Source organism: Mesoplodon bidens, assembly GCF_964165515.1.
Source record: "Mesoplodon bidens genome assembly, chromosome: 11".
In the NCBI taxonomy this organism is placed as follows: Eukaryota; Metazoa; Chordata; class Mammalia; order Artiodactyla; family Ziphiidae; genus Mesoplodon; species Mesoplodon bidens.
In genome coordinates, this window is record NC_138167.1 from 49,739,101 (window position 1) to 49,883,279 (window position 144,179).

The 144,179-nt window shown below is 40.5% G+C and overlaps 1 protein-coding gene across 3 annotated transcripts; it reads left to right on the forward strand.

Moving 5' to 3' along the window:
• The first annotated feature begins 25,256 nt into the window (after window positions 1-25,256).
• Window positions 25,257-96,206, forward strand: SLC38A1 (solute carrier family 38 member 1). 3 transcript variants are annotated; one of them, XM_081249259.1, is made up of 18 exons: window positions 25,257-25,521; window positions 27,926-28,059; window positions 37,659-37,773; window positions 42,112-42,317; window positions 53,119-53,194; window positions 53,485-53,600; window positions 75,504-75,577; window positions 77,017-77,109; window positions 77,638-77,719; window positions 78,702-78,784; window positions 80,357-80,415; window positions 80,537-80,653; window positions 81,904-81,983; window positions 85,090-85,190; window positions 87,810-87,928; window positions 88,450-88,591; window positions 88,694-88,791; window positions 90,579-96,206. In XM_081249259.1, exons 4-18 carry the CDS (start codon window positions 42,196-42,198, stop codon window positions 90,678-90,680), a joined length of 1,464 nt encoding a protein of 487 aa, XP_081105385.1. In that variant the 5' UTR covers window positions 25,257-25,521; window positions 27,926-28,059; window positions 37,659-37,773; window positions 42,112-42,195; the 3' UTR covers window positions 90,681-96,206. The 3 variants fall into 3 exon arrangements, with proteins under 3 accessions (XP_081105385.1, XP_081105384.1, XP_081105386.1); XM_081249258.1 differs by lacking the exon at window positions 27,926-28,059; XM_081249260.1 differs by lacking the exons at window positions 27,926-28,059; window positions 37,659-37,773.
• Window positions 96,207-144,179: the final 47,973 nt, after the last annotated feature.

The following is a 144,179-nucleotide window of genomic DNA, read 5'->3' on the forward strand; positions in this document are numbered from 1 at the left end:
GTGCTCCGCAACGGGAGAGGCCACAACAGTGAGAGCCCCGCATACCGCAAAAACAAACAAACAAAAACATTGCATAACTTAAAGCCTGTAATATTATTTCAATCTAACTTCTTCCTGTAGCATATTGATGGCACTGTTCATTTTAATCCTTAGAGAGGATCAAAGGGAAATAGAATCAAAAATTCAAACTTGTTTTTAGAGTGGACTTTGTCATTGCTTGCTAGTTTCTCAATTTCTGGAAGAATTCATTGTTTAAATGAATTGGGCATGGAAAATGACTCATATACACTGGTGGAGAACAGAGGTAGAATTTGGAAGGAGCTTTGCTAGAACTTCATTAGTCATTCTCTTTAATTCTTCATGTCAAATGCATAATGCTGTTTTGGCATTACTCTTAAGAATTATTCAATCTCTCCAGGAAGCTTTAAATGTTCTGAAAACAAACATTGCCTCAGAATTTTCAACTAGTGAGTGTGAATAGAGAATGCAAACATTTCCATAATCCTCCAACAGGGTTTGAGCCAATTTGCTGTTAATATTCCCTGCTTCTCCCAGGGAAACTCCTATTTCTAAGGTGAAGATGTTTTCAGAAAAAGTTGGCTTTATGTAAATAACCTTCAGGTTCTTTATGAAAATGCTATAACACTTCTATGGTGAAATTATTTACAAATGTGATAACAAAGAACATTACAACAGTTCCGTTAGAACCTAGTCGGCTCTTCTTTTCCTTTTTTAAAAACAGCTTTATTGAAATATAATTCACGAACTATTAATCTCACACAATAAAATTTACCTTCTTAAAGGGTACAACTCAGTGGGTTTTAAGTATATTCACAGAGTTAAATATACTAACTACAAATTTGCATATTTTTATATATAAATATAAATATATAAATATATTCTATTGTATGGATATAACACATTTTGTTTATCTTTTCATCAGGGGATGGACATTTAGGCTGGGGTCAATACGGGGCTGTTATGAATAATGCTGCTGTCAATGTTCAAGTACAAGTCTTTGGACGTATGTTTTCAATCCCAATCATGTTTTAAATATGCATTTGTATCGGTTATTGACGTGCTTTTTTTCTACTGTGTGCTTTCTTCTGAGACAAAGATACTATATACTCATTTACACCGACTCTTTCTTTAAGCCTAAGTGAGGAAGAGAGAAGCTGAGGGAGGTAAAAGGGAGGGTCACCCAGGGCCCCAAAATACTCTTTTCGTGATACAAAATGAAGGGGTAAATTCACCACGGCTATCTTCCAATTGCATGTTTCCTTTTTTTTATGTGAAAAAAATGTAAGTAGGCAAACTAAGAATACACACACACACACATATGCATAAACCTATGAATGTGTGTTTGTGTGTGTGTGTGTGTGTGTAAAGGCTTCATCCAAAATATAAATAAAAAGTGATTAAGAAAAATTAGTTTCGGGCTTCCCTGGTGACGCAGTGGTTGAGAGTCCGCCTGCCAATGCAGGGGACACGGGTTCGTGCCCCGGTCCGGGGTGGTGGTGGTGGTGGTACTGTTCTCCATAGATTAATCCTTTGTCCGTTGCTTCATTTGCAACTTTGAGAAAATTGTTTTTGTTTTTCTTTATTGGTTGCTTGTTGTGGGATGTCTCTTGTGCCAATGATTGGCCTGAGCAGTAAACTTTGATCTTCTCAGGTCTCTTCTGAGTGTATGCCTTTCTCTGGGCATGTGCAATAACTTTCCAATGTCCCCCATTTTTGCAGTTACCTTTGAGTATCTTAGTCTTTAATATCTGGCTACCAGAACGGAAGAAAAAAGAAAAAATGATTGGATAAAAAGACATTGGCACTTAAATCCCCTTAAGCAATAGGGGGAGGAACTTACAACCATGGGGAGAGATGCAACAACAGTGGCCACCCACCTCTGTGCTCAGAAGCAGTAATCAGTAATCATAGTACAGATTTCCAGTATTTGTAAGACAGGACCTGTACTGCCCATTCTGGCTCCTACAAGCTACATACAACCTTCTCCTGGAATGTGTGCATGGCTGCCTGCCAAGGGTCTGGGGGGTGGGTACTGGGTAGCTGCTACTGTGCTGTGAGGTAAATTAACCAAAATTAACTGCAATTTAACATCCATGCCTTCCTCTGGAAGTTTCAAGCCTTCAACAAATTCCAAAGTTCCAAAATGGTTACATCAGACAGATTCTGCCAGTCCAATTTTTTCTAGGTGGGAAGACATTTCTGGTGCTTCCTACTCCACTACCTTCCCAGGATCCTCCTTCTAGAGACTTTTTATTTTTCTTTTACTAATAAGTCCGACAAGATTTGGTATCAAGTTTCCAAGACCATAGTAGATCAGAAGCAGAAATTCAGAAAGAGGACAGCAAGCAGCTACAGGCAGGCCCACTGCCTCACATGTCATCAAAGTGGTGCCCAGAGCATTGTTGTCCCTGTCTCAGCCATCCCTGTCCCCCCAGTGGCTAATGCTCTGCTCCCCACAGACTACTGCCTGGCTCACCCACTCTAGGGCTTTTTTCACTCTCTAGCTGGTTGGAAATACCCACTTTTCCTGACCAGTTGTTTCAGAGAAAGATTGCTACAGCAGACGTGTGATATGTGTTTCCTTTTTTTTTTTTTTATCATCTTCTCTTTCTAAGTGCTCAGAAAGCACCAACTTTTTTCAGCAGTGAGACCTTGCTGTTGAGCGACTCTGTCAGAATATACCTTTATTCAAAGAGAATTTTTTTCCTCAAAGGCTCAATTGCCTCTTCCTGAAGTTTAGTTTTTCTTCCTTCTTTTCTTCCTCCCTCCCTCCCTCCCTTCCTTCCTTCCTTCCTTCTTTTCTCTTTTGGAGGTTCTCTCTTTTACATTAAAACTTTTTACACCTGCTGACCCCCATTCATGAGCTGAACACTATTTCATTCCCACTGAGTTCTTGGACCAATGCAAGTCAGGAGATACCGTTGGGCATCTGTTCTGCATATACCATGGGAGTTAAATTTCTGGAACTTTCTACCATAGTTAGAAACTTAGTCTGCCCAGATCATGAAGAGTACCTCTAGGGAGCATTGCTTCCTAATTCCACATGCCAGCTTATCAGAGGTTTTGCCCTGGGTTACCAAAAATCTTCATACATCATCATTAGCTTCTTACCAAATTAGTGAGCATACACAAACACATGTATGTGTGCACATGCACACACACACACAAATTAACTTTAATATTTAATCCTGGCAATGGTGCAGTAAAACTATTGCTTTTAAATATTGATCATGACATTATAAGTTGGAACATGTTTGGAAATCAATATAGCAAAATGTATCAAGAACCAAGAAAATGTTCATTGACATAGTATTTCCATTAAATTGTGTATGGTGTCAAGAGATAATCTAAAATGTAAGAAAAGCCATGTCCTGCATTATTTATAATACTGAAAAATTATAAGAAAATTAATGGTCAACAATAGAAATATTATAGTACATTTATCTATGGAATCTTATATTGGTATTAAAATAATTAGCATAAAGTCTATGTAACAACATATGTATGATACAATAACTACCATATACTGAATGCTTTCTATGTCCCAGGCCATAAATTAGCAATGTTGAGGATATTACTTCATATCTGTCTCACAATAATTCTGTGAAGTGGATATTACCCCCCTTTGAAGTCTCTTTTGAAGATCCTCCTTTCATTTCCCCTGCCCTCTTCCAGTGATCTCTCTGAGTGACTTCCCCTTTCCCGTTAATAGGAGAACTCCTTAAAGAAGCTCCTACCTGACTCCAGAGCATGAGATTTTTTAACCATTACCCTAAACTAACTCCTACCTAATATGGTGTCAAAGAGAAAAGCAAATGAAAATCAGATTACAAATTTATTATATCCACTACAATTTAAATTTTAAAGATGTTGCCTCTAGGAAAAAACTTGGAAGAGAATACATATAATTGACAACAGTTGCCTTAGGGTCATGGAATTTTAGAGGGATGATATTTTTTCTTCAGAATTTCTGTAATGTAATGTAACTTTCTTATACTATAAGCATAAACACTTTAAAGCCCCCCAAATGGAAATAATTTGGTTCTTGCGAGTGATGGATCATAATTTTCTGGCTATAAAGCATTCTTTATGGTCACTGTAATGTTGTTTTCAGAACTTTAAAATATGCTAAGCAATAAAAAGATTTTGTCTGCTGCATTTATGAAAGTCACCGTGATTAAGCTTTAAAATTTTAGAGCTTAAGGGCAGAAATCATCTCAACAAGTGAATCAATATAGTGCTTTGTAAGTTTCAGTTTTTTTATGTACATGGACTCACTCGATCTTTCTGACATCTGAAAGGTAGAACTTCAACCTTCTGAAAGTTGTCCAGAAAGCCCCTTCCTAGAGTTTCAGTGCAGTCACAGCTCCACTGGATGTACTGACTGGTCTGCAGGCTCCCGAAAAAGGCCGCTAGGGCACTTGACATACACATCCTCCAGTCCTATCCAGGCACAGCTGGAAACACAGCTGCAGGCTGCAGCTGGCGGAGTCCCTGGCGTAATCATCACTGAAAAATGCTGAAGAGGAAGGCTCTTCTGAAGGTTCTTCCTTCCCACCACCCTCTCTTCCTGTCCCTCTGGGCTGACTTTTCCACTTAATAGGAAGAGCAATTCTACTTAGTGTCGCTAAACAATTGACAGCTGGTGATGATGATGAGCTCTTCTCTTCTTTCCCGAACTTAAGGCTCTCCCAAACAGACCAAAAACAGGGCAACTGCACAAATCTTGGGGACTAATACCCCCCCACTAGGCAAAAAATTCAGCAGAAACTGCAGCTTTCATTTAGATTTAAACACCTAACAGGAAAAACAGAGACTCTAAATGTTGCTTTTCTTTTTTAAAAGCATGGGATTTTTCTGATTATAAAATGACTACTCAGCCTTTTAAAAATATGTGATAAATATAAACACATTTATATTCATTTTACTTTCACCATTTGAGAATTATACTGCATAAACTATTTAGTTTCCTTCTTTATTAACAACGCTGCAAAATATATTTTTAATGCTTTGTGCATAATATCATAACTTTAGGAACAATTCCTTGCAGGTTTATTGTAATACTGGCACCATCTGACTCCTCTTCCTGTATTCTTTAACGCCCCTGAATCCTCATGGGCATTTAACACTCTTTGGCTTCAGTGAGAATTAAGCACAGGAAGAGGAAAAGCAGGCCATCTGTGCAGGAAGGTAAAACCAGTGTAAATTAAATGGGGTGTGAAAAAAAGCCACTTATGCTCTTTAAATATGTGCTACTTGAGAGAAATGCTCACCTATGTACAGAACTAATCACTGAACACACAGGCTTCAGGTGAATGGCTGGTTCTGAGTATTCTTTGTTCAAAAAAGCAAAAGCAACCTTAGTTTTCAAAAATAATTATTTATAGCTTCAAAATGATCCCAGAGATTTTGATCAAACCTTAAACATTTCAAGTATGGTACACCAAAACCAAAACAAACCTCCATCTCTGGCATGGGTGCCATTTTTCTCCCAGCTCTGCTCAGCAGCTCAGAGTTATTTTGGACTCTTGTCTATTCATCCAGGGCTGTTTGCTCACTCACTGCCACTCTTCCTCCCTGGTGGGTTTTTGCTCATCCCTTTCTTTTCTATTTCTCCCTCCCTAGCTCTCTTCCTTGTCTTCACTGGGACACATGTAGTGTAATAGCGTGGTGGTGGAGAATGCCAGATTTGAAGTCACACTGCACATTTGAATTCTGTCTGTGGCAATTTATGCAAATCACTGATCCCCTCTGTCCTTCAGTTTTCAATGTGACAAATGGGGATAACAGTACCTGTCTCAGAGGACTGTGGTGAGGCATATATGTGCTACTTTCTGTAAAACACTTTTAGAAAAGTGCCCAGCTCACACTGAGCACTTAATCACTGTTGCTATTATTATTACTACTAGAAGAGCTTCCTAGATATGTTCTCTGCTTTCAGTCTCTCAAGAGTAGTGATAGAATAACTCTAGCTACCTCTGTGCCAGTTCACTGCTTCTTATGTGCCAACCCTGGTCTAAGCTCTTTACGTGGTTTGTTTTTATTCCTTACAACAATCTGCACACTAGAAATTACCCTCCATTTGACAGATGGAAAAACTGAGGCTTGGAAAAGTACCAGTCCACCTTTTATAACTTCTTTAAGAAATTGCAGCCTCCTTTTGAGACATGTTATTTCTTTGCTAAATGTCCACAAATAGTCTCTTAGCTGCCCCTACATTGCTTCTGCTTTCCAGCCATGGGTATTAGGTTAGTGCCTGGTAACTCATTCTCACTGCTACCCAATATGGCCATTCCAAGTCCACCCTTTCAGCTCCAGTCCTGAGGTTACTTTAGATTCTGCTCATGCCCCTTCCTTTCCTCATCACCATTTTTATCCTAAGACAAAGATTTAAATCTCCATCTTCTCCTAGAAGTACAGTAAGGTACTGTACCCCTCTACTTCTTGGGGGGGTAGAGTACTTACATCACCCCCGTCTTGAGTGTCCCTGACTATATGCAACTTTAAGAGAAAAATCAATGCACGAAGTCAAGGATAAACGATCGGTATATGTTGGTGCAATTTTGGAACACAATTTTAAGATTTTTTTCAGCCACTGACAAGGAAGCATAGAGTTTTGCAGGCAGCTGTGATGGGTTAATACAGTGCTTCTCAGACTTCAGTGGGCATAAGGATCACTTGAGGATCTGGTTGAAATGCAGGTTCTGATCCCATAGGTCTGAGATCCTGCATTTCTAACAAGCTCCCAGGTGATGCCTGTGGTATTGGTTCTTGAGTAGCAAGGGTTCAGTAGATATTTTTAAGGAAGAAGTTGAACAATTAATTGAGGACCACAGAAAAATATTAACTTATAAAGAGAGAGGGAATCAAATATAATCTACAAAAGACAAACATTTATCTAGGAAAATAAAGATCCAAAGTTTTAAGGGATTTCAGGTATAAATTGGACTGGATGCACTTTTGCTCTCTTACATTAACTTTACACCCTCACTCTGCACTCCCCCTGTACTTCCCTGCCATGTAGGATTTATTATTTGTACCCTCTCTTAACACATTCTGGCCACCCCTGTATTCCATGTCCATTGGCAGTTTAGAATAATGTTTAGAGTTCTTTGGAGGTCAGCAAACTTTACAGGTACCCGTGCCAAGTGAATATTTAGGAAGTTGTAATGGGTTGAAGGGAGAGGAAGAGGGCAAGATCCGGGGTCAGAATTAGAGAATTTGCAGGAGTAGCCCAGCACTCCAGAGCAACATCTTCTACAAACAAAATCCGGGACAGGAGCCTTGACATCAGATAGCCAAAGTGAGCACAGACCACATACTTGAAATTTTAAAGTGCAGATCATATGGTCAACACACATATAAGGAATGATTGAGTACTTATTCTGAGGAAGAGAAAACAAGGCAGAATTGGCGTGACACCGGCCCCAGGGGATGTTGGTGGCTACCTAAAGAATACACAAGAAGCTGCTCTCGAATACCTGGAGTGCTTATCATGTGACAGAGGAGAGGAGAAGAAGGGGTAGTGAAGGACAGAGAAAGGATAACCTGAAAACAAAATAAATAGCCCCAAGAGCCTAAAAGCCCCCTTATTAGGGATGTTATGGAGGAAATTCCAGCGTCCCAGCTTGAAATGCCATGTGCTACCTGGGCACTCATTTAGCTGACACCTGCATGGCCACTGGCACATCCAAGGCACGTCTAGTCTGTTCAGAGACATTGTCAAGACCCTCACCTAAACCTATGTCTCCTTCCTCTTTTTAACGTGTCCTCTGGCTCATTTCTTTTCCCCCGCTAAAGATGTGAAAATGTCTTATAAGAGAAAAGCCAAAGAGATGGACTAGATTCCTGGTGATAACTTTTTTCTAAACGAAAATAGAAGCCCTGCTTTGCCCCATCACCTGGGAAGGGAGCAGTACAGCTGATGTGGGTTGTGTCCTGGCAAACCTTGCACGTGTAACCTGGCACCTCCAGAGGAGCAGCACCGAGAACAAAACCACACGTCCCACTGCTCCACTTGCTGCGGGCTCGTCCCACCACAGGACAGAAATTAAGGAGAAAGGGGGAGGGCTGGAGAGGCAGAAACAACGAAGCAGGCATTGACCTTTCCTCCTGTAAAAAATAAGAAGGCCCACTGGGAGGTTTCCTACCTGAAGTTATCAGCAAATACTTTAGAGTTCATACTTAAGCGAAGGCTCATTGCTGAAATTCACTGAAACCAGAGACTGGGCACAGGGGAGGCCCCGGGGGAACAATGGCGGGTGGGAGTGATGGAAGGAAGGCAAGCAGGCTGATAAGGAAGGTGAAGAGGGCACTAGGGTTACCCTCCGGCCTGTGCTGGCTGTACCACGAGCTGCGCATTCCTCCCGTCTTATCTTGACCTTAGATTCTGTTACAGAAGTCAGGTCCCTTTCCCAGGGAAATTCAGCACAGGAGTAAGTGTGTTGCTCGTTTCCCCAGAGAAGGGACTGTAGCGCTTGGACCATCTGTAGCTGGTGTGTGTGTGTGTGTGTACTTTCCAGTGTGTTCATGTATGTCTGAAGACGTGTATCCGCAACCTCTCACCTGAGCAGTTGTGCCCGCAGTGGTGCAGTTTCCCAAGATGGGGTCTATGGGAGGAGAGGAAGGGTTTGGGTTGGGGGAAAAAATGGGTGAGTTCAATTTTGGACGTGTTACATCTGAATCAAAAACTTTGAGTATTCTATAAGTACACATATCTGTCTGTGTATGTAGATAACTGTGAACACACAGCTCTTCTATATGGCATTGTCCTAGGGGCTTTACATACATGAGGTCACAATCTACATGACAATGTTGGAGTAGGATCTGTCATAATCTCCGCTTTGCAGACAAGAGCATTGAGGCACAGTACGGTTAAGTAACTCCCCCAAGGTCACTCACATAGCCAGCACAAGGCAGAGGCTGGGTTTGAACTCCGGCTGTCCAGTTCCAGACCCCATTTTTTAAACCACCAGGCTCTACTGTCTCCCATATTGAATATAAACTAGAGTTAAATAAGTGTTCAAGTAAAGCATGCTAATTCTTAGCAAGAGCTAATCAGCAGAAAGCAATAAGTGTCAGGCCCTATTTAAGCCTGTATCTCATGTAGTCCACACGGCAAGCCTATGAGATGGGTACTCTAAATATCCCTGTTTTATAAGTAAAGATACTCAAGATAACGGAAGATAAGTCACTTGCCCACACATGCATCTCACATGTGGACAAGATGGGAACTTGCGTATATTTCACAGCAAAGCCCATGCTTGTAACCAGGACGCTACACCAAGAGAAAGAATGTACAGCCTCTAACTTACTCTCTTAGGTCCTTCACTGAAGTCAACAAACAACTCAGGAATGTCCCCCTCACCTCACATTTTTACTCCCCTTACGTCACATTCTTTTACTTTGCCTCCATTAGAAAAAGGAGTCCCCCATCCATGCCAGCAGCTTCTCCTTTCATCTCCAAAGATCCACCTCCAGGCATACCTTATGTTTTTAATGTCTTTCAAATGTCAGCTTGTCATGCATTTAGGTAACTCGGGCAACCTATCCAAGAAATTAATTGGATGACCATTTCCATTACTTTGTCACAGGCATAGGAACAAAATGGCAAAATCAATAGGCTAGTAATTAACAGGGCTGATAAGCACAGTAGATCTTCATGACTAATACTGTATGTTACTCATCTCTCTTTTTTTTTTTTTGCCGTACGCGGGCCTCTCACTGTTGTGGCCTCTCCCGTTGTGGAGCACAGGTTCCGGACGTGCAGGCTCAGCGGCCATGGCTCACGGGCCCAGCCGCTCCGTGACATGTGGGATCTTCCCGGACTGGGGCTCTAACCCGTGTCCCCTGCATGGGCAGGCGGACTCTCAACCACTGCGCCACCAGGGAAGCCCACTCATCTCTTTTTAATCCCAATAAATAGTAAAGTGCCTGGTAATCACTCAATAAATGCTCATTAAACCACATGGATGATAAAGCTGAGTGATGCTAGAGTGGCAGGATGATTTCTAATTGTTTGGTCCTGTTCTATCCCTCATATTTACAGCATATAACAGAAAGAAACACAGACACTGAGAGCAGACAGATGGGAGTTTGAATTCTAGCTCAGCTACTGTCCATAAAATCTTGACTAAGTTATACCCCCTCTCTGCCCTTCACATCCTCCCTCTGAAAACTGGGGCTAATAGTGTTACCTCAAAGGTTGTTGTGAAGGCAAAACAGACAACACGCAAGCATGTGACTTAGAGGTGGGCACAAGTAGGGGTTTGGTCATTTTTCCTTCTGTTCCTTCCCCTGCAATCGTCCTCTGTCGGCACCTCTGCAACCCTCCTATTCTCCCCTCCATCTCTACCTGTCCCCTCATCCCCCAGCCCTTACTTCGTAAAGGTCAGAAGAATGAGCTATCTTTCTTAATATGGATAGATCACTATCAACATTCCCTGTTCAAGAATATATGTGAACCTTGATCCCTTACTATTTCTCCCTGGCTTCTTTTTACTTTGCTGCTTCACTAAAGAAGACAATGAAAAGCAAAGGGAATGGAAAGCAAAATCCAAATGCTTCCATTATAGTTTTTCATGCCCAAGAGTCAGACAAGAGGACCTTAGAACCCTTTCTTTTTTTTCATTTTAAGATTTTTTTTTCTTTTTTGATGTGGACCATTTTTAAGTCTTTATTGAATTTGTTACAATATTGCTTCTGTTTTATGTTTTGCTTTTTTGGCCACGAGGCATGTGGGATCTTAGCTCCCTGACCAGGGATTGAACCCTCACCCCCTGCATTGGAAGGTGAAGTCTTAACCACTGGACCGCCAGAGAAGTCCCTCTTTTCTATTTCTTATCTGTTTATGACATGGAGTACACTAGACTGTGTGTTTTAAAAAATAATTCTCTCAGGAATTGTTTTCGGGCTTCCCTGGTGGTGCAGTGGTTGAGAATCTGCCAGCTAATGCAGGGGACACGGGTTCGAGCCCTGGTCTGGGAAGATCCCACATGCCACGGAGCAACTAGGCCCGTGAACCACAACTGCTGAGCCTGCATGTCTGGAGCCTGTGCTCTGCAATGAGAGGCCACGACAGTGAGAGGCCCACACACCGCGATGAAGAGTGGCCCCCGCTTGCCACAACTAGAGAAAGCCCTCGCACAGAAACGAAGACCCAACACAGCCAAAAATAAAAATAAATAAATTAAAAGAAGGCTCAACGTTAAAAAAAAAAAAAAAAAGAACTGTTTTCTACTGTTACAAATCTTATTGAATAGACATTGATAATTGGTACACGATGTGGAAATTATGAGGGCTACTTTAAGTTTATGCTACAGAGGACACCATAGGACACTGTCCCTGTCCCCCTTTAGGACTGCTGCTGTCAGAAGCCCTCGCTTATCTGCCCTCTTGCGGAAGTATCTCCGTGAAAGAAAGTTGATTCTTCCGAGGTCACACTCCTTTCCCAAGGCAGCCTGCATCCCATGACTGGTCAATATGGAGGTGAAAATATCCGGGCCCTCACCCTAACTCAAGACAACTCTGAAGGGCCACCACAGCCTTGAGCTCCTTGTGGGGCTGGCTGAGGCTTTTGCTGAGACTGTGTCATAGCCCAACTCCTCTCTCTTCCCTAATCTTGCTTCCTTTCCTTTCCTTCCTCAAATGTGGATCCCAAGAGCATCTCTAATAAACCTTATGCTCATTAACGTCAGTCTCACACTGTTTCCCAGGGAACCCAACCTATGACAGATGTCTAATTGGTTGATTTTCAAACATTCTTGGTGACTTAGACCAAGATGCTATTTTACTCCATGTAACAAACACGAGTTGTGTCTACCATGTTTACCTATAGAATAAGAATGTCAACCAATATATTGTGGATGGCTAGAAACGGAATACATGAAAAGTTCCTATTTATGCTTACCTGACAAAGAAATGTAATTTACCTAAAAATGGTGTCTTAGGGCTTCCCTGGTGGCGCAGTGGTTGAGAGTCCGCCTGCCGATGCAGGGGACATGGGTTCGTGCCCCGGTCTGGGAAGATCCCACATGACGCGGAGCGGCTAGGCCCATGAGCCATGGCTGCTGAGCCTGTGCGTCGGAGCCTGTGCTCCGCAGTGGGAGAGGCTACAAGAGTGAGAGGCCTGCGAACCAAAAAAAAAGGTGTCTTAGCTGTGCATGGTTAGGACAATTCATATTTTTAAAATAAATTTATTTATTTATTTACATATTTATTTTATTTATTTGGCTGCGTTGGGTCTTCGTTGGTGCACGTGGGCTTCCTCTAGTTGTGGGGAGTGGGGGCTACTCCTCATTGCAGTGCATGGGCTTCTCATTGCAGCGGCTTCTCTTGTTGCGGAGCACAGTCTCTAGATGCACGGGCTTCAGTAGTTGTGGCTCGCTAGCTTAGTTGCTCCGTGGTATGTGGGATCATTGCAGACCAGGGCTCGAACCCATGTCCCCAGTATTGGCAGGCGGATTCTTTTTTTTTTTGAAGGCTGCTGAGTGTTCCACTGTGCAGACATAATTGCCTTCACTAGCCCCCTCTGAATGAACATTTGGGATGTTTATCTTTCTGTAACCAGCAAGCCTTTTTTTTGTTTTTTGGGTTTTTTTTTTTTTTTTTTTGCTCATTGCATTGTGGTCAGAAAAGATGCTTGATATGATTTCAATTTTCTTAAATTTACTGAGGCTTGGATTGTGACCCAAGATGTGATCTATCCTGGAGAATGTTCCATGTGCACTTGAGAAGAAAGAGTAACCTGCTGTTCTTGGATGGAATGTCCTATAAATATCCACTAAATCTATCTGGTCTATTGTGCCATTGAAAGCTTGTGTTTCATTATTAATTTTCTGTTTGGATGATCTGTCCATTGGTGTAAGTGAGGTGTTAAAGTCCCCCACTATTATTGCATTACTGTCGATTTCCTCTTTTATAGCTGTTAGCAGTTGCCTTATGTATTGAGGTGCTATTATGTTGGGTGCATATATATTTATAATTGTTATATCTTCTCCTTGGATTGATCCCTTGATCATTATGTAGTGTCCTTCCTTGTCTCTTTTAACATTCTTTATTTTAAAGTCTATTTTATCTGATATGAGTATTGCTACTCCAGCTTTCTTTTGATTTCCATTTGCATGGATTACCTTTTTCCATCCCCTCACTTTCAGTCTGTATGTGTCCCTAGGTCTGAAGTGGGTCTCTTGTAGACAGCATATAGATGGGTCTTGTTTTTGTATCCATTCAATGAGCCTGTGTCTTTTGGTTGGAGCACTTAATCCATTCATGTTTAAGGTAATTATCAATATGTATGTTCCTATGACCATTTTCTTAATTGTTATGGGTTTGTTTTTGTAGGTCCTTTTCTTCTCTTGTGTTTCCCACTTAGAGAAGTTCCTTTAGCATTTGTTGTAGAGCTGGTTTGGTGATGCTGAATTCTCTTAGCTTTTGCTTGTCTGTAAAGCTTTTGATTTCTCTATCGAATCTGAATGAGATCCTTGCCGGGTAGAGTATTCTTGGTTGTAGGTTATTCCCTTTCATCACTTTAAATATGTCATGCCACTCCCTTCTGGCTTGTAGAGTTTCTGCTGAGAAATCAGCTGTTAATCTTATGGGAGTTCCCTTGTATGTTATTTGTCATTTTTCCCTTGTTGCTTTCAATAATTTTTCTTTGTCATTAATTTTTCCCAATTTGATTACTATGTGTCTCGTCATGTTTCTCCTTGGGTTTATCCTGCCTGAGACTCTCTGCACTTCCTGGACTTGAGTCACTACTTCCTTTCCCATGTTAGGGAATTTTTCAACTATAATCTCTTCAAATTTTGGGGGGGGGTCCTTTCTCTCTCTCTTCTCCTTCTGGGACCCCTATAATGCGAATGTTGTTGCATTTAATGTTGTCCCAGTGGTCTCTTAGGCTGTCTTCATTTCTTTTCATTCTTTTTTCTTTATTCTGTTCCATGGCAGTGAATTCCACCATTCTGTCTTCCAGGTCACTTATCCGTTCTTCTGCCTCAGTCATTCTGCTATTGATTCCTTCTAGTGTATTTTTCATTTCAGTTATTGTATCATTCATCTCTGTTTCTTTGTTCTTTAATTCTTCTAGGTGTTTGTTCTTTAATTTTTCTAGGTCTTTGTTAAACATTTCTTGCATCTTCTTGATGTTTGCCTCCATTCTTTTTCCAAGGTCCTGGATCATCTTCACTCTCATTATTCTGAATTCTTTTTCTGGAAGGTTGCCTATCTCCACTTCATTTAGTTGTTTTTCTGGGGTTTTATCTTGTTCCTTCATCTGGTACATAGCCCTCTCCCTTTTCATCTTGTCTATCTTTCTGTGAATGTGGTTTTTGTTCCACAGGTTGCAAGATTGTACTGCTTCTGCTGTCTGCCCTCTGGTGGACAATTCATATTTTTATTTTAAACAATAAGATTTGATTGGCAAATTTCCTTTTCTATAAATTAATTTAGGAAAAATTGCTATCTTCAGGCTGTTCAGGAGTATGGTGTATTTCTCATTGTATTCAGATCTTTATTTATATATTAGCAAAATTTTATACTTTGAAAAATATAGAAAGATAGCCTATACATTTTGTGTTAAGAGAATCCTTGAGTATTTTAGGTTTTCATTGTAAATATTTTATGTGTGTGTTTAAATTGAATTATAGGTGTGACAAGAGTCTAATTATTTTCTTTTATTGACTTATTAATAATCCTAAGTTCATCTGGAATAATAAAGAGTAATAAATAATAACATCTGATAAAAGAGGCACCACAGCTGAGGAGGGAAGAGAAGGCATTTTCACAACGGGTAGTGGAATAATTGGTTAGTGATTTGGAACAAATCAGTTTAGATTCTTAACTCTCCCTAGATGGATTAAAGAATTAAATGGGTGGAAAAATATCTAAGTCATAAGAACTAAAGCCAAGTTCTGGTGTATATTATCTTTTCTCTGTATAAGAAATGAATTTGTACGTCTAAGAAAAAAAATCTCAACAGTTCATTGACATAAAAATTTTGACGTCTGAACATAAAAAAAAATAAAAGGCAGACAAAGGAAAAACTGTAGCTACAAGTATGACTTTTAAGATATAAAGAGCTTACACAAATGGATTTAAAAACACTAAAATATTAGGAAAAAATGAGTAAAGCACATGATACACAATTCAGAGAAGAAATAAAAGGTCTAATAAGCACATTAAAAAAGTTCAATAAAACTGGTAACAAAAGAAGTGCAAATTAAACTCAGAAACTCTTGTTCACTTACTAAATTAATAAAAGTGAGTAAAATTATAATACCCAAGAATGCTGAAGATTCAATGCCATGAGCAGTTTCACATACTATTAATGTTTTAATGCATACTTTCTTTCTAGAAAGTGATTTTAAATTTGTAGCAAGTATTTTAAAACATAGATACATTTTAACCCTGGAATTCCACCTCTAGAAATTTATCTATGGAAATAATCAGAGATGAGGGGAAAGTTTTATACACTTATATAAAAAAGTAAAGATCTGAAATCAATGATCATGATTGCAAAATCGTATGATGGAATACTTTGTAGTCTTAAAATTTTATGTTTTTGAAGAATTTTTAATGACATAGTAAAATGATCAAAATTTAATGTCACCAAAATACAAAACTGGACATGATTCTGATTGTAATAATGGTATGCACGTATACAAAATGAAGTAAATGTCAATAGTGGTTATATAGAGTCTGTAAGCTTATAAATGATTTGGGTTTTCTTCTTTACATTTGACTGCATTTTTCAACTTTTCCACAGTGAGAATAAATTTTACAATTGTGTGTGTATATGTGTGTGTGTGTGTATTTAAAAAGTGAATGGGAGGTAAAGAATTGGAAACATATTGTTAACTGTTCGAATCTTGGCCCTTAAATAGAAGAAAGATGAGAGCTACAGCCGGAGAGAAATGTAAAATCAAAGGAAATTTCTTCCCTCCCTCCCACCGCCACCCCACTTCGCCTCCATCCTCTCTTTCTTTATTTTTAATGATGGGAGATGTTTGAATACTTTACAGTCAGTAGAGCAGAGGATGAAAATACCCTAGTAGAAAAATAAATGCAGGGGTAAGTTTCCAAAGGAGAACAGAAAATCAGATAAAGAACACTGCCAAACGAATTAACTTTGAACACATTTGTTGTACAAACGAATGAATGAACGAATGAACAAATGCCAAGCAATAAGACAATTTTCTTTCATTCTGTTCCTTTTCAAAATTGAAAAGGAAAGATCAGTGCATTTCTTTTTTGATCAAAGTTACAATATTGAATATAGAGAAAGAACTATTGAATTCATTACTAAATTGATATTGCTAAGTGCTTTGTATCTTAACTATAGGATGATGTCTAAATACTGTTATAAGAAGAACAAGGAGGAACAACAGGACAATTAACTTATAACTGTTTTTTTTAAATCATAAAATTGAATTAGACTCCATTTACAAATGTTAATTTCATACAGCAAATGTGACTTAGAGAATGCTGGCACTTATCCAGGTAAGTCTGGAAGTAAAAACCACACTTGCTGTTAAGGGATGATAATTTTTAGGTGGTTGGGGCTCTGAATTTTCCAGATCATTCCCATAAACTAGAACCCTGTTAAACTAAATACATTACTCAAAAGTTTTTTGTAATTTTTAAAATTTGTATTTCTTCTTGAAGTATAGTTGATTTACAGTGTATCAGGTGTACACCAAAGTGATTCAGGGATATATATATACACAAATATATATATTCCTTTGCAGATTCTTTTCCATTATAGGTTAATACATTACTTTTTAAACACAGTTTGACGTTCCTTTTTTCCTTTTAAAAGTGTCATTCAATAGACACTTACCCTTGATGTTTTAAAATGGTAATTTATTCATCACAAGATTCCAAAAATGGCTATTCATTTGATTTGTATATATAGGCTCTCAGACTTTAAAAACTTAGCTAAATGTACATTTGATAAATATTTTATATATATTTTTTAATATTCCTTGTCATTTTAAGGACCTGAAATTTAAATTCAATAGAAAAGAATTAGAGCTACTTAACTGTAAAGATATTCTATTTATTCATTCATACATTCATTAATTGGACAAATATTTATTGAGCTTCTATTATGTCTGAGGTGCTCGGAAACAGTTAAAAACATGCCATCTTCCTTTATGAAGTTTGCAGACCTGTGGGGAAGATAGTCTCTGAATAAATCATTTCAATGGGTTTCAGAAACTGCCAACTCAGGCAAGTGACTTCTAAATTGTTGTGGAGAGATTATGTGGCCAAGAGTGGCTGGAGGGAGACCAGCTAGGAGGCTCTTGTGGAAGGCTAAGGCAGGGTAAAAAAGTGGGCTGCAGGGAGAAAATATTGTACCTCCTGTGTAGATGAATAGACCAATAATGATGGCTCTCCCTCAGCCCACACATTAGATGGCCCCTGTCAATTGCAGCATCCCAGTTATCTTAAGGAAGGAGCACAGAAGGTAACAGTGGTGCCTTAGTTAATTCATCCCCTTTCAGTATATTGCAATGTATTGCATTTCTGTATGCTTGGTTGAGTGAATTTACAAATTATATTTTCTGTTTTATCTACTTTAACGTGTCCTCCAAAAATGGCACAAAGTAGGTTTAAAAGATTCCTCTAAAGAAATTTCAGATGAAAAATAATAATAATTCAAGCATAAGGAAATAAGAAAAAGTAGAGCTGACACTTTCACTCCTAGAGAGAGCTCTTTGGTCAGCCACATTGCAAGGTAAAGCAATGACCATCTAATCAAATGTGATAAGAAGACCATCTAATCAAATGTGATAAGAAGTCCATCAAAACAAATTCAGAATTATCAAGTAGGGCCCATGGCTCACTTCCATAACCATGAATGATGACCTCCATCTAAGTGTACCTTTGTAGAGTAACAGTGAAAAAATAAATCTTTGTCAATTAGTGAATAGGATTAAGAACTGAACAGCTTGATTTGATAAGTATAGCCAACAGTACACTGCCTCCACTGGGTCCCTGTGTCTCTGTGAGGTCCCTTTTCCAGTTATGACAGCCATTAAATTCAAGAGTCAAAATTAACCAAATTTGGAACCAGACTTGTGAATTGCTGTATGACAGAGTATTAGACTAAGATTTTAAAAATAAAGTATATTGAATTAAACTTATTTCACTAAAATGTTAATATTTTAATAATAATTAGAACAATATTTTAGTAATAAAAAATATTAACAAATAAGTGCAAAATCCTGCTATTTAATTTTAAGTTTTGTGAATGTTTTTAATGTATATAATAAACAGGACAGTAATACAGGTGTATTACTGACAAGTATATACAAGTACATATTATGTTGCAGAAGTAAAATCAAGATGTTTTTAAGGATGAGGTACGTTATCAATGCCTTTTGAAGAGAAGTTTTCCCAGAAGTGTGTTACTAGAGGCTCATACTAGTTATGGCTGTAAGGAGTTAGGAAAAGGAACAAATGCTACGAGTATTTAGAAGGTGGAGTGATAGGACTGGTGATTATTCCTCTGAAAATGCTCACTGGATCATGTCCATCACCCCCTCCCTATTAAAACCCTCAGCATAAATAGGATAGAATCCAAGCAAGGCTCATGTCTTCTGGGAAGCCTCCTCTGATTCCCAGCCCAGTGCACGTGCTTCTGTTACCCTAGAGAGTCATACTGAGTCCTTTTCCTCACAGCACTTCTCTCCATCTATAAATCGTACCTTCACTGGCAAGATCATTGTGGAATGTTGGTCTTTCCAAGCTCCATGAAAAACTAGCAGAATGCCTGGCACTTAGTAAATGTTTGTTCAAAGAATGCATCAATTGGATGTGAAGGGTGAAGGAGACACTAAGCTACTCCCCTACCTCTCGCCTGAGCAGTTGTGACCACGATGGTACAGTTTCCCAAGATGGGTTCTATGGGGCAGAGGAGAGTTTGGGTTGGGGGAAGAAAGGATGAGTTCAGTTTTGGACATGTTACATCTGAATCAAAAACTTTGAGTATTTTATCTTAGAAGTACATATGTGTGTGTGTGTGTGTATAGTTAACTATAAACATATCAATAAATCTCATTAAAATTACCCCATTTGTGATTATGAAATAGCAATGGATGTCTAAAATACAACTGAATAAATAGTCCTTCAAAATCAAGCACACTGGAAATTACTGGGTTTTTCCTATTTTAAGAACAATTACTTCGAAAAGAAACATTTTAGTAAAGCGTGTGACTCTACTCAAGTAATGAATAGAGTTCTTCCTCTTTTATTGCTTCCCAGACGGAATAGAAAAAACGAAGACAAAAACCAACCCTTCCTCCCCAAAGCTACCTTTTCAGCAGAGAAGACAAAAATTATATTTCTGCCCAGCAAGATTTTAGCATCAAATAGCCCCCCTCCAACTTCCTGAGATGACCCTGCCCTCGTCCTGGCCTGAACTAGCTCACGCTATGCATCTGTGGCTTCAGATTTTCCTGCCTTCTGATCTTGTCATTCACTTTCTCATCTATATCCCCACTTCCCTTGATGCCTTTCATCACTTCCCTGCTATCACTTTGATTTCTCTCATTCTTGGATGAAGATCCTTTCTCCAGCTATATTGCCTTTCGGACATCCAAACTAATAAGAAACCAAAAATAACCACATCGGATCAGGACTAAGGAACAGTCAGTCCTGTATTCTGTTTCCCAAAGTATCTCTAAGGGTTTACAGAGGGTTTATAGGTCTCCCCTAGCCTAGACACCTGAGTATTTAATTTTGATCTGTCATTTATGAATTTATGTTATCCTTGTTTTGAATGAATACTTTCAAACATGCTTTTTACCTTTACTTGCCTGATTCCAAAGCCTGTGCCCTTACCTTCTGTGCTATTTGTGAACATCTCTGTGAATTATTATTATTATTATTATTATTATTATTTTGTGGAACGCGGGCCTCTCACTGTTGTGGCCTCTCCCGTTGTGGAGCACAGGCTCTGGACGCGCAGGCCCAGCAGCCATGGCTCACGGGCCCAGCCACTCCGCGGCACGTGGGATCCTCCTGGACCGGGGCACAAACCCATGTCCCCTGCATCGGCAGGCAGACTCTCAACCACTGCGCCACCAGGGAAGCCCTCTGTGCATTATTTTTAGGATGCAGACACCCAGAAGTGACACCAATGGGATCTAAGTTCTTCCTATTTATTGTCAAATTATTTTCCGGTAATTAGTATTATTATTTATTAAATACCTGAGATAAGTTGTGACTTATTTTAAGTGTTTACACATATTAACAAACATATTTCATATAACTGTATAAGGTAGGTATTATTGTTTATTTCCATTTTAAAGATGAGGAAACTGAGGCACAGAGAAGTTAAGCAACTCATCAAAGGCCACAGACCTAGTAGGCTGTGGAGCCAGAATTAGAACTCAGAAAATTTGGCTTCAGAGCCCACATTCTTAATCACTAAATTGCTACCTCACATAAAGTTGTGCTAACTTACACTGGCACCATTAAAAAGTATAGATGTGATACTCGATTTGGGAACACTTCTACTTTTTAATTAATACATTCTTATGTAGAGCCTAAACTGCGCTTTCTCACTTTAACAGTAAGGTTTGGAGTTAACCTGAAGGACTAACTATTCTCTAATAAATACCTTGTCTCCTTAGTCCCGTAGTGGGAAGAATGGGAGTAGAGGTGTGGGCTTGACAGCTGTTTCAGTATGGAGTGAGCATTAGAGAATACTTTGTGTCTATAAACGTGGGCTTTGAATATTCATTGTCTTGTGCTTATTTCTGCAAAGTGTGCGGAATAGTAACAGATACCATTTATTGTGCACTTATTATGTGCCAAGCATTGTGGTAAATACTCTGGAGACAGAGTCATTCAATCATCAGATGGGTCTCATTACCTCATTTGGTAACATGCTAGGGAGATCCACTCAAGTTGACCTGCATAACAATGCATACATGCTGGGGAAATTAGACATTAAGCTTCTGGGACTGATCACTGGCCCTGGTTCTTTAGTTGAGCTTAAATGAATAAACTGTATTGCCATATAGTCACAATACCTAACAAACCCTAGTCCCTGCTTCCCTAACTGTGACCCTACAAAGCTGAACTGGGCTGAAATAAGAAACAATAGACATTTTTTAAGAAGCCTGCTCTGGGATTTTAATTTAAATTCAGTTTGGAATCAGTGGGAGTTGTTGACCTCCTGCCAAAGCCAGTTACAAATCTGATGAGGTAGAATGTCCTTCGCAATGCTGGAAGAGGTGGCAGCGGGCCCTGTCACAGTGCTACCAAGGGGGTAGGAAACATGGCACCACGTATCTGCAGAAGTATAGGCCAGACAACTGGGGACTCTTTTAGTTGCAAATTTACTTTTTGCTGTGGCTGCTTTAACTAACTCTTATTGTCAAAATATTGTCATCTATGGATGAGATCCAAGGAACATCAAAGTTGGTAAAAAAGGGTTAATCAGGCAAAGAAATGTGATTGCATCAGTCAAAAGAAGCACTAATAATTTTAAAGACCATCTGTTGTTTTAGGGCAGACCCTATAAATAGGAATAAAAGACTGAGTTCAAAATAAATACCTTAGTTTCTAATGAGGCAAGATTTTTTTCAGATGGCTGTACTACTTCTGTTACAAATAGGAAATGCTCAGGACACTTATTCTGCAATAACCGCACGAATTGACATTTCTATTTTTCATCATTGTCAAAATTCAGACTGTCCTATAACCAAGGAAAAAAGCTATACATATTCAGAAGGTAGTTTTGATCCTATTTCAAAATTCATGCACAAGAAGTCTACTGGTATCAGACCAGATATATTTGGACAGCTTTGAAAACCCATGGAGGAAAGCACCTTTTCTCTGTAAGCACACAGCTGTCCTACTGGGCAACCTAAATGGAGAAGTGGTACAACCGGGTGAGTACAGGGTGAAGCTGGGATGAGAGCTCAAGTTCAGGCTGAATCTGCTTTGGGAAGTGATTGATCTTTCTTCACAAAGCTGCCCCTCCTTCCTGGAACCATCCAGAAAGGGCCTATGGAGCTACTAGAAAACTCCCAGGTGACCTGAGGTGATTCAGTTCTCCTTTCACACTAGAGCTTCCTGCTCCCACCTCACTTTCAGATACAGAATTTTTCTTTTCTCAGTTCCATAGGGCAGTCCACAGTATAACCCATTAATGTGTCCTGACTACCTGAATATCTCTTGGGGCAATCTACTCAATTGCAAAGGCCCACAGTAACATTAGATATGAATGACAATGCTCTTGGGGCTCAGAAAGATATTACAGAGCAAACTGACTCCTGAGCTCTCTGGCAATAGGGAAGTGGTCCCCATGTAAAGGCAGAGGGGCCTGGGACTTGTCCTACCTCTTGGTCCTCCAAAGGCGGCTGTTCCAGCATCGGGGAACATTTTAGAGCCAGGCACAGAAAACTGGCTTTGGCGTCAGCTCTGGATGTAAGACTAGATAATGACAGTTAGAGCTGGGTGGACTTGGAATAAATTTCTTAACCTCTGAATCAGGGGTTAGGATGGTCTGCAACCTCTTAGGAATGATGTGAGGATTAAACGAGAGACCATCTGTAAGGTGCTTATCCTGTTGCTTGTCTCTTTCCCCCATTTGAGACCACAGCAATTGGGTTTAAGTGCTGGGCTACTGAAAGGACCGCTGAAAGGATGTTTCACCTACCAGCAGTTTTGGAGGAAAAGCCACACTGCAGTGACCCGGCACTCGTCCTGAACACCACCCACACTCTCCTTCCCCCCAGTCCTCCCCACGGCAGCTTCTTCACTTCAGCCTCCATGTTGATGTCTACACTTCAGTTCCAGGTTGTCAACTAAAATCCAGATGAGGGGTGAAGATCTTTGCACACTCAAGGCCCAAGAGTGTCTACTTGCAAATGGTCGTAGCATCACGGTTAAGCCTGAGCGTGGACTTTGAATTCAGGCCTGAATGGGAACCACTTCCCTCACGTCCCCTTTCACCATTTACTGTCTTAAGTGAACGTGGCCAACTTAGCCTCTTCAAACCTGCTTTCTTGTTTATACAAACAGGATAATACCGAATTCAGTAGTTGAAAGGATTACATGTAATCATATTTATATGTAAAGTGCTTAGCACAGTAGTTGGCAAGGAGTGAAGCCCAACTCATCACTATTGAATCCAATTTTAAAAATGCTACTTCACTGCAGTCTTTGGTGCACAGAAACTAGCAAATAAGTTAAAGCTGTAATCAAAAGATAAGCTTGCGATCAGATGCTCTCCAAACACTGGTGAATACACATGATGATAAAAAAGGTAAACATTTCAACTGGCTTATGGAGCTATGCTCACAATCTACCTGCTTTTGCCTGTTCAGATTTCCTACCTTATTCATAAGAATTATCTCTGCCAGGCAAGGTGCACACTACTTATAATTAATTTCATTAATTAAAAGTAATTTCATCCTAAATTAGCTTCCTCTAGGAAGGAAGTGGGAGAAGAACCAACTTTCTGGTGACCTGTAGACTATTACTATGACATGGGTCCTACTAACACTCTTTTTTACAAATCGGGAAACATGACTAAGGACAAAAGTTAAGCACGCGAGGGACGCAGTGTTTGAGGCAGACTTTGATGGCAGGTCTGTCTGAAGGAGTCTGCCCATGATCTTCCCTTCTGTTTGCTCTGCCTTTCAGCTTCTCAGGTTTACTCAAGAGCTGGCCTTCGGAGTAGAGTTCTCAGATAGCCACTGTTGAACTAACGAAGACCGTTTTCTGCCACTGGACGGAACGAGGATTTTAGTCAGTTACGAGGAGTTTGGTTGTATTCTCGCGTTTTCAGCGGTGACTAAGTTAAGAAGCCATAGCCACTCGGTGACAGAGGCTACTCGGTCTGCCCGCTTGAAATGCTCCAGGTAGATTAATTTTTGAAAGATGATTCACCTTCCCTTTCCTGTTTTGATAGAACACGGAGACGGAACCGTTCCTGTCAATAAAAGGCTCGAGTTTCCACCTCGCAAATTCGCGCTGTGCTGACAGTCTAATTGGCTGACGCGCAGGTGGGATTTCCTGTCGCCATTTTAAGGAAACACACTCCCCGCAAGGAAGTGCCCAGTCAGTTCAAAGGGGGCTGTGCCTGGAACAAAGAGTGAGGAAGAGAAAGGGAAACGGGCCCAGCTGTTCCAGGTCCCTCCACCTGCGCCCTCGCTCCCCGCTGGCCCCCGACTTGGAGCGCCGGGCTCCCTGAACCCCGACGCTCCGAGCCCGGAGCGGAATCACGCGGGGTCTCCCCGCCGGGCCAGAGTGCGCCCGCAGTTCAGCAAAACCACCCAATCCCCCAAACAGAGCCCCCCAGAACAGATCTCGGGGAGGGCTGGCGAGGTCTGCGGGTGCTGGATCCGGAAGAGAGGAGGTGCCTCCCACTGCGGGTTGCGGACAAAGGGTTTCCAGAGGTGCCGCGTTCCCCGCCGACCCCGGCCATTTCGGCGCCTTCCCGGGGGAGCCGACACGCTGCTCCCTCTATACCCGCGGCTCCTGCGCCGCTAGCGGCTCGCGGGGCTGCGCGCCGACCAGCCACTCCCACGGCCATCTTCACGCGGCGCCCTTCCCACAATGCAGCTCCCCTCGCTCCCGCGCCGCGGCCCGGCCCTGGCGCTGACCCCAAAAGCGCCCCCCAGTCCCGCAGGGCGCAGCCCGCCTATCCTCCTTCCGCGCCCTCCAAGCCGCCCCCACCTCCTCCATCCCCGAGGGCTCTCCAGCCGCCGCCGCAGCTGGGCTCTGGGCTCGCTGCCAGGCCCCAGCGGGGCGTGGGGCAGGTGTCCAGGCTGCGCGCAGCCTCTGCTCCCGGTGCCACTGCCGGTGCGCCCCGCACACGCACTCCCCGCAACCCCTCCCTCACTCCTCCCTTCCTCCCGGGTGCTCAGCCTCCGCCGGCCGCGGTCGCTGCATCCTCGGCGGGCGGCGACAAGGAGGCAGCAAGGGGCGGCCGCCGGCAGAGGCACCATGTGACGGGCACCGCTGAGTGACACGCAGCTTCGGTTAAAGAGCGGGCGTGCAGGAGGGGAGGCGACGGCACGCTGGACGCGGAGGAATAGCCTGACTTTCCCAGCTAAACCGTCACGAGCCATGGATGCACAGGGGCGACGCGCCCCCCAATAGGAGAATGACTGCGATTCGAGACCCTCGGCGGCCGAGCATGTGGATGTAAGTGCGAGGCTGGCAAGCACCGTGTGGGTGGGGGTTGGTGGTGGGGGGAGATTCTGATGCAATCGGCCCCGAAAGGAGGAGGAGAGACAGGAGAGCGCGGGCTGGGGCAGCCACGCCGCTCCGCCTGAAGGTCGCCGCCCTTCACCTTCCTCGGAAATCCGCCACGCCACGCTGAGCCTCCCCGCCCAGACCTCACTGACGGAGGCCACCTTTCCTCCGCTGAGGCAGCCAGACCTTGACACAAAGGACATCGCACGGCCGGGGGAAAATCCCGGAAGGGCGGATACCTTGACGTCTCCTTTTGCCACTTTTCCTTTATTGCCCGAGGTAAGGCGATTTCGCGTTCCTGGGGAGAGCTGAGGGAGCGGCGGCGGGGAGGAAAGGGATGTTTTAGATGTGAGAGGAGGCGGTAACGCAGAAGTCATCCATGCGGCGAGAAAGGAAGGAGTGCGCGGCTGTGCCGGATGCGTTCGGATTTTGCTTTTAGGAAAAGTCCAGATCCCCGGTTCTCCTGACCGCCCACGACAGTGTAAGGAGGTGCCGGAGCCCCTTATTTCACCTTTGCATGGGCTCTGGCTTACTTTTGGAGTCTGTTTTCTTAGGGGCAGATTGTGGCACCAGATCTGGTTCAATCATACGGGGGTTAGGGACCACGAGGGTCTGGAGAGCCCGGCCGAGGTGAGGGCGCGACCGCATACCCGAGGAGTGTTTGAATGCCGGGCAGTTGCGGGGAATTTCCTGTGTCCGCAGGGCCCCGAGGAGGGCATGTGATGTTCTCGGAACTGTGTGTGCGGCCGTCTGGGTCTCGGGGACTGGCCGCGGGTCGGGGAGCGGAGGCGCGGAGCCCGAGTAAACGGGAGCACGCTTTCTGGCCCTTCTCGAGCTCTGCCCCGCTCTCAGTATGAATAGGAGTGGGAGGATGCGGGCCGTGGGGTGGAGGTGGGGGGGGTGATTGCTAAAGGATGCTGGCAGTGACTCACTGCCCTTTCCCGCCCCAAAGAAGTTCTTTTCCAAATGAAGAAGGAGAGAAAGAGAAAAGTGCCGCTCTGAGAGCTGGGATCCGCTGGAGCTGGCGAACAAAAGGCCACCGCTTGCGCGGGGCGCGGGCGCGGACGGTCCTCGCCTGCACTCCCACCTCCTCCCTCCACCCCCGCATCTCGCTCGCTTCCCTAAACGTTGCCACAAAAGGCCTTTAACCTCGCCGCGGCCGTGCCCGGAGGAAAGTGCTCCTTCGCCCTGGTGCGCGTCCCCGCCCCCCACCCTAATCCGCCTCCCGGAGCATCGGGCTCCTCAGCACCCACTGGGACCTCCAGGTTATAGGGCTGCCTGGGCGCCGCTTCCCTGCTCAATCGCCCGGCCCTGGGTTTGGGCTGAACTGTAGTCAGAGAAGGTACAAGTGCATATGGCGGCAAAAGGAATTTCGCGGTAAGCGCGTCACGGAGTTTCGGGTGCCTTTCACAGGCTGTCTTCGGCTTAGGAAGGTGGTGCTACAATTTTGAGAGTCCTTTGTGTCTCACTCTGCGGCGCGGACCCGGCCGGTGTTCATTGCACTGGTTCTACGGTGAAAACCTAACTGCCACCAGGATCACATACTTTCGCATACGAATCCCTGGTGATGTATTTCATGAGTGAAAAAAACCCCGAGAGCTAGGAAACAGGATTTATTTGCATTTGGAAAGGAATCCGACATCTCTGCCGTGGGTTTAAAATTTTTTAATATAAGGGGGAGGGGTTTGCAGACTGCTGGGCCCAACAAGGCTGTAATTTGTCACCTTGACAGAAGAAACTGTGCAGCAACTCGTGCTTCTTCTGACGTCAGAAGGACAACTGAAATAAAACCTGAGCCAGGCGGCTGGCTGGCCTCATTGTTAAATATCTCTCGCTGGGTGGGTATTCCTGAAATCTATGCAAAACAGCCAAGTCAGGGCTCTGATCCATGGTGGGCCCCCTGGATTTGCGTTTGGACCCCAATCTCAAAATGGCTTTACCTTTCAGAGTTAATTCAGTTCTCAGTATGTCGCCTTAGGCATCGAGAAACTCACCTAGTTTGCCTCGAGGTCTTAACCTTGATGACGTTTATTAACTTTTTTTTCTCCTCCAACATATTCAATGAGTTTTTCCTACTGAGGGTTTATGTGGCAGTTAGCAACTAGCAAGATAAAGTTCCTGCTTCTGTGAGACTTCCATTTTCCTGGAGGAAACAGACAATAAATGTACCTATAAATGAATTTTGGAGATTTGTTCCAGCAATGAAGAAATAAAACAGGATCATGTGATGGGGGAGGGTGCTTGAGACAGATGACTCTCTAGGAGGGCCTGTGTGAGAGGGGACATTTGTCCTGAGACTAAGAGGCCAGGAACCTGGTTATTGCTAGGCTGTCTTTTCCTCCCTCTGGGTGATACTTGAGGGCAAAGACCAGGCTAATTCATTATTGTTCCCCTAATGCCCAGCACAAAGTAGCTGCTTAATAAATGCCTGTTGCATTGAGACCTTGGCCAAAACATCTTGTTCAGCACTTTGTGCCACTGTTGACCCTCCCTTTCTTTCTGTATCTCATTATTTGTTCCCCTGTTAAGTTGAAACGTCAGAGTCTTTTTCTACTCTGCTTCTCCTTCTCTTCTACCTTCTCTCCGCTTCTAAGCAGTTACCAGGTGCTACACATGCTCCACAAATCTGTTTTTTCATCTCCATTCCCACTGCCCATGTTCAGGTCTCTGTTATCTGCCCTAGACAGGGCAATTGCAGCGGTTGGTTGGGATACAAGAACGATGAAATGGACATGGAGGTGCGCCGAAGAAACCAGCACTCAGGGGAGCAGATGCAAGCACAGTGCGTGGTGAAGAGTGAAGTAGCCGGCAAAGGAGGTGTGACGGGCTTCTAGCTGATCTCCGTACCAAGCTGTGCTCCCCTAATTCAATCTCGACACTTCCATGGGATCTATATGTTTAAAACTCATTTTTAAAACTCATCTTGCTTCTGAAAACCTTCAGTGGGTTCCAGTTGCCTACAATTAAAGTCTAAATTCCTTAGCGGGGCACTGGGGACCCTCCACAATCCTCACCTCTTTCTCCCAGTTCACCCTATACCCTTCCTTTCACTTTTCTGCCTCAATATGGATGTTGTTTCCAAACTGGAATGCCTACTGAAATGCTATGTATTTGTGAAGGCTTAGCCCAAATGCCACTTTTCTACCTCATCGAATGTGTCCACTGATCACCTCACCTTTTCATAAAGATTTATCTTTCACTTTTTGCACCATCAGCAGTCGAGGCGATGGAAGGTGGAGGATAAGGACATACACTTTGAATCAGTGCCAGGTCTCAACTTATCAGTCTGGGGACCTTGAGCAAGTTTGGGTTTTTTTTTAGCATTTCTGAGCCTCATTTATTTCCCCCCCATTTGTTAAACGTGGTGGTAGTGGTATGATGAGTTATTCAGAAGGTTTAATGAGGATAATGGATGTGCAGTGCTTGGCACAGTGTTATTGGTCCATATATATTGAATTAAAAGGGACTTCAGATTTCTCATCTATCAGAGGAGATGGGGGAAGCTGATCAGGAAAGTTCCCCTTACCTCTAATATTCAATGAATATTTAATCATTTGAAAATACTCTGAAAATAATACCTTAATGGAAACTACCTGAATGTTCTCAGTCCCTGGGAGAATGTGCACCTATGAAAGGTGGTGTGCAGGTTCGTGGAAGGAAGCACATTCCAAATAGCGTCATAGGTTTCACAGAAGGACACCTTAGAAACACCCTAACTCGAGTCTTTTAAAAACAGTGAGGCGGATGGACCTAGAGTCTGTCATACAGAGTGAAGTAAGTCAGAAAGAGAAAAACAAATACCGTGTGCTAACACATATATATGGAATCTAAAAAAAAAAAAAAAAAAGGTTCTGATGAACCTAGGGGCAGGACAGGAATAAAGACACAGACATAGAGAGTGGACTTCAGGACACGGGGAGGGGGAAGGGTAAGCTGGGACGCAGTGAGAGAGTGGCATGGACATATATACACTACCAAATGTGAAATAGATAGCTAGTGGGAAGCAGCCGCATAGCACAGGGAGATCAGCTCGGTGCTTTGTGACCACCTAGAGGGGTGGGATAGGGAGGGTGGGAGGGAGACGCAAGAGGGAGGGGATTTGGGGATATATGTTTATGTATAGCTGATTCAATTTGTTATACAGCAAAAACTAACAACACTGTAAAGCAATTGTACTCCAATAAAGATGTTAAAAATAAATAAATAATAAAAAATAAATAAAATAAGGGAAGGGTTAAGTATGATAAGGAAAAAAAAACATTGTTACACTTATTTCTGGAAGTTGATCGCATTTTATTCATTGGTTTTTCTACTCACCTCCTGTGTGTTAGGGTTACTACTAAGCATAAAGGAATTCAGTGATAGGGAAACACCATGGTTTGGAGAAACTGCAAGCAGCCATGTTGCAGTCAAGGAACTCCGCCTCAGGTGAAGCTACAGTGTGTCTTTGCCAACAACTAGCTGGGTCCACTGGGGCAACTCAGTTAACATTTTTTTTTTCTTGCTGTACGCGGGCCTCTCACTGTTGTGGCCTCTCCTGTTGCGGAGCACAGGCTCCGGATGCACAGGCTCAGCAGCCATGGCTCACGGGCCCAGCCGCTCCGCGGCATGTGGGATCTTCCCGGACCGGGGCACGAAGCCATGTCCCCTGCATCGGCAGGCGGACTCTCAACCACTGCGCCACCAGGGGAGCCCCAGTTAACATTTTTAATGCCTCGTTTTCTCATCTGTCCAATGCTGATAATAGTGTCCAGGCTGCCAAACTCACAGAGTTGTGAAGGTACAATGAGAAAAGAGGTGAGGACATCCTTGAACAAGTTAAAAGAACTCAAGATGATAGTCGTCTGGAGTTAAACACACTGCTAATCTGCAGTTTTAGGAGATGGGTAGAGATGAACGATTCTCAACGTGAGCTTCACATCAGACTCACCTAGAGTCTTTTAAAAGCTACCAATGCCCAGACTCCATTTCCAGAGATTCAGATTTAGTCATCCTGCGGCAGAGCCCAGACATAGGAATTTTTAAAACAAACAAAAAAACAACACCAGGGATAATTCTCATACACAGTGGTTTAGATTTAAAAGCAAGCAAAACAAAAGCAGAAATTAAATGAAGACATCCATATATTGTTTGATAAAGTCTTGGTAATGTGAAATTACGAGCTTGACTGGCTTTCCCCCTGACTTGGCAAAGCTCACCAGTTGTTGACATCTTGGAGTCACAGCCTCAGGTTACAGTCTATAACCTGAATTTTCCCAGGCGTAGAAGCCCATCCAGTGATACAGCCAGGGCCAAATAAAGATTTAATGTGTGGGTCTCAGTTTCCATCTCTTAGGAATGACGAAGATGATTGGAAAAGAAAGAGACAATGGAAAGGAAAAGGAAAGGGAGAGGTTATGGCCCAAGGTCTGGGAGGGGGAGGCTCTGAGTGGGAGAGCAGCAGGACAGAGTACAGGGGAAAAGCTGGGCTTGGTTTATTGAACTGGTTTTGTATATGTTGCAAACTGGTGGCTATAGAACCAAATGAAACCTGTGGGTAGATTTTGTGGGACCTCCATGTTCTCTTAAAATTGTTTGGAATTAGTTGTCAGCATTTAAGTACAGTATCAGAATTTCACTTAAAACCTGGATTTCTGGCATTTCTTGAAAAGAAACCAAAAGATCTGTCTTACTTTTACTGAAATAGATGAGACACATGTTCTCCAGTTTCTTGTGCCCAGTCTGCTTTGCTCATTCAGCTTACCAACTTGGGCTCCTGCTGCATTTCTTTTTAAACCCTTAGTATTGGGTTAGCCAAAAAGTTCGTTCGGGTTTTTCCATACTCATCTTTCGGAAAAACCTGAATGAACTTTTTGGCCAATCCAGTGTAATCTGTAGATCTTAATGTTGGCAGCACATTAGAATCCCCTACAGAGCATTTAAAATATCCATGCTTAGATTCCATCCTAGACCAATTGAATCAGAAACTGGTGTGCGTTAGGGGGGCAGATTATCACTGTTATTTTTCTAAAGCTCCCAAGTTGATTCCTGTGTGTAGTCAGAACTGAATACTCCTAGTCTAAGTCACCTATTCAAAAGACTTGTCCACAAGCCCATCTTCTTATCTCTGAAATGAAAGTGATTCATTAAGAAACAGTCTACAGAATCATAAATTCAGAGGATTTTAGAACTGGGAGAGATCTTTGAGAGTGCATCAGTTAATCTGAACTTCAGATTCCATCTAAGACAAAGGTCCAAAGAGAAGAAAAAACTTGTTCAAGGACCATAACATCATTTGGTATTTAGTTATAGTGTGTTTTATTATATTTTCTCTTTTCAAATAAAGGCATATTTTTTCATGTTTATATTTATAAATGAACCTCCTTACATGCAGTTTGAAAGCACTTTGTGGTGCTTTCACATTGTCATTATTTCTGTTTTTCCTAGAGTATTTTGTTGGAAGTTAGCTGTCATAATAGCTAGGACTTAAAAAAAATAAACTCCTGTTCATTGTTTTCAGTTCAATAGTAATCCTTGATCACAGATATGACTATAGCAAAAACATACATGTGCAAAGAAAAAGAATTTCTCAAAGGCTATAATATGCCAAGCTGTTTTTAAACTCTGTATGTAATTATTTAAATCCATGAATTTTCAGTTGATGAGAAAGATTTTTACTTTTGTGGTATTCATACTGCTCAAAGACACTCACTGTTTTAATTAAATTAAACTTTAGTTTTTGTAATGTAATATACAGTCTGTCCTCCTATATCCAGAGTCACAGATTAACTTCATTAACTTCTAGAGTTTATTAATATTTTCTGACTTTGAGAAATCAGAATAGTTTCAAAACATCTGAATATGGGTAGGTTAACTCCCCAACATCATAGGCTGGGCATGTTGATAACAGACATTCAAAAGATCATCTGGGTGAGTCAAAGATTTTAATGTAAAAAATAAAACTGATTTTAATGTAAAAAATAAAACTTTCTTCTTATAGAAGAAAACATGGTAGGGAACTTCTTGGGGGATAAGGAGTGAAGGAGGCTTTTTTCCCTGTAGACTCTTTTGTACTTTATGAATGTTGTACTATGTACATGTATTACCTAGTCAAATATTTTCCAACAAAATGAAATAGTTAAGTAAAAAAATAAAAATTAAGAAAATAAAAGATCATCTGGGAACCTGAACAGCCTTGTGGAGTGGTAGGAGCAGATGCTGGGATACTGTGAACAAGACAGGACGCAGGGGGCAGTCTGTCCAGGGAAGTAAGCAGCTCATCTCTGCCCCATGCAGAAATGCTCAGTCCTGATCCTCTGGTGAGCTTCCTTTAACATGGGGCTTCTCACCCTCGGCACTCTCGGCCTCTGGGACCAGATAAGGCTTTGTTGTGGGCAGCCACCCTGTGCATTGTATGGTGTTTAGCAGCATCTCTCTCCACTAGAAGCCTGCGACACCCTCTCACTTGTAACAACAAAAAATGTCTCCAGGCATGGTCAGATGGGTGCCAAAATGGTCCCCAGACTGATTCACTTTGTTATAAAGCAGAAACTAATAAAAAATATATATATAAAAATTTTTTAAAAATGAGGAAAAAAAAAAAAAGAACCACTGCTTTAATACAACCCTTTCTCTGAACTTGTAGAAATCATGCCAAGAGTTCTCAAACATTCCAGGCATAGTGGCCAGGATGTTCATGATAAATACCTTCCATTCATATAGTACTCTACAGTTTTAAATGCACTTTCACGTAATTCTCACATGCCCGGATCAAATGTAAAAGAAATTAAGTGGCAGACTTAATGAAAACTGTGCTGTGGGGCTGTATGTGTTGCTTCCTTTAACTTCCCATTTTTGTTATGTTTTCCTGTGAAATTGTGTTCGTGAGGATTGCTGCTGTATTGTCTATAGACAGATTATCATAGCTTGCTTTTTCAATTTAGTCATCACCATTATTGTTAACATATTTACTATCACCGTGTGCTAGGGAGCTAAGAGGGCTGTGGTCCCTGTCCTCGAGAAGTTGAAAACGTATAATAATTAGGGAACTGGATAACTCCATAAGGAGATCATGAAAATATATAAGAACTCTTGCTATAAGCCAATGAGTAATCTATACAAAAGTGCTGTAAGAATTCATCACAGGTAAATGATCAATCATGAGCTGGTCATTGGAGGAAGACCTCACAGAGAAGGTTGGCTTGAAATTAAAAAAAAGAAAAAAGAAAAAAAAGCATGCAAGCCAGCAAGATGGGCTTTGAAAGAAATGTTGTACTTAAATGAGCATGAGCTTGATGGGAAAGGGGTTTGTGGGAAGTATGTTAGGACCAAGATGGTGGAAGCAAAGCAGGAAACTGCTTATAAGTAGATCCATCACAGGAATGGAAGGTTCAGAAGGAACATCGTGGGAGAGAAATTTAAAGAGAGAGGTAAGAGCAATCTGGGCCTTGAATTTGAGGTTCTAGGGATTCAGCTATTAGGAACAGTTATGATTGGCAAGGAGGGGGGAAGAGGAATGTTCAAGACATGGATTTTCAGGAAGAACCTGCATCTTCCTGAAGTGGGTCGGGCTCAGTAGGCAGCACCGGGGGAAGCAACTGGCCAGGCTAGGACTGGGGAGCCGGAAGGAATGAGAGGAAGGAAGGGACGGTATGAAAGAATGTTGATAGGACCTGGGACTGATTAGATATCCGGGTTCCATGTCTAAGTGAGGAGGGGAACGAACATTATCGTGAACAGAAATAGAAAAGCTGATGTGTGAGGTCGGGTGATGTGTTCAGTGAGACACGTGGAGTTGGAGGTCATGGCAAACATCCACGTGGAGAGGTCCGGCGGGCAGCTGGGGTCTGAAAAGAATTTGTGGAAATTTTTCTGAGCAGGAGGGAACCTGAGAGATTGCCTCTCCCCTGCAGCCTTCTCAGTTGACAGAGGAAGAAACACATGCCATGTTAAGTGACGTGATCATTAGCAAGTAGTATTTATGAGGAAGATCCTATTTCAAAACGCAGAGGATTTCTAGTTTTGTAAAATGAAAAGGCCTGGGGGGAAAAAGATATGAAAGATGCCCTTGTGGGGTGAAGCCTGACACTTCAGGCTTGAAACTTACAAAAGAAAGAGTTTGGAGTCTGCAGAGGAAGAGTGGAGGGAGAAGGGCTGCCCATACCGAGGGTGGGAGGAGGACAGGAGCTGGCAAAGGAGGCAGGAGGCAGCGTGTAGGAGGATGCGGCGAGGGGCAAGCTGGTGGAGGTCAGGAAACAGTGACCCTCCTGTGGAGGCAAGTGAAGGGATGAGGACCGAGAAAAGGCCACTTGCCTTGATTAGGAAGAGGTAGCAATAGTAGCAGGGACAGTCACCCTCGCTTACCAGAATCAGGCCGAGCATGGACCCATCATGGAGTCTTTATAAGGACTCTGTAAGGTGGGTACTACTTTATCTCCATTTTACAGATGAGGACACTGAGATAAAGAGAAGTTAACCTACTTGCCCAGGGTCAACACATCTCCTGAAGGGTGAAGCCCAGATTTGCCAGTGGATCCTGGGTTCAGGGGAGTGATGAGGACAGGGGCAAGTTGTTAAGACTGTTGGCAGTAAAGACAGGAGGGAGGGGTGATAGTTCAAGGTTACTTTCCAGGTAGAAGGCTGAGCGTGATTGACAGAAGTCGGGGAAGCCAGTAGAGAGAAAGTGGGAGGCCCAGGCCTAGCAGAGCTGAGACATGAACACTGGATAAGTCATGAGTTTTGAGTAAGAAGAGAGAAAACACCTTTTCTTCTGAGAGTGCTTACTGAGTCCCAGCCTTTCACTACTGAAGGCCATTCCCCACCTCCCAAAGACCCCAGGTTTTCAAAGACTATCAATTTTAAGCTTTTATTTTAGTTGAAATATAACTGATATGGAATGCAACATCTGGATCTTAAGTATACTGTTCAGTGAGTTTTGACTACAACTTGAAAATAATTCACTTCCCACTTTTTTTACTCAAAGATGTATAACATTGCCAGTCAGAATCTAGGATTATCACATCAAGTTAAGGCAATCTTGCCAAAAGCAAGGACTCTTGACATTTTAATTAACCTGTTTAGCCTGTTTGAGGCCCTTTAAAATACAGTGAAGAGCCCGGTGAGCCAGGGACCTCAAGTGTGTAAATAGGCTCAGTTGGTTATGGGAAGAGATGGCAGGAAGACCAGGACCGTCACTGGCCTTACACCTAACACATTCTCAGAACCACTGACCTAGCGGTCATAATTGATTTTCAGGAGCTGAGCTGGGAGAGGTGTGATCTTATTCTTCAGAATAAAAAAAAAATAATAGTGATTCATAACAATTTTGAAATTAAGTGTGTGTGACTAGATATTTAAAGTCATAAAGAATTCTTGTTACATTTTAGGTGTGATCATGATATGGTGATATTGTTTTAAAAATAGATCTGACCTTTTAGAGATATGTGCTGAAATAATTACAAATGATAGGATATCTGGGATCTTTTGTTAAATAATTCTATGTGATGGTGGAGGTAAAACTTCAACAAGCCTGGCCTGAAATGATCCTTGTTGAAGTTGCTACATGGGCATTCATTATTCTATTCTGTCCACTTCTATATATGTTTAAAATTTCCATAATAAAACATTTTAGAGGGAGGAAAAAATAAAGTTAATATCAGTCAGGGTTTAGCTGCATATTAACAGAGATCCTTCTGTGTATGTTAAGCAAAAGGGATTGAATATGGGGAATTAGGCCTGTAAGATTGTTAGGAAAGATGGCAGACCAGGCTTTAGGCTGGGTGTCTAGGAAGAATCACCAGAACACCACCACTCAGCTGGCTTTAGGGGCAGCTCTTGTGCCTCCATCAGGAAGCCAGGAAGCCAGTTTCTCATTGAACATATGCTCCAGGAGCACGTCACTTAGGCCAAATCTGATGATCAGGAATTCATAGCCACAGTTGTTGGCTCCAGTGCTGTCTGTAGCACTTGCTAGAATTGTACCAGCAAAATGGGTGCCTGGACCCCACCACTTTGCTCTCTGATTGGTAGAATCTAAATCTTCTCTAGACCCCTAGCTGCAAAGGAATGTGGGAAATGTAGTTTTCAACTCTCTATCCTCTAGATGCAGAACTGGACTAGAAAGAAGTGGGAACAAATATTGAGTGGGCCAATCCATCACACAGTGTCTTAGCGATTGAAATTGTATTTTTGTTTATTTATCCCCAAAAGTAATTTTGGACAATGTTTGAGTTATAGTATATTCTTTGGTTTGGTTTTCTCTCTACAATTTTTTAATCAGCTTTTGCTAAACCAGTATAACCTCTTATTACTCAAGAACATGTACCTTGCTCCCTTTGCTGTAGCTAGATTCATCTGAGTGGGTGTTCTGTGCACATTTGGCCTCCATGTCTTTGCCTGTGCTGTTTCCAGTGCAAGGAATGCTTTCCCTACCCCAGTCTAAATCCTACCTATTTTTAGACATAGTTCAAGTCCTCACTCTTTGTAAAACCTTACCTGATTTCTCCAGGCTCCAATTTCCTTCCTCCCTCCCTCCCTCCCTTCTTTCCTTCCTTACTTCCTTCTTTCCTTCCCTCCTTCCTTCCTGTATGTACATATGTATGTATGTATGTCTCTGAAATCTTTCTGGACTTATTCTTTGTTCTATTGTACAGTTTGGTCTCTATCATGCAAATGTTTTATGATATACTGTCACTTTATATGGGAAGGTCTTGCTTGTTTCAGTAGGTCATATGCAACGTAAGACCAACGTAAGACCAAACCAGGTTTCTCTATGTATCCTCTCCTTTGATGCATATCACCATGAAGAGTAGAGAAGAAGTTTCTGTATTTTACATTGGTACTATTAGTAAAATGTACCAATAAGCATGGCAAGATAATAATGCTTCTTACGAATACCTCACAAGATTGCAGTAAAGGATCAGAAATATTCTGTGCTGAGTAAACCATCATTTGTAACCTATTATAAATGTTGGGAGATAGTAATTGTGGTTGGGTTAACGTCAAGATCTTCACATGATGACCCCATTCGGTCTTTTAATTAACTGTATAGTCTGATAATTGCTTCAGTCTTTCAGTGAAACTATAATTCTTTTGTTTCTTAAACTCAACCTGCACTTCCTGTGTCTTTGTTGTTGGCCGTGTTCTCCTTCATTGAAAAGTCTCAGCTCAGGGCCCATCTCCACCTGTCAGTCTCCTGTCCACCAGGCAGTGTGACTGTCTAGCAGTAGTAGGTTGGATGTCAATTTATGGCACAATCAAGCGGTTAAGGAGCATCTGCCATAATGGTGTAGACCCGTGTTTACGGACATAACTCAGGATAGGAGACCATATCTTGTTAAGTGAAAAAATATGTTTTAAAAACTCTATGGTATGATTTCCATTTTTGTAAATGTATACATATTTTTTAAAATTTTGTACTCGTTCTTTTCATTTAACAGATATTTATCACGTGCCTACTGTGTGCCAGGCACTATATCTATGTGCGTAGAAAAATCCTTGAAAGTTATACTCCAATATATATACAGTGATCATCTCTGCTTGCTGAGATAACAGGTGACTTTTTTCTTTTTATTTGTTCTTTCATTTGTAAGCTTGTATTTTCTAATTTTTCTACAAAGCCCTGTATTATTTATTAATAAGGAACTACTATACTTTTAAAAAGCACTTCTGTTCTTCAAAATGCATACTATGTAATATTACATGAAAAACAATAGACTAAAAACAGTCTAAAATTCCAATGTTAAATAAAAAAGAGAGAGGAGAGAGAGCTAGAGAGAAAGAAAGAAAGAAAAAGAAGAAAAGAAGGGAGGAAGCACATGAAACTCTAACAGCGGCCCATTTTGGGTGGTGGGGTTTCTTGTACAATATTCGCTCTAAAGATTCTACAGTGGGTATATATTAGCTTTAGAACCAGAAAATTTTTGTTTTCTTTTTCAAGAGCCAATTCAAATGTGATTTTTCTGTGAAGCTGCCTCAGATCCTTTTCAGACTTTAAAAATCCTTGCATCACCTAGCACTCAATAAATATATAATAAATTGAATGGATAGTATTTCCTAAGTGTGGCCTCAACCTTAGTGACAGATGTCACTAACTTTTCAATTTTCCCCATTTTTCCAGTTTTTATTTTCAAGAATAAGTTAGATTTCAGATAGGTTATTTCACAACAATAAAAATTTATCCTAAATTAAAAAAAAAAAAAGAAAAGGAGGTTACAATACAGAGAACATACAGAGAGACGAAAGACCATATGAGGACAGATCAAGAAGATAGCTATCTGTAAGCCAAGGAGAGAGGCCTCAGAAGAAATAAAACTCGCCATTACCTTAATCTTGGACTTCTGGAACTGTGAAAAAAATAAATTTCTCTTTAAGCCAAAGGCAAAAATGTATCCTATGTGATTATCTTAGTGCTGGCATTTGCCTAATACTGACATAATTTTAGTGGCCAGAACTTACTCTATTCTTTTTATTCTTTTCCTTTTTTGTCCATTGCACGTGTGTGTGTGTATGTATGTGTAGTATATATTTGTATTCACACACAGATATTGATATGAAAGTTTACATTCAAACAGTAGACTCCAGATCTGTTGTTAGTCAACATTTCCTCTCCTCAGAAATTTTTTGTCTAGTGCCCTGTTTCCTACAAGTTTTTAGAGAGAAAAGGACTCCTTATCCCAGATTGGAAACGCCATCCACTGAGTGAACTTTTTTTTCTTTTTTTTAAGATTTATTTTATTATTTATTTTATTATTTATTTATTTATTTAGTTTATTTCTTTGGCTGTGTCGGGTCTTAGTTGCGGCACACGAGATCTTTGTTGAGGCATGTGGGACTCTTCGTTGTGGTGCATGGGCGCCTCTCTAGTTGTGGCGTGCAGGCTTTCTCTTCTCTAGTTGTGAGGCACGGGTTCTAGAGCACGTGGGCTCTGTAGTTTGCGGCACGCAGGCTCTAGTTGAGACACACGAGCTCAGTAGTTGTAGTGCGCAGGCTTAGTTGCTCCGTGGCTTGTGGGATCTTAGTTCCCTGACCAGGGATCGAACCCCTGTCCCCTGCACTGTAAGGCGTATTCTTTACCACTGGACCACCAGGGAAGTCCCCACTGAGTGAACTTTCTAGCAGCCCTACGGTATCACTTTAGTAGCCTCTGAGGGAGTCATACAGGCAAGATCCAGTGTGCCAAGACTCCTAGGGGTTACCAAGCCCAGTCCATTTGTGCATCTTTCTTCAGAGGGGGCCGAGGGGTGACAAGGGGGTTTAACCTTTCTAATGCACTTCAACTTTTACAAAGTAAAGACAGGCTGTAAATGCTGCTGCTGTGTGAAGACACCAAAAGCAATTAGTCGTGGCCCAGGCTCCAGCACTACCACCCTAGCTGGAAGAATCAGCCCTGAGCTGCCAGGTTAGCCTTAGACCAGGAGTTCGGGGAGCTCCAGTCTCCCATCCTGGCTTCCTACTTTCCAGGAGAGGCCCTGCCCTGCAGGAAGGGTGAGGCTCCTGGAATCTGAGGTATTAGACACTATTTATCTTGTGTAAGCTGTAAAGGATCCTGGAACCAGGGAAGATTCATTCTAGACAGGAGATGGTGTGAATGGAAAGGAGTAAGGTGGGGCCTAGCTGTGGGGAAGAGAAGAAGGAAATTCTTTTTTTTCTTTTTTTAACATCTTTATTGGAGTATAATTGCTTTACAATGGTGTGTTAGTTTCTGCTTTATAACAAAGTGAATCAGTTATACATATACATATGTTCCCATATCTCCTCCCTCTTGCATCTCCCTCCCACCCTCCCTATCCCACCCCTCTAGGTGGTCACAAAGCACCGAGCTGATCTCCCTGTGCTATGCGGCTGCTTCCCACCAGCTATCTATTTTACGTTTGGTAGTGTATATGTCCATGCTACTCTCTCACTTTGTCACAGCTTACCCTTCCCCCTCGCTGTGTCCTCAAGTCCATTCTCTAGTAGGTCTGCATCTTTATTCCCATCTTGACCCTAGGTTGAGAGGAAGGAAATTCTTAAAGAAGTATCATTCTAGGGTACTCTCTAGGGGTCCTGAAAATATTACCAGTTAGCAAAATGCTTCTTCGGATATACTAGGATGCTTAGATGGGCACATTGGAGCTTTGACTCTTAACTAGGTTACAGTTATCTTATGGAATTCAGGATCAGACAAAATATCAAAACATCATCCAAGGTGGATCATCCATTGGAGGTTAAAAAAAAAATCTCGCTGACATTCTGCTTCATTCCATGATCCCCATCGCCTCACTGAGATTATCTTAGTGAGGCTCCTATACCTTTCCAGGCCTTACTTTTGAAGTTTCATTTACCTCTTAAAAGGGTTCCTGGACCCATTTCCAATGTGTGTGTATGTAGGCTTCCCCACACCACCAATCGTCACCTCAGTTCTGACACTGTCCACTGGTAGATAGAATGAGGTTCTATGGGTCAAGGGCTGCATGCCACAGGCTGCCCTTCACTTCAGACACCAGTCACAAGCCCAGGGTATTGCCTTTGCTCCTGACTGACTGGCCATAAATCAGAGATTTCCATGACCCCCTCCTTGGGTTCCATTAATTTGCCAGAACAGCTCACAGAACTCAGGAAAACCCATTTACTCACTAGGTTACCAATTTATTCCAAAAGATAGCAGAGGATACAAATCAACAGCCAGATGTAGAGATACATAGGGCGAGGTCTTCAACACAGGAGCTTCGGTCCTTGTGGAGCTTGGTGCGCAGTACGTGGTGGAGTTCTGGGTCCCTAGTATGGATATTCTTTGAACCTCCTCCTTTTTTTGCTTTTTATGGAGGCTTCATAACATAGGCATGATTGATGAACTCATTGGCCGCTAGTGATTGATTCAAGCTCTGGCCTGTCTCCTCTCCCCGGAAATCACGGGGTGGGACTGAAAATTCCAACCCTCTAATCACATGTTTGGCTCCACTGGCAACCAGCCCCCATCCGTAGGTGCTTTCCCAAAGTCACCTCATTAATATACCTAAAGACATTTATCACTCTCAACACTTAGGAAATTCTAAGGGTCTGGGGAGCTGTGAACCAGAAATAGGAACAAAGACCAAATATGTATTCTTTATAATAAATCACAGTACCATACCTCTGTTGCCACCTGCTTTTTGATTTGTATGCTGTGTGTCTGAAACTCTTTACCCCCTTATATATTATTGGTGACCACTCAGAAATTTAAATCACAGTCATCCATGTGGGAGAAATTGTGAACTCCGCGAGTCTTTCATTTCTGTGAGGAAATACAGTTTCAGGTGGATTAACCTAAATCCCCTGAGTATGAGTTTTTAATTCCCTAACTCCCTGACATGGAGTGATTTGACTGAAGACACTGATTTAATCTCTTGCAGTTGATGGATAAACTGTTTGCTAAATTTCAAAACACAGATTTGTCCTTTGCTGCTTGACCTCCAGGTTGGGTGGTTGATCCTGCATTTTGCCATTTATTGAGGATTTGCATTTTTATTAAACTGGGATTGCTAAATCAGAGGTGCTTTTGTGTCTGTTCAGTCTGTACCCAGCTATATGTGTGCCCTGTGGTCTGATGCATTAAAATAACCTATTCGCTTTCCTTTTAAACACACTCTTTCATAAAAGGGCATCTCTATCGCCTACAGATCACATGGTATTCCTATGAACGTGAGCATAAAGATTATGGGACATGACTCATTTTATAGTTAAAAATGGAGGAAGATTTATGAAAGAGAAAATTTACAGCCTCTATAACTTGATGTGCCAAGATTGCTTTAATGCTTTGTATAGCAAAATGTAAAAGTTATGTTATCAGCAAATCATTTGTGTGTAATAGCTTATGTGTAATCAGTGGTGATATTCATATGTTTAATTATTTTTCCTTGTGTTGTATTTTAGGGGTGTGAACCTTATATTTTTGCTGCTATCCATTTGTAAGTACACTCAGAAAAGGAGGATTTGGACAACAGGTACTTTCTAAACATGATGCATTTCAAAAGTGGACTTGAATTAACTGAATTGCAAAACATGACAGTGCCCGAAGATGATAACATTAGCAATGATTCCAATGATTTCACCGAGGTAGAAAATGGTCAGATAAATAGGTGAGTATTTTTCCACGAACAGTTTCTCTCCAATGAAAGAAATGTCTCTAAAATATCATTCTGGTTTTCAGTTATTCTCTTGAATTATTCATTACTAAAGTTATGCTCCATTTGAAGATGTAATTTGAATTTCATATGTGACATCTGTTGGGCATCGTCTGCAATAGCAGATGAAGCAAATAGGAAAGTAATTTATTCATCCTTTCAAATCTTTCAATTGAGTCTAATAAAAATGTATAAATACATTGGACCCCAACCAGCCCTAACTTTTCAAAAAGCTCTGTGTTTATGAATCAGACCAACTGTTGGAATTTCACTGTGTGCCATATCTGAATGTGTACTACAGTCATCTGGCCTTGCCCGCATGTTATTCAAGGAATGGTCAAAGTCGCATTTGCCAATGTTCCCATGTTAAAACGACAAATACGTCACTACAAGCATCGTTTGTAACATGGATTTTAAGTAATAATAACACAGAGCCAAATGGCTCTATGAGAAATAGTAGATGAAACAGTACATGAAACGGAGAAATAGTACATGAAAGAGAAAGAAAAGAAGAGATACAGTGAGTGAGGGGAGGTAGGGGGCGGGTAGGAAGAATGCTGGCCTGGCAGCTCTCACCCTTAGCTGTGGCCTCAGCAAGTCCTTCCAACCCTTGGGTCCTGTGTTTCTTAAGTTACAAGAGTAGGACCAAATATCTTTTTTTTTTTTTTAATGATTTGGGGCATTCTCTGACCTTCTGATTTTATTTTATTTTATTTTATTTTTAAATTTTATTTATTTATTTTTTTGCGGTACGCAGGCCTCTCACTGTTGTGGCCTCTCCCGTTGCGGAGCACAGGCTCCGGAGGCGCAGGCTCAGCGGCCATGGCTCACGGGCCCAGCCGCTCCGTGGCATGTGGGATCTTCCCGGCCCGGGGCATGAACCCGTGTCCCCTGCATCGGCAGGCAGACTCTCAACCACTGCGCCACCAGGAAAGCCCTGATTTTATTTTTTTATTATTTTTAAAAATGTATTTTATTGAAATATAGTTGACTTACATTGTCGTGTTATTTTCTGGTGTACAGCAAAATGATTCAGTTATACATATATATATATATTCTTTTTCGTACTCTTTTCCATTATGGTTTATCACAGGATATTGAATATAGTTCCCTGTGCTATACAGTAGGACCTTGTTGTTTATCCATTCTATATATAATAGTTCACATCTGCTAACCCCAAACTCCCAGTCCATCCCTCCCACACCCCCTTCCCACTGGCAACCACAAGTCTGTTCTCTGTGTCTGTGAGTCTGTTTCTGTGTCGTAGATAAGTTCATTTGTGTCATATTTTAGATTACACATATAAGTGATATCGTATGGAATTTATCTTTCTCTTTCTGACTTGCTTCACTTAGTGTGATAATCCCTCTAGGTCCATCCATGTTGCTGCAAATTCTGACCCTCTGATTTTACAGTCAGCTTATATGGATCCCTTAGCAGGAAGCTCTCCAGCTTGGGAGTTAGTGGTGAGGTTTGTTTGAAGCCTGAGGCCTCCTAAAAGGCTGGGAGAAGAGAGTGGAATATACGGGGACTACTTACTAGAACACCAGCCATGCTACACTTGCGGGAGCGGGGTCAAAAGGAAATTGGGAGGAAGATGAAAACATTATGTCAGCTAACCAGGCATCTTCACAGAAATCATTTCTGATAATCTGCTCTGCATTCTGATACAATGTGTAATTGACTGGGCTGCCATCATTTACAGACACTCAGAAGTTTCAGCCCTGCCCCTCCTTCTTGTTCTCTTCCTTACATATTCTCAGAGGTTAAGTCTCCAACCCAAATACTTCCTCATTGCCATCCAAGTATCATTCACCATGTGATATTTCTTATTGTTGAACTCAAGTTTGCTTCTCTCACCTTTTCTGTGTAATTATTAAGCATAACTACCATTTCTTGAGTGTCAGGTGTGGTTACATATATTACCACTTATCCTTATAACATCATTCAATGTATTCTTTTGCAAATAAGGAAAACTTAAAAATTCAGTGTACCATAAGAAAATGGAGGCTCAGAGAAATAAAATAACTTGCTCAAGGGCACACACAGGTCTGTCTGAAACCCCTGTCTTTCCTCTCTGTCATGCTGCCTCTGATTAAACTGCTCGGGCGTGAATGAAAAAGATAGTCTCTACTATCAGTTAAACTCTGCTAAACTCTACCAGTGCTGTTTTCTGCTCTGGGCCCCTGGGGTGTTCTGTAGTCACTGCTGACCCGCAGTTAACGGTGGTGGATGGGATTCCAGCTATTTCACAATTAGCACATTTTAGGTTTATCACAAAGCTTCCTTCCCAAAGCAGTGTAAACCTTGAGGACCTAAAATGAGAGCCTTTTATAATATTCAGCTTAGGATCTGAACTTGATATTTAAAAGTTTTACTAAGAAAAAGTATTGTTTGGGAGGTGACAACCTCTTGCAGTAGGAGGAGGCACCCCTTCTCGCCCCTTGGGGTGCCTGCCAGGGGAGCTCACTTCCCCAGAGACCATGACTAAGATGTGGGCTGTACAGCCTCTTGTTTTGCGGGATTTGGTTCCACTGTCGCAAGTGTGGTGTGATGCATTTATTGCTTTATTTTATCTCCCCTTTCACTGACATGGTTTATGAATTTTGCTTCATTTCTGGCTCTAGAACAATGAAAATTAAAAACAACATATTACAGCATGAAGCCAAAAGGTAAATAAAAATCAAAAAAGACACCCCCCGCCCCCCCCCACACCCGTGATTTCTGCAAAGCTACATCTAATACTTCTGACTCTTCTGTTAGCTTTTTCACATTGGTGGGAGGAAGGTAGGCCCAATTATATGAATCTAGGAGAACCATCTCCCAAAACAGTGAACTTCTAGGTAACAGTGCCTTTTTTTAGGAAGCTAGAGAAAATGTTGAAAACAAACGTTGACTTCTCATTAGCTGGCGTGTAACTGATAGCTTTGCCTGGAAACTCCCTACTAGGATACCTTAAGAATCATGTTATTAAGTTTAGTTAAAAATAGAGTAGAGAGGCTTCCCTGGTGGCGCAGTGGTTGAGAGTTCGCCTGCCGATTCAGGGGACACAGGTTCGTGCCCCGGTCCGGGAATATCCCACATGCCGCGGAGCAGCTGGACCCGTGAGCCATGGCCGCTGAGCCTGCGCGTCCGGAGCCTGTGCACCGCAACGGGAGAGGCCACAACAGTGAGAGGCCCGTGTACCGAAAAAAAAAAAAAATAGAGTAGAGCCATTTGGGCATTAGGACACCTGCTCTTATTCCAGTTCAGTTGTTTTATTTCATGCCCTAATTTGTGGGTTGTAGTCATAGAAATCTATACCTGGAACAGCAAAGCCTTTTTTTTTTTTTTTAACATCTTTATTGGAGTATAGTTGCTTTACAAAGCAAAGCCTTTTGAAATGTCCACTGGACCAGTACTGCTGACATTTTAATGTGCATGTGAAACACCTGGAAACCTTGTTAACATGCAGATTCTGATTCAGTAGCTCTGGTACTGGGCCTGAGATTCTAATTTCTCACAAGCTTCCAGGTGATGCCCTTACAGCTGGTCCATGGACCACATTTTGAGTAATGAGCTCTAGACATTCCTCTAGATGTGAGCTTCTTGAGAGAAGGACCCATCTTAATCATTTTTATATCTCTTGTACCTTGTAATGATATGGTAATAGTGCCTGGAGCAGGGCAGACATTACAAAGTATTTGTTAAATGAAAGAGAGAGACAGAGACAGACAGAGAGAGCAATTAAGTGCATGGTTTGGAGTTCAACTTATATTGAATCCTGGCTCCATCCATAGGTCTTGTGTGATCTTGTACTTTAAGCCTTAGTTCCATCCCTGTAACACAGGGATAAAAATAATACCTGACCTCCTGGGATTGTTGGGGAATATTAAATGCAATGCTGTTTGTAGGTTAAGGACTCAGGCTGTACCATCAGCCCGCTTAGGTTCAAATCATGGCTCAGCAGTTTAGTTATAATGTAACTTTGGTCAGGTTACTTAATTTCTCCAAAATAGAGCTAAAAATAGTACTGACCACATGCAATTATTGTGAAAAGAGATGAGAAAACTCATGTAAAGCACTTGACACGGTGTCTGGCACGAGTAAGTCTTTTAGTACGAGGAAAGTCTCTAACAGTAAAAGTGCAGCCCTCTTTCTTTGGCAAGCACTTCTTTCTTCTCCACCCAAGGACTAATAATACTGTTTTAGGTTTGGGATGATTGTTGGTTATTGTTATCTTAAAGTCGTTGAAATATTAATAGATTATCCTAGCTGTAGCCAGGCAAATATTCACATATTTTAAGATTTATCTACTGTTGCTCTAATCTCCATGAATAGTTATTGTTGTTATGACCCAGGAAGCTTCTAACAAAATTTGAGAGTCTTTCATTAAGATATTTCTTAATGAGGAACTCTTGTCACTACACCTTACATCAGCCTTTTTTTTCCTTGGTCCCTGTATGTCTTCTTCAGTTCATGAACTACATTTGTATCATTGGGAGGACCCTTGAAAAGTTACCCCTTCTCTTCTAATGTCTTTTCTATACCTTAGGGAAGAAGATACCATAACTTTTTCCCATATTCAGTTTTCATTTCAGAAAATTCTTCCCTAGCTTTAATTGCTCCTGCTACAACGAAAATCTGTTTTCTCCTATTTTGGGTAGAGTTTATCCACCAGATAAGGCTTTTCTCACCTCTCAGTCTTCTCTTTAAATGCCTTTAAATGCCTATTTCTTTAATTCTTTCATGTTTTCCAGTCTCTCGGTTACATGCTTCTTTCCTCCTTTTCTCTTTTCCTTTTTATAGACTGTTAGAGTTTCAGGGAAAAAGCTAGGAAAGGTCATTTAAGTTCAACCACTCATCTCTTTTGTGTTATAAATCCTCCAATGAAACACTATAATCTAGTAAGAACCTGATTGGTAGAGATCAAAATAGGAAGATTATCTTCCCGTTGTACAACCCATCCTTAACTGGATTGTTGTTGTTGTTGATTTATTTTTGGCTTTAAATAACTGCTCTATATTGCTTGTCTCCCTTCACACTACCTCAGTATAATGCCTACATCCTTTTTAAGGCTTTGTCTGTTGAAGGTCAGCATGACAGCCACTGTAGATTTTTGTGTTGTTTTGTTCACAGAACAATTGGCTACCTAAGAGTTGATCAGATTCTGCTTTATGGGTACAGAACGACCCACTGAAAATGCTTTTTTAATAATACTTTTATCACTCCCAAGACCGCATGTCAAAGGCACCTTCTCCAATAGCTCATTTATAAGTCCATCTCCAATAGCTCATTTTTAAGTCAGTAAAGAGGTCTTTGCTAGAGGTCAGTGCTTTTTAACATGAAATTGCATTTTTAAAATGGTGAGATAACAGAAACTTGTGATAAGCTGCTTGACCTAGTTATTATAAATGAACTTTTCCATTACAAAAAAAAGGTTGGTTTTATTTTGTTTTAAAAAAAAGTTTTCAGAAATACAAAGCAAAGATCGAAAGACAGAAGAAAAAGTTGAAATACTGTAAAGAGAATACAGAGGCTTTATCTGAGTACTCCGTTCTTACTGAGCGAGATTTCCCTGCAGCCTAAGCTACTCCCTAGTTCCTCAATGGAAGAGGCACATTTGGTTTATGGAGGGTTCCTCTGAGTTGCTAACACATGGGCAGGTACATAGAAGGAGGAGCTAAGGGAGTGAGAACATGACACCACTCTGGATGCAAGATGAGCTCAGTGCCACAGTCTGTGCTACAGAAAAATCGTAAGTAGATCAGAGTCAGAAAACTGCGTTCAAACCAGAACATCAGCAGACTCATGGAGGATGAGGGTTGTGAACGGGCAGGAAGGCACTGGCAGAGAGGAGGATGGAGGGTCTCTTGAGGGGAGAGTGGATTCCTAGCGGTACTTGTTTTTCCGTCTCTATTCTCAGAATGCCCTGGTCTTATCTTGATCCTCACCGCCTCTTGGGAAGACCATTTGGAAGAGCAGGGGGAGCTAAGATTGAACAGTGAGGCAAAATCAAATTCAGCAGTACCTGGAATTTGCAGGACGAGCAGTTTGGACTCGAAACTTTTTCAGTGGGAGCATCAGTGAAGATTTTTGGGAAAACCTATTAAGCCTTGCTGTAGAAAGTAGACAGAAAGAGGCAGAATTGGGAAGCACTCAAAGCACAGTGTGTTTTAATATGCTTTTTCATGGTTACTCATCACAACAGCTCTGCAGGTCACTTGCATTATTCTCATCCTGCAGAAGCGCTGCCGCAGAGAGCTGGCAAGCATGCAGGGGCCTCTTCTTCCTCCCCGTCCGTTGCAGTGTTTGACCCTGCTGAATGCCCCTGCATCCAGGTGTCTTGATCCGGTTCTTCTCTATCAGTCTTCTGCCACAAGTCTGGGGAGCATTGGTAGGCCAGGAACTTAGATCTGCCATAATAGGAGGTTTACTGGTGTTTGGTTTCGTTTATTTGAAAATGTTCGGGCTTTCCCCTTAATTTAAAAATAATGGAGATTCTCTTTGAAAAGCAAGTCTCTCTGCAAGAAAGGCAAACAGGGGACCTTCTGGATAATGATTTGGTAGCCTTGAGTTGATTGTTAAAATTAGCCTGATTACATACAGTCTTTTATTTAACAGCCACACTAAATATGAGTCAATTTCAGTTTGGAAAGTCCAGCACCCCCATTTCCTTGGGCCGCCTGGGTGAAAAGGAAGACTGCTCTCCCGGTCCCTCTCCAGCCAGATCTGTAAACCTCTGTTCTTTGGAAAGATTTTAAATGTTAAGGGCAAAAGAAGAGCCAAGGCTAGAGAACTGCCAGATGGGTCTCCAGAGACACAGCTTTCATTATGTCATTCGCTTGCTAAGACCCTGCAATGCTGTTTCTCAAGCCTCGGCTTTTAGTTTCCTCTGGCTAATCCCATCCAATAATGGTTTTTCCTTCTCTGGCTTCCTTATCTCATCTCCATTTTGCATGGCCTGATGTTCTTATTCTGGTGTTAGCTGGTCTGGTGTCTCCTCAGCTGGAATGTCAGCTCCTGGGTTTCAGGAGACCAAGGTTTTCTTCTCTTCCTTTTCATCTCTGACAGTCACTGGACGGGTCCTAGGCAAAGGCAGATGCTGAAGGAAATAAACCTCAGGCTGTGCTGCTCATACCAGGTGGTGGCCTCAGGGGAAGTTCATAGTATCTATGCTGCCTGCCTTTGGTTTCTCCTGGCGAAAATGCAAACCTGAAGAATACGGATTAAAGATGAAAACGGTAGACAAATAAAGCCAACATTAATGATATATATCTTTCATTAAAACATGATTTATGGTGAAATATAGCCTCATTAAAAAAAGCATATGAGGGCTTCCCTGGGCGCAGTGGTTGAGAGTCTGCCTGCCGATGCAGGGGACGCGGGTTCGTGCCCCGGTCCGGGAGGATCCCACATGCCGCGGAGCAGCTGGGCCCGTGAGCCATGGCCGCTGAGCCTGCGCGTCCGGAGCCTGTGCTCCGCGACGGGAGAGGCCACAACAGTGAGAGGCCCGCGTACCGGGAAAAAAAAAAAAAAAGCATATGAAAATATAATGTGTAGTTTAAAGATATATGCCTCTTTAAGATAGTCCAATTCAAGTGGCTTTATATTTATTAGTGGAAAACACACTGATTATTTCTTACTTAGACCAGATAATAAAATTTCCAGAAGGAGAGCCAAAAAGCACCCCTAACATGTCTTAACTAATACATGTAGCAGTTTGCTTATGAATAGACTTTTCTTTGACAATAGCACTTAAAGTTCTGATATTAATCCTGAATATATTTGCTGGTTCTTAGAGCATTCTGAATTCCTCCTTCTGTACATTTGTATATACTTTACTCCACTCACCCTGTCTGAATCTTTCCCATGTGTTGCTCTTACTCTGTGCCTGCAGCTGTACTGATGTTTTACATGTGCTCTCATTTAATTCTCCCAGTAACACTATGAGATAATATAATAGTGTCGTTCCCGTTTCACAGATCAGGAAACTGGGGTAGCATACTCAGGCCCTCAGAGCAAGTGAGAATTTGAACTCACGTTCTGAATCCCATGCTTGCTTTAAGCCCTACTAGCTCTGCCCCTAACCATGGACCATCGGCCCTGCTTCCTCCACCATGATTTCCTGTGGGCTACTGCTGCATCACTTATTACACACCCCCATATCTCCCACATTGCCTGATCTAGTGACTTGCATATTAGCAGGTGCTGAAAGAATGTGTGATGGGAAAAGAGTTGTTTTCCTTTTTGCTGGGGGGAGGGAATTCCTATGTGATAACTTTGTGCTCCAGGAATGTGAGCTCAGAAGGAATCCTGCCTCCAAAATTCTTCTAAATGCCAGCTTTATAGTATTCTTGACATCATCTGATTTTCCATTAGAGAACAATCTATGTAAAAGTTAACTTGCATTGCATATAATGTTTTAATTTATTAGTATTAAAATGATTCAAAATCTATAGCTCTTTTTGACTTACGGTTGTCTTTCATTTCCTCTGAAGATGAGCACCTGCTGTTTGCATTGTTTTGTGTTAAGTAGAGTGAGGGATGTAAAAAGGAATGAGGCAAAGTGTCTGCCCTTGTAGCACATTTAGTTTATTTGGTAAAACAAGAATGTGGACAACTAACACTGGCAAAAAAAACCCAAACCAAAACAAAAACGAGGTAGGGAGAGTGGTTGAATAGGACTATAAACTCTTAAGTAACTGGTTGATAACTTTTTTTTTTTTTGGTTTGGTTTGGTTTTTATTGTGATGAGAACACAACAGGAGATCTACCCTCTCAACACATTTTTAAGTGCACAATACAGTGTTGCTGTGTACAGGCATGACGCTGTACAGCATCTAGCATAACTGACACTGTATGAAGTACATTTTTTTAATTAGTTTCTGCTTTATAACAAAGTGAATCAGTCACACATATACATCTGTTCCCCCATCCCTTCCCTCTTGCGTCTCCCTCCCTCCCACCCTCCCTGTCCCACCCTTCCAGGCGGTCACAAAGCACCGAGCTGATCTCCCTGTGCTATGCGGCTGCTTCCCACTATCTATCTACCTTACGTTTGGTACTGTATATATGTCCATGCCTCTCTTTCACTTTGTCACAGCTTACCCTTCCCCCTCCCCATATCCTCAAGTCCATTCTCAAGTAGGTCTGTGTCTTTATTCCTGTTTTACCCCTAGGTTCTTCATGACATTTTTTTTTCTTAAATTCCATATATATGTGTTAGCATACGGTATTTGTCTTTCTCTTTCTGACTTACTTCACTCTGTATGACAGACTCTAGGTCTATCCACCTCATTACAAATAGCTCAGTTTCGTTTCTTTTTATGGCTGAGTAATATTCCATTGTATATATGTGTCACATCTTCTTTATCCATTCATCCGATGATGGACACTTAGGTCGTTTCCAGCTCCGGGCTATTGTGAATAGAGCTTCAGTGAACATTTTGGTACATGTCTCTTTTTGAATTATGGTTTTCTCAGGGTATATGCCTAGTAGTGGGATTACTGGGTCATATGGTAGTTCTATTTGTAGTTTTTTAAGGAACCTCCATACTGTTCTCCATAGTGGCTGTACCAACTCACATTGCCACCAGCAGTGCAAGAGGGTTCCCTTTTCTCCACACCCTCTCCAGCATTTATTGTTTCTAGATTTCTTGATGATGGCCATTCTGCCTGGTGTGAGATGATATCTCATTGTAGTTTTGATTTGCATTTCTCTAATGATTAATGATGTTGAGCATTCTTTCATGTGTTTGTCGGCAGTCTGTATATCTTCTTTGGAAAAATGCCTATTTAAGTCTTCTGCCCATTTTTGGATTGGGTTGTTTGTCTTTTTGCTGTTGAGGTGCATGAGCTGCTTATAAATTTTGGAGATTAATTCTTTGTCAGTTGCTTCATTTGCAAATATTTTCTCCCATTCTGAGGGTTGTCTTTTGGTCTTGTTTATGGTTTCCTTTGCTGTGCAAAAGCTTTGAAGTTTCATTAGGTCCCATTTGTTTATCTTTGTTTTTATGTCCATTTCTCTAGGAGGTGGGTGCAAAAGGATCTTGCTGTGATTTATGTCATAGAGTGTTCTGCCTATGTTTTCCTCTAAGAGTTTGATAGTTTCTGGCCTTAGATTTAGGTCTTTAGTCCATTTTGAGCTTATTTTTGTGTATGGTGTTAGGGAATGATCTAATCTCATACTTTTACATGTCCCTGTCCAGTTTTCCCAGCACCACTTATTGAAGAGGCTGTCCTTTCTCCACTGTACATTCCTGCCTCCTTTATCAAAGATAAGTTGACCATATGTGTGTGGGTTTATCTCTGGGCTTTCTATCCTGTTCCATTGATCTATCTTTCTGTTTTTGTGCCAGTACCACACTGTCTTGATTACTGTAGCTTTGTAGTATAGTCTGAAGTCAGGGAGCCTGATTCCTCCAGCTCCATTTTTCGTTCTCAAGATTGCTTTGGCTATTCGGGGTCTTTTGTTTTTCCAAACAAATTTTGAAATTTTTTGTTCTAGATCTGTGAAAAATGCCAGTGGTAGTTTGATAGGGATTGCATTGAATCTGTAGATTGCTTTCGGTAGTAGAGTCATTTTCACAATATTGATTCTTCCAATCCAGGAGCATGGTATATCTCTCCATCTGTTTGTATCATCTTTAATTTCTTTCATCAGTGGTTGATAACTTTTTATGTGTGATGTTTTGGTAAGTAATAAATCATTTAGTCATGATGTTAAGTTTCAAGTCATTATCATGAAATTAAATCATAATACGTCTCTTTACAGCAAGTTTATTTCTGATCGTGAAAGTAGAAGGAGTCTCACGAACAGCCATTTGGAAAAAAAGAAATGTGATGACTATGTAAGTGTCATTATAATAAAGTTTGCTTATTTTTTTAAATTACATAAATTGTGACAGATGTTTAATTCATCCAGCATAGTACCAAAAACATAGCTATTTATTCACCAGGTTATTCCTCGGAGCCTATGTATTTTCTCCTGAAACCCATTTAAAAAAAATAACTAGACCACTAAGAAAGGATTCCTTGAATTTCATTCCCCTGTTGGTTCCTGATAGTGCTTTCTTTAAAGGCTTTGGCGTGATGATCTGTCTTGAGGACTCTTTTGCTTAGTGTGACTGTCTCTGTTCAGATTCCAGGAACAACCTCCTTGGGCATGTCTGTTTTTAACCTAAGCAACGCCATTATGGGCAGTGGGATTTTGGGACTCGCCTTCGCCCTGGCAAATACCGGAATCCTACTTTTTCTGTGAGTGTTGACACTGCTGTACTTTTCATTTAAAACCTGTATTTTCTGTATGTTTCTGTTCATACGCAGAAGACATTGGAAATATTTCGAAATAGTTCTTATTTCTTTCTATGTTTTACTAACTTGGCTAAGTTACAGTGCATCCTTTTACATTGTTTGTTTGAATGATTTTCCAAGAAGCACCTCATGTTTATAAGAAAGTAGAAGGAGAAAATCTTTTTATTAATCAAAAATACCAAAATAAGCACTTGCAAAAAGGATAAAAGATTTGAAAATAGCACTTTTTGTATTTTCGGACTCTAGACTTGTCACTTTAAATCTCAGCTATCAATAAATGGTGAAAATATTGAGGTGTTTAATCCATCCAGTCACCACTTTGGTATTGGATAGCTGTGGAACACATACTATATCCAAAGGTAACTGCAAATTCATTTGTAAGAAATATGCAAGAAGCATAGAAGTTTTCAGTGTTTTAAAGATGAGAAATTATTCTGTACTTTCCCCCTGAGATTCAGTGAAAAGAAAATGGGCAATTTTCTTTTGAAGTAAGTTCATCTCAAACTGTTGAATGAGACTTTCTGCACATGTACAGAGGGCTTAATTTCAGTTGGAACGAGATGAAGACAGATCATACAATTTATACCAGGAACATTCCCACCCAGCCTGATTTCTCTCTCAGACCTCAAAGGAGTAACAGTGGCGCTTTCACCCCTGACGACACTCATGCTCTTCACTGGGCTTGCCCCGTAGTCCTCATTGCCAGATCCATCATTTCCTTGGAAACAGTGACCAAAATGTCTACTAATCCTGCAGATTGTGTTTATTCCTTTAGAAAGGCTTAGAAGACTGTGGTGGAAGTGCATTGCTACCCATTCTACTACTCAGGCATCAGCATGCAGGCTGCACCATATTGGTCCACAGCACTAGGGATTAATATTCATACTTTTGTGTGTAAACCCACTAGTGGTATCCTTCCTAGAATCAGAACAACTCTGTGTAGGACAGAGAATCTAATACATTACCTTCCTCTTGTCAACCTAACCAGTAAACCCAACTGTAGCCTCCTCGCTTTATTGCCCCGGCTGGATCTTTCTAGGTGGTCTTTCTATTTACGTATATCATGAGCCAAGTGGCAGGTTTTAGGGTAAAATGACAGGAGTTGGATAAAATATTTCTGTGGTGATACTTTTTTGTATGTGTGGAATTCTGACCCTGTGACGATACCATAGATGGAGTTTGAGCAGCTACACATGTGATTTTCAGTGCATTGACATGAAACACCTGACTGCTAATCTCAACTCCTTTTCTGAATGGTTGTATAGTCCTGCAAGTTACTTAGCTACTCTGAGCTTCAATTCCCTACTCTTTGAAACAAGGAAATTACACTAGAAAAATCTCAAAAGCTGTTAACCTCCAAAACCCTATGGTCTGTGACAATTTTCAGTCATTCCAAAGCTGGAAATATGTTTGGTTTGGACATGTGTTTTACACTGATTTCTTTCTTTCTTTTTTTTTCTTCGTTTCTGTGCAAGGGCTTTCTCTAGTTGTGGCAGGCGGGGGCCACTCTTCATCGCGGTGCACGGGCCTCTCACTATCGCAGCCTCTCTTGTTGCGGAGCACAGGCTCCAGACGCGCAAGCTCAGTAGTTGTGGCTCACGGGCCCAGTTGCTCCGCGGCATGTGGGATCCTCCCAGACCAGGGCTCGAACCTGTGTCCCCTGCATTAGCAGGCAGAGTCTCAACCACTGCGCCGCCAGGGAAGCCCTCTTTCTTTTTAATTATTGTAATATATCAAGTAGTTATATGTTAACATAGGATAAAGAGTCATTTCTTTGATGATGATAACGAGAACAACTCTTGTGGCTCTTACTCTATGCCAGAAACTGCTCAGAGTGTTTTACGCTGAATCCTGACAAGTCTGTGAGGCAGGTACTGCTGTCAGTGCTCAGTTCCCGTTTAAGGGAACTGAGGCAAGGAGAGTAAACTTTTATTCTGGAATCTCTCTTTGTCACCATCCTATGAGTCCCCTCCACCTCTCTTCTCTGCTACATCCCTTGTTCCCTGTATTTCATTTCTTCCTCTTTCTAGATTTACTTCCTTGCTTTTGCTGTTGAGAAAGGGTAAATAGAAATAAAATTTTTGAGGCCTTCATGTCTGAAAAATATTTTTATCTTACCTTCACCATTGATTGGTAGTTTGGCTGGATATAGAACTCTGTTGGCAATCATTTTCCTTCAGAATTTTGAAGGCATTGCTTCATTGCTTTCTAGTTTTTTCTGTTGTGGAGTCCCAAATGCTTGTGATTCCTCATCTTTTATATGTAGCCAGGCCTTTTGTTTTTATTTTGTCTTTTCTGGACACTTGCCAAATCTCTTTGTTCCCGATGTTTCACAATGCTGTGTCTTGCTGTGTGCCTTTTTTCATCCATTGTGTCAGGCAGCTGGTACATCTTTTCTTTTAGAAATTCATGGTCTTCAGTTCTGGGACATTTCTTACATTGTTGTGTTGATGAATTCCTTCCTTCTCTTTCTCTTTTCTCTCTTTCTGGAACTGTTACCAAGATTTTGGACCTTCTGGACTAGCCCTCTAACTTTTTATTCTTTTCTTTATTTTCATTTCTAAAGTTTTTCACTATACTCTCTGGAATATGCCACCAATTTTTTCCCAACTCTTTGCTGAATGTTTTATTTCTCTTATTATTTTTTTATTTACAGGGGCTTTTAAACTTTCTTTGAATGTTCCCTTTTTATATCATTTTGTTTCTGTTTTACAATTTCATTGTTTTCTCTGAGGATTCTAGTGATGGTTTTTCTCTGTTATGGAAAATTTCAGACATCAAGTAGAGAGTCTAAAAGATCCCTGTATTCCCTTCATCTCGTGACCATGCTTGTTTAGTCAGCCCCTCACCCAGATTGTCTTGAAGCAAATCCCAGCCATCACATCGTTTCATCCGTAAATATTTCACTGTATTTCTGTAATATATAAGGACTGTAAAAACATAACCATGATGTGCCATACCCAGAAAATTAACCACAGTTCCTTATATCATCAAATACCCAAACAATATTTAAATTGCTCTGCTTACCTTATTTTTAAAAAGCAATTGGATTGTTTAAATCAGTACTCAAATCAGGTCCATATACTACCATTGGTTGTTACGTGGTTTAAGTCTCTTTCACTCTGTAGGTTCCCCCATTTTCTTCTGTTCTTTTCTGCGCAGTTTATTTGTTGAAGAAACTGGACCATTTGTCGTATAGTGTTTCCCATAATCTGAGTTCTGCTGATTGTATCCCTGTGATGCAAGTTGATTTTTCTGTTTGTTTTGGACTCTTTTACTTCAGAATCTTTCCTTAGATATCAGGTTGTCCTTCTCTGTCTGCTGTATTCAAGTATTGCAGGGGGTGGACTGGAACAAGGCTAATTGGAGCCTGGTACACATGAGTGGGGTTTGTTGGAAATAGCTTCACTAGAGGTGCTGTCAGTAGCCCTTTCCTTGGGGAACCAGCTGTGTCAGTTTCTTCTTGGCTGTTCAGATCACCCCGGGAAGATCTTCCAGTCACCTGCCTGTAGGGTCTGGGCACTGCTGCCATCTTTGTGGGAACCAAGTTGGGGGAAAGGGCTTGGGTGAATATCTCTGTGCATGTGTCCACCCAATCCCCCCTCCCTCACAAGTTGTGCTCACTCGGAGAATTACATTTCATACTTTTCAGAGAATATATTTTCTATATATTTATGTATCTTTTGCCAAGATGTGAGAGGAGCAGTCACCCTGCTTTACAGAGTAGGTGCCTGGTCTGGGGAATCTAGCTATTTCTTGAAAGAAGTTCAACAGATCCTCTTTATTTTAGTTCATCCTGTCCATTGTTCCCTACTTCCAGTAATGCCACCAGGGCCTTTTGGGAATCCTGTGGTGTAAACTGGATTGGTCTTGGCTTTCTCCACTGCCAATTTAAGATTCAGCTCTGTCCACTTTCCAGCTTCTGAATGTTTATTGCTGTTGTCTCTTCTCTCCTGTTCTTACTATCCTAGCAGTTTTATGCCTTAAGAAGTCGCTTTACTGGATTATTGGGGGGGGCCAGGAGAGCAGGAGTAAATTCTTGTTTTCAACCTACCATTCCTGGAATTTGGTTGATTTTTAGTTATACTGGTTCAGGGATAAGTGATCTCTTATCTCATGACTCTTCCGTTTCTGATTGAGACAAAGAATTGGGTAAAGGTGACTTTTAGAGTTGCAGGAAGATTTCCTCTGGATAAAACTCTCATAGGTTGTTTGGTTCTTTGCAAGACGCATGTATAGCAAGCACAACACACCAAACCTTCAGGTTAAAGCTCATGAAGGTAGTTGTATAGAGACCCAAACTTACAAGTTTTTCACAGAATGCAGAGCTCTCCTACCTCAGAACAAGGGCTCACTCTGTGTTATAAAACCAGCTGTTCCCACAACTGCTCAAGCCAAGAAGCAGTTGGCAGGATGAAGATAATTCATCTGGTACAGGGCCCCGTTCCAGACTCATATTGGCCAACGCAGAGAAAGAGCCCAAGGCTGTCCACGCTTCTTTAGAAAAGCAGCTGGGAAGGCTCCTCTGTGTCTCACTGAGGCTGGGTACTGGGCTCTTCATTGGAGTCCTCTGGAAACTTGCTGGGGTGATTTCTTTTTGCTGGATGAGTTTGGGGCTCATTTTTTGGACCTGACTATAATGGCTGTCATTCCTGTTTAACACATGTCTGATTCAGTTCAATTCAGTGAATTCAGCCCTATTATAAGAATGCTGTGAGGTTTTGTGTTATCCTAAATCCTGAGGCCTCATAATTGCATCTGAGGAACCGGAAGTATGCTAGTGGTGGATCTCAGTGTACAATTGTTCTGAAGGTATATGTTCTCTGTTGGAAGTAAAATGGGGCTGTTCCCTGAGGCAGCAGTTTGGGGATGTGCTGAGGCACGGGTAAGGGTAAAATGCACCTACTGAACTGAGCTTTCCTGAGTGGGATCCAAGGGAAAGGTAAAGGGTGCTGAAGAAATCTCTTTCCACTGCATCCTCCTCTTCTATGGCTACTCCTTTTCCACAGCTTCCCCATAACTCCATCATAGCAAAAGTAGGAATTAAAAGTAAATATTGGGCTTCCCTGGTGGCACAGTGGTTGACAGTCCGCCTGCCGATGCAGGGGACACGGGTTCGTGCCCCGGTCCGGGAAGATCCCACATGCCACGGAGCGGCTGGGCCCGTGAGCCATGGCCGCTGAGACTGCGCGTCCGGAGCCTGTGCTCCACAACGGGAGAGGCCACAACAGTGAGAGGCCCGCGTACCGCAAAAAAAAAAAGTAAATATTAGCACAGAAGAATGATGGCTTTTGTTTTGTTTATTTCACATTACCATCTCCCCAAATAGGAAAGTTACATTTTCTAAAGATTTCTATTAAACGCATACATTTTATAGAGAATTAATCTCTGAAGAGCATGTGATCTCCTCACTGTGCTAGGTAAATGAGAGGTTTATTACACTGTATGGAATCTGATAAAGTAATAAATGCTTTATATTTTCCCGTAACTTCTTAGCATGTATCATTATTATTTATTATTATTTTAATCATGTAACCTTTAAGTTTAAAACCATGAAAAATGAGAATGTAATTCATGACATTGCTGGGAGCTCAAAGAGATGTCATAGTTTATCATAAACACTGAGTTTGTAAACAATCTGTTTGAAATGATAATTGTGAAACAACGTTACAATCTGAATGAAACAATAGTTTAAATTTTATTTTGGTTGATTATAGTTCCTGCCTTTTTTTGGTGTCTTCCATTTTCTTTCTCACTGGGGTAGTGGTTGTGAGAATAAAAAAGATAATGTATCTAAAAGCACACTTTGAAAAGTGGCATGCAAGAAGACATTTATTAGTTAGTACAACCCTGTAGGGCTGCTGTAAGAAACTAATGAGTGAGCGTGTGTGTGTGTGTGTGTGCGTGTGAGAGAGAGAGAGAGAGATGGAGAGAGTACCAGCAGTGCCTGGTACATAGTAACACTATGTACTAAATGTTTGTTAAAGTATTAATTAGGTAGTTACCAAATAATAGTTAACATTTATTGAACAGTAACTATATATACCATGTTATCTCATCTAATCCCCACCAACAACACTATGAAGTAAATGTTAGCCCCATTTTACAGATGAAGTAACTGAGGCTTAATAACAACTTAGAAAATAGGGGAGCCAGGGTTCCATGTTCCATCCAGGATTTCTTGAGTCTAGAACCTGAGTGATCTAAAACACTATACTGCCTTTTAGTGATGCCTTCAGAAGCCAAACTTACATTATTAATGTACTTCTTGAGACAAATTTTATTCTTATCAGTGGATACTTGCAAGTTAATCCTTTAGCTCTTTAAAGTCACCTTGTAAAATCAGTCAGTGTTTCTGAACTATTTTACTACTGTTCCACAAAGAACCGTCACCTTTATTGTAATGAAAATAGTTCAGCAATACCAAGGGTACGAAATTGTGTATCAGGGGTGGTCAAGTTTCTGGTCGCAGCAAGTACAATACATGCCTCAAGTATATTGTAAAACCAGTAAACTTTTTGAACTGCTTCATATTTATCATATCTGTGCCTGACTTTGCCTCATATGCTATTTAAGATTTCCCACTGCCCTTGAACTTAATTCCTTCCAGGGCTTTAAGTAAACTTTTTGTAATTAAGAATTGAAAACCAAGAAATAGCAAAGTCAAATAACACCAAGTTCGTTATTAGGGAATTGGTTAGATAACCATAGTAGTTCCATAAAATGGAATATTAGACTGCTGTTTAAAGGAGTAAGATAGACTTATATGTACTGTATTGAAAAATTAAAAACAAACTGAATATTGGGTGGAAGTGAGGATGGGGGTGGATTGCGTAATATGTGCATGTATTACACAGACTGTTTGGGAGGGTAAACAAGAAAACTGCTGACACTGGCTACTTCTGGAGGGTGACATGGGGTCTGGGGGTGGAGCGGGAGTGGAAAGTTTATACTCTTTAAAGTATCTTTTCACCACGTGCTTTAGGGGAAGAAACTAGTTGAGAAAACTGGTTTTTAGAGAACTTCAGACCACTGCGACAAGATTTTTCCTCTTTCTCTTTCCTGCAGAAAACTTGAGAAAAAAATATTTTCGGTGTCGCTATTTAGACCACAAGAGCTAGAATGAGTGATCAATACAGTGCCACCTGCTCCAAACTGCATTTTCACCACACTTCCCTACAGACTGCCTCTGCATCAGCTACACCAGCCTCCCTCTCTTCTGTAGGGGCCGCCGGCACCGTGCCCATCACCTCAACCTTTCTGCCACCCCCCTCCCATGCCGTCCCTGTGCTTCTGAATCCTGACTGTCCCGTAAGACCCAGGTCCGATGCCATCTCCAAAAGTGTTTCTCTGATCCTCCCAGGTGGAAGGAAAGATCTCCCTTCCTTCTCTTTTTGGTGTAGCCTTTATCTTTCTAATAGCAAGTATTACTTCCATTATTTAGGTGTATATATTTTGTTCCCTATTGAACACTGAGCCCTACAAGGGCAGGATTAATGTCTTCCTTGTCTCTCTCCCCACAACAGGATCTAGAACAGTGCTTGCCTATAGCTGATTCTCAATAAAGTTTCCCTGAAATGAAAAGAATATGTAAAAATTAGCATAGTCTTACATAGTCTTACAAGGCTTTAGGGCAAACAATGGCTCTCATAATTTTGCAAACTTATCAGAGGGAAAACATCAACTCGGGGGTTTAGTTCAGCCTCAGATTTAAAGTAGGCTCTGGAGATGTAATGAAAATTATAGAAGTTTAGGAAGGGACTCACCACCCATTGGTTATTTTCCTGGGAATGCCTCCTTCATTTGAAAATTCAAAATAGTTAGAGACTGTTAAGAAATACTGTACAAGGTTAGCACTGCATTGCTAAAAGGGCGTTTGTTGCTAAATTGCTGTTTGCAAAAAGGACAGTAATTGTCATTGTCAGTTTACAGCAATTACCTTCACTTTGTGGTGGATTGTTTGTTCCAATTGTAGGTGAATTCTTCTCTCTCTCTCAGTATTTACCTTTGTGGACCATTATCACTTATCATTATCCTACCACCAAAAAGATGCAACATTGTATTGTCTATAATCACAGTGTTTACAAACAAATCAGTAAATAGCCATGCCGGTAAAGATAAATCTATAAAATGAGGACTCTATAAACAAAGATCAGACTACCAGGTGCCTTCTCTCTCTAAATTCGTGTTTTACAATTCAGCCTGCATAAGGGGTAGGCAGAAATGGAATTAGAACAACAGACCCATCAACATATTGCCCTAAGTCCTGTTCAGATATTATAGCTATTTGATCGTTACTATCGTGTCACAAAAATGGGCTTCTTGTTCTTTCAAGAGGTTTGCAGTCTCAGAAAACTGCCTCAGCATAGCTCTCTGGAGTTTCTAAATCATTTTAGCAAATTCTACCAAATTGGAGTGAGATTGCAGTGTACCTTTGCAAATACTCTGCATGTTCTTGAACTGTCATTGCTCTGTTACTTTCCATATATTCCCAAAAGTTTGAATCACACCCACCAAGGTGATAATTTTGCTTTTAGCAGTAACAAAGATGGTTTGTGTGATGTCTATCAAGTCATTCCTGGTAAATGCTAAGTTGTCTTCTCTGTGGGCTCCTAAGCAGGCAATTCTTTGCCTCCTAAGGAAAGACCCAATTGGATTTTGTGATATCAAAACAGGGCGATGAAGAGGAAGTCAATAGGAAACGCTGCTCTTCTGATGATCCCAGGAGGTCCCTGGGTAGAGGCACACTCATCTTACGTCTTAGGTCAGTCACTTACTTGTTTTCAAAATTCTTTGAGTTATAGTCTCCGTTCCTTAGAAATGATTTGAAGAGAAAATTGTTGTCCTTCAGCTGGCAGCAAAAATCATTGGCATCAGAGTCTCTTGTTTGGGAATAATAATACTGGAAAGGGAGCAGTGGCACATTCACGCTTGCCAGCATTAGAAATACATGTAGAAAGGACAGCGGCAGTGCCATTGAACTCTAATTGAAATTCACTGGATGAAGAACTTTTCAGAAATGGGCAAATAGGAAAGGGGGAAGGGGTGTTGTGCTAAAAATGAGTGTCTATTTTGTAAACAGAGCTGGCAAGTGTAGGCGATGGGTCCCACCCACTGTTTTTAAAAGTTGAGCACGGGCTTCCCTGGTGGCGCAGTGGTTGAGAGTCCGCCTGCCGACGCAGGGAACATGTGTTCGGGCCCCGGTCCGGGAAGATCCCACATGCCGCAGAGCGGCTGGGCCCGTGAGCCATGGCCGCTGAGCCTGCGCCTCCGGAGCCTGTGCTCTGCAACGGGAGAGGCCACAACAGTGAGAGGCCCGCGTACCGGAAAAAAAAAAAAAAAAAAAAAAAAGTGGAGCAGTTATGCTTAGTTGATGAGTCATCTGATATGTGTCTGATAAGGGGGTTCCAAGAAATCGATTCTCTTGACCCCAGGGACGTAGGAGTGTGGGGTGTGTGTGTGTACGAATGTGCAAGAGTGTGTACACTGAGCTCACTCAGTCCTGCCTGTGCTGTGTTGCATCGGGTGCCCCGGTACTACCCAAAGATAGCAGCGTGGCCCCCATTTTGGAGCCCCGTGTTTTTCTTAGTCTGCAAGAGGCAACTTAACTAAACTGTCTAAGGTTTTAACAGTACTGTTCGCGGCCGTGATGTGTAGAATGCCTTTAACATTTACTCTTCTGGGTTACAGTAGGACAGATGTGTATCTGCACAGTAGATCTAAATAGTCCAAAAATTTGGATTTTCAAGAGTAGCTTGAACTTTTCTTACTCATAGAATGGTAGTTGGTTTAGTAGATTAGAAAACTGCCCTGATGTGGGCCAGTTAGTTTTGCTTTGTTCTATGGCCACACGCTTCACCTTTCATCAGGCACATGGTATTAATGATCTACATCTGTATCAGGGTTGGCAGACTATAGCCCAAAAACCAAAGCCACCTGCAGCCTCTGTTTGTATGGCTTTTACTTTTTTAAAGGGTTAAAAAAAGAAGGTAGTTATAAAGTATACATTGTTTCATGGAATCTTTATAACAATCCTATTTATCATCCCCATTTTACAGATAAAGAAGCTAAGATTCACAGAGGCTGAATAACTTGCCCAGGATGACACCAGTTGGGGGTGGGATGGGGAAGGGAGGGCAACGAAGGTGTATTCCTCTTAACTCTCCCATCTCTCCTTAAATGTGCGTTGTTACCATGGAAACAGCGTTGGAAAGTGTGAAGGGAGCCAGTAATCCATCATTCCTACTGGAATGGAAGTCCAAAATGCTCACCAAGTACAGCATGTTCCTTTACCTAATGGTTATAGGGAATTCTTGTCACTCAGGAGTCACATCTTTAGAGTGTGATAAAGGGGGCATCGTTTTGAAAGTTAAGGATCTAGGTTTGAGGAGAAGGGAAACCACTGATCCTTGTGGAATGGAAGAAGAGAAAGGAAACCATGTCTAGAGTTATAAATGGAGTGCCCACAAAACCCATAGCCTTCTACCAAGGACTGTAGGCAAAAACAGGAAGTGGTGGTGGCATCTGGCTTTCTTTCTTGCTGGTACAACTTCCTCATTTAAACTCAGCCCTCCTCCTAACTTTCTTAACTTCTCAAAACATCAACTAAACTGATAAATTCTATTTCTCTCCGCAAATCTCTTTTAAACACTTCTTTCTCTTTAGGATTATATTAGATGTTATTCGGTTTCGTCACCAGCGATGCGTATTCCTTTCCTCAGACAAAACAAAATATCTAATCAATAGTGAGGCGAGTTTAAGAGAAACTTTGCAGCACAGAAGTTCGATTTGCCTACACGGAAAGAAATGGAATTGTACAAATAATTGATCCTCACCTGTTCCCTGCCCAGCCTTTAAAAACCATCCCTTTCATTCTCTAGTTCAATTTGTAAATATTACAAATAATCACATGCTACTAGATCCTAGTGTGCTGGTCCTCTGACCCTCAGAATGTTGAAATTTAATTAGGGTGTAGTGACTAAGAAGTCCACTTTGGGTCTGAATAATTAGATGTTTCTGCTCCTTTCCATAAGCATTTCTTGAGCTCCTTAAATGAAATAGGGACTATATTAATGAGCTTGGGGCTTAAACAAATGCACACACCCCAAAAAGGGTTTGGAATAATAATACTTCTCATTTGAAAGGTTCCTTTATTTTTCATTTTAATAGTGTTACTGTAAAAGTAAGATAATCATTAAAGACCATTTTGAAATTGCATAAAATAAAGTATAAAGAAGTCACCCAAAGTCTTACTGTTAAAACAAGCTCTGTTAACATTTTGATATATTTTACTCTAAGTTTTTTGTCTTCTGCTTGGGTCTTGCTTTTTTTTTTTTTTTTTTAAATTTTATTTATTTATTTATTTATTTTTGGCTGTGTTGGGTCTTCGTTTCTGTGCACGGGCATTCTCTAGTTGCGGCAACCGGGGGCTACTCTTCATCACGGTGCGCGGGCCTCTCAGTGTCTCAGCCTCTCTTGTTGCGGAGCACAAGCTCCAGACGCGCAGATTCAGTAGTTATGGCTCATGGGCCTAGTTGCCCCGCGGCATGTGGGATCTTCCCAGACCAGGGCTCGAACCCGTGTCCCCTGCATTGGCAGGCAGATTCTCAACCACTGCGCCACCAGGGAAGCCCGGGTCTTGCTTTTTACACTGGCGTTCTTCCGTGGACATTTGACTTTGGCAGACAATAGAGCATGGTGGGTAAGGACTTGAGTCAGACTACCAGGGTTTGAGGACTCTGATGCTCACTTTGTGACCTTGGACAAAATACTGAACCTCTCTGAACTTCAGTTTCCTTATCTGTAAGGTAGGTAGTAATAGTACTACTCACAAGTAAAATATTGTAAAAAGTGCTTAGTGTGGGCCCAACATAGTAAATACGCTTAGATTTATGATTAGTGGTGATCAATAAAGTGTTTTATTAATTATACTGAATTCTCATTGAAGTAAATGAAAGCTCTAGGAGTACATCTGTATGTAAAATATAATTTTGAATTTGTCAAAATATTTATAACTTCCCCATGAATTAGAGTCTCAGAACAGCTTGTCCCCCTCTCCTAATTTTCATGTGTCTTCTTCCATCTAAGCTCTTGTTAGATAAACTTGCTCTGTGTGCCCTTTCCTCTCCATGTAAGCCTCTCCCACTGGCACCCCACAGGAACAAGGCTGCACCACCTACCTGCACGTACCCTCCAAACACCCTGCTTCTGGCTGCAGCCTCCTCTACTGCCCTCCAAGGGCTCCCCCTTGGATACTCCCACTGGGCCTGGCCTTAAATGTCACTGAGGACCTCTGTGCTTCCTTCCCTGTCCAGCTTAGAGGCCACGGTCCTTCACTTAAACCCCTTCAGGTCTTCCCCACACCTGAAATTCCCTTCTTCTACTGGCGCTCTGTCACACTAGCCCGGAAAAGCCCTGAATCTGAGCTCTCTCACCATACGGACGGGTGACACTTGAACTTCATCCTCAGGGAGCTCTCCAGCCCTTCCTTCATCCCCCACTGGCACTCTCTTCAGCAGTGTTTTTAAATCTTTATTCACTTCATAGAGATATTTCTCATAGGAAGAATAGGGGTGGAATGGAAGAGCAGCAGAGTGAGTGGAGATAAGAGGTGAATGACAAAGTGGGGAGGAAAGTGCAGGAGGGCAGAGACAGCCTGGAAGTGTGGAAGAAAGGGAGGAGGTCGAAGAGAGCCTGGGAGAGACCCACACCCCAGGGAAGGACTGGAGAAAGATGGCTGGCCAGAAAACAGAACGTTTCCTACCATTTGTCCAATTCCCTTGTCCTGGGGTTTTACATTTTCTTGCAGATGATGAGCATTTATGTCTGTGAGTTTAGGAGTGAGGGGCTGTGGTTTGGTGGGAGATGATGTTAGATAAAAGCAGGATGAGCAACAAAGACCACTTTTTGTCCAGCAAGGTCGTTTTTATGTGGGCTCTTCTAATCATGAGGATGGTAAAAGTTTTATCTTTTTTAATCAAATAATTCATTTATTCATCAAATATTTATTGGTACATTTTATGTGCCAGACACTCTCCCAGGCACTGAGTATATCAAAGAATATAGAAGCAAAGGTACTTGCATGATTAAATAACATTAGAACGTTAGGATACTTTTCAATTCAAAAAGGATTTTGTGGGCACCAAGGGGCGGAGCATGGGTGCTCTGGCCCTGCCTCGGGTGCCAGCACGCATCTGCAGAGCCCTATGGCTCAGAGACACCCGTGAGCGCAGGCTGAGCAAGGTGGGAGTCGCGGCCTCGTGAAGCCTCAGTGTAGAGATGCTGCTGAGACCAGCCTTTCCTAAATGACTTGGTCTGTCTTGGTCTCAGAGAAAAACACCAGCTTGTCAGTTGGTTCTTGGGCAGGGGATCTCCAGAACTCAAAGGAAGCTTGTGTAATTTTCTGGTGAGAAAAAGAAGAGGAACTACAGTAACGATTCACATAGTAATTGCTTACTTGGATGGAGTGCCTCCCATGTAATAAGAAAGAGTTGCTCATCCCTCCTTTCTAGCTCTTTCTTCTTTGATTTTTTTTTTTTTTTTTAATTTATGGCTGCATTGGGTTTTTGTTGCTGCACGTGGGCTTTCTCTAGTTGCGGTGAGCGCGGGCTACTCTTCGTTGCGATGCGCAGGCTTCTCATTGCGGTGGCTTCTCTCGATTCGGAACACCATCTCTAGGCACGCAGGCTTCAGTAGTTGTGGCACGTGGGCTCAGTAGTTGTGGCTCGCAGGCTCTAGAGTGCAGGCTCAGTAGTTGTGGCGCACAGGCTTCGTTTCTCCGCAGCATGTGGGATCTCCCCGGACCAGGGCTCGCACCCGTGCCCCCTGCATTGGCAGGTGGATTCTTAACCACTGTGCCACCAGGGAAGCCCTCTTCTTTGATCTTGACCCTCTCCCAGTTTCTGCCTTCTCAGATGAACAGCCCCTACTGGCTTGGAATGTTATTAATGAATTCTTCCCCTTGGACCTTCTCCCGGGAGGATGCAGTGGCCCTGCGTTCCTAGAGGAGCACCACTCACCAGCGTAGACCTGACTCACCCCTGCTCTGGGCTCCAGGGCCACTGGAGCTCTGCTGAGATGCCTGTGCCCACCCTTGGTTACCGATGTTCCATTTTCTTCTCAAAGCAGAACTAAAAAGAGACAAGAAATTACCAGAAGCCTAGCTTTTTCCTAAGAACCTGCAGAAGGAGCTGTGCCCTAAGGTTGGGAGTACAGGTGGAGGACAAATCAGCTAAAAGTAGGCCCCAGATCCACTTTGTTAGGCCCAGCTCAGCTCCTTGTTTGGGCTGAACTGACCACAAAAAGGAAGATTATAGCTGTGCTCTTAGGATTTGGGATGGAGGGCTTGGCCTAGGGATTCACAGGGTTTCAGCCTATCTCAACCAGGTGTCAGGGTCTCCCAAACGATCTCAGGCCTTGCCCTTGGCTCCACTCACGGCACCCTGTCAACCAAGACCATTTATTTGGAAAACCCAGCCCCTCCCAGTTAGACGTTGACCCCATTGCTCATTGCTGAGTTGTATTGTTGATTTGTAGTTCAGAGGTACAAAATTAGTTGGTAATTAAACTGTTACTTGATGTCACCAGCCTGAAATGCAATCGGCTGGTAAGAAATAAAACAAGCATCTCTGGATATTATTTTTAAAAAAACTTTTATACTTTCAACCACGTTTAGAAGAAGGATTATATAGTGTGGTGAGCCTCGGGTCCCTTTTGGAAGGAAAGACATGGCGGTGTGGGGAAGAGTGTGGAGTTGAAAATACTTTAAAAATATATATCCTGGTGAGGTAAAGAATGCTCTACTACCCTTAGGAAGTCGACCAAAAGAAGCAGACAGGACTCGCTCTCACACTGAGAGCCGGTCAGGGACTCACAGGAATGGTAATGGTTCAGCTGTAAATGCTTCCCTTCAGTGCAGTCTCACCTGGACAGCGGTGGGATCCATGTCGCAGGTATTCACGCTGAATACCTGCAGGCAGCGTGGCAGGCAATGTGGTGGCGCTGGTTCGGAGGTTGTGAGAAACAGAAATACTGAGATGGATATGCCAGGGGACCAGAGCCGGCAGCTTCACATCCTGCCTACGCCAGGCGCAGTCCATGGGCCAGCAGCACCAACACTACCTGCGAGCTTGGGAAGAATACAGAACCTCAGGTCCCATCCCAGACCTACGGAATGAGAATCTTCATTTTAACAAGATCCTAAGGAGATACGTATATACACATTGAAATTTGAGAATAGCTGCTTTAAACTCTGGCAAAGGAGAGGACAGGAAGAGTCATGCTGGGAGGGTTGGTAAGGGTTCTCTCTTTTTTGAGAGGAGTGGGTCCTGGAAGAGCTGAAAGCCCTCACCTGCGTGGCAGCCTTGAACACCCCCATCTGAGCTATTTCTGGATCCGCAGCAGTGACGGCTGCTTCATCTTCACCTCTTTCAAGGACTCTGACGCTCGGTTGAAGGATGTCGTATGATTTCTTGTTATATAGCTGGGCTGTTAAAAGATAGTCTCATCTCCCTTAAAGTGCTGGGAGGTTGGGGTTTTTTTTTTCTTGTTTTTTTTTTTTTGAGATATAATTTATAAAATTTCCCAATTTAAAGGATAAGATTTGATGAGTTTACCCAAATAGAGTTGTGGAATCACCACCACAACCATGGCATAGATAGACTATTTCAGTCGCCTTAAGTGTGTTGGTTCCATTTATTGTCACAGCTTTCCATTTCATTAGCATAAAATACTTTAAAAAATGAAATTTTTTATAACATTATCCATATAATCTTTGGGTAAATTATAGAAGAACAAGAATCATAGTCCTATCAATATGATTCAAAACAATGACAGATAAATGTTTTTAAGATAGGTGTTTAGATGTTCATTGTTTTAATGTGTGAGTCAAAATTTTCTTGCAGCAAATAGAATAAAAATATCTAGGAATATTTAAGAAATCATGGAGGGACTTCCCTGGTGGCACAGTGGTTAACAATCTGCCTGCCAATGCAGGGGACATGGGTTCGAGCCCTGGTCCGGGAAGATCCCACATGCCGCGGAACAGCTAAGCCCGTGGGCCACAACTACTGAGCCTGCACTCTAGAGCCTCTGAGCCACAACTACTGAAGCCCGTGCGCCTAGAGCACATGCCCCACAACAGGAGAAGCCACTGCAGTTAGAAGCCCGCACACCGCAACGAAGAGTAACCTCCACTGACTGCAACTAGAGAAAGCCCGCGTGCAGCAATGAAGACCCAAACGCAGCCAAAAATAAATAAATAATTTTTTTTTTTAAAGCATATGAATTAAAAAAAAATCATGGGGTATTGCTAGGGGACTGGAAATGGGCAAATTTCATCCCAGCTTTCAAAAGTAGTAAAAAGTATATCCCAAGCATTATTCTAGAGCAGATTTATTAAATAGCTTATTTACATGCAATTACTGCAGAAAATACTGCTCCCTGGGGGCAAATAAGGTTTTCTTAAATAGTCGTGCTAACCTAAATTCATCTTTTTAGATAAGAGTGAACTGGTATAATAAGAACCTGCTGTATAAATAAATTAATTTAATTAGTTTAAAAATTCAATAAAAATAAATTCTTTTTCAGAAAAAAAAAGAAAGAGTGAGCTGGTAGGTCACCAAACTGGTTTAAGCAGAGTGTACCTTGATTTTAGCAAGATATTTGGCAGTCTCACGTGGTTTACAAATGAGATTCTAATCTTTGTAAATTCACTTATACTTAGCTAAGAGTCTGCTATGTGCTGTGTTTGGTGTTGGAAGTAAACAGGTAAGTAGGACAGGCCATGACTGTGAATTAAACCATCGTGGCCTGTCCTACAGTCTAGTGGTGAAGAAGCATAATAAAGCAATAGAACAAAAAGATACCTCTGGCTGGTGAATGGAGGATGGATCAGAGGGGTCAAGAAAAGGGAAACAGGTTATCACAGTTGCCCAGAAATTAAAGATGACAGTGGCTTGGATTAGAGTAGTCGCTGTGGAGATGGAAAAAAAAAGAAGCGTATGGATTTGGGATATATTTTAGAGGCAGAAATTATAGGACACTTGCCAGTGAATTAGAGATGAGCGATGAGTGAGTAGATGAGAAGTCAGGGATGACCTCCAGGTGTCTGGCTGGAGCAGTTGGCCAGACAGTGGGCCATTTTCCAGATGGTCTTGTTCCGTTCAAAAAGAACCAGTGACTTGGTTGAAGGCAGACTCAAGATAGGAAGCTGGATAAGGTAGTTGATACATAAGTAAAAAGGATCAACAATTTAAAAAATATCACAAGACTGGAAAGATAAAAGGTAACGAAAATAAGTGCAGAGCCTTATACTTGGCTTAAAAAAAAAAAAGAAGTGCACAGGATGGAACGAGGAAGACTGGCCTAACAGCAGTTCCCCCAGAAGCTCAACAAGAATGAAAAGTATGACTTGCTTTCATAAAAATGAAAACCAAAATAGTTTGCCTTAAAAGAAGCAGGATGACTACTGGGCATATACCCAGAGAAAACCGTAATTCAAAAAGACACATGCACCCCAGTGTTTATTGCAGCACTATTTACAGTAGCCAGGTCACGGAAGCAACCTAAATGCCCATCGACAGACGAATGGATAAAGAAGATATGATACATATATACAATGGAATATTACTCAGCCATAAAAAGGAACGAAATTGGGTCATTTGTAGAGACGTGGATGGATAAAGAGGCTGTCATACAGAGTGAAATAAGTCAGAAAGAGAAAAATAAATATCGTATATTAATGCACATATATGGAATCTAGAAAAATGGTACAGATGAACCAGCTTGCAAGGCAGAAATAGAGACACAGATGTAGAGAACAAACAAGGACACCAAGTGGGGAAAGCAGGGGTAGGGAGTTGGGGTGGAATGAATTGAGAGATTGGTATTGACATATATACACTAATATGTATGAAATAGAAAAATAATAACTAATAGATAACTAACCTGCTGTTTAAAAAAATTAAAGCAAAAAAAAAGACATACAGATGGCCAAGAGGTACATGAAAAGATGCTCAACATTACTAATAAAAAGAATTAAAAAAAAAAAGCAGGATGTCTAACTCAAATTAATAATCTTACTGTGCTTTGCACTGTCTGGAACAAAACTAATGTGAGAGTGTCGTGCTTTTCTTGGCACACAGCCGTTAAAAAGGATGGATGAGAAACTGGACCACGACTGAGCTGTAAACAGCTGAACACTCCATCACAGGATGAACAGCTGAAAGTACTGGAGAAGTTAAAAGTCAAAGAGCACCATCTTAAAATGAGCACCGTAAGATGGACCTTTAGGTGGAAGAGGGGTTATATTTCAAGTAGATTCAAGTAGGTCCAGAGGGTAAAATAAGGACCCAAGATAAACATAGCAGCAGAAGTTTCAGCTCAACCTCAGTTCCAGTGCACAGCACTTTCCAGAAGCAGGATGGGTTGCATATGTGTCCCCTGACAGAAGACTTTGCAGACCTGGATGCCTATGTGTTGGCACAGAGCATAGAGGTTTCCCATCCTGCCTGAAAAACTGGGCAGGGTAGTCTCTGAAGGTCTCTCCCCAGTCCAGGAGTCTAGAATTCTGTCTCCTAACCAGCCTCTTTCTTCTCAGGGGACACAAAACCTACTGGAATGTCCCTGCACCACGTTTTTCAAAGTATCGCTGACACATGAGGGTTCTCAAAATCCCTGAACACGTTCTTCGCAAGACTAACTCTCCCGCCACTGCTTCCCCAGGGCCCGTGTTCAGTCATATGTTCTAGGTCCCCTTCTCTTCAAGGCTGAACATCAGTCTGAATTATTAATACCTTGACAACTCAGTTGCCTGTTGTTGAGGTTTGGTTTCATTGAAACATGCCTTTTTCAGCGAGCAGCTTTTGCCCCAACCATATGAAAATTTTGGTCAATGGTCAGCTGTGTGAAAGCTTACATGATACCCAGATGAAATGAAAAAAATGAATCACTTCTGTTCCTCTTAGCACAGGAATACCAGCTTATGTTTCTCCTCCAGGAAACCAAACTACATGTACAAATATTTACTTGGGTAAATAGGGGCACAGTCATGCTCAAAATAGAAGAAATGTTCAAATAAGTCCTTAGTCTCACGAGTCATTCTCCCTGCTCTTTCTTCTAGATGTCAGCTCAGACTGGATCCTCTTAAACTATTCTAGGATCTGTGATAACCAATTCGATATTTTATTGCTTCTTTCTAAGAATCTAAATAGGGAGATATACTTTTCTAAATTTTAATTCCATTAATGCTAGATTCTGTTATAGGCTAAAGCAGTCATAGAATTTTACATACAGAAGTTGCCTTTTAGTGACCTGATAGAAAAAGGGTTTTGCTTTATATTAGTTTTCAGTCTTGGAAGGGAAGGTCTATATGTTGGGAGGGATGGAGAAAAGGGTCTTCAGAAATTGGCTGTCAGACTTACTATGGGTCGTTTGGCCGGGGGTGCGGTGTGATGTCTCAGACATGAGAGCAAGGGGCTTGTTGTCATCACTGTGGAAGGATCTCATTCTGCTGTTAAGTTTGGGGAAGAAGATAGGTGAGCTCCCTGCTAAAATCTTCCCTGATCAACACTTTTCTCCCACTTGGAAAAGAAAAAGAGGTGATACCAGTTTATGAAGAAATCCTTTCTCTTTTGCCAAGGGCCAAAGGCCAGCTGAGCATCATCTACAGAGAAGTCCACCCAAAAGAATGGCTCAGAGCCGCTATGTGCAAGAACATGTGGTCCCAGGGCTACCAACTGGGGGAGCAGATGTTTCCGTAGAATGTTTCTTTTGCTACTGAGGACCCAGTTCTCCCTGGCTGAGGGCCTTTGGTTACCCATTAGGTAGATGTTAGTAATTATCCCCCCTACAACGTACATATTTTGAAAGGTCATACTCTTTACTCATTAGCCTGGGGCCCAGTGGTAATATGTCCTCTCCTCCCCAGGTCAGTCCCAGGAGAGTCAGTTCAACAGAGGACAGGGTCACTTCAGAAGAGCCCATGGCTGATCCTCAAATTGCATCCATTCTATCCCCAGTTGGTAGCCCACAGATCTGTGCCACAGAAATCCCCTGTGACCTGCCACAGGCGCATGTGGAAGTGGCCACTTAGGGTTTAGTATCAACATGAGTGAATTCTGAGTGAAACTCAAGGCTTGCTTCCTTAACATAAATTTTATCTTATAAGATGAAGGAAAAATCATACCACAGATGTGTCCTGTCTCTTACTCTCTGGCAGAGCATAGCAAATCATGTTCCATTACAGATCTCAAAACTGCTGGATTGCTTAATAAATGCTTGCTCTCAGTTTTTCGTGTCCCTTAACCAGAATAGGTAATAAGGGACTTACCCTCTTATTCACCCTCTTACTCAGGGATCTGAGTCAATATATGTCCGAATGTACTTCCTTACAATCATATCTTAACCTAAATTCCCCTTTATTAGCCGGTCAGTTGGACCTTCACCTGAAGTGTCAGATTTTCCATTCTTTCTCCCATAGATTTTCCATTCTTTCTCCCAGTGTTTTACCTCTGCCGAGCCCTGTCACTCTTTTATGGTTTCTGGCCAGTCTCTGGCAGTCCGTCTGCTCTGCCCTTGGCTGTCTGTACTCCCCCGTTTATTTCCCCATGGTTGAAACAGAGGAGAAACAAAATGCTGCGAGACAAGAGAAAGCTAAGAAGCAATGTTTCTGCCTGGGGCAAGGGGAGGTACCTGAGGAGGTGACATCTGAGCAGTGGTTCAGCAGGTGTGCGGAGTGGGGGAAGGGCCGGGAAGAGGCCCACGCAGACAGAATTGCACAAGGCGCCAAGCACCGCTCAGCAGTACTTGCTAGAAAAATAATTGCCTTAATTACTCAAACATGGAATCAATTGCAGTAATGCATTGTTCCTGGGACATATTTCCCTACATCAGGAAGTGAGCGGTCTTATCTAGGGGACTGGAATTTAGTTCTTTAAATAAATAAGCTTTATTTGCAATTCTTAGGTCTGTTTTAACCAAATGATTCAGAAATAATCTATGCCATCTCCCACATCATTCTAACTGTGCTTTTTCTCAAGGAAGGTTTGATAATGAGCCAGATGTACTAAAACAAAAACATGAGTTCGTCGTTCAACAAAGTCTTTTCATTCCGCTGGATTGTCTAACTTTCCCCATCCGTTAAGAGAGGGAAACTTATTATTATTTTAAGAGGAACCGGGTGCAAAAAAAAGTGAATTATCTCAGTGGTCTAACATATAGATTCAAAGATAGCCATAGAGTAATTAGGTGGAAAGAACCTAGACACCGTTTGGCCTTCTGTTATAGGCGAGGGATGGGAGACATCAAGCAAGGTGCCCACAGTCACGTGGTCCTGGACCTAAGGGTCACTGCAAGCCTTTCCCTCAACATCCCCACTCACCCCACTCCCACCCTCACCCCCCTTTCTCACACTTCCTCACGGGGGGTGTCACAGCAAGTGCACCATAGGCCACAAAATCTTTGTTTCACAATGTTGTTTTAAAGTCACCTCAACTGAAATGATCCCAGAAAGCTATTTCTGTTTTAGGCTTAGGCTTACAAAGCATTTGAATTCTTGGAGTTACATTCTAATGAGCAGTTCTTTACTTGGTAGAACATTTTTACTGAGGATGTTAAGGAGGGTGTGACTAATAGGTTCCAGTGTCTGGATCTGTCAATGAATAGTGGTAACCGTATAACATATAAATCAGCCTTGGCCTTTCTGTTGGTGTGGCCAAAAAGTTTATTCGGGTTTTTCCGTAACGTGTTATGCGAAACCTGAATGAACTTTTTGGCCAACCCAATGCAATGTAAGGTCAGGGTCTGTGTTCTTTATAGCTATCACAAGACTTCTTTTCTTTGCTTTAGGGTACTTTTGACTTCAGTAACACTGCTGTCTATATATTCAATCAACCTTCTGTTGATCTGTTCAAAGGAAACAGGTAAGCTGATAGCACGTCTAGTTTTGTAAAAACAGGGTAATTGATTCTCATGGTGATATTGTGAACAAATGATACTCTCCCTGTTCAGCAACTTGATTATTAAAGAAAAACAGTACTTTGACCTGTCCTCACTGGAAGACCCATAGAGGAATTTACCTAGAGAAATGGATAGAGCAACATATAAGTTAACTTGTTGTGAACAATGAGCAAATAACATTGCCTTTGAAAGAGAACCCTCCGTTATACCTGCTTTTCTAGTTTAAGATGACTTCATTTTAAAGGCCTCGGCTTTTTCCTTAGGTCTTTATAAAATCAGACTAAGGATCCCATGTTTTTATATTATAGCCTCCAAGGTTTCAAAAGTAAACAGAGCTTTCATTCCCTTTCGTGCATATTCCAAGGAGAAAATGTGATTCCCAATGCAATGTGGGAGTGAGTGTGCTGTGAAAAGACTTAAGGTTCTCTGGGCAGTGTAATACCTGAAGTGTTTATTTTCTGTTCCTGGGACACTGGATTATGTTTGTAATACTTTGACTTTTACTTTAGCTAAAACCACATTGGCCAACTATTACTGTATGTAGATGACTCCATTTAACTGGAACATTTTCTAATAAACTGCAAATCTAACCATTGTCTAGTTTAAACACCAGTCTTATGAGAGAAAAAAAAGTTTAATTATAGTCTGACTCATATTGCTTCCTGTGAACCTTTTGAAAAACGTGAGCTGAACTGTTACAAAGAAATATAAAGCCATTTTCTTAAATGAATGGTTTAACATTTTAGTATTTATTGAGATGAGCTGGTTGAATGCTTTAGAATTTTGCTATGGCCAGATTATTCTCTTGACAGAGTTATCTGCTTCCCTCTTTTGTGAGGTGCAAATCCCTGAACTAAATTTTATCAAAGGTCAGAATTCTGATGTCATGGTTATTACATGTTTCTAAGCTTGTTACTATATTTAGGACCCATGAGGCATTGTTGGAATATTACTAAGATAATTCCTGGTTAGCCTAATCAGTTCAGGTAATTCATTCAAAAGGAGCTTTTCTTCCCAAGCATCAGGATTTTAATTTTTAAATCAAATTTTTATTTTAATGATACACACCAGACCTGAGAATAAGGTCAGAGTGGGAACCTCCCCCCCAGTAAAGTAGGGAGACTTTTGAGACAGTGAAACAAATAAGGCTTATGACCTCATCGTTTATTTGTAGCCAACCTGAAAAAGAAAAAATGGTGCTCATGTCTGACATTTAAAAATGTCAAGGGGTTGTTTTGTAATGAGAATGCCTTAACCCTTGCAAAGCCAAGAAAGCTATTTGTGTGATTTTTGATAAAGACACAATAACTTGGGGAATCGTCAATAGAATGATGAAATCTTGCTATTTTTAACGTAGGGAACTCTGTCATTTCTTCTGTTCTCAACTGTCGTTTTTGAACAGGCTGCATGGTTTATGAAAAGCTGGGAGAACAGGTCTTTGGCACCACAGGGAAACTTGTCATCTTTGGAGCCACCTCCCTACAGAACACTGGAGGTAAAAAGATCGTGTTTTTCTATACATTAATGTTGTGAACATTATTATTTCTTTCTAATCCTGGTGGTTGGGTGGCCACGTGAATTTTAACATAATTCAAGCAGTATCATTCTCATTGCTAAAACGGCGCTTGGAAAGTCCAGCAGAGACAGTAGTCACTTAACAACCAAGGATACTGGGACAGTGTCTACAGCTGTCTTTGTGTCTTATTGAAGGTTAGTCTAGGAACAGGCTGGTGACCTTTTTTCTTTTTTTTTTTTCCCCGTTACGCGGGCCTCTCACTGTTGTGGCCTCTCCCGTTGCGGAGCACAGGCTCCGGACGCGCAGGCTCAGCGGCCATGGCTCACGGGCCCAGCCGCTCCGCGGCATGTGGGATCTTCCCGGACCGGGGCACGAACCCGTGTTCCCTGCATCGGCAGGCGGACTCTCAACCACTGCGCCACCAGGGAAGCCCCCGGTGACCTTCTATATAGCTTGCAACGTGAGCCTCAGTATCCTCTTTCTAAAAATGTTCTCATTTTCCTCTAGCAATGCTGAGCTACCTCTTCATAGTAAAAAATGAACTACCCTCTGCCATAAAGTTTCTGATGGGAAAGGAAGAGACATTTTCGTAAGTTACAGACCGTTGTTTGTGAGATAACTAAAATGCTTTTAATTGAAATGTGGGCTAACCAACGTTTTTGTTTTATGAAGACTGCAGAAACAAAGTTTTCCCTAGGCTGTTTTTTCTTGGTTTGTTGTTTCTGGGGGTATATAAATGAAGGAAGCAGGCAGAGCCATTTGAATCTGAGCATTTAAAAGGTAGATTCATCGGTCATCCTGTAAGTGCTAGGTGCTGCAATTTCCCAAGAGCTTGAAATCTACATCCAGTTTCTATGAAATAGAACAGATATGGAGTATTTTTGACACAGAAGTGGAACAAGCAAGATTAAGACCCGAGTCTCTTCCTTAAAGAACGGACAGAGCATTTGGGGAGCAGAACTGATGTGAGCCAACCTCATTAAAGATGTAGCTATAACCTTGGAAAACGTTGCAACTGCGTTTAGTACATCCTGTGTTTTGACAACCTCTTGTTTCACAGTTCTTGTCAGTCTTAGTTTCTCTGTTTTCTTTCAAGGGAGAATCGTAGAAACCAGGGTTCCTAGTGTTCTTTCATCAGGATTCAAGGTCAAATACAAGGGATTAGGGAGGAAGCAATGGCTACCTGTGGTGACTTGTTTTTCGATAATATTAGCCAAGCAAAACAGAAAGGAACTTTCTCTTTAAATAATTGATAAGAGAAGTTGTAATCTGACAGAAGTAATGTGTGCATTCAGCTTTGAAACGATGTAAATAATTCAGAGGAAAGGCATGCTTAGCCAATGGGAGTGAGGGGGGAAGCAATATCTCTTCTTCTGCTGCATGGGGGGAGAGATGACAGTAAGTGACTAGCGGTTGGGTCAAAGTGGTTGGATAAAACCCGAATAATGATAAAAGTTAATGGTAAACATTAATAATAGTTAACAAAGTTTAAATATTGTGAAATTTTATGTGTGAGGAAAGAAAAGTCACTTTCTAAGAAAATGTGACCTAACTGCTTACATGCCTTTCAGAGCCTGGTACGTGGATGGCCGCCTTCTGGTGGTGGTAGTTACTTTTGGCATAATTCTCCCTCTGTGTCTCTTGAAAAACTTAGGTAAGAGCTTGCTTTTCTCATAGTCTCTACAATACCCAGATGAATCAGAAACCTAATAAAAACGAACAACTTTGCCCTCTGCTTTCACTTGTAGGGTAAAGATTAAATGAGTGATAAATTACAAGTATTAATCAGGCTTGACTTTAATATGGGATAAAAACACTGGTTGGTATGTGACTTCCTAAGCAATCCCTCTTCTAAGCCGTAGAGGGAAGACGGGAGGTCCTGGGACCAGCAACAGACAGTGCTCTGTCCAGAAGCACAAAGTCCCGAAAATGGAATTCTCCTCGTCCAAGGTCTTACATGCTCTGATTATTTAGATGAGCAGAATTTCACATCTGATATCAAGACAGAAAGTTGCTTATGTTTTTACCCCAAAGTATTATGAATCACTCTTAAATTATCAGAGTCTAACCGGTCTCAATTATTTGCTTCATTGAAGGGAGAGAGAGAAGCAAAAAGTCAAAAGTGGTAGATAATGACTAAGTCATATCCATTTGTTTTTTTTGTTTTTTTTTTTTTTTCCATACGCGGGCCTCTCACTGTTGTGGTCTCTCCCGCTGCGGAGTGCAGGCTCAGCGGCCATGGCTCACGGGCCCAGCCGCTCCACGGCACGTGGGATCTTCCTGGACCGGGGCACGAACCTGTGTCCCCTGCATCGGCAGGCGCACTCTCAACCACTGCGCCACCAGGGAAGCCCTCCATTTGGTTTTGACATTTTTGTGTGTGTGTATTTGGAGACCAGGGTCCCTGATGTTATGGACATTTCGTGTGTGGAATAATGCAGCCAGACTGCCATCCAGTCCCAAGCCTATGAAATGCATTTCCTTTAATTCTGGGCTCATTCAAGGCAGACATTTAATGTTCTTCCCAAAATGATTGCTAACCATAATTTTTTGTTTTGTATGAAAAATACCAAGCCTCTGTAGCTGTTCTGTGAGACCTATAAGTAGATTTTTTTTAAAGCTACTTAATTATCTGGTTTCTGAGTCTGTGTTTAAGCTTTTCTGCGTATATACATGTAGCTCTTTTCAGTGCAAGTGGAGAAGGGCTCTTCTCCCCCAGGGGTGAGAATAGTGCAGCCCCCAGAGACCACTTCACTCTGCCTTTCTGGAGATTATGGTGCTCGGAGATCTCCCAGGCATTCCAAGGGGAGCAAGGTGGAGATCCTCAGGTGTTCAGTTTCTCCCTAGAAACCACTTCCTCTCCTCTGCGTATGTGCATAATCAAGAATTATTGAATGGATCAAGGAGTAAATGGGATTTGGCCATAGGAATCCATCCGAGTACAGCAACAGAGACCTATGGCCAAATTTGGGAAGGTCTTTTCCCCTGGATTCTGGGAATCTATGTTCTCTATCTAGTGTCAGGAAGAACTGGAATCAAAACACATAATACTATAATGTTTTAATTTAAAGTCACCATTTTTGCCAAGTAAGGTAGCACTATCAAATAATCTTGTATTAATATTAGCATGTATGAATACTATTGGAACCCCAAACTATGCTTGAATTAATGCATTGAAAGAGGTGACGGACGAAATAATAATAATTCTTTAAACTTTTTTTTTTAGGCTACCTTGGCTATACTAGTGGATTTTCCTTGAGCTGTATGGTTTTTTTCCTAATTGTGGTAAGTGCTGATTGAAATGGTTGGCTTGGTTTTGCTGTAGTATGATGCTATGTAATAATTATGCATTATTTGGCTTTATTTGATAAAGTCTGATTGTTTCTCCTTTATTTTTTAATACTAGGTTATATACAAGAAATTTCAAATTCCCTGCATTGTTCCAGAGCTAAATTCAACAATAAGTGCTAATTCAACAAATGCTGACATGTGTACGCCAAAATATGTTACCTTCAATTCAAAGGTAAGCCTCTTATCCTTTAAATCTAAAAACGAACGTTTTTACTAAGGGCATTTGTATTTCTCAGACTTCTTTTGATTGAACTGTCTCTGACGTGTTTGTTCTCAAAAGAACACTGTATCACTGCTTCCAACTGCCACAATCCATTTAGGGACCTTGGAGAAATATACAAATTGTATATTTCATTCCCGTGTTTACCCAGTTTATGTGTAGGACAACCTTAAGTATTCCCTGTGAAAACCTCTTTCTGGATAATTGTCTCAACTCTGTTATTCTTTGTAGATCTTTAAAAACAGATTAATAACTAACATCATTAGCCCACTGCTTCTTACCTTGTGGTAACAGAAAGGAACACCTCAGACTTCCCCAGCATGTACAGTTGAAATACAGACACCACCACAAATTGGCACTTAAGGAACGTTCATACAACATATTGGGAAATGATGGACTATGGAACCAGTCAGGCTTGGATTTGAATCCTCAGGCAAATTATCAACCCCATTTGTAAAATTAAACTATTCTATTCTGTATCTTACAGGGTTTTGTTAGAATGTGCCTGGTACAGTGCTTGGGCAAAATTAGAGCATGAGAAATGTTACTTTTCCCTCCTTCTCTGCCAACTTCTTTTTGCATAAGAAGTTACTATATTGAATTGGGGAGTTTTAAAAAACCTTATCTAAGAAAACTAATTTAGCTCGTTCTCTCTCTCTCACTGTCTTTTAACTCTCAAGGATACAGCCAAAGCAGTGAAGTGATTTTCTTTTTAGAAAGTAACTTTCTTTTTAGATGCCATATTTAAGTCTGATTGATGCACCCTATATAGTGCAAAGAGCAGTAAAATGGAGGTGGAAGTTCTGGGCGTGTTGCCTAGCCTGTCTTGGAGGGAGTCAGGAGAACAACACTGGTCTGCCTCAGGGTTGCTGTGGGGATTCAGTGAAATAATGTAGGAAAGTGCTATGTAACCAGCTAGCGCCACATAAATACAGGGTGACGCAGTGCCTGGAGGCTGTAGAATACACTGTGGGTGAGCCCAGCTCTAGAACCCCTCTCTGCCAAGTCCCTAATGTCTCAAGCTAGATAAGCTCTCTTAGAGAAGCTGCTCCTATTTCGATACCAAAGCTCTCCTAATAACCAAATAATCCAGGGATTCTGAAGGGCTGTCAGATGAAAAGACAGCTCAGAAATACTGGAGCTGTACAATTTTTATGGTAAAAATGCCTTTCCCTAACATTTATATTTTTTCTTTTGAATAGACCGTGTACGCTTTACCAACAATTGCATTTGCATTTGTCTGCCACCCGTCTGTCCTGCCAATTTACAGCGAGCTTAAAGAGTAAGAGATTTGTTTAATTTTTTTGCAAACTGAATCATTTTAGGGCCTCTCATTAATAGGCAAGTACTGTATTTAAAATAAATGGACTCCTATGATGAACCCCCGCTGACTCATCACCCAGCTTCAACATTTACTTTCTGCCATTCTTGAGCAAGAAAAATCACAAACCTGCAGTATATTTTGGCCATACATGTATAAAGTGGCTTAGGCTGGGGGCTTTTTCTTGTTAATTTGGTTTTTCAAATTCTATATTACTCAAGAGAGTTCAAGTATTTGTGTTGCTTTATGTTACTTATGATTATTTTGCAAGCGGATAATAATCATCTTCATACCCATCTGTGAACCACTAAATACACTGCATCTGATTTGCCTTTTGGTTTACTTGGAAAAGGCTGGTAAATCAGGCAGGAAGAAATTCATGTTAAGACCACAAACTGGACAAAAGAATATTGTTGTTCATTTCAAACTATTACAATGATTATATGGATTTGGTTTTGATTGCTGTTAGAGAAAACGAAAGCCCTGCTTATAAATTCCCTCATGGGTTCTCTTTTTAGCCTATTGTTGTTATCAGACTTTCCACATAAAAATAGTCATCATGGCCTAGTGTCTTTTTTTGAGGGAACTGGTCTACAACTTATATAGGTTTCATGTGTACAACCTAATATTTCTCCTTCTGTAGACATTACATCCTGCTCACCACCAAAACTTTAGTTTCCATCCATCACCGTACAGTTGATCCCCTTTACGCATTTTGTCCTCCCCCATCCCCCCTCTGGTAACCACTACCCTATTCTCTGTAGCTACCTCCTTGGTTAGATTTATTCCTAGGTATTTTATTCTTTTTGTTGCAACTGTAAATGGATTGTTTTCTTAATTTCTTTTTCTGCTAGCTCATCTTTAGCAAACAGAAACATGGCAGATTTTTGTATGTTGATTTTGTACCCTGCAACTTTACTGTACTTGTTTATTATTTCTAATAGTTTTTTGGTGGGGTCTTCAGGGTTTTCAATATATAAAATCGTGTCACCTGCAAACAGGGACAGTTTTCCAATTTGGATGCCTTTTATTTCGTTTTCTTCCCTAATCGCTCTGGCTAGGACTTTCGATACTAGGTTGAATAAGAGTGGTGAGAGTGGGCATACTTGTCCTCTTCCTCATTTTAGGGAGATAACTTCCACTTTTTCATCATTGAGAATGATGTTAGCTGTGGGTTTGTCATAGGTGGCCTTTATTATGTTGAGGTATGTTCCTTCTGTACGCACTTCATTGAGTTTTTATCGTAAGTGGATATTTTGTTAATGTGGTATATCACATTGATTGATTTGTGAATGTTGAACTATCCTTGCATCCCTGGAGTAAATTCCACTTGATCACAGTGTATGATCCTTTTGATGTATTGTTGTATTCAGTTTGCTAGTATTTTGTTGAGGATTTTTTGCATCTATGTTCATCAGAGATACTGGCCAGCAATTTTTTTTTGTGTCATCTTTGTCTGGTTTTGGTATCATGGTGATGCTGACCTCATAAAATGTTAGGAGGCATTCCCTCCTCTTCAGAATTTTGGAAGAGTTTGAGAAGGATAGGTATTAAATCTTCTTTAAATGTTTGGTAGAATTCACCAGTGAAGCCCTCTGGTCCTGGAGACTTTTGTTTTTTGGGAGGGTTTTGATTACTGTTTCAATCTCTGTACTAGTGATCAGGCTATTCAGATTTTCTATTTCTTTATGATTCAGTCTTGGAAGGTTATATGATTCTAAGCATTTGTCCATTTCTTCTAGGTTGCCCAATTTGTTGGTGCATAGCTTTCATACTATTCTCTTGTAATCTTTTGTATTTCTGTGGTATCCATTGTTATTTATCCTCTTTTGTTTCTGATTTTATTTATCAGGGCCTTCTGTCTTTTTTTCTTAGTGAGTCTAGCTAAAGGCTTGTCATTTTTCTTTATCTTTTCAAAGAATCGGCTCTTAGTTTCATTGATCTTTTCTATTGTCTTTTTAGTTTCTATTTCATTTATTTCCACTCTGATCTTTGTTTCCTTCCTTTGGACTTTGTTTGTTCTTTTTTGTCTAGTTCCTCTAGGTATCAGGTTAGATTGTTTATTTGAGATTTTTCTTGTTTCTTGAAGTAGGCATCATGGTATAGTCTTAAACTCAGAAAGATATACAATATAGCTATCTGTTTCCATTTGAAACAAAAATAAAGTTGATGTTATTTAGCATTGAATTCACTCAGTATTCTTCCTCTTTCATTAATTGACATATGAGTAAACTTTGAAGTATCAGTATTTACATCTACCTATCTATGTGTTCATCAGGCTTACTTTATGACCTTATATTTAGGGTGTTTAAATACGTCTTTGGCATCTTTTACATTTAATAGTTCAGCTTTTAGTTTGTAATTTCCTCACGTGGGCACTTCTCAATTTTTCTCATTTTCCATATTCCCTTTTTTTGACACAATCAAATGTTGTGACTGTTGGTGGTTGACTGTTGAGTACAAGTCTTGTAGATTAATTGTTTGGGCAGTTAAAGAAACTTAGAGGTTCATGCAAACTCCCAGAGTAAACTTGACCTAAGAGAGAAAGAGAGAGCCCTTCATTATCCCAGCAGTGAGCTCTTAGGCACTCATTGCTCTGGAGACAAACAGGCTTCCCTGGGGCTATTCAGTGGGAAAACCGGAACTTAAATAGCAGCTTTAGCAACTGAACACCGAGGTCAAGTTGGAGCTCTGCCCCGATCTCTGGAGCTGAGAGAACAGCTTTGGAATTTATTCTGCCTTTTTCCTGTGCATGCTGAGTGTAGAGATAGTATCAAACAAATGTTAAAAAATACTCTTTGCTCTTCAGATGGGAACTCTATATTCTTTCAAAAGAATGGGGAAGAACATTCAAGGGATTGTTCATTACATGGCTCTCTCTCTCATAATACCCATTTGGTGTAAAAGAAGTTATTATAAACTGGCATATTTTCTGGGGGTAATTTCAGCTGGTCAGGTCAGCCCCAGCCTGATAGAAAGTTAAGTTCCATTCTTCAGTGTTAACACTGGTGCTTACATTCAGTAATGTGGTTTTTAATTTTTCAAATTCCTTTATCTTTGTTTTTAGTCGATCACAGAAAAAGATGCAGATGGTTTCAAATATCTCCTTTTTCGCCATGTTTGTTATGTATTTCTTGACTGCCATTTTTGGCTACTTGACATTCTATGGTAAGTACCTTCTGTCAGTACATAAATATAGGTATTAGTAAGTAAATTAGTAAAAATCAATATCAAAATCACTTTTAATATGATAGCCCAAAAAGCAACAAATCTGTCCATTGACTTTGCTGATCTTTTCTTCTACTTAAAGCAAATGGCAGTGGTTCCTTCGCATATTCATGCAGACTGCACAATAGAATAATTACTGAAATTAATTAATTAAATAATTACTGAAATACTGTAATTTTTTCTCCTAATACTGTCCTTAAAAGAAATTGCATTTTATAAGCACGCCACCTTTACTGAGGAAAGTTTAAAACTATAATCAAAGAAGGCTTTCCTAATTGCTGTTGAGAACTGGGTCATATTCCATTAATAGAAAAGAGAGACAGACAGATTTTGAAAGGGAGAAAGAGCAGAGTGCTACACTCATGACACTCTGCATTAATTAAAAATAAAGCACCTGATTGTTCAGCTGCAGGTGGAGCCTTGCAACCATTTGAAGCAGTGACATAGAAAGTTAAAAGAAATGAAATCTGGAAAAGAACAAGGTTCCATTTGTAACTTTTATTGCCCCTGTATGAATAGTTTACCTTCTTTTACTACTTCTTCATCCTCTGCTTTTCCAGTCATCCTGCAACTTTATGTAACATCTTTCATTATCATTATAATTGGGGACCTAATATAAATTTAAATACATAAATTTCACATTCTCTATTAAGTAATATTTCTTGGGGGCATTTTTTTTCGTAAACACAAATGTCTCAAAATTTAAACACATTTAGAGATGATCAATTCATCCTGGAGAGGAAGACTACCCTGATTATACAGTTGTATTATTACCTTTTTTTTTTTTTTTTTTTTTGGCCACATGGCATGGTTTGTGGGATCTTAGTTCCCCAACCAGGGATTGAACCCAGGCCCTCAGTAGTGGAAGCACCAAGTCCTAACCACTGGACCGCCAGGGAATTCCCTTATTAACATTCTCACAAGCAATGGAGAATAGCATTGTCTAATGAGTCCATAAATACCACATTTAATTTCTGCATAAAGATGGTGTTCTTAAGTTTCCTGCAGAGTTGCGGGGATTAGGGTGGGTAAAGGGAGGGAGGGAGAGAGAGAGCACCTAATATTAGTTGCATGGTCTCACTGCAACCTTGTTCAAGCTATGATTTTTCTTGGCAAATCCATTTTTTTCCCACATAGAATACCAAACCCTTTCATACTCTTAGGTCAAAGAAACAACTCAGCTATTTTTAGATGGTTATGAATTTTGAATCAAGTAAGTTAGAACTAAGGAGATTTTTATTGTAACCTAGGGCCCTTTTTCTAAAATTGAGACCAATCTCTGGCCCAGACTAGAATTGGAATTCTACACCCTGAACCTTGAGAAGGGAGGGAAACTACCGTTTGTCAAAGGAGTGAGCATTTTCGAGTTGGAGATAAGATGGCAGAGTAGGAGGACCTTGAGCTCACCTCTTCTCACGAGCACACCCAAATCACAACTAACTGCTCAAAAGTCATTGATAGAGCTTCCCTGGTGGCGCAGTGGTTGAGAGTCCGCCTGCCAATGCAGGGGACACGGGTTCGTGCCCTGGTCCAGGAGGATCCCCCATGCCGCGGAGCGGCTGGGCCCGTGAGCCATGGCCGCTGAGCCTGCGCGTCTGGAGCCTGTGCTCCGCAGCGGGAGAGGCCACAACAGTGAGAGGCCCGCGTAACGGAAAAAAAAAAAAAAAAAGTCATTGATAAAAAAGACACAAGTGAGCATTCTTGCTCTCAGTGGCTGCCATTCTAGCTTTGGTTGTCTTTGAAATGACACTTTCTGAAGTTCAGAGTTGAGAAAAAGTTCAAAGTGGTGTATAAGCTAAGTACTTTTTTTATGAGGAAAACATACCTGGAAGAGAAGAATGATGAACTTCACCATGGTGAAGTTCCATGGGTACCTCTGCCGCTTGGACATTGAGTTATAAGAGGAGAGTTTGAAAGTGGCCCCGGGGAGGCCTGCAGTCCACTTAGCGAGAGTGTTCGGTGTTGTTTGATGAGTGGCACCAAGTCGGGGAGAATCTAGATGAAGAAGGGCTTTGTGCTTCGACCGTATGGTATTTCTACCCCCAACTTACTCTTAGGTTTAGTGTAGTGTAAATTAAGCTCCCTACTTGGTGTAACTTCTTCTAGTGATTACTGTACATTCCTTTTTGCTACAGGTACGTGTGGACAGGTGGTACCCATCTCACACGGGGGATTTTTTTTTTTTTTTTTTTTTTGCGGTACGTGGGCCTCTCACTGTTGTGGCCTCTCCCTTTGCGGAGCACAGGCTCTGGACGCGCAGACTCAGCGGCCATGGCTCACGGGCCCAGGCACTCCGTGGCATGTGAGATCTTCCCGGACCGGGGCACGAACCCGTGTCCCCTGCATCAGCAGTTGGACTCTCAACCACTGTGCCACCAGGGAAGCCCACACAGAGGATTTTTCTTTTCAACTTTATAAATTGTGAATAGACACTTCTATACCCAGAACATTGCTTTCCTTGCCCTTTAGTTTACAAATTGTTTGTGGCTCAGAAAACCCGTCATTCCGTGATGTGCTTTTGTCTTGTTTTAACACCCTCTTACTATTCCCTTGTTTTAGAAAATGTGCATTCAGACCTCCTCCACAAGTATCAGAGTAAAGATGACATCCTCATCCTGACCGTGCGGCTGGCTGTCATTGTCGCTGTCATCCTCACTGTGCCGGTGTTATTTTTCACGGTGAGTAAAAGGCCTCAGTGCAACTTGAGAAAAGCTGAGGTCTCCTTGCAGAGCAAGCCTGCTGCAGGGAAGTCTCCTGCATCATTGAAACTGCATCAAGAAAGGATCCCAAGGCTCTTTGGAAAAAAAGTGGGATCAGTGAGTTAGGGTAACCTTCTAATGGAATGAATCTTCATTCTAATTTATCTGTCCCTCTTCTTTACAGAGAAATGTAGATAGACTGTTTGAATCCCATCATCCATGACAGGGGAATATAGAAGAACCAGAAGAGAACACTCAGTCATAGATAAAACAGAAATTATCCCCCTGCAAAAAAAAACTACCTATTGGTAAAGAAAAAGACTTCCCATCTTAAGTCAAAGCCCCCCTGCTTCCCAAACTGTTAAAGCTATCTATAAACTCACTAGGTGTGACAAAACATGTCCCAAATGCCTGTGCACCAATCTTTCAGTCACTGCTGAGAAATGTGAAAGGCAGCACGCTGTGGGCATTACGGAATTTTTTGTTTTCTTTTCCTGCAGGTTCGTTCTTCTTTATTTGAACTGGCTAAGAAAACAAAGTTTAATTTATGTCGTCATGTCTTGGTGACCTTCATACTCCTGGTTATTATCAACTTGTTGGTGATCTTCATACCCTCCATGAAGGATATTTTCGGAGTCGTAGGTATGGCTTTCTGACTTTCTGCTTATTCTATTTACAATAGCTGTTTAGAAACCTGAAGTTTCACAATAACAACCTCAAACTTTGTTTTTTCTTATTTTTCAGGAGTTACGTCTGCTAATATGCTTATTTTCATTCTTCCTTCGTCTCTTTATTTAAAAATCACAAGCCAAGATGGAGATAAAGGAACTCAACAAATTTGGGTATGTCTCATGCCAGCCACTCTCATTTTTCTGATTAGTTTTTCACTGAAATATATCAAATAAATAGTCCATCTCCACCAATTAACACTACTTTTAGTGATCACAAAAGTAGGCAGCAGTCCTAGTGTTTGCCCATTTGGGAAATTTAAAATCAGAATCATATCAGAATCTTCTCCATTCCCTCAAAATATTTTCAGGTTTTGCCCTTATTGTGCCTTAGCTCTTGCTCTGAGAGGGCAGGGCCAACTGAAAGATTAGACGTTTATCATCCTGTGTCTCTGTAGTGTAATGCCTTGTCTTTAGCAAGACCTGAAGTGGAAAGGGGCTTAAAGATTTTATGCAATCTGCTGTTTCAGTACAATTCCTAGTCCTGTAACTCCATGCTACAGCCCAGGGAACCTGCAATGCCTTAATTTAAATGGCTGAGTTAGTGTAAAGAGTCTTTTTATGATTTGACAGAAATGCTTTGGAGCAACAGACCTGGATTCAGAAACTACCTTTCTATATTGGGATTCTTGTTTCCAGGTCTGGTGAAGTTCAAGGGCATCTTGAAGGTGGTGCACTTGGAGACAGTGAGGGAAGCAGGGGTGAAGTGGCTGCTACATGAGTACCTTCTGGAGCACCATTATGTTTGGCTTCGGAGAAGGCTTCTCAGCCGCCCTCCCAGATAGTGTAAGCACTCCAATCCACATGTTACCTGAGTCAACAGACCCAGATGAGAGACGTAGGCATGGGGGATCATCGCTGTGCATTTAGGAGAAGCAGCGTTGATGCTGGTAGAGCAGCTACTTCCCCAACAGAATTATCCCTAAAGCCATAAATCCCCAGTCCTTCTAGATCTGACCATTGGGGACTTCATGAGGACAGAGAGGAAGGAGCAGTCACTCTGGCACAGCAGTAAAGTAAACTAAGATTAAGTCTGACGATGATGGAGACCTATTGCCCGTGAATTCTCTGGGCCTCCAACCCTGCTCCCGTTTTAAAACTGCTAGGAGGATCTACCAAATAGCATTAGACAAGGGATCCAGTCCATGTGGGGACCCAGTGGGAGTGACACCAGACCGGTGATGGTGAGCCTGTGTGCAACCCTCCCAATGCCACCCTTCAGCTTCTCCCCTTCCCTTACCTCTGTCTCCCCATCCAGACTCTAGTCCAGCTCCCCTGGCTCTCATGATGCTTCATCCTTCTCCCTGAATTTCAGCTCTCATTGGAAACTCTCAAGGCCGAGCAGTTTATAATCTCGAGTTCTCCAGATCCTAGAGTTAGTAACCTGCCCCCCGTGGCCTTCATCAACTCTTGAAATAACTTCGTTTTGGACACCCATTTCCTATGTTCACTCGATCAAATCTACTTTGCTTTTTGATATCCCTTAAACACTTTTTCAAACAGAAATGTTTGCCTGCCAGTGATAACCTAGGTTGGTTGGTAAAGAGTAATGAAATGACCTGTATGTTTTCTAAGCCATTCTTTTTTTCGGTTGTCATCTTAGTCTGAAAGAAGCTGTGAGGATACCGTCAGCTGTAGGACAGATTCACTCTGAGGTGACTGTGAAGTCAAAGAACAGAATGCAGAGGATGGTTCTGATAGCTGGTTTTTCTTAGTTTCCCATCCTTGGAGAATCAGATGCACACAGTTTTAGAAAGATTCTCATGGTTCAGCAATAGTTGTAACAAACTCCAAAAACAGAGGGACTCAAAAAGAGAGGGAAAGCATATCTGTTTTTTCCCAGGTATGTGTGGGAAATGTTTGCTTCCCTGAAAATAACCATTGCCTTTCTGTCACTCCAGGCTGCCCTTTTCTTGGGTCTGGGGGTGGTGTTTTCCCTGGTCAGCATTCCCTTGGTTATCTACGACTGGGCCTGCTCATCAAGTGGTGATGAAGGCCACTGAGACCAGATGGAAAAAGAAACAGTCAAGTTACCACTCATCAGCAAGCCCTCATCACATCCTTTGCAAGTTTACAGAAGCAAACAGAAATTTACAAGATACACGATGGAATAACACTTTGGTAACAAAACAGAGACCTGTTTCTATCATGGTTCATGTCCCTCCAAGATTGGGGATCAATTTTAAGGATTATGGATTTCTTTTGTTCCAAATTTCACGCAATCATATTTTCCAGTACTTTTCACAATCAGTTATTTTTCACTCTCCTAACTCTGTTTTTTGTGATTTCATCATCTCTTAGAACTTGGAAGACATGAGCATCCATCATGTTTATTTATTACACATCCAGATTCTGACATAATTTTCCTACTGATGTTCAGCTTATAATATCTGTACCTTTTTAGAAAAGAAAAGAATCTTTAATTGTATATATTTATTTTGCTTTACAGAAAAAAAATGGTTTCGTAAATAATTTGCCTATTTTGGTTAACATAGCACATAGGGATAATCATATGAGAGTCACAGGGTGCGCACCCTTGCTGGATCAGAGGATGCCCAATATTTGAGGCAGCTCTGATCACCTGGCAGCTGAGCTTCAGCAGCCCATGGCCTCGCTGGCACTGCATCCCACTCTGTGCAGAGATATTCTCTGGTGACTGTTCTCAGCTGGGAAGGGGATGGGAATGATTCTTCTTACCTTGGTAAACATACTAATCTACACATCTGGGTAATCTAGCAAATGAAGTTTTGTTTCCCCCTTGACAATTTCTGTCAGAGTTACTCTAATCTGCATCAACTTCTATTGGGGAAGACCCATGATACCTTTGTAACAAATTGAGAAGCAAGAGTCCTACAAAAAGATTGTCCCAAATGCCTAAGGAAATATTCCTCGGATGCAGATAGCCTTCAGCCCTACATCGGTATTGTTGAAGGGGGAAAAACATTTTCTTAAATTACAAACCCAGCAGCTTTTACTCATGTCCACCAGCTTTTTGCACAGAGAATCATGTGTATCTAACCAAGGATGATCTAGGATAAGTAATTCCTGTTTTATATTGGGTACCTTAGGGGGGTCTTTAAAAGACTTGTTTTATATCTATAAATTTAGGTTATTACAAATATAAGATTTTTGTACCTTAAATAAGCCTCATTCCTATTTCTTCTCCATTAACCATCCATCCAGTCTTGAAAAAAGAAAACGAGCCCTCAGAGATGGTCTTTGAGAAGAACACATGATGAAATCACTGTGTACCTTTCTTCCCCCAGATGGGGACTTTGGCGTCTGTGCTCTCTCTCTTCTCGCCCCTAGTCAAGGGTGGGCCGTTACTGCCCGCCTGACGTGAACCACACAGGAGCACAGAGTTGCCTCACACTCTTACCCCAGCCCCTCTCCTAAAGCAAGTGAAGGAAACTACAGAGAGGCTGAAAAAGAAGAGAGTTTGGGACAAGGTGGCTTGGAAAGGCATGGGACACAGTATAGAAACCCAGCACCGCATTCTGCCTGAGCTGGGCCATCACCTATGATTGGATTGTCCGTATCGCACCGTGAGAAGTGTGTGTACCCTGTGAGCTGGTCACTTGAAACAGGGCTTGTGTTTTATCTGCATCCTGGTTGAATTCCACAGACACGTAAGTTCACCAAGCACAGATTTCTTATCCAGAGATAAGTGGCCTCTAACCGCAGACTCTTGGCAGAGTTTCCAGGCACTTAGCTCTGGGCTCTGTTCCTCCTCCACTGAGACCCCCAGAGGCCTCCACACTTACCGGGAGTAACACGGAAATGTCCCCTTCCCTTTACAGACTAATGTCCCATAGAGAGCGCGGGCATCAGAGCACTCTCTCGTGATCCTCTTGGGGGAAAAGGAGAAGTTATTTCCTGCATTTCTTAGTGGCATCATCGTAGCTTTTACCATAATGCTCCAGAATTACATGCACATTAGGTCAGAGTTCAGGTGTTTAGATATGAGTACCCACCTATATATGAATTCCTAACCTAGTAAAATCCACAGCCATCTCTGTCCTTCCTCAGTAGTGTCTTCCATGTTAGATGAGCAGGAGAGAAACTCAACAAAACAAGTTGGCTGGCCCTTTGAGCTGTCCAGGGCACCAAATAATGAAATAGCCAGATAGTGGATGACCCTCCATTAAAAAAACTACAAAATTTAGCCTGCAAGCTATATTATGCTGCTTTCTATTTTCTTCATTAATTTATAACAATTCATTTTATGCCCACAGAGTCCATTTAGAAGATGATCATTAGCTCTTGGGATGTGTAGTGATATTTTTGGATCTCTGGGTTTTATGTGTCAGGACAAGGAATTTTTATTATTATTTAAAATATACTTATTTAGAGGAGGCACATTGTTGTGAATGTCTGTGATACTACAGGTTTTTTAAAATCTTTGTAATGTTTATCTAAGTTTATTGTTGACTGAATATAATCGACCCTACTGTAATTTGTCAAATATCACTGACTAATTACATCATTTGTGTGGGATTAGCTGTAAAGTGTACTGCCCTTATTCTCATTCAGAGCAGTGAACCGGTAGCCAAAAATACATGTACCACAGATGTTAGGTAGAATTTAAATAACACAGTCAAGTGCTGTAGAAGTTTTTCTGCTAAATGAGTAGACTAACGAATATTATACCTTAGCCTTTGGGAGCAGCACGTTTTCCTTTGGTAGATAGGATCTCAGCACTAGTGAACAGTGCCAGCTTCGTACTTTGGCTTATGAACTGTTCTCTAGTTATAATAACACAGCACACTGTAAATCCCTAGTTTCCTTCATGTTACTTCCTGGAAGTGGGGTTGCAAAGTATATACGGGAAAGAAGTCCAGTCTTGTTAAGCACGGGCAACCCCCAGTTTGTATGCAGACCATGTTGTAAAACTGTCAGTTGTTTGCAACCTGGAATGCATTTTCCTTTAGAATCCAGGTTATACATGATGGTTAGGCCCGCCAGACCAGCTAGAGAAAATGATCTAAGCCCATAGTTTAACTGAAATAGGATAATATAACAAGATTGCTGAAGAACCTACACACTAAATATAACATTGTTTCTAGCGGGTATTTGTTCAGAGTTGCCAAGAATCCCTCACTCGTTGTTAGTGGAATCTGGATTGCCCACTCCAGTCACACACCACCAATTAGAGGTGCCCAGAGTGGCCTGAAGCTATGTCGCCAGCAAAGGAGGGGTCCAGCAAAGGAGGGGGACCAAGTTCAGGGCCACCAGAGACCTCGTGGTAGGAGAAGGGTTACGGAGGATGAAGGGTCCTCCTGTGGGCCGTAAACCGCCAGGGACATTCTCCGCTGCTACCCTTTTCTCTGGAGTCTCAGGCCTGGCCTACCTGCTTCTATTTGTAGGACCTCTTGCTCCTGGAGTTCGTCTCCTTCCCTCCCGCTACCAAAAAGGATGCCACTGCATAGCTTCTCCCACATGCCAGTCGTGGAAGCCAGCACACAGCACTTTTAATGGGTTTAGTGCTAGTAAACCATGGTTTAACTGCCCAGTAATCAAATGGGGGTAAAAAAGCTCTCTACCCACTTCTCCTTTTTTACATTTGCAGACCCTGTTGAGAAGGGCATCCGTGGGTCATGGCCGTGGGGCTTGGGGTGGACAAAGGACTGTGGTAAGGTGTCACGGTATTTCAGAGGACACCTCAGACAGTTACCCCAGAATTGGCTTCTTTCTGGAGTTGGAGTCAAGCCTCCAAGCCAGTGGTTCTCAAAGTGGGGATCCCCGGACCAGAAGCATCACCATCACCTGGGAACTCATTGGAATGCACATTCTTAGGCCCCACCCCAGACCCAGTAAAATCAGAAACTCTCAGGGTGGAGGCCCAGCAAACTGTGTTTTAAAAAGCCCTGCCAGTGAGCCAGTTTGCCTCTCCTTTTCCTTTTCATTAGTCCTGCCCATAATTCTCTGAGGGTGGTTCCTAGGGCTCACGGACAAGAAGTGGGAAGCAGGACTTAGGGAGGGGAGGAAGGGGCCTCGTCGCAGCCTCCTTCCCACTGGAAATGCTGGTACAGGCGCATCATTGTAAGCGGGGCTCGCACGGGCTGACACACCATAAGATTACAGTTATGGCAGCTGTGAAGAAATAAAAGTGAGGTGTTTGGGGTTTGGGTTTTTTTTCTTTCTTTCTTTCTTTCTTTTTTGAAAGGAATTAAATGATATACCATTTGTAAATGCAACCTCAGAGGAAATACTGAATTCGTGTCAGGAGTAAGTTCTCCAGAATGTTTGGGTTCAGTGTATGGCGATCAATCCTGTCCTCCCTTTAAAGTGAATTCTCTGCTGCAAGTGCTGCACTGCATGAGGGGCTACAAACTGCTCAGAAAAAATTAGTGCTCAGCTCGGTTTCAGTGGATCAGAGTGCTGGACAGCACGTTTTGTTGAGGTGGAAGTGGGGCGGAGGTCAGTGAAATGATCAGATACATGATTTTATGCCTTAGTGCAAAAGCCATCAATCAGTTCCCCTCTGTTTATCAGTGTAGTGGCATGAGGCTTAGAAAGGGTGTAAACTTTAAGAATGTAATTCCTCCATTCCAGTTCACAGTAAACTTCTAGCCCCTTTCAAAATAAAGACGATTGAGACTGCATCATTTAACGATGTTAATGAATGTTTCCTTAGAGATGGCAGATCTGAGAATCTTTTAGCAGCAGAATACACTTCCTCTAAAATATACACGGTGAATTATTTATAGTTATCTAAGGCTTTCAGGTACAAATTGGGGATGGGGTGGCTGACAACTGAAAAATACCACTAAATCTTAAAGGGAAAGTTCTTGAAAAACTTGTTAAATTCACAAGGCTCAGATCTTTAGGATTTTCTTGGAGGAAGGACTGTGAAACTGGGCCCATGTGCATACAGGCTTGAATTTGTGCTTTTAAAAGGAAGAATCTATGCAGTTGAGGCTTATTGTAAGAAATACTTCATTTGTCTGTAAATATATTGTAAATAAACAGGAGGCTGTATATTTTTGCAGTTGTTGATCCACATTGAAATAGAAGTCGCTAGTATCTGCATATCAAGAATGTTTTCATAGATATTAGCAGTTTTGTTTGGGAATTAGAAAAACTTACATTCTCTCCCAGGTAACATAGTTCTCTCAATGTAAACTTGGAAACCACAAGTCTTACTTAATTGTTTAGAGAGAGAAATGTCTGAGAAATAGTTTCGTTGATTTCTTATACTGGTATAAAGATCAATTATTTCAAAGCTAGTCCTCTGAGATACAAATAAGGAACATTTTAGATCCAAATTATTGCCATATAGAAATAGATATACCCAAAGTAACGAGTTGTTTCTTCATAATGCTGTTTCACCGTTAACACTGATACCACTACACAGCATTTATGAAAACAGAAGTTGGGGAGGAGAACGGTTTTTTGGTTTTTTTTTTTTTCAAAATTGAATTGCTGCATTTCCCAAACTTTGGGATCTCTGAAAGGGGGGAAAGACCTGAATATTAAATGTGAGCACAAATATGAAGAAAAGAAAATAAAACCCATTATTTTATCAAGCTTTTGCAAGACTTGCATGTTTGCCTTTTCTTTTCAGTGTCAACGCCAACATAGGCTGTGTTAAGTCATATTTTCCCAAAACACTTGAATCTTGATCGTTGGTATGTAATCCGCTCACTAGAGTTCAGTGTATTTTAGACTTCATCTAAGTCCAGTGCGTGTAGCACACCACTGTTTTATTAATGTAAAAACCTTGTAAATGAATTTCAGATGGATGATTTAAGTGAGTCACAAGTCACAAAACTTTGCCATTCGTGGTTGATCAAACACATAGTTCCCCCCCCCCACAGGATGTGGTGTAAATAAAGACATGTAAGAAGTTCTGTTCTATAACTGCTCTGTTAAGATAGTTTTTAAACATTAAAAATGTGGAGTAAAAGTATTTATGAATTTTTGTCTTCATTCTTCTGGGGTGCAGTACTAAAAAGGGAGGTATTTAGGTACTTACACACTATTTGGGATTGTTGGAGACAGATTTGACACGTTTGTCAGCGTTCTGGGACACCGAGAGTTCATGGAAGATTCTATTCAGGTGCCCAAACTTTAAAAATTACTTCCGATAGAAATCTATCCGATCTGAAGCACATTACATCTTTTCCATCCTTCGCAATCAGAGTAGGCTGAACATAATATTTTCTTCTTAAACTCAGGTTCATCTTTATGAATATCAATTTCTGTGCCATCTTGTGGGAGGGACTCTAGTCTTCCTCTACCCACACTGCAACCACCCATAAAATAGGAAATCCTATCGACACTTCCATTTCTCCAGGAACTATTGAGGGGAAAGCTCTTGCAGCCTCATTTCCATATCCATCACTGGCTCCTCCCCATGATCTTAGGAAAGTTTTTATCAGACCATGATGGCAAGATGGCCATAGTCTGATATCCAAATTCCTCTGTGGACAGGGTTAATGCATGAACGACCTGGGCCTTCATCGTATGACTGGCTGTGAGGCTGCTCTCGACTCTCCCTGGGCTGCCCAGGAGACAGCCCATTCTGCAGGGCCACCTTGGCACCCGTGTGGATCTCATGGTGGAAATTTGGGGTCCAGGAGGCCAAGCTGTGGACTCCAATCTGACTTCATTAGCAATAAGGCTGATACTTTTATCCTTATGTGCCTCCTGTTTCCATTTCTTAATTAATCAAAACCCCAGGGACAAAGGGTGTGAGTCATCATCACTTTCCAACCCAAGCAGTTGTAAAAGTGCATACATGCAAAAGACTTGAGAATATGAGCAGGTTTTGTTATAAATCAGAAGGTCTGGTCCTGCTGTGGTTTTGATGGTTCTGACTTCTTCCACTACAGTTCCATGCATGTCTGCTAATACTGTTCTCTTCTGCCCTATTCTACACAATTGTCTGGGTATGCATTATTCTACCCTTCCAAAATGGAATAAACTATGGACTTACTGATTATTTTGCAACTCAGAAAACCTGCTCACTTACCTTCTAGATTTATAATTCGGTTCTGTTTCGTTAGCCCAGTCTGGAAGGGGTTGATGAGGCCCAAATAACGGAGCCAATTTTTGGTATGCCAATGTTTTATCTTTCATTAGTTTACATTTTAGACTACTCCAAATTGGCAGGACACTCTGTTCTTTGGTAGGGTTACTGCAACATCATCATAACCTGCCAAATTATCAAAATGTATTATAAAGCAATAACACTTAAAACAGATTTATACTGAAATAAATAGATCATAATACAGAACACAAATAACATGAGAAAAATGGCCTTTCAAATTAATGGGGAAAATATGGGTTACTCAATAAATGGTGAAAAAATGACTAGCTTTTTGAAGATAATAAGGCTATATCCTTGTATTGCCCCTTATATCTAAAAAAAGCTCATATATATTAAAGACTTTAAAACACACAGGTAAATAGTTCTATTTTTTTACAAAGGTAGAAATATGACTCATACAAAGTGTGTCAAAATATTTATCTAGTTCATTATTTTTTGTTTTGTTTTAAATTTATTTTATTTGTTTATTTTTTGGCTGCATTGGGTCTTAGTTGCTGCATGCGGGCTTTCTCTAGTTGCGGTGAGCCGGGGCTACTCTTCATTGTGGTGCATGGGCTTCTCATTGCGGTGGCTTCTCTTGTCGCGGAGCACAGGCTCTAGGCTCACGGGCTTCAGTAGTTGTGGCTCGTGGGCTGTAGAATGCAGGCTCAGTAGTTGTGGAGCACAGGCTTAGTTGCTTCGTGGCATGTGGGATCTTCCCGGACCAGGGCTCAAACCCGTGTCCCCTACATTGGCAGGTAGGTTCTTAACCACTGTGCCACGAGGGAAGCCCTAGTTCGTTATTAATAAAGGAACAATTAAGATGTTTTAAAATGGTTCAAAGGAGAATTCAAAGAACAGACACATATATGAGCAATCAGGGATGCTGAAATGAATTTGCTAATAGATGAAAAGCTGGCCTTCTCCACAGAGGGAAATCAGTTACATCTCCATCAGACAGAACTCATTTGCTTCTCTGGGCAATAGTCATTTCTGTCTCTATCAGTTTTCTACAATTTAACAGGTTATAAAATAGCTCAAAGGCAAAAAAAAAAAAAAAAGAAAGCAATATTCATTTAGAATCAGATAACTCAGAAGGGACATCTAGTATTACATAGGTAGTAAACCCAATCATTTTTTTGCTCCTTTCAAATTCTCAAATGCTTTCCAATTTTCCTAATAACTTTCTTCTTTTCAACCATAAAAATCTCAAAAGATTATTCTTGGTTATTAAAAAAGAAAGGCTGGCCTCATTAGGTTTGGCCTGATAATTTGCATAGGTGCAGCAGGTGTTAATTAACCACATAGGCTTTCTTGGGTTTGCTTTGCAAATCCGGAGGCATGCAGTACTGAACAGCTATTGGAGCACAGAATTGCACTTTTAAAAGTCTCTATTATTTGCCAGCTCAAGGCTAGGAAAGCAAGCCCAAGAAACCCCACCGTATTTCACCTGTGCTGTCTAGAAATTTGGATGAATTCCTCTCCATTTGAGTTCCCCTCAAATTTCCTAAGGATCCTGCCCTTCCAGGAAGTGCCCTTTCTTACCATCTATAAGGATGGTACTAGGCCAGCTTTCCTGGGATGGTTTTGTAGGCATTGGCTTTATAAGTAAAATCAACCTTTGGTCCTTAGAGGTGTTTGATTAAATGAGCATCATTCACAAACATGATATTACAAGGAATTGATACACAATTTTTCCAACTATATACTGGTAGAAAGGAAATTATGCAAATAACTCTATTGCTGTGAAAAGGTAAAGGAACTCAGAGCTTTTTAATTTGGAGGCAGAGGCTTTACAAAAGCAGAGTCCACTGAGTTGTAGATTAAAGACGGCTTAAGAAGAAAGAGAAATGGCCTCCTTATATATCCAGAAAATAAGAGTATTAAAACAACCTCAACACAACCACAGTAAGATTTCCATTCCTTGTAATTATGCTCTGCTGGATCTTGGGTTAATGCTCTGCTTTCATAAAGTTGTCTGTTTCTGGACTAAAAGCAGTCGTGTAAATCCACACTCACTCCACAGGTACAGCTTGAAAGTTGTCTAAGTAATGTCACCTCAGAAGCTCGTACCCAGGAGTCTATTCTTTGAAGTGTTAATAGTTTAATGCACTTGGCACACTCCTTTTCCACGAGTTGCTGGGCCTGTGTGTCTTTGCTAAAGAACCAGATTTGGGCCTGTAGCTTATAACAGGGCCTCAGGCAAGTTTCAAGGAGAAATAGAAGAGGCTATTTGATAATGAGATGGAAAGGCTGTGGTTCATTTACTAGGTAACTAATGGTTTCCACTCTATCATAGGTATCATTCCAGGTAACCTTGAAGAGCTGTGTAGTATTCCACTGAAAGGACACCCAGTAATCATTTTTACCTATTTCAAAGCCTTTCACTGTTTTCCTATCACTGTCTGTATATCTGTATCTCATATATATAAGATCTTAGAGAGGGGAAGGCCTTTCTTCGTACAAAAATACAGAAGTCACAAAAGAAGTAATGGATCTATAAAATTGTGCAACTCTCTATGACTTACAAAAGTGCCAAAGGGCAAAAAACCCCAAAATCCAAATGATAGACAAAACTAACATTTGCTACACATGGGTTGCAACTGGTATGACCTGACTCTCAAATTTGAGGTCGAAACTATTCAAAGTATTCCCTTGGTCACATTACCAGGATGCCCCATGTCTCTTTCTTGATACTCCCTCCCCTCCAAATTGTCCAAGAACCCTCGAGGCATTTGGCTCCAGAAGTGCTTACTTCCAAACTCCAGGCAAAAGAGAAACTGACTGGTGAATTTAATCAGTTCATAGCAGGCTTCCTTCCCACTGCAGTGCAGCTTCTGTTGCTACCACACGGTGTCACTGTTGAACACTGGCTCTGCACAGTTTGTTAATCTGTGTCTACTGTTAACAGTGGTGCCCTCACAGGTCCACAACTCCACCAGGGCTGAAGCCATGGAGGAAGGGTAACTAATCCACAGTGCTATGGTGACTGCCACCTTGGGAACCCACGCAAGGTAGAGCTGTTTACCACAAGCTTGTTCCCAACTCACGCCCCCCAGGCTGTCTGGCTTAGGCAGGGCTCCAATTATAGCTGCACACTGTATCAGAGCCAACGCTCTCCCTTTCCCCCACCCATGGGCACTGAAACCTGATATTGATGCCAGGTCTCCACTCCGGATGTCCCTCATGGTGAGTTTCCCTTTGGGGAATCTATGGGAGAGGTTCTAAAAGTAGTAAAATTCAAAACAGAAGGTACTGGGTAGGAGAATTAATACTATCTTTGTGGTGCCTCTGCAAATTTGCCTGACTCTTTCCAACAGTCATTGTTTCAATACCCCAAGCGATGTTCGGCTTTGGACAGTCACATTAAACCACAAAAATGTTTCTGGTACAGTCTTCCCTTGAGGTAATGCCTGTCTGTTTGACTCCTATTTAGAACTTTAGAGAGGCCATTCCACTGACTTTTTCTTGTTCGAAAGTTACTAAACTGTATTCACAAAGAAGCATCTTAAAGTTCTGCCTACCCAGTCCTTGGCTACATAGCATAGAGCTCGTCTCCTTAACTAGTCAAAAGCTTTTAAAAATCACTAAGAAAAATATTTAAATCCCAACAGAAAAATGGGCTACAAAAATGTAAAAAGGAGCTACCAGAAAGAGAAATAAAATAAACACTTGAAATGATGTTCAATCTAATAATCTAACTCATAAGTAAATAAATCTAATGTAGAACATTTATATACCTTTTAAAATTTTACTTTCATATCAGAAATGATTAAAACTGTTGTTATTATAGTTCTGGTAAGGATGTAAGAAACAGCCAGTTTCATATGCAGCTGGTGAGAGTATAAACTTTGCAATTTTTTTGGCAATATCTATTAATATTGTAAATGATCTTCACTTTTGCCCATCAATTCCATGCCTGTGGATTTTTCTAACCCACAAGAAGTAACAGAAATAAATGAACAACATACTGCCAGATTCTCATCATGTCTCTTCATCTCAATTCATATCCCTGTCTCTCTTTTTTTTACTGTTTCTTCTGTCCTTTGGGCTGTTTCTTCATCTCTTCTCTTTTCTTAATGAACTCTTGAACAGTCCTTATGTTAACACCAACCCCCCAAGTAAACCCAGTCCCAATCCCTATTTTCCATATTCAGGCTCCCAGTTAGCCTAGCTCCAATCACAGATAGAAATTAGAGACATTTCTCGATCTTATGCAGCAGAACGTTTTAATTGGTAGATTCTTGTTCAACAACAGCTTGGTTCTTCATAGCTAGTTCCAAAATGGTGATGGGTAGGTTTTATATATTTTATGAATTTAGGACAGCTTTAAAAAAAAATATGCCAGAGTATTTCTTCAGGCCAATTCCATCATAATCTCTAGTGGCACAGCCAGAGATATTTTAAAAATTATCCAAAACTTAGAAATAAGACAGAGAGAAGACACAATATTGAACTGGGACATTATTTATCAGTGCCACCCATGGATTATTTAATCATCTAGAGGAAGCACTTCTGTTTGATATGCTGTGTACTACGGACTAAAGTCCCAGATTTTGTGATAAATCTGTAAGTTGTAATATTACAACATACATAATTACATATTGTAATAGTTAAATGTAATGCGTAATTATATATTTATATATGTAATTTGTAATATGTATTGATAATTGCATAATTACATATGAAATATGTAATATTTATATACAATATGTAAATATTACAAATTATAATTTTTAAATATCACACATTTAATGTTAAATTATAGATTTTTGTCTGTTAGAGATGCAAATGATCTCTTCCCAGTAGAAATATAACCTCAAAAGCTGTGTATTTAATTTAGCAAACTTATTCTATCATTCCTTTTTAAATGCTGATAAACAACCAATTCCTCAAAATGCCCTTTAAACTGGTTTTACTAACTTAGTTCAGATTGGCTGTGTATTACTTTCAGCTTATTATTTTTATTAAGAAAACTCTAGGATGTGAAATTCCTATCCCTTTTTTGATATTTTATGTTGCCATATTCACTGTTCCCCTAAGCATAGATTATTTTTTATCTTTGATTCTCAGCCTCTTATTCATAATATGAAGACTCTGGACACAAATTAATTTTTGATACTTTTTTTTTTTTTTTGCGGTATGCAGGACTCTCACAGTTGTGGTCTCTCCCATTGCGGAGCACAGGCTCCGGACGCACAGGCTCAGCGGCCATGGCTCACGGGCCCAACCGCTCTGCGGTATGTGGGATCTTCCCAGACTGGGGCACGAACCCGTGTCCCCTGCATCGGCAGGCGGACTCTCAACCACTGCGCTACCAGGGAAGCCCCTGATACTTTTTTTGTAGGCAAAATTTTTGATGCTTTTTTTTTTTTTGGCAGACAAATATTGCAAGTCCAATTTTTAAACATATTATGCAGGCCAAACAAAACACATCTGAGAGCAGGATGGATCCCTGACCACTAGCTGGTGCCTTTTTCCTTAGGCAGTTGGAAACACACTAGGTCTGTATGACAAAAATAAACTCAAAATGGATTAAAGACCTAAATGTAAAGCCAGACACCATAAAACTCTTAGAGGAAAACATAGGCAGAACATTCTTTGATATAAATCGCAGCAATATCTTTTTTTGACCCACCTCCCAGAGTAATGAGAATAAAACCAAAAATAAACAAATGGGACCTAATTAAAATTAAAAGCTTTTGCGCAGCAAAGGAAACCATAAACAAGATGAAAAGACAACCCTCAGAATGGGAGAAAATATTTGCCAATGAAGCAACTGACAAAGGATTAATCTCCAAAACATACAAACAGCTCATGCAGCTCAATATCAAAAAAACAAATAACCCAATCAAAAAATGAGCAGAAGACCTAAATAGACATTTCTCCAAAGACATACAGATGGCCAACAAACACATGGAAAGATGCTCAACATTACTAATTATTAGAGAAAGGCAAATCAAAACTACAATGAGGTATCACCTCACTCTGTTCAGAATGGCCATCATCAAAAAATCTACAAACAATAAATGCTGGAGAGGGTGTGGAGAAAAGGGAATCCTCATGCATTGCTGGTGAGAATGTAAATTAATATAGCCACTATGGAGAACAGTGTGGAGATTCCTTAAAAAACTAAAAATAGAACTACCATACAACCCAGCAATCCCACTACTGGTCATATACCCTGAGAAAACCATAATTCAAAAAGATACATGCACCCCAATGTTCATTTACAATAGCCAGGTCATGGAAGCAACCTAAATGTCCATCAACAGAGGAATGGATAAAGAAGATATAGTACATATATACAATGGAATATTACTCAGCCATAGAAAGGAACAAAATTAGGTCATTTGTAGAGACATGGATGGACCTAGAGACTGTCATACAAAGTGAAGTAAGTCAAAAAGAAAAACAAATGTCGTATATTAACGCATATATGTGGAATCTGAAAAAACTGGTATAGACGATCTTATTTATAAAGCAGAAATAGAGACACAGACGTAGAGAACAAATGAGTGGATACCAAGGGGGAAGGGGGGGGATGGGATGAATTGGGAGATTGGGATTGACATATATACATTATTGATACTACATATAAAATAGATAACAAATGAGAACCTACTGTATAGCACAGGGAACTCTACTCAGTGCTCTGTGGTGACCTAAATGAGAAGGAAATCCAAAAATAGGGAATACATGTATACATATAGCTGATTCACTCTGCTGCACAGTATAAATTAGCACAATACTGTAAAGCAACTATACTCCAATTAAAAACAAAAAAACCTAAGTCTGTACGACTAGCTCAGGGCTTGGAAATTGGGCATCAGAGGAAGTAGTATGTACTGTCCCTACCTGTTGAAAAGATGACTCTTCTAAGTTGTTTAGAAGCAGTCTTTTCCACCTGGGGAAGCAGCTTACCTGCTTACCTGGGGAAGCACTTTTCAAACATGGAAGTTTATATTTGTAGTAAAGGTGTATTTTCCTGTTGAAAAGCATGATGGTTTGGAAGAGCATGAAGGAAAGTGTGAAATCTACTTTTCATTAGTAGTTTTCCAAGACCCCTTTGGCAAACAGTGTCCTTACTCCTGGATCTTTTCTCTTTGAGATTTTCGGTGGAGCCCACTCTGTGATCCATATGCCTGAGTATTTAGCATTGCTCCACTTCATACAGCACGTGACCAGTGACTGACAGGGGTGACGTATAACAGCTTGGTAACCTTGCGGGATGAGATGCGTGGCGTGGAGGTGTGCCTACTGTCTGCAGAGCTCCGCTCCCATGGGGGATGGAACAGTTTTCCTTCAGACATTCGTGATCTGATCCTGCACAATTCTTTGCCTGGCTCCTTCCCTTCCCAGGCCCACTCCCTGACCCCCTGAGGGTTCTTCATAGGAACACTTCTTAATAAAGCACTTTTGCACAAATTCTGTCTCAGAATTTGCTTCTGGGGAACCCGACCTTCAACACTAAGTTTGCCTCAGGCCACACTGTGTAAAATAAGTGATCTGAGCTTCTAGAGCTTCCTGACAAATCACAGTCCTGGGGGTCTTGTTTTGTTTTTTGTTCTTTGTGTGGGAAGGGCGTCAGGCCCTAGCTAAATCCTGGGGACATTTTCCCCTCACTCAAAATCAAAAAACAATACTCCTGGAATAAAATGTCCTTATCGATTTTCCAAGGTTTCTTTTCTTTGAATAGGGTAGCCACAAAACAAACCACACGGAACAGCACATTTTGTCAGCAGGGTCCAAGAAAATGAGGACAGGATTTCCAAGCACTCTTAACAATTCCACTCAGTCTCCCCCTCAGACTTCTCTGGAAACTCTCCAGGCCACATCCTCTTTTCAAATAATGCTCTCAGGGGACACACTGCAGTGTTTGCATGTGTTACGCGGAGTGAATGGCAAATACTGTACTACCTTCAAATTGAAATGGCCAACTAAATATTCTTCAAGTCATAGGTTCATAAATCCTATCATGTCACTGTTCAGAATCCTCCAATGGCTTCCCATATTACTCTCAGAAAAAGCTAAAGTCCTTCTCTACATGATCTTCTCAAGATCTTTTGGTCCCTCCACCTTCACCCCAATCTGGCCTTCTTGTTCCTTAAACATATCAAGCATGCTCTGACCTCAGGGCCTTTGCACTTGCTATTCCTTCTGTTATTGCACTCGTCCCATAGTTATCCACATGGCAGTTATTCTCTTTGCCTTCAGGTCTCTTCTGAAGTGTCACCTTATCCCTAAGACATTCTCTGACCGTTCTATTTAAAAAAATAGCAACTCACCTAACACTCATAGCTCACTACCTATATCCCTTATCTTACTTTGATTTTGTTGGTAGAACTCTTGTCTTCATCTGAAATGCTTTACTTTGCTTGTTTATTTGTTTATGATCTGTCTATCCCTATCTGGAATGTAATTCCATGAGGTGAGGGTCTATGTCTATTTTGTTCACTGCTGTATCCCCAGCAATTGGAACAGGGTAGGTGTTCAATAAATATTTGTTGAATGAGTGAATGAATAAATTAATGTGTTTACATTAAGTCATTTTCTTCCTTAAAGTGTAATAATCTGATGCAGAATTCAGTATCACGTTCCCAGATTTGTTTTTCTCCCCCTCTACAAATTGTTTTAACTTAATTTAAAATATTTTTCTTTATAGGTATTTTAAAAATTATAAGCCCCTCCTCGCAAGTCAAACATGATAGAGATGTATGAAGAAGTGATTAATAATCTTCTCTTATAATCCCACTCCCTGAGGCAGCCACAATTAAAACCTTTTTTCTTTATGCTCATACAGATCCGTATAGGTGTAGGGCTGACTTGTCTTTAGACTACTGGACTAATACTAAACATCAGAAATATAACTTTCAGTATGGTGGTTATACCATGGTGGCAGGAATTTTAAAATCAGATTGTCTGGATTCAAATGTATTGGCTTTGCAAACTCAGACATGTTACTTAATATCTTGATGCTTGGCTTTGCCCTTATAAAATCGAAGTAATAAGAGAACCACTCCATAGACTTGCTGGGGGATTAAATGACTTAATTAAAACACAACCAAAACTTAGAATAGTATACATTGTACTGTAAGCACAATGTATATTACCTATTTTTTTTCCCCACTTAACAGTAGGTCTTGGATATCCCTCCAACAAAGTACTTCTAGATTTAACTCATTCTATGAATAATTGTGTAGCATTTCCTGGTATGGATAAGCCAGGGAAATAATTGTGTTCAGGCTTTCCCCTATTGATAGACATACAGATGTTTACAGTTTTTACCAGTACATACAGTGCTACAATAAATGTGTAAGACTTCAGGTCTTTGAAAATTGGTGTATTATTTCTCTAGGATAAAAATCTCAAAAGTGAGATTGCTGGGCCAAAAGGTCTATGGTTAGTTAATTTTAATAGAAATTACCAAATTACTTTCTAAATTATTGGTAATAATCCATGCACCCACAAATAATATATATCTGCCCCTTTTCTGCATCTTTACCGGAACTGGATACTGGGACTCTTTTAAAGTTTTTCCAAATGGTAATCAAGAAATGGGATCTTGTTTTTATTTTAAACTTCTAAACTATTAATAAAATTGATCATTTTTTCATATATTTATTAGCAGTTTTCATTTCCTTTCCTATAAAATACCTGTTCATATTCTTTATTCCTTGTTAAATAGGATTTTTAAAAAATCAGTTTGTGTAAAAAGGACAAAAGAACATTTTATTACATGTGTTATAAAATATTTACTTTTTCCCAGTCTCTCATGTTTGTTTGGGGACTTTGGGATATACTGAATCCTTTTATTTTCTGCTTTCATATAGTCAAATATAGTTCTTTTTACTGTATGGTTTTAGGTTTTTCTGTATTTCTAGTCTTTATAAAGAAATTCTCTCTTAGTACCAAGAAATAAAAATATCTTCTTAAATTTCATTGAATGTGTTTATTATTTTATTTATAATATTTAAGGTCTTCAATCCATGTGAAGTATATTTGTGTGTATATGGGAGGTAGGGGTACAACTTTTCTTAAACATGAATGGATAATTAAGTCAGCACCATTTATTATACAAACCATTCTTTGTCCATTTATTTATTAAATTCTCAAGTATATCTTGATCTGTTTCTGGGCTTTCTATTCTTCCTGTCAGTTTTTCTAGTCCTGTGCTAAAACCATCTGAATTACAGTTGTCTTATTTTTTCTTGTTATTTTTTGTCTTCAAAAGGTTTTCAATTTACTTACTGCATTTTCTTTTTTCAACTTTATTGAGGTATAATTGACAAATTAAATCGTAAGATAGTTAAAGTGTAATATCGTGATGAGTTGACATATATATACATTGTGAAAGGATTCCTCCCATCTAGTTAATGAACACCTCATAACCTCACATATTTATCCTTTTGTGTATGTGAGGGAGAACAGTTAAATTCTACTCTCTTAGCAAATTTCAGTTACACAGCATAGTGCTAACGACTACAGTCACAGTCATTTCATGCTTTCATAATTGGTAAGGCAAGCCCTTCTCAATCCTTCTTTTAAAAATTTTAGTTACTTTCAAAAAAAATTTTACTTACTTTCAGATATTTAATCTTGTATCTTGATTCTAAAATAAATTTTCCCAGGTTTTTCCTCCTGGAAGTCAGGTTGGAATGGCAGTACATTAATCTTATTTATTTGGGAATAATAGACTTTAAAATATTGAGTCTTTCTCCCATCCAAAACAAAAATATCTCTCAATGTATATAGATTTTATTTTACATCTTTCAGAAAGATTTTACAGTCACTTCATAAAGGTTTTATACTTCCTTTTCAAATTTATTCCTAAGAATTTTATAGTTTTTGTCACTATTATAAACTGAGTATTTTTCTTAGTCCCCACTCTTAACTGATTCTTAGAAGACTACAGATTCCTTATTTCATTATATCAGGCAGAAGAAGCACCTCATTCCCAGCATTGTCAAAGGATCAAAGTATCACTGACATTCTTTTTTCTTTTAAAATTTAGCTCTAAAAGAGCTAATAATTCTAGCTCTAAAAGAATTGCAGTATGTTTTGAAAGCTATTTCTGCTTTATATCATGTGCTTTATATTTAACTCATGATTTTCCTTTGCCAGAAAAGTTAACAAAGGGCTTAGTCTTTAGCTATGAATCAAAAAGAAAATATTTATGAAGGCAACTCTAGATATGCAAATTTGGAGTTGGACATAGGAAGACTTTTGAAAAGGCTGCTTATGTGACTAGTATCTGTCACTGTTACTGTATCCAGCTATAGATCTTCCCTTCAGTAGTGTTGATACTTTCATATCTCTGTCCTCTGACTCAGGCATAATGACAGGTAGGGAGGTAGAGAGAATTCTGCTTGAGGATAGGCTCTTGGGGGAATCCACCCAGCTGCCAAGGCTGACTCTGAAGATGTGGAGAGGGGAGGGAGGGTCACACCAGCTTCAGTCATGATCAGCCATCTGTCAAAGCTACAGGGTCCAAGGGGAAAGTGGCCAGGGACCTTCTAGTGATGAAACTCTGCAACAGGTAATTAGAAGTGATTCCCAGGTGAGGACAGCCATAGACATCAGCCAGGAAACTTCTCCAGAGACAGTAGTGCCTCAGTCAACTGTACTGGACTCTAGGGCAAGTCTCTAGTTCTAGAGGGGACCAGAGTAGTAAACAGGGTACTGACTGGAACTTAGGAACCAGGATGAGGCATAAACCAGTGCCATCAATTGAGGCTCAAGTGGGCGGAGCAACAGGAGGCCCAGCTTAGTGATAACACCAAGTGGTTGTCTGGGAAGAGCTCCTGAGCCCAGGGGATCTGGCCTCTTAGTCACTTGACCTCCCCACCTTCAATGATTTTGTTTTTCACCCCACCCCAGCCACTCACTCACACCATAATAGCTAGACCTTGTCATTATCCATGACTGCAACTCCTCCATAATCTCAATTCCATGCATCCCACTATTTGACCACCGCCTCCTACCTTTACATCCTATCATCACTCCTTCCGTTACCTGAGTGGCAGGTATCTTTCACCCCCACCAGATGGCGATTGCTTTGTATTCTCACTGTCCCTCATGCCCTTCATGTCCTCTCTTCCTTCTTTACCCGTTTGAGTCCCACAGGCAACAATCATAATGACTCTCTTGCGTACTGGTTTCACTTACTTGCTCTTTCTCACTTCAGTGTACTCATCTAGCAAGAGCACAACTCTGGTCTGGCCGCATATCCTTCTCTGATCTGCTCTCCATCCTTCCTCCCTCTGCTCTGTGCACGAGGAGCTGCCCTTTATAGATGCTTCAGCATGGCTTCCTTACCCTTTAGCTACCAGTTAGCAATGAGAGGCAATGAGAGGCACTGGCAAGACAGTGGAGGGCAGGAGAAAGAAAGGTAGGGGTATTAATTCCCTGCTCCCTTCCTGTCAGTCTGCAGCTCAGCATTGGCTGGGTTTCTCTAAGGCCACAGTTCCAGATCGACAAGCTCTTTTCCTGCAGCTGTACCACTCACGGGGTTCTGATGACCACGCCTCCTCTTGCCCTTTCAGCCTTGGGGAAGCAATGGCTCCCTGCCGCTGCCTTATCATCCTTGTTGGTTCTCTTAACGTTGCCCACACCTTTGAAGACTGTCCCTCCATTAAACTGTCTTCAATCAACTCCTCTTGAGAGTCACTTCACTTTTCTCCCTAGGTTAAATCCAACTGAAAACTTACTCTGTGCCTGCACCTGTATATGTAGCTCAATACGACTGGAGAAAAACCACAAACTCTTGACAAGTTACACTTTAAATTTATGACCAGGAACCACAACTGGGCCCCTACTAGCTACAGATGAGCATACCATTTATAACAAGTTCACTCATTCTCTCACTCTCAAACAACTTTTTCACACATTTTCTCTTCTGAAACCCCAAAACCTCATCCTCCTCTCTACTCTCAAGAGATGATTTTATTCCTGCTTCACTGAGAAAATTGAAGCATCAGAAGAGAACTTCCCTAAACTTCATCACACCATCTCATGTACCCACCAATAAGCATCATCTCCCATATGCTCAGCTTCCCTGCCTGTTACCACAGGTGAACTATCTGAACTCTCTACAAATCCAGTCTCTGTACTTGTGGACGGGACCTAGACTCTCTCATCTAATCAAGGACATTGCTCTAACAGTTTTCCTTTGTCTCTCCCATACTATTGATCCTCTTTCTCTTTGTTGAGTCATTCTCATTAGTCATACAGGCATGTTTATATTTCTACCTTTTAAAAATCAGCCATAAAAACACCTCTCTTATGGAGGTTCCTTAAAAAAACTAAAAATAGAACTACCATATGACCCAGCAGTCCCACCCCTGGGCATATACCCAGAGGAAAACACCATTTGAAAAGATACATGTGGGGCTTCCCTGGTGGTGCAATGGTTAAGAATCTGCCTGCCAATGCAGGGGACACAGGTTCGAGCCCTGGCCCAGGAAGATCCCACATGCCGCCGAGCAACTAAGACCGTGTGCCACAATTACTGAGCCTCTGCTCTAGAGCTCGTGTGCCACAACTACTGAGCCTGTGTGCCTAGAACCCGTGCTCCACAACAAGAGAAGCCATTGCAATGAGAAGCCCACACCCGCAATGAAGAGTAGCCCCTGCTCGCTGCAACCAGAGAAAGCCCCGTGCACAGCAACAAAGACCCAAAGCAGCCAAAAATTAAAAAAAATTAAATTAAATTAAAAATTAAAAAAAAAGAAAAGATACATGCACCCCATTGTTCATTGCAGCAATATTTACAGTAGCCAGGACATGGAAGCAACCTAAATGTCCATTAACAGAGGAATGGATAAAGAAGATGCGGTACATATATACAATGGAGTACTACTCGGCCATAAAAAGGAATGAAATAATGCCATTTGCAGCAATATGGATGGACATAAAGATTGTCATACTGAGTGAAGTAAGTCAGACACAGAAAGACAAATATCATATGATGTTGCTTTTATATGGAATCTTAAAAAAAGATACAGATTACAAAACAGAAGTAGAGTCATGTATGTAGAAAACAAACTTATGGTCACCAGGGGGTAAGGGGTGGGAGGGATAAATTGGGAGATTGGGACTGACTTATACACACTGCTATATATAAAATAGATAACTAATAAGAACCTGCTGTATGGCACAGGGAACTCTACTCGATACTCTGTAATGGCCTATATGGGAAAAGAATCTTAAAAAAATAAGAGTGGATATATGTATATGTATACTGATTCACTTTGCTGTACATCTGAAGCTAACACAACATTGTAAATCAACTATATTCCAATAAAAATTTAAACAAAACAAAACATCTCTCTTAACTCCTCATTAACAACTGCCTCTTTTCCTTCCCATTTGTATCAAGATTCTTAGAAACAATTGTCTATATTTACTGTCCCCAATTACTTTCCTTTTATTCCACTTGAACCTGCTTCAGTCAGGCTTTACCTCCATTACTCCACCAAAATTGCTTTTGTCAGGGTCACCAATATTAATCCCAATGGTCAAACCTCAGACCTTAACCTGTCAGCAGCCTGACTTGTCTCCTTCTCCCTAACACTCTCCAGCGTAACACATTCTCTTAGTTTTCATACTACCTCTCTCATTGTTTCTTCTCAGTTTCTTTTGCTGTTTGCTTCTCTTAACTTATTCTCTTAATTTTGGAGTACCCCAGCGATCAGAGTTTGAACCTCTTCTTCATTTACATCTCGATAACCTCAAGCAGTCCCATGTCTTTAAATAAAATCTATATGTTGATGATTCCCATATTTTATATCTCTCTTGAATTCCAAGCTCATATACTCAAGTGCCTACCCAACATCTCTACTTGGATGTCTGGCATTTACAAAACAAACTGCTTGATTTCCCCTTATTCCCTAAACTTGTTCCATCCACAGCCTGCCCTCCCTCCCTCAGTTGATATCAACTCCCATCTCCTAGTATATCAGACAAAAATGTTGAAGTTATTCCTGACTTTCCCCATTATTACCTCTTATTTTGTCCCTTTCTATTATACTGCTTGTTCAATCTGTTCCAGCTACACTGGCTTCCTGACTGCTCTTTGAGCATGCAAGTCACATCTCTGTCATAGGGCCTTTGCTCTTTGTAGCTCTTCCCACAAATATCCTCTGGCTAACTCACTCCCATCCTTTCAATCTTTGCACAATTCTCACTTTCTTAATAAGGCTTACCCTGACCACTCTGTGTAATACTGCAACTTACACACACACACACACACACACACACACACACATCCCTTGCTCTAGTTTTTCATTTTCTCATAGCAATTACTGCCTTAATAATGTTTATTGTTTGTCTCCCCTGCTGGAATATAAGCTTTGCAAGGCCAGGGATCTTTCTAGTGTGTTCACTGATGTATCCCAAGTGCTTACAACAATACCTGGTACATAGTAGGTGCTCAAATATCGAGTAGCACTCAAATGTTATTGAATGAATGAAGGTGATTTAAATATTAAATTCTGCTGGTTTGAGGTAGGAATCTAAATCTGTTTGCACCCTGCTAATCTCAAAAAAACGGGGTCATGAACTGGGCCAGGTCAGAGATTATAGATGGAGTCTACCTCGAAGCACCTGGATAGGGGAGTCTTGTCAAAGCAGAGAGGTAGGTGTAGAGAAAGGGAAAAAAAGCCAGCAGCTTCTCTCAACCTTGGAGCAGTGTAAGGCTCAACTGAAGGTCCTTTGTCAGTGCTGGTTGGAGTTTGGAGTGTTCTACGCAATCTGGATGTGAAGAAAGTAAGAAAGGTCAAAGGTTTATTCATGGACATGACTAAAAAAGGCTTTTAATGATGAAATTAAAAGCCTGAAATTAAATTTGAAAAACAAAATCATTGAAATGATGAAATAAGCATCTCAGAATATATTTGTAGAAGATATTAATAAGTCTAGAAACTATAGATGTGTGTGTGTATGTAGAGTGTTGTTGTTGCTCCCTACCTTTTCCTGAATGTAGTTTTTATAACCCAGAAGGAATGAAAAAATATGCAAGCCCCAGACCAAAAATGGGTTCCAAAGTTTCTCTGTTCAGGCTTGTCTGCCCAACCACTATGAAGTTTCAATACCTGAAGAAATGCTGTATTAGCATCTGCCAACATTAATCTCTCCTTGTATGGCTTAATTGTCTTTCAAAGTATGATCTCTGGACTACCTGAATGAGAATAGTTGGGTGTCTTTTAAAAATGTAAATTTCTGAGTCCTCCCAAGATGTATTAAGCCATGTGTATGGTCAGGAATCTGCATACTCACTAAGCTCCCTAGAGAATTCTGATGCATACTAAAGTTTGAAAACCACTACCATAGGTGAAGGGACTTACTTTGCCCTAGTTTAATTTGTCTATACTATTTCACCTTTTATTCTGTGTCTCATCCTTTAAATTTCACTCTTAGAAACATAAAAAGAAGATTTTTTTCTGAAAATAATATATATTCAGGACTGATTAAGAAGTCATGGATGGAATTTACTTGGTTCAACAATTTCTGTGACCCATTTTATTCTACTTCACTTTTAGATATGGGATAAGAATCATCAATCCATATCCTAACCAGGCATATAAATTGCCCTTGTCTCCTTGTTAAGCCTTTGCTGAACTTTTAACCTGCCTGCTTCCAACTCCAGACCAATAATTCCTTCAAATTTAAGGATTGCCTCTGGAGATAATGGACAGTTTCACACCAATATAGGAACAAAACAGAACTTAAAGCTAAAATATGACTCAATATCAATTAACTCAAGACCAAATCATGTTAGGCAGACTATTATCTATAACATCATCCATTATTTAATGGAACAATGCATTAATGAACTGCAGTCCTTGGCTATGCTTCCCTCTGTCGAGCAACAAACACAGAAGGCTACAAGTAAAATAGTTTATTTGGGATCTTAAGAATTGCAATTTGGGAGATACAGATTTGGATAAAACCTAAAGCATATTCTAGGGAAAAGTAAGAGTGAGGGGCTTATAAAGGTAAAAACTATGAGGCTGTACTCTGACACAGAAAGGAAATATTTCTATTTAAGGGATAGGCTATTATGAGTTATTTAGGGTAAGGATCTGATAAGTATCTTGAGTTTTTGGAACATTGTTTTGGATGCCTATGTTAAGACAATAAGTGTTCAAAATCAGGTTCCACCCAGGCTGAGATATGCATAAGTCACATGTCCTCAGTGGCCTCCTAGCCACATATTAGAGAGCTCTCTTAGCAATACTGACTCCATTTTTATTTTCCTTTCACATTTCCCCCTTTTGATTAAGATCTTTCTTTAGAAAGCATTGATGATCAACCATTTGGTTATTTGGCATCGGCATCTACTTCCCAGCACTGAGAAGTCTCATTCCCAGAGAGTCATATACCATGGAGGAGAGAAAAAGGTGGTTGTGTGAGAGGTATGCTGTTAGAGACTTTATGGCCACATTTGAACAACAAGGAGCCATCTAGCAAGTGAGTCTTAGCATTCAAAATAGGAGAAGTTCATGATTCTTCATTAGGAGGAATCTTATAGGAGTGGTTAATCATCTCCAGACATTGAGCTATCATTATTCCTGTGGAAGGCGTCATAGTACAACAAAAAGAAATACAAAGTATCAACATTTTAAAAACAACAAAGAGTGAACAAGTTAGAATTATGATCAGTATAATTAGTTGCAATCCAGATCTCTATAAGGCACCAAGTCCAGAGGGGAGCCAACTGAAAAAGATCTTTAAATGTCAGGTTCAAAGCATCTTTTGCAGTTTGAAATGTCTCTGATGATGTCATCGGGTGTTTAGGTAAACTCTCTGAATTTCTCATACAGCAACAGTCATGAGGATTGTCTATATATGAGCAGTTACAGTGATTTCTCTGAGATTTTTTATCAAGTTGTCCAATTTTAGCTTGCATGGCCTCAGGAAAAGGGCAATTTTAGTTCTCAATGATTCCAAGGAGAAAAACTGGAAACATTAGTATGGAGAGTCATAGCCACATATTGGAGGAAACTAGAAGGATTTAGGACCTGGTTCAGTTTACAGGTAAATACCAAAACCTCAAAGACAATTAACAGCACTAAAATCTAACACCCACAAATGTATATTACTGAAACATAAGTTTTCTCTCAAAACTAACCCTAATTTCTACCAAAAATAGTCAAATTAAGACTTATTTGCTTCCAAAATAAGTTTGCTTTCAATAAACTTGGCCTGATTATTTACATAAGTGTAATAAGAACAGCGATTGATCATACAGGCTCTTTTAAATCTGCTTTGTTGGAACTTTTCTTAAAGAATCTTAGTTTGAATTTTTAATAGTCTCTTAAGGCCAGGAAAGCCAGTCCAAGTACTTACCATCAGACTTTGTCTGCAATACCTATACACTTGGGTGAATTACTCTCTTCTTGAGGTACTCCAAATATCTTGAGGTTCCTGTACCTGCCAGGAAGTGACCATCCTTATTCACCTGGTTAGGATGCTGGGAATCTTGCAAACAAGGTACCAGGCTGCTTTTCCAAGGGGCTTTATTGGCTCCATAAAGTCAGTCTTAGTTCCTTCAAGCTGCATGATCATGTCTGAGTCTATGTGTACTCAAAGTCAAAGCCTTAGTAATATAGCCAATGTTTCTAATCATGTCCTGTTATAAGGAAAATGGATTCCTATTGAACTTATGCAAATAACTATATTGCCATGAAAATAAGAATACTTACTAAGAGTTTCTGAATTCTGGAGGGATCGGGTAGGGAGAAAGAGATAAATGTTTCATGTTCATTTACAAAGGTATACTTTATCAAATTGCTGCAAATCATAGATAGTTTGAGAGAAGAAGTTTCCTTAAATCTGGAAAAGCAAAACATAAAAGAACCAGCAATGTTTAAAACAAAGTCATTATAATTATAATTAGTTCTTGACCTTGACCTTTTGTTAGCAGTTTTATGAAGCCGTTAGTTTTTCCATTAGGCATCTATAATTTTTTACCCATTTCAGTGGTATGATCCAAAAGTTATCAGAAACCTGTATTTGTCAAAAAAATCCTTTCTATGAATTTTCTTGAAGATGAAGCATTTTTGCAAAAACATCAGAGTAAAATAATAACTGCCTACAAATGCTAGAAGACCTAAAATGGCATGGTTAAAGATTTGGTTACAATGCAATTAACAAGAAAATTTGATTACTTCTATGGCATACAACATTTAAAAATAATAACTAGAATTATGACTGATATACCAGGACATATCAGATTTTCAGGAATTTCACATAGTTTCTGAAACACTTATAACATATACCTTTACAGACACAACATAAAGAAGGCTTAGTATTATTTCTTATTTGACAATGCTTCCCATGTAATTTAGCATATCATATAAGCCTAATTAGCTTAAAATCTCCCTTTCCATAAAGAGAGAGCAATCTTTGAGATATTTCAAGAGCCCTCTGAAACATCTCATATCTCAAAGTTAGTTCTAAGTCAAAAAGACTTCACTTAGAATTTGATTTGGGGACGTGTGTCAAAAATATCAAAAGTTTGTTTGTTTGTTTTTTTAATTTTTATTTATTTATGGCTGTGTTGGGTCTTCGTTTCTGTGCGAGGGCTTTCTCCAGCTGTGGCAAGTGGGGGCCACTCCTCATCGCGGTGTGCGGGCCTCTCACTATCGCGGCCTCTCTTGTTGCGGAGCACAGCCTCCAGACGCGCAGGCTCAGTCATTGTGGCTCACGGGGCCAGCCGCTCCGTGGCACGTGGGATCTTCCCAGACCAGGACTCGAACCCGTGTGCCCTGCACTGGCAGGTGGACTCTCAACCACTGCGCCACCAGGGAAGCCCCCAAAAGTTTTTTAAACACTTGGTCAAATAGGATCATAGATCACTGTGAAACAATGCTTAGTAATCCGTTTAACCAAAATAACAATTAAAGACCTCATAGGCAAATACAGAAAGTTCAAAATACAGTTCTGAGGAAGTCTTAGCTCTTTTAATATCCAGAGGACAAGGTTTACTTAAGTATTCAAAGACTTGATAAAGAACATAGAACATAAGACATTAACTTGACAAGACATAAAACCTCTGTTGTTTCTTTTTTTTTTTTTTAAGGTGGATTACTTGAAGGCAAAAAAACAAAACAAAACAAAAGACAAAATAAACAAAACCTTTCATAATCTTTTATTATCAAAAGCAGGCCAATAGAAAAAAAACAGAGAAAAACCAAATTTAAATTTTGTACCAGCTTACTTTTGATTTTAAAACTCATTTGCTTAATTAAATTTATTCCAATTTTAGCAAGTTGTGACCACACATACAATTCCTTTCTAAAGATTCCTTTTTTTTTTTTTTTTTTAACAAACCTTTTACAACTTCTATGGCCATTTTATTTGTCCCTTGTTTTCTTTCCCATTTAGAAATTACCAGCTTTGGGACAAATTCACTTTCTTTTCCCTTAACAAAATGCATTTCCATTCCTTATACTTTTAAAAAAATTTCCTTGCATGGAAGGTTTTTCTTATTAATTCTAGTAGTTTTAATTACATATATTAATTTGGATTCTTAATTCTTTGAAATCTTAATTTTTTAGTGAAAATAAAGGAGTAAACAATTGTGAACTGTATTAACATGTTGGGGCTTGGCGAATTTACAAATGCATTTGCTACTTCATAATACAATCTTTCAATAACACACAAGGTATACATATTAACTAATAGACCCCAGGCACATTCAGTCTTTCTGTAATAAGAGGTCAAAAGTAGGTAACCTCAGACTTGTTTCGCAATTAATATTTCAGTATTTTATCTTATTTTATCTTATTTGGAAATGACCTAGACATTCAAAGAATTCCCATCATTTAACTTAACAAAACTCTGAAGTTTCAAGTTACCAAAAAGATTTGGGGAAACTATTTTTAAGTAGACATGTGATAAAACATAATTATTGTTAAAGAGTTCACCTAAAACTCTTATCCCATTTACATTTAATTTGCCTATGATAATTCATCATACCAAGTTATTTTTCTTGAAGACAAATTTTATTACAGATAATGTAAACTTATTTGACTTTTAGTAAACCTAGGTACAATAAAAGTATTATACTTAATGTTGATAATTCTGAAGACAGAATTAATTTGTATTAATTAGTATTAATACAAATTAATTTGTAAAACTAATTTGTATTAATTAAACCAACAAACTTAAACTGGCTTTAACACCAAATATTTTCCCAGATGACATGAATCTGAAATTCATTTGGGTTAGTTTCTATTACATTTCTGAGAGTTTTATATAGGCACTTGCTTTTTTAAGCCAATTAAATAAAGCTCTTTCACAAATTAATTTTGGCAATACCATCCAGAGGTTAAAAATACCATATCTGTAATGTACATACATAGACATACATGCATACAGGTAGACATAAAGATCTCATAGTTTTCATTTTAAAACTTTTGTCATGAATCAGGTATAATATAAAACTCATCAGCTTATAATAACAATTGGAATAAATTAAGTCTACTCACTCAGGTAGCTAAAGTCTTTTACTATTTGTGGAGAAGACTTTTAAGATTTGTATTGGCCCTTGACAAGAAATTTAAGGAAGCTGTTTGGGCAAGAGAGTCCTTTTAGCATTTTGTGTTTAAAAAGGCTTCTTTTCCTCCCTTTTTTTCTTTTTTTTTTTCAGTCTTAGGAATTGAAGATTGTCTAGATAAGAGTTCCCAGAGAGGTTACAATAGTTTTGAAATAAATAATGGAGGTCTGGGGATCGATGAAAAGGAATGGGTGGAATTTGAACTGCCTGTAGGGTTGTATTTCCAGTTTTGCAAAGATTTGTGAGATATAACTTCAATGCCATCATAGGCTAATCCACCCATCCAACTACGTCACACATGGTTTTAGAAGAGGCTGTCATTACAGGGGGTGGGAGGTGGAGGCAGCATGGCTAGGCTTCTGCAGGAACTCAATCTCCATTTTTTTTTTTTTTTTTTTTTTTTGCGGTACGCGGGCCTCTCACTGTTGTGGCCTCTCCCGTTGCGGAGCACAGGCTCCGGACACGCAGGCTCTGTGGCCATGGCTCACGGGCCCAGCCGCTCCACGGCATGTGGGATCTTCCCGGACCAGGGCACGAACCCGCGTCCCCTGCATCGGCAGGCGGACTCTCAACCACTGCGCCACCAGGGAAGTCCTCAATCTCCATTTTATAAAAAGGAGGTTCAGAGAAAGATGGAGGAGGAGGAGAGGGGGCTGGAGAGAGAGAGAGCTCTCAGAAGCCTCAGAGGATTTTTCCAGTTTGGAAATCCTTTGAGATAATTTGTAAGTTAGTTTCTCTAAGGAAGCAATAGTGGATTAATTATTATGTTTGGAGGCCTCAAAATACCAATTGACATATACTTCCCATTCTTGTTTTCTTGCAACCTTTTGCTAATTGACTACAAAAATAGACTAATTTTGGAATTGCAGAGGAGCCCCAAGTTGCCAATTTAACTGTAAATCATTCCAGGTAATCATAGTCCAGCAAGACAAATATTTGCAGGAGGAGGGCCCATAGTTCTTGTACATAAAACCAATCAGAAGAACCAGGAGGAGGATGCTCTGTAACCTTACCCTTAAAGAGTAAACCTCCTATTATTCTAAGAGTAATTACTCACCAGAACAGAAGCTTGCCACAGAGGCACTCCAATAAACTAGAAACTCTACCGAGACAGGAGTTTTGGGTACAGCAGGACTCACCACCATGACCTGGGACCACTAGGGGGACAATAGAGTATGATGGACTCTTGTAGGCACCTTACTTGAATCTGTGACGGTGCTGGCGGGTGTAGGTCACTCTGTATCCCATTTGTCTGACACTATTTAATGTTGGCCAAGAAACATAAAGGCTGCAAATAAGAAAAGAGTTTATTTGGGTCTGAACTGCAATTTGGGAGACACTGATTCAGGTAAAACTGAAAGAGTATTCTGAAGAGAAAGAGTCAGGGGCTTATAAAGAAAAAGCCATGGAGGCGGTTTTTTGTCACAAAAAAAGAAATATTTGTCCTTAACGGGTAGACTGTCATGAGTTACTTTAGGGTAAGGGTCTGATAAGTATCTTGAGTTTCTGGAACATTGGGTAGATGTTCTGGATGCCTGCATTAAGACAATAATTGGTCAAAATGTCAAATTCCATTTGTACTGAGATGTGCGTAAGTCACACTTCCTCAGTGGCCTGCAAGCTCCACTTTAGAGGGCTCTCTTAGCAATACTGACTCCATTCTGATTTTCTGTTCACACTTTGCAAGCCACTGACTAAGCAGTAAACAGGTATAACGTCATATCATGAGGAAGTTCCTCCAAAAGTTATAACTAAATTGGATTTTAACAAATAATTAGATAATCTTAATATTTTCCAGAATATGTCTTAAAGAGAAGTTCAATAGAGGACATCTAGGTAATAGAATTCCTATCATTCCACCTCCTCTCTAAAATAAAGTGATTCAGCTTTCAAGAAAGGGGTCTTCGAAGGAAGCTCTTTTTGCCCAGTTCATCTCTCTTATCGTTGAAGCTAAAGAGAATTCAGTAGACACTGAGATAATTCTAAACAGACCCTTTTTTGGTACTGGATTTTCTCACTTTCTAAACAATATCACAGCTACCTCTGACAATCAAGCAGAATTCCAAAACCCTTCCGGAGAACAGGAAAATTTCAATGCACCCTGTGTCTTCAGAACTCATTTGCTTTTAGAAGGAAGAGCTCTCTTTAACATCATTTTAGAAAGGCATGCTGAAATGTTGGTCATTTTGGAATTTCTATTTATTCTGTATTCGATTTTTAGTTTTGAGTTCTCAAAATAGTATTGTAAAAATGGCTACTTGTCCAGTTTTCCTGACATTGGGTGGGGGAGTGACTCCTTTGGAAATTTATTAAATCTAGACTAGAACCTCACAACACCATTTACTACAGAGAGGAATTTGGTAAGGAGGGTCCATCGTATACATCAGGTAGGTGAAGGGAAGCATTTACTGACAAAGGAGGCTGTCCTCTTAAGGAAGTCTCACCTACACACCAGTGCTACGGCACCGCCTGTAAGCAAAACCTTAGATCAAACCTCCACATAAAAGAAGAATAAGATAGGAAATATGTCTCCCACCCTGTCCAAAGAGGCATCCAGCATGCCCTGCCTTTTAGGGAACTGCCTTGGCCTCCCTTTTGGAGAGTGGTCCTTAGGTGGTTGGGATAGAGGCAAAGTTCCTTTCCTGTGGTGGAGAATTGGCCTGAGCAAAACTGCTCATTAGTGCCGCCCACCACCAGGTGAGGCATCAAGAAAAGGATGTCTCTTGGAGAGACTTTGGTGCCCTAAGCAGAGCAAAGATGCCCTTACAAGCACTGATGCCATGTCTGATTGGGAGCAAAGCTAGACTACGGTGTGTGTGTGTGTGTGTGTGTGTGTGTGTGTGTGTGTGCACATAATGCCCGGTCCTCTCTTCCAGGATTCTCCCACATGACCCAAGGACAAATGGCTCGTCTAAGAGAAAGTATAATCTTTCTCAGTCTCAGTTTTCTTGACCATAAAATGGGAATAATAATAGCCACCCCATAGAGTGGTTGTGGAGGAATAAATGGGACACCACATTATAAATCGCTTAGCAGAGTAAGCCTGGAATACAGGTTATCAATTATCATGATGATGATCTTACTTGTGGGCCCATATCCCATGTTTCCTCTGAGTTGACAAGAGAAACGGACAAGAAAACTCTACTCAGCAAGTACAGAATCACTGTTCATACCAGGTTTGAGTGTAAAAGCCAAAAGAATGTTGTAGTTAAAGAGAGTCCAAATGTAACCATAGCTCTTCTGAATTCCCAAAGAGGATACTAAAGGTGGAGCTGTCACAGAGAGTTTGTGACTAGACCATTGTGTAAAAGCCAAACAAACTGTGTGCTTTAGAAAGGAGTTCTTTTCACAAGAGCAATTGGCAGAGACTGATACAGTCAAGAGGCGAAGCAGGGTAGATTCTCACCAGGAAAGTGTGCTGGCAGCAGAGACTCCTGGCAGAGGGCATGGAGCATTATGCTAGGATGTCAGATGTGTGGGCTGCTGGGCCACATAAGTAGGGCCAGCAGGGCAAAAGCTCACCAGGAAAAATTAATGGCAGTGGAAGTATAAGAACACCAGTTCCCGGGCTTCCCTGGTGGCGCAGTGGTTGAGACTCTGCCTGCTAATGCAGGGGACACGGGTTCGAGCCCTGGTCTGGGAGGATCCCACATGGCGCGGAGCAACCGGGCCCGTGAGCCACAACTACTGAGCCTGCGCATCTGGAGCCCGTGCTCCGCAACAAGAGAGGCCGCCATAGTGAGAGGCCTGCGCACCGTGATGAAGAGTGGCCCCCGCTTGCCACAACTAGAGAAAGCCCTCGCGCAGAAACGAAGACGCAACACAGCAAAAATAAATAAATTAATTAATAAGCTCCAACATCTTAAAAAAAAGAACACCAGTTCCCAAGAAGCATGAAAGATCATGTGTGCTGTGGGACAGCTGGTTCCTTCAGTGTCTGAGATCATCATCAGATTCAATCTTTTTCTGTAATAATATATCAGGGTGAGATAATATGGAAAGTACTAGATGCTGCGCAAATGGCCCCTTATATATAACTAGAAGTTAGGCGTATGGTAATTAGTTTGCTGTAACTAAAACTGTGAGCTGCATCAGCATCACGTCAATCTTGTACCTCATGGCATTAGACGCCTGAGCTATTTTATTTTATTAACTGTCTTTGGCAGCTACCCAATAATACCTAGAATGAAGCAGTCCCTTGCCCCCCACCCAGCCTCTGCCCTGCTCCCATGTAGCCTATTAAGCTTGTTGAGCAATAAGGGCAAGAACAGGGAAAACTTCCTCACCTTCAGTCAAACTTTCCTTAATTGGGCGATCTATTTGCGTATTTCCAGTCCTGACAAAAGAGAAATGCCGTTTTGGCTTTTCCGGAGCATGCCCTAAGACTGCAACTCATTTATCTGAGTTCTTGCTTCTTAGTTACACAAACGTAACAGCAAAGAAACAGGCTCAGCTAGGTGTACGTGTACTCTTCTTCATACTTCATCTTTCTTGCCTTTTCAGCAAACAGAGGTTTAAAATCTTCAGTTTAAATAAGAAAACACTCGATGCTGAAATGTTTACCCTTTTATTCACCTCAAGGTCATTCAGACTTATGATTGAAACAATAGCCAAAAATAGCTTTATGAGTGATTATACCTGCACAAAGACAACAAAGAATAGTATTTAGTCATAAAAAGAATGAAATAATTAATGCCATTTGCAGCAACATGGATGGACCTAGAGATTATCGTGTTAAGTGAAGTAAGTCATACACAGAAAGACAACTATCATATGATATCACTTATATGTGGAATCTAAAAAGAGATACAAATGAACTTATTTACAAAACAGAAAAAAACTCACAGACATAGAAAACAAATTTATGGTTACCCAAGGGGAAGGGGGAGGGTGGGATAAATTAGGAGCTTGGGATTAACAGATGCACACAACTATATACAAAATAGCTAGACAACAAGGGTTTACTGTATAGCACAGGGAACTATATTCACTATCTTGTGATAACATATAATGGAAAAGAATCTGAAATATATGTGTGTGTGTGTGTGTGTGTGTGTAACTGAATTACTTTCCTGTATACCTGAAAGTAACACAACATTGTAAATCAACTACACTTCAACAAAAAATGTAAAAGTTAAAAAATAAAAAGAATTCAAGTAAGACATTATTGGTGAAGTGATCTGAATAATTAGTTACACAAGTATGTTTACAATGGAGAGCTTTTTTCACCTTTTGTTCCCACATGGTAGGTGCTCTTTAAAGATTTGAAGTAGATTTGCAGGACTAGGGGCAGTTGGTTCCCAAACATCTATGTATATGTTGACCCAGGATCTAATTTTCATTGGTCAGGGGAAAAAATGAGAAAATTAAGGCTATTATAGTGAGTTTTTCATATATTTGAAATTATTCCATTTAAAGGACTGACCTTTGTTCTAAGATTTTTGGTCTTCTTTGTATTTTCATACTTCTTTTATTTGTAATTGTACTTGTTCATGAAATTCACATTCTGGGAACCACTGCTGGAATGTCCAACACTATGAGAAACTGCCTCTGAGAACTGGCTGAGCTCACTATATTCATATTGTACAGGCTACAGAAAAGCTGCCAGCTTTGGGTCAATAACAATCTAGCTGATCTAGCTGAAAATAGTCCCAGATGGTGTCTAGTCTCTCCTGGTCTATTAAATCTACTCCATCCCCAAATCTGGACCATCACTAGGTGCCTCCATTTTAAAGTATGGGAAACCTTAGCCCAAACTCATCCTTTATTTGAACCTAAGAAGAGTGAGTGAGTGCTGGGTAAACCATGCTGAATCCTGTATGACAGAATAATCTCTGAAGAATAAAAATGGAGGGAAACACACATTCTCTCCTCTCTAAAAAACAACAATGATCACCCACAGAAGAAATGCATAGGCAGGTGGCACCATTTTGATTCGGCTAGACAATTTCGCACTCGTGAAGAAAACACTTTGGCAAAAAATAATTTTAATCAAGAAGTAAAATACAATACGCCAATAAAGATGTAAAAAAAATAAAAATAAAACTCAGAAGCCATGAAAAAAAAAGAAGTAAAATACAGACTTCCAATCTTAGCTGACGCCACCCTATTATAACCTACATGAAAGTGCTCTGGAAGGAAATCTCTCTATCCATTGCATTGTAGTATTTGCGATACTCATTGGACCTCTTAACACTAAGCCTCAACGTGAGCACCTGTAACTGCAGCACATCTTGGGCGGAACTGGCTGGGAAAATGTATTCCCTAGAGAAAGGAAGAGCATGAGAATCCTCGGAGGAGAAAGACCCTGTTGGGGACTCTGACTAGAACTCTAGCCCACATGGATTTCCGATCCTTTGAAGTGTTTATGTTTCTACCCATTTTGTATCATTGAGGGAAAAAACCCCAAAAACCTCTCTCTTTATAGAAGATATTTTCAGATTGAAACTTTAGATAACTCCAAGTTCTTTTACACTGAGGACAAGATACATATAAAACTGTCACTTTGATGAAGTCCTAGGAAAAAGTTAATGTAATTTTATAATCTTATCTGAGTATTAACAGCCATCCCTTATGCCCTCTCTTCCATAACCAGTTATCAGCTCTAGTTACATGGTAATCTTCTCAGTGATTCTTTTCGCTAGGTTTTATACCATAAGGGAAGCAGTGCTTCTGAATTTGACACACAGAAAATCTTGGTGCTAGGAATTCTAAGGAATTGAAAGCAGTGATTATAAAACAGAAGTCTGGGGCAAGAGCTTGTGTCAGTCTCCTCTTCCTCTACCTTATGTTCTCTTATATCCTACTACCCTCCTGTGTACACACCTAAGGTCTGAGGAGGCATCATCTAATGTGATGAATAGTGGATTTTGAGTAACTCTTTGATGCCCACAAATTATGTTCACTTTCCTGATATATTTTATCATCACAGAACATATGCTGCAGATATTCTTACTATCCTTAACTTATTGATGAAGAAACTGAGGTTCAAAAATGGATCACAACACCAAGAAATGTGGCAGAACTGGAAGTCAAATATCAGTTTTCTTAACTTCATATCCTGTGTTTTAAGTAGCACTTGAGGCTAAAGAAGTAACTGTACAGAGTCAGAGGAAAGGATCTCAACATTTTGGTTAAACACTCTTTCTCTTTTTCCCTCGAGATTTGTAATTCCCCAAGTTCCTAAAACATGGTTAAAAACAAAAAAAACTGAAAACAAAGAATACAACCTGAGAATAGCAGAGGCCTCCCATCCAATTCTCCCCTTCTCTAGGGAGATTACAGCGAAAAGCAGGAAGGAGACAGTGGACAAGCCAGTAAGACTCTGAAAGATACGGGGAGATATAGAAAAACAGTGGTATTAACCCACAAGCTAAATCAGTGAAGCTGTGCCTTGGGCCTGGAGAAGCAGGCCAAGACACCAAGAAGAGTGCCCTCTAAGGGTTAGAGAAGCTACATGAGGAAAAAACCCAATGACCAGTACCAGCCTGCATCCCTGAACATCTTGCCACTCCCACATAGACAGTGTTTGAACAGAACAGACAAACGTACTGATTCTCAAAAGATGAAACAACTAAGACTCTGCAAACATTTGAGGAAAACTAACACCTTGAAACAAAGACCAAATTCAACAAATAAAATATCTTGAACAGAGTTAAAAAATCTTACAAGTTTTTAGAATATGCATAAAAATATCTCTGGAAAAATGTAAGCTATTATAACTAAAGCATTAACTGAATATTGTAGAAATTAAAAATTTGATCATCAAAATTAAAAGGTCAACTTGGGAGCTAAATAGTAGAATAGACACATATGAACAGCATTTTGAAATACCAAGCTGATGAATTCTCTCAAAACATAGTGGGAGGGACTTCCCTGGTGGCACAGTGGTTAAGAATCCGCCTGCCAGTGCAGGGGACACAGGTTTAACCCCTGGTCCGGGAAGATCCCACATGCCACAGAGCAACCAAGCCCGTGCACCACAACTACTGAGCCTGTGCCCTAGGGCCCATGTGCTGCAACTACTGAAGCCCATGCGCCTAGAGCCTGTGCTCCACAACAAGAGAAGCCACCACAATGAGAAGCCCACGCACCACAACGAAGAGTAGCCCCTGCTCACCACAACTAGAGAAAGCCCACACAGAGCAACGAAGACCCAACACAGCCAAAACAAACAAAGAAAACCCCCCAAACAGAAGACAAAACAAACAAAAGAACAAAGAAAAACAGTGTGAAAAGACAAAGAGAATATGAAAGCAAAATTAAGAAACAAGAAGGACTGACTCAGTGATTCCCAGAGCCATTTGATAGGGGTTCTGGAAAGAGAGAACAGAGAGAATGTAAAAGAGGAGATAAATGAGGAATTAGCAAAACAAAGTTTCTCAGAGAAAGAAGATATTCATGTTGGTATCCACCAGGTTCCAAGTAGGACAAATGAAAAACAGAATTTACATCTAGATGCATCCTTGTGAAATTTCAGAATGAAAAGAATAAAGAGGGAAATCTAAAGGCTTCTAGAGCGTAAAACACAGATGATCTACAGAAGAACAATGATCATACAGTGATCAACAGTGATCATCACACCTCATCAATCATACTGAAATCAAGAAGAAATTGGAACAACATCTTCAAAGTTCTGAGGAAAATGTTTGACCCTTAAATTTTAACCTAGCCAAACTATAACTCAAGTGTGAAAGCAAAGACATTTTTGTAAATGTAAGGACTTCAAAAATTTATCAAGCATGAATCATCTTGGGAAAAAATTAGTGAAGAATATACTTTCAAATAATGAAAAATAAACCCCCAAAGAAGACACAAGTCAGAATGGCCATCATTAAAAAGTCTACAAATAACAAATGCTGGATGCTGGAGAGGGTGTGGAGAAAAAGGAACTTTCCAACGCTGTCGGTGGGAATGTAAATTGGTGCAGCTGCCGAGGAAATCAGTATGAAGGTTCCTTAAAAAACTAAAAATAGAGTTACCATATGATCCTGCAATCCCACTCCTGAGCATATAGCTGGAGAAAGCTCTAATTTGAAAAGATACATGCACCCCAATGTTCAGAGCAGCACTATTTACAATAACCAAGACATGGAAGCAATCTAAATGTCCATCGACAGATGAATAGATAAAGGAGTGGTATATCTATACAACGGACTATTACTCAACATAAAAAGAATGAAATAATGCCATTTGTAGCAACATGGATGGACCTAGAGATTTTCATACTAAGTGAAGTAAGTCAAAGACAAATATCATATGATATCACTTATATGTGGAATCTAAAAAATGATGCAAATGAACTTATTTACAAAACAGAAATGGACTCACAGATACAGAAAACAAACTTATGGTTACCAAAGTGGATAGCAGGGGCAGGGGGTGGAGAGATGAATTAGGAGTTTGGGATTAACACATACACACTACTACATATAAAATAGACAAACAACAAGTTTCTCTTTTATCACTTGTACTTTTGATATTGTGTCTAAGAAATCATCACTTAACCCAAAGTCATGAAGATTTACTCCTGTTTCCTCCTAAAAGTTATATAATTTTGGCTTTTACATTTAGACCTATGATCCACTAGGGTTTATATTCTAAGTGTTGTCACACAAACAGCTTGGGAGTTGAAGAGGGTGCCAATTAGGTCTTGGTAGGGTAGGGTCATGTGATGCCATTCAGTCGTGGCACATTTGCTTTCTTCCAGCTCTGGTTGGAAAAGATTTGGAAGCTGTGAAAGAAAGTTATGTGGTGACCCATGGACTAAACCTTATTGTAGTGACTCTTTAATACAGAGTCTCACTACAAAAGTCATAATACCTTGGGACTTGGGGGACAAGCTCAGTTATAATTCGATAACCCAAGTTTTATTGATTCTTTGCTACAGACCAGTCAGTTTTCTAACTGATTAAAATTTCTTCTGTAATGTATTGATCTTCAAAGAGAATTAGTTTTCCTTCTGTGTACACATGGAGTGAACAAGTCATTCTGTACTCCAAAGCAAAACTTTCCTTGGCCTCTGAGATGTAAGTGTGGCGTTTATTCTCTTCTTTCCCTCTAGAACTCTGTTGCTAACCAGGAGCCTGTTCCTTTGTAGGTTTTTTACTGCCAGATTCTTGGCCTTGATGTTCAGTTCCTTGATGACCATTGTCAGAATGGTCACATTGTCAGAATTCTGCCTTATTTTTGACGTATCTCAGATGATTGATTTTTTTCTCTGAACTCTTGAAATCTGTTTTTCTCAAGCCTCATGTGTATTTTATCTATGCCCCACAATCACTTTTTTGATAATTGGAACTTTGAGATGATGTAACTCCTTTTTCACAAGGTTCCTGCTATATCACTTTAACAAATAGGTTCCTTTTTCGCTGGTCAAAATTCAAGCCAGGATAGACTTCGGAGCCTCCCAAGAGACAAAATTGGTGAGCAAAGGAAGTAAAAAGTACATCCTGGTGGTGCAGTGGTTAGGAATCTGCCTGCCAACGCAGGGGCCATGGGTTCAATCCCTGGTCCGGGAAGATCCCACATGCCGTGGAGCAACTAAGCCCGTGCACCACAACTACTGAGTCTGTGCTCTAGAGCCCGCAAGCCACAACTACTGAGCCCATGTGCCACAGCTACTGAAGTCCGCACACCTAGAGCCGGTGCTCCACAAGAGAAGCCACTGCAATGAGAAGCCCACACACCACAACAAAGAGTAACCCCCGCTCGCCACAACTAGAGAAGGCCCGCACACAGCAATGAAGACCCAATGAAGCCAAAAATTAGTTAATTGATTAATTAATTATTTTAGAAAAAAAAGTACATCCTATTCTCTTCAATTCCATAATATCATGCCTTCATTTTGGTTTTGTAATCCACATTAAGAAAGCACTATCTATTCCTTCCATCTAGCTGGTAATTCCTTGGTCTTCTGCCACAATAATTCTACTCCTGTTTCTTTTGATTTGACACTCACCAAATGGTTTTCATTGTGCTCTACCCTAAAATTCAGTGTTATTCAACAAATATTTACTGAGAACCTACTGGATGCAAAATACTTCCTGGAAAAAAAAAAAACTCCATATAGATACATTACTTTTTTTTTTTTTTGCCAGGTAATAATTTTCCTTTATTGGTTAATGATTGTTTTATTATCCTATAATAGCTCAAATAGCTCAAAAGTAAAACAGGTATATCTTGGTTTATATCATTTTATCAGCTTAATTATTTCATGAGTATAACAGTACATAGCAATTGCAAATAAATACTTAGTCTATATTCATTTTTTCATAAAAGCATATTGCTACAGTCTACAAAAGGGACTTAGTTATAGATGCTTGATCTGCAATCTAATTTGTACAAGTATATGAAAAAGAAAATCAGGGCTTCCCTGTTGGCGCAGTGGTTGAGAGTCCGCCTACCAATGCAGGGGACACGGGTTTGTGCCCCAGTCTGGGAAGATCCCACATGCCGCGGAGCGGCTGGGCCCGTGGGCCATGGCCACTGAGCCTGCGCGTCCGGAGCCTGTACTCCGCAATGAGAGAGGCCACAACAGTGAGAGGCCCGCGTACCGCAAAAAAAAAAAAAGAAAAAAAAAGAAAAGAAAATCAGATAATCCAAAATTTAACTTATTTTCAGAAAGTCATAAGATATTGGTTATGAACTTGCGTAGTTACTTGTAGTAATTGATTTGGAAGAATTATGACAGTGTTGTGTAAGCAGAAGATGCATTACTCCTTCACAATATTATTGATGGTAAAATCATCTTGAACAGTAAATCTATCCATGGGCCTGCTATCCTATTGACTGTACTTCCAATTCTAAAACTTAGATATATTACTTCCCAACATACCTTTAATTTTTACCATTTTAACTAGGTCCTTCCCTTTTGAACAAGGTATGTCACAATCTGCTCAAAGAAGAGAATCAAATATACTTTATTCTTTTCTTGCTAATCAGTTTTGTCTCTTATGAAGCTCATAAATTCTGACCAAAAAGGGATAGAATATATATCATGAATATGGGCACAATTCAAGAGCAACAGCTTAAAAAAAAAAAAAAAAAAAACTTTAGGTACAAAATTATATTAAAACTTTATGGATTGTCTACAATCAAGGCTTCCTCTAAGTGTATAAACATATAATACATGTAATATATTATATGTATGTTTATAATATAAATATATATTTAATATATAATATAAATAATACATATTTTTACAGCATCATTTCTGTGACACTTCTGCTAAAAATGCATTACCTGAATGTAACCATGAGGAAACATCAGACAAAGCCAAACTGAGAAATACTCAACAAAATAATTGGCCCATAACCTTCAAAAGTGTCACAGTCATGAGAGTCAAGGAAAGACTGAGGAATACTGTTTTGGATTGAAGTCCACAACTAAATGTAACACACACAATCTTGAACTGGATCCTATAACTATAAAGAATGTTATGGTAACAATAGGTAAACTTAGTTCTAATTCTTAGAAACAAAAGTTCCTGCGAATTAGGTGAAAGTAATGTACCAGTGTTAATTTCTTGATTTTGATGGATATATTGTAGTTCTGTAGGAGAATATCCATGTTTGTAGGAATTATACTCTAAAGTATTTGTGAGTAATGGTGCATCATGTTGGCAATTTAAGCCAGATTGCGGGGCGGGGGGGAGGTGGACTTATGTGTATTATTATTATGCAATATATTTCTGATCCTAGTGTATGGGCATGGTGACAGCAGAAAATCACTATTTAGCAGTGTGGCTGGCCCTGTTGGTAGCCTACCCAACTGTCATTTCTTTCTCCCATTCTTTCTTGCTAGTAGAACCCCAATTTCATTGAGCTATGAGTCTTTTCTACCTCCAGGAGGTAAATTTTCATTGATCTAAACCAGTCATGGTTTAAACATGAGCATGTGATATGTAATTCTGGCTAATAATACATGATACATGAAAGCAGGTCCATTGGGGTGGGGATAGTAGTGCTTCAAGGAAAGATTTTCCTTACAAGTAACAAAAGACCCACTGAGTAGAAATGGCTTTTCTTCTTCTATCTGATGAGGTCATGTCTATATGTAACACCTAGAATTACAGCAGTTGTCCTGCAACCATGAGGAGACAAGCCTAAGGAGAAAGCCAAGACAGTAAAGATGACAGAGCAGAAAGAGAAAAAAATCTACGTCCTTGAAAATGCCATTGACTGCTAAATTAAGCACCCTGTAATCACCTTATCCCCTTGCTTGTTATGTGAGATAATAGATTTTTGCTTATTTTATATATATATATATGATATATATAATTATTTATATTCATGTTAACATATAATGTATATAATATATATTTATATCTTTATTAATGTCTTTGATTTTAAATCATAGTTATAGATTTAGAAGTGGCCTTAGAGGTCATCTATATTCTAGTCCAACCCTTTCATCTATTTATAAGGAACAGCTTAGACAAGTGAGGCATCTTGCCCAAGGTCAAAGTTAGTAGCTGATGAGATTCTAGATTCCAAGTCTTTGGATTCCTTTCTGAGTACATCATTGTGTCTACTCCTTTAAAAAAAATGAAGATAGTTCAAAAACTTTCAGGTCATTTTGACTGAGGGGAGGGACATTGGGTATCAAATTTCCTGACAGGGAATGACTGATTTTCATACAGTGAAAGATTAATTCTATCATTTTAATATGGGCTTCTGCCAGGGACAGACAATTTCCACACCAGAAACAATTTTCTGCCCAGATTCACAGAACTGCTGTAGACTTTTGCAAGAAACACTGGCTTTTATCTAATTTAAGTAAGTATGTGGTGATTGTTTTCCCCTAAGTAACCACAGGTATTCAGAGAGACACATACAGATATTTAGACATTATTTCATATAGAAAACTTTAGAGAAAGAAAGAAATTTTCATCTCTTGGGAAGTAACTTTTGAAAACAAAAATATGTAAGCATTTACTGTTCTCTCTTTATGACTTTCACACCAAGGAGGCTAAACTGAGAAAGATAGCAAGCAACAACAAAGCATTATCTAAAGTAAAAGCAGTGCTGCTGGCAGTTATATATTTTGTGGCTTTAACAGTCCGCTTCCTTGTTTGAATTTGAGTAGTGTTGCCATTTTAACCACCTTAAATTTTGCACCTTTTCTACAGGTCTTTATATCTTCATAAATACAGCACTGTGGTTTTCAGAGATAAGGGCATTCTCTGGACATTTTGCTTTTCAGATACAAAGAAAGATGATACACATTTTTATGTTACTACCCACCATAAATAAATATACTGCTGTTTTTTTGCTAAGTACATTGCTGATTAATCACTATAGATTAAAACAATCCCAAATTGAAAACAGTAGTTTTTTAAAGGTTAACAGAAATCGTATCCATATGGTATTGTTGCTTTAACAGCTCAATTTGCAAACAAAAGAGCAATAATAATAATTTACCTCCAAAAAAAAAAAAAAACAGATTTATAGAATGTTTTCTTTCATGAAAACAGCACCACCATCTGGAATCCTACAGCTTGTGCAATGAAAGAATTAAATTACAAAGTTTCGTTTTGTTTTGTTTTAGCTGGTAGAAAAGTAATTTGTCTCTTCCTGAGAAGTTTTACAGGTAAAAATAATGCAGAAATAGCATTTTGTTATCAAGTTAGAAATAGCTGTATTCCTCTCCACCACCACAAGGCATCCATGTCATTTGTGTCCTACAGAAATCTACTGATTTTAATGGTATCAGACTCTCACATGATTTCTTTTATAGCTAATGTTATTATAAAATTAACATTTCAACAAGGATTAATTTTATATGCTTTCCTGACTATGCATTTTCTCCACAATAGAAAAATACTTTTTTCTTTAACCTAATATTAAAGAAGCTGAATGTCCCAATTTCTTTGTTTATTTTATTTTATTTATTTATTTATTTGGCTGCGCTGGGTCTTTGATGCTGCACGCGGGCCTTCTCCAGTTGCGGTGAGCAGGGACCACTCTTCGCTGCAGTGTGCGGGCCTCTCTCTGCAGTGGTCTCTCTTTGTTGCTGAGCATGGGCTCCAGGCTCACGGGCTTCAGTAGTTGTGGCTCGCAGACTCAGTAGCTGTGGCTCGTGGGCTCCAGAAAGCAGGCTCAGTAGCTGTGGTGCAAGGGCTTAGCTGCTCCGCGGCATGTGGGATCTTCCCGGCCCAGGGCTCAAACCCGTGTCCCCTGCATTGGCAGGCGGATTCTTAACCACTGCGCCACCAGGGAAGCCCTGATGTCCCAATTTCTTACTTTTTTTTTCAAGAGTAGAGGTTAGTCAGGGAACATGATGAAAAAAAAATGGAACTAGTCCTGAAAAATTGAAAAATTTGTAAAATATTTTTAAACACTCTACAAGTGTACAGAATTTATTGTTATCATTATTATATAAATTCAAGGGACCAATAATAGCATGGCATTTATGAGTATACACATGTGAATTAAATATATCTGTTTAATAGTTTTACTCAACAGTATATAAAATTATGCAAACTTTAAGTTCTTTAAAAATGAAAAACACTATGTAATGTTTGTTAAAATCCCTGCTATTCTCATGAATGGAACAGAGCAATTGATTCAAGAGTCAAAAATCATGTCCAACACTCTAAACAATCATTTTCTTGTATTGTTGTATGAGGACGTTTTAATCAATGGCTTAATTGACATTGTTTTTTTATAAATCAGCCTTAAAACTGAACACTCCAGTGTTCCATTCAGTTGCCAAAGTCAGTCTCATCCTGCACTGAGCCATGTGCATCCTCTAAAGTGGAGCCAAGAACAATTGTGTTTCCTGGAAAACAAAGGCAAAGATTCTCCAGCTATGTCAAATGAACACCACAAATAAACATGCTTTTATTTATTTATTTTTTAACATCTTTATTCGAGTATAATTGCTTTACAATGTTGCCTTAGTTTCTGCTGTATAACAGAGTGAATCAGCTGTATGTATACATATTACCTCATATCCCCACCCTCTTGTGTCTCCCTCCCACCCTCCCTATCCCACTCCTCTAGGTGGTCACAAAGCACCGAGCTGATCTCCCTGTGCTATGCGGTTGCTTCCCACTACCTATCTATTTTACATTTGGTAGTTAAACATGCTTTTATATCTATTCCCAGTCTCACTCTTGCATTTCAGTTCTCTAGTCTGTGAATATGATACCAATCAGCTCATTTGACACTCTTTTCTCCTTTACCACTATTTTGTTTTGTTTTGTTTGTTTGTTTGTTTTTGCGGTACGCGGGCCTCTCACTGTTGCGGCCTCTCCCGTTGCGGAGCACAGGCTCTGGACGCCGCAGACTCAGCGGCCACGGCTCACAGGCCCAGCCGCTCCGTGGCACGTGGGATCTTCCCAGACCAGGGCACGAACCCGTGTCCCCTGCATTGGCAGGCGGACTCTCAACCACTGCGCCACCAGGGAAGCCCTACCACTATTATTTTAATGATACTTAACCTAGTGCCTAACAGTTACTGAACACTTACAGTGTACCAGCCTTGCTCTAAGTGTTTCATACGTATTCTTCCATTCTCATTACAATCCTATGAAGTAGGCACTATTACTTCCCCCAGTTTTGAAGATGAGGAAGCTGAGGCCCAGGGAAGTTAAGTAAATTTGCCCAAAGTCACACAACTAAGAAGCGGCATACCATGGATTTCAACACAGGAAGTCTGGTTTCCAATGCCCTGATTTTAACCCTCGAATGCTGTTTTTCAACCAGTGTATGATCGTATCAGTGCTCTTTGACTTTGGCTACCACTTTACATTTTATTAATTTTAATCCACACTTATCTTATTCAGAGTAAATATCAAATCAATTTGAAAGCCTTTTCCCATACTTATTAGTATTATTTTTGTCTTCACATGTTTAGATTGCTCTCTCTTCAAAAGTCATTCAGTATTCAATAACTCTTTAAAGTCAGTTATATAATTTCTAAAATATTATCTAACTTTTAGAAATCTATGGTTCAATTAGCATTATATATCAAAATTTATGATGCACATACACCTTGAACAATTCCTCTGCTATAATTTTATCTTACATATATTCTCCCATATGTCCTTAAAGACAAATGTACAAGTATGTTCATTTCATCATTGTAAAAGCAAAAGGTTGGAAACAATTTAAATGCCTACCCATAGGGGACTGGTTAAGTAAATTATGGTCCATACTTGAAATGGAATACTATAAAGTCATTAAAAAGAATGAGCTAGATCTATATGTATTCATATGGAACTAGGTTCAAGATACATGAATATTAAAAAAGGTGTAGAAGAGATACTTAGGATATGCCTATTTATATAAAACAAAATATACATATATACCTATATATAAATAGAAAATTTCCAGTAAATGAATCTGGAAAGAGATTGTAGGAACAGACATATCTCAGTGTTCACTCCTGTGCTATATAAATGCTTACTATATTCATATATTATTTTTAAATTAAAACGGAAACTAATGATAGAGAAAGGAAGACTCCATGCGTCTATGAGCAAAGCACTGTATCTGGAGCAAACATTCTTAATTCCTGTCCCTGCCACCAAAGAAATTGGCATTTGTTATGGAAGAGGGCCATGTACACACACAGTCTTCCTGCCAACCAGGAATTTAAACACTGTGAGTACACAGATTTCAAGTAAAAGGAAGGAAAGCACGTCTCACTGGGGTGAATAGAGAAGGTGTAGGGGGTAAGCAGGTTAGAACAGGACCTTGAGGAGTTCTACTGAGGCAGTATAGGGCTTAGGAGAGTGGATTCTGGACCCGAACTCCCTGGATTCCAGTTTGGCTCCAGCAGTGATTTGCCACGTGACCTTGGGCAAGTTACTTAGCTTCTCTGTCTTCAATTTCCTTATTAATAAATTTGGGATAATAATAGTACCTGTTTCATAGTGTGGTGATACATTTTAAATGAGTTCATATACATAAAGCAAGTGGAACAGTACGTGTTGTACAAATCACTATTCAAGTATTTGCTATTATTATTCAGTTAAACAGAAGAAAGGTAAATTATTTTCAAAAGGAAGTAAGATAATCAATTAAAATAGGGGGAAGTTAAGCTAGAACTCTATTTCATACTTTATGCAAAAATAATTGGCAGGAAGATGAAAGATTTAAATATTAAAAAACAAAATGATAAAGCTATAATAGAAAACATAGGTGCATTAATTTATTATCTTAGTCATGAAAGATACCTTTCTAAATGTGATCCCAAAAGCGAATACTTCAAAAAAATCATAGATTGAACACATTAAAAATTAAAGACTTCTTTAACACATACACACAAACTGCTGTAATCAAAGTTCCAAGAAAAACAATGAGGAAATCTTTGACCTCCTTAATGATCAAAGAAATGAAAATTAACAACAATGATCAATGCTCATCGATGCTGCAGATAAATGTGGCAAAACAGGCACTTGTCTACAGTGTCAACCAGAATAGAAATTGGAAAGTGTTTTCTTGAAAAAAAATTGGCACTATGTTTCCAAAACTTTAAAATGCGTATATCTTTTGGCCTAGCAATTCCACAACTAGGAAGGAAAATAATCAGATGGGCAGAATCCAAGATAGCAATCCCGAGACACGTTTTTATACCAGTGAAAAATTAGAAGCAACTTAAAATGTCCATCAATAGGAAATTGGTTCAATCAATAACTCATGATACATCCAGAAAAGAAATACCATAACATTAAATATTTATTAATATGGAAAATGACCAGATTTATTTTAGGTGAAAAAGTCAGGGCATAACGTAGTATGATTAATATGATCTTTTTTTGTAAAAAATATTTTTGGGGGCTTCCCTGGTGGCGCAGTGGTTGAGAATCTGCCTGCTAATGCAGGGAACATGGGTTCGAGCCCTGGTCTGGGAAGATCCCACATGCCGCGGAGCAACTAGGCCCGTGAGCCACAACTACTGAGCCTCCGCGTCTGGAGCCTGTGCTCCGCAACAAGAGAGGCCGCGATAGTGAGAGGCCCGCGCACAGAGATGAAGAGTGGCCCCCACTTGCCGCAACTAAAGAAAACCCTTGCACAGAAACGAAGACCCAACACAGCCATAAATAAATTAATTAATTTAAAAAATATATATTTTTGGGCATGGGCACAGAAAAAAGCCTGAAAAAATATACATTGTTAAAATGCTAACTGTAAAAATTACTAGATAATAAGTTTCCAGGTGATTTTCACTTTATTCTTTATAAATCTCTTCATTGGATGTATTTTTTTACAATGACAAGGTATTACCTTTATAGCAATTTTTTTTTTAAACAGTACTTTCCCTTGGGGAAATCAAAACGGAAGTAGACATTGAAAGGTGAGTATGACATACCTCTTCCCTACTGCTGCCTTCGGGTCTGTCAGCAATGTTCGTGTGTATTTGGTGGGCAGGAGAGTGAATGCAGAGTAGGGGGAAAAAACTATTTTTATTACAAGGGGAAATACTTGATATGAGGACTTAACCTCTCAAGGCTAATTTAAATATAATCACCCTAAGGATTTTTTTTTCCCCCACTGAGATTCAGCAGGAGAGAGTTTATAATTTCCTTAATCATCAAGTTTTTTTAAAGGTTGCTGACTGGAACAGTGATATTTTTGAACAGCACCATAAATAGGCTCATGAACTAAACCAGACAAGGTAAGTTTTTCCTTCAAAGACTTAGCCTCTCCACTCAACAAGCAGCTATTAAGCCCTGACTCTGGGCGGAGCACAGAAGATACTAAGTAAATACATGAAACATAGTCTCTCTCCTTACAAGGTTTGCTTTCTAGCAAAGGGCAGACAGACAAGTAAACATATAACACAGTTAACTCTTATAGATGCTACAGTAAAAGTAACAAACATAGGGGTACAAAAAAGTCTACCTGGGGAGTGAGTGAAAAAAGCTTCATAATGGGGTAACTCTTGTGCTGGGTCTGGGAGAGGTGAAAATATCTGTCTTCAGTGGGGAAGGGGCTCTTGAAATTAAAGGTCTGGATTTAGATCAAACTCCACCAACTTTGTGATCTTGGGCAAGGTACTTTGGTATTTTCATCTATAAAAGGGGATAATAATAGTACCTAACTCATGGGGCTGTTATGAGGATTAAATGGCTAACGCATGTAAAGAGTTCAGAGCAGTACCTAGCACAAGGTAAGTGGTCAGTAAGTATTAGCTGTGATTATTATAACAACTGGTAAAGCAGTCATTGATGGGGTTCAGGACACGCTACCACAAAATATGACACCTTGGCATATTGAATATTTCAAGCTGAAGAAGTCTGAGAAAACAGCAGAAACAAGAATGTCCCTCTAAACACCCCCACCCTGTCCTTCTCCCCTGAAACAATCATAAAACCCTCATGTGAGAGGTGCCCTCCCTAAACCTGGAAGAAAGGAGCATCCTTTATCTCTGAAACAAGACAAAAGGACCTTGAGAAGCCTCCGAACACACAGGCCTTGCTAAGTTTCCCCAGTTTACTATATGTACCTCATACCGCTTGCCCTACTATATTTCTCTATGACTGTCCACACTTCATCAAACCCAGTATTAAAATACTCAGATTGAATTGCTTTTTTTCTGGTCTTCATTTCCTTATGAAGACTCCTGTGTCACATGAAACTTGTATTAAATAATTTGCATGCTTTTCTCTTGTTAATCTGACTTTGTCAATTTAATTTTCAGACCCAGCCAAGGACCCTAAGAGGGTTGAGGAAAACTTTTTCCTCCCCTACATCATCTTTTACTATCCTTATACATAGTTTTCTTTCTACATATTTTTTCAAATGAACCTAAAATAATTCTGTCCACAGAATTCTTGATTCCTACTCATACATGCATAGCGTATGTATCTGGAAGAGATTACAACACACTTGTAACCATAGTTTCCTCTATAGAAGGAAGTAATTTGGAACTTTATACAACTGAATTTTTAACATGTGCATATATTATTTTTAAAAAATAAAAATCTCCTCTGAGCTTTTTTTTAGTAACACCTTAGTATTCTGATTTGAATTGCATTCATGTATATTGTAGACTGATTTTGTGTATTTATTATAAGAACCTGGGGGCTACTGAGCCATTGAAAGGTGGCTAGTGTGGCTGAGGAGTGGAAAACTTCACGAGGGAAGAACATCTGGTCTAGAACTTGAAAGAGGAATGGGTGTTTTTCTGATGAAGGGGAGTGGTGAGGACGTTCCAGAGTTTGTTTGGGAAAGGCAAAGACATTTGAACAAGCACCGCATGTGAGTGACAGAGCCCCAGTTGGGAATGGGTGGGGTAGAGGAGAGAAGTCCTGGGATGTAAGACAATGTGATGGGATGAAACACTGTGCTTCTTTTTTTCCCACCCAGGGAATTTCAGGATGGACAGAGGGAAAGACCGAACCAGGACAGCCAAAACAAAGCTAAAGTGTAGTCTCTGTGAAGACAAGGACCATACCCATCCCATTCAACACTCTATCCCAAGTTCCTAGGACAGTGCATGAAGGGACCCCAACAAGTATTTACTGAATAAATGAATGAATGAATGGAAAGCACACCCAAAACAACAGTAAATATTTCGAGTAAGAAATAAAAGCAGGGGACTTCCCTGGTGGCGCAGTGGTTGAGAGTCTGCCTGCCGATGCAGGGGACACGGGTTCGTGCCCCGGTCCGGGAAGATCCCACATGCCGTGGAGCGGCTGGGCCCGTGAACCATGGCCGCTAAGCCTGCGCGTCCGGAGCCTGTGCTCCGCAACGGGAGAGGCCACAACAGTGAGAGGCCCGCGTACCACACACACACACACACAAAAGAAATAAAAGCAGGGACTTCACTCGTGGTCCAGTGGTTAAGACTCCACGCTCCCAATGCTGGGGGCCTGGGTTTGATCCCTGGTTAGGGAACTAGATCCCACATGCATGCTGCAACTAAAAGATCCCTTATGCCCCAACTAAGACCGGCACAGCCAAATAAATAAATAAATAAATATTTTTTAAAACGAAAAGAAATAAAATCAAATGATGGTTTTGAGTATCTTAAAAAGAAATTAATAATAGCATGATAAATAGGAAAGAGACCACACAGCCGTCTGTTGCAGTACTAATGATAAATATGTGAATACCTACTGAATCAAAGAATGCATTTAATGTGGGTCTGAGAGCATTAGGAAAACATTTTTGAGGGAGACACACCCCCTATCAAGTTTGTACTTGAAAATGAGTTATTAAAATGGTGTAACCACAATAATTGAGATGGGGTGGGAAAGCAAAACTGAGGGACTTTAACAATGGTCAAAGATGCAAAACTGGCTAGAGAGAGATCTGTGGAGCAGCTACTTAAGGTATCTTATTACCATTGCCAGGATGGAGATAATGGGTAAATGAATGACATGAGGCTGTTTCGTTTGGTGGAAGCAGTTAGGGCGCGGAGTCAGGACACCTGGGCTCCAGTCCCAGCTCTCACACTCACTAGGCAGCCCCTGTTCCCACTCCTCCATCTATAAATGATCCCTAAGTTCCCAGCCAGCTCTGATATTCTGTGATTCTAAATTCATGAAGAGAAAGGAAAAAGTTCCGCAGGCTGGCAATTTAAGGCCAGGACATCATCCACTGGCTGTTGCAGTCATTTTAAGGAAGAACTCTCCATTAAGTCACAAATATTTATCTGTCTTGCAAGGCAGCATGCACTGCCCAATGATAGAAAATTAATGCAGCATAACCCCTGCTCTCAAGAAGCTTACGATTTAGTAAAATAGAGGAAAATAAATACGTAGAAATAAAAATTCAAGCCAGAATGTGGCAAGCACCATGGAAGAGATACAAACAAAATGTTACGGAGCATCTGAGAGCAGTTGGGTGCGGTTGCAGCGCAGAGCACAGTATGGAGGCGAGAGCGTCGCAGAAAAAAGGGCTGTTGAAGCTGGCCCTGCCACCCTTTCTGGAGCCACGCCCACTCAGTTTGCAGACAGCACTGACCTGCGGAGCTGAGTTCATTCCCAGAGCTACAGTTGCTTTCAATATGGACAGTTCCCAACCAACAAGCAGCTGGACTCCAGAAATTCACTCACTGCTTAGGCGTTGGGTACTCAGAACGCAGACATCATTCCTGATTGGTGATGAGGTCCTCAGACCAGCCCATAAAGGCCAACCTGAGCCATAAGGTAACTGAGATATAGTAAGGAGACTATTTTTTTTTTACATCTTTATTGGAGTATAATTGCTTTACAGTGGTGTGTTAGTTTCTGCTTTATAACAAAGTGAATCAGTTATACATATACATATGTTCTCATATCTCTTCCCTCTTGTGTCTCCCTCCCACCCGCCCTATCCCACCCCTCCAGGCGGTCACAAAGCACCGAGCTGATCTCCCTGTGCTCTGAGGCTGCTTCCCACTAGCTATTTATCTTACGTTTGACATCATTTAACCCCTTATATTCAAATTTGTACAAAATGCAATTCTGAATTTTAAAAACAAGAACACATAATTTCAGAACACAACAGATTCCCCAAAAAGCAGCTCCTAAGGAAATTGGTCCACTTATCTATTTCTGGGTGACAAAGTACCCCCCCTCAAAATGGTGGCTCAAACCAACAACCATTGTTGTATCATGATTTTGTGGGTTTGAACAGATTTAAAAGAGAGATTTTCTCCGCTTACAAAGTTCCTAATTGAAAACTTTTAATTAAAAATGAGATTTTTAAATTATATGAGCCATAATAATTGAGATAAGAGGGAAAAGCAATATTTTGGAGGGCTTTTGGGTGATTCATCTGTTTCTTGTGGTGTTAATGGCGGTCACTCAGTGGTTAGCTGGCAGATGGTGGATTTGGAGGATACAAGATGGTTCATTCACATGTCTGGCACTTTGGCAGGGATGTCGGGAAGGCTGGACTCAGCTGGCACTGTCCACCAGAGCACCAGTGTGCTGCATCTCCGGATGGTGGTTCCAGGCAGTGGGATTTCTTATATGGCACTCAGGCCTCCAAGAGGTACAAGAAGTCTTAGCCTAAAAAGTCACACAACACCATTTAGACACGTTTACACCCTATCCTATTGTTTGAGGACTCACACATCTCCCTAGATTCAGGAGGGAAGGTAGATGTTGCCTCTTAATGGAAAGTGGGCCAAATAATTTGACACCTTGTTTTAAAACTGCCAAAGGGATGGAATTCATTGGAGGATAGAGGCACATATACCACAGAACAAGAAATGGGACTGTAAAGGAAAGGTAACAAAAACAAGGATTTGATTCAGGCTTGAAGAGTTTCTTCCCAGTTTTGGAATAGAAGTTTTATTAATATTCATGTCACATCTTGATTGTGCTAAGCCCCCACCCAGTTCATAAAGAAACTTCCCTGTGAGGTCATTTGGGAGCACATAGGAGTTCCCAAGGAGGGAAATAACTGTCAACAATCTGTCTTCAATAATAATCATCATTTAAGAATTCCTTAATAAAAAGACAATGTATCTTACTTAATAAGCATGCAATAAAAGATGACACTATCAGCTGGAACTCCAAACACAACCACACCAAAAATGTAGGGTTTCAATCGTCTGTTCATCTGTGTATCATCTGTGAAATGTCACTGTTTTATACATATAATCAGAGCCCTTCTTGCAAATTTTTTTTTAATTTGAAGTGAAGAAGATAGAGAAACTAATGAAGATCAGGTTTGGGTTTTTTTAATATTAATTTATTTATTTGGTGGTACCAGGTCTTCGTTGCAGCTTGTGAGGTTCTTAGTTATGGCATGTGAACTCTTAGTTGCAGCATGCATGTGGAATCTAGTTCCCTGACCAGGGATCAAACCCGGGCCTCCTGCATTGGGAGCAAGGAGTCTTATCCACTGCACCACCAGGGAAGTCTCAGGAAGATTAAGTTTTTAAAAAGAGGTGTTCAGAAGCAGCCACATAGCACAGGGAGATCAGCTCCATGCTTTGTGACCACCTAGA

What these genes read in the sequence shown, in the direction of transcription:
- SLC38A1 (XM_081249259.1), top strand. Translation starts at nt 42,196, where the DNA reads ATGATGCATTTCAAAAGTGGACTTGAATTAACTGAATTGCAAAACATG. An exon ending in GAAAATGGTCAGATAAATAG is followed by an intron (nt 42,318 to 53,118) that starts GTGAGTATTTTT and finishes GTCTCTTTACAG; the next exon opens with CAAGTTTATTTCTGATCGTG. An exon ending in GGAAAGGAAGAGACATTTTC is followed by an intron (nt 77,720 to 78,701) that starts GTAAGTTACAGA and finishes CATGCCTTTCAG; the next exon opens with AGCCTGGTACGTGGATGGCC.